Raw genomic sequence first — 144,179 nt, 5'->3', positions numbered from 1 at the left:
GCGCAAATGAAACAACGAACTTTCGCACCATTTTTAAATTGATATCCTTGTTTACACTATAAAGGAATACCGAATGTGCTGCATAAAAAATTAAAAAGCAATATGCATTGTAAACTCTCAGCGGATGTTGCACAGGTAGGACAAAACGTGAACAACAAAAATGCATAACAATCAGGCCGAAGCGCACGAAAATATGCCTCGTTTTTACGGCACTCCAAAAAATGTGAGATTGGCGCACAGTGTGTGTGTATGCATGTATATGAGTGTGTAAACATGTATTTTTTTTTGTTTTGTATTTTTTTTTTTAGCAACAAGAAGCAACAAAAATAATTACGCCAATAACTGGCAAGCAGATTGCTTGCCTTTACGCGCTTAAATCGACAAAAACGCTGCAACGCACACATCGCAGCAGGTGTAAGGCACAAGCGTGTGCCGTTAGGCATGGTTCTGCATAAAAGTCGTGCATAGTAACGGCAGTTGTTGGCATGAAGTGCAGTTGGCGCATTCAATTCTTGCCACTCCGAAGGCGATACCACAAAACTTGCGCTTCCAAATCTCCGCAGAGGTTATCAATGGGTTCAAAAATTATTAAAAACTATACGTGTAAGTACTGTTATTCTTTACAGCAAACTAGTTTTCGTTCATGTTGCAAGCATTTATATTATATTTATAGTACATTCCATTTATAATTGCCTCTGGTATATCAAAAATGTGCTGCTGGGTTTTGTAGTCAACCTGCGGAGGGTGGCGTGGCAGGGTCAAACATACATTTTGCAGCGCAACACCATACACTTACTTACTGGCTCACCCGCTGTTTTTCCCATACAATTTTCATTTTTTATTCGCCGGCTTATTGCTCTACAACCGGAACTGGCAATTTGATGAGTCTGTATTGATTTGGGCACGTTGATCTGGCAGCTCGTTGATGCGCATACAAATTCATTTCAATTGTGGATTTTCGGAAACTCTGCTCTTAGCTTTATCGCGTATATATGTATGTACTAGAAAGATATACATTTTCTTGTAATCCCAGTGTTTATTGGACTTTACTTGGAAAATATTTGATTTAAAATATCTGCGAATTGGGATCACGGCACGCTGATGGCGTACATATTTGTTTAAAAATACAAATGAGTTGGTTTCTGTTGAAAGAGATTATTATTATCTTAGATGAATTTTTAAGCTTTTAGTGAAAAATATTTATATAATATTTTGTTTCTTTATATTATATAAAAATTATTTTTCTTTAAGAAAACCGCAATTAATTGTTTATAAATGCTTATAATATTTTACTTACAGTTGCGCTAAACTTAAAAAGCAAATTAAACATTTTAAAATATTTTTTTAAATATATATACTTTATTTGTTGTTGCACAATTATTGCACAAAATTGCTTGAAAATAATTTGAAATTTGTATTTTATAGATTTTGTTTAAGCACACGTTTATGAGAAGGTGGTAACCATGTTCAAAATTTTTTTGCCTAATTTCCTTTTCCCTTTTATTAAAATAATATTATATATACAAATATGTTCTAACGTTATCAAACCTTTAATTTAAATTAAATGAATTTAAAACGCGTGCATGTGGCAACTTTGCATAATATACAATATTATTTCAAATAATATGATTCAACCAATAACTCATTTCATTTCTTCACTTACTTAAAGATTGCAAGTTTTATGAATATTCAAAGTGAGTTGGCAACTCTAAAATTCCAACAAAAATCCAAAGAAAATCGTTTCTATTTATAAACTTCAAACAAATTAAATTTGGCCTTAATTTCATATCATACTAATACTCTTTTACTAAAATATTTCATAAATATCTCTCGACTTTCATGCGTAGTTAATATATGGCACACCCTAATATGTATTTTTCTTTCACCTACACATGATTACCATATCAAATACCTTACATATTCTACTGTTATTGCCACTTTTCCATTCCGCGCCAACCTGCCCCACAACCATTACTCATATTTAATCTTTACCGTTGAGTTTAAAAACAACATTTTCAGTTCTCCAAATTGAATTTTATTGCAGCAAGTCCAACACCACTACCAATAACAATATATAAATAAATGCACACACTACTCCCACTTCGTTATTTTTTATTGACAAGCCTCAAATATAAATATTTTAATTGAAAAGCGTAGCATTGGCATATTGGCAAAAAGTCTTAGGGTGCACATGTGTGTGTGTCAATGTGTATGTGTGAGTGCGGGTTTGAGCCTGTGACATGTCGTCGGAAGTTTATTTGAGAATGAGTAAGTTGCATGCCGCTTGTTGATTGCACAAAAAACCGTTGCAGTAAATTGATACACAAATAAGTAAGTGAAGAAGCACACATACACACATACAAAAGCATACGCACATGCACAGCTGTGTATAAATACGCTTTCGGAGCACAAAATCGTGCTCAGCATACGCTTCAACACGCCGTTTGCGGAAAATCCTGCGAGAGTATGTGTGGGAAAGCTTGAGCGGCGTGCAAACAATTTGCCAGAAATCGGCTTACAAGCAAATAAAAACTGATACAGTAAAAGGTGATCAGTGTTTAAATTGTTGATGGATGGAAGGGTTATTTTCATTATTTTTTTCCTTTCCTTCGTGCAACTAACGTGAGTAAAAGCAATATGTGCGCATTGAAAATTAGAAATACACAGACTCCAAAATAGAATTGAGTTTTTATGGTGCTCGTTCGGTATTATTTTAAGAGCTAAAATATTGGTTATGTGGAAAAGCGAGGATTTGAAAAAGTTAATTATTGTTCTAGAATTTCTCAAAAGGACAAAAAAAAATATTTCAAGAGGTAACAAAAGGAAATGTCAATCTTTTTCAATAGTTTTAAAATTTTATTCCACTAAAAAACGTACGTGATCCGTTAATATAGCATTCATATCCAAAAGTGAAAATTTCATTGGTTATTTATGAATTTGTTATAATATGAAACTATGTAACATCACCTTAAGAGGTGTGATGTTTTAACCAATTTGTTATGAGATGATATGATGGATATATGATTCGAAATGATATGATCTGGAAAGATATGTGTCATATGAGGAAGTAGTATGGGATCATTTGTCATTCAGTAGTATGCTATAATATTTTATCAATTCATGTGATGTGTTTAGATGTGATTTCATGCCATTGTATGATGATAGGATGCTGCGATCGGATTTCAAGAGTGCTGATTTTTTCGAAGTTACGTGATATTTGCATACATACTTTTTTAAGCCATGTTAACATTTTTGAAGAGAAATATGTATTAAGATTGCAATAATATCATGTGATGTGATTGTTGTGTTGTCATCAGAAAAGGTCCGTTGATGCGATGAGATTTTAAGAGGTGTGATTTTTAGCGGTATCAGCCGATGTGATAAATTATGTAACTAATTTGCAGGAATATGATTCTTATAGTATCATGCGATGTGATGGTGTGATATCACGCGATATGAAATGAGTGCTTTGATTGAGAAAAATGTATTTGTGCTAATATGCTAAGCTCAAATTCAATTAATATACAAACTCTGGCCCTCAAGCATGATAAGATAATACAGTTTATTTTAAATTAATTACGTAAGTAACTGTGACTTTATGTGTTGATATCGCACTTTAAATAACTCTTAAATAGATAATTCAATTTGCATATCATTCGTTTCGTTTAGGTTGATTTCAGCGTTAAAAAATATTTTATATATTGTTTATTAACTTTTATTATTGTTCATAATTGTTTTTACTCTTTTATCTCTACCTTCTCATACCAGATATGAGTGAGTGCAATTTGCCGCTCATTCCAGCCAATCATCTAATCTGCAACATATAATTAAACCGTGAAATTACAAGAAACACTAATCTTCTTGCCACATCTCAACGCCAGCAGCAATTACAACTACAGCAACAACAAAGCCAACTGCAACAACAAAGCCAACTGCAACAGCAGCCAAATCGTTCGTCTGTCCAAGTGTATGCCTGTCATTGCGCTTACAAAACTGCCACAACTCGCCGCACGCCTCTTCCGATTTCGCACAGTGCGTCTTCCCCTCCCTGGCGCGCTTGCCACAACGCTTGTCAACTGTGCATTATTACATCATTTTTTTTCTACATTTTGGTTTCTGCCAACTATTTAAAAGCCTGTTGGCCGCCTCCGTGCTTCATGCCACGGCTCAGGCGCGCGCATGTGAGTGGGCACCTAGGTATATTCACACACACACATACACATGCTCATATGTTCGTGTGCGCGTGCAGCCTCCCCTGGGGTGTTATCGCAGACACTTCATCTTCTGGCAGTGCTACTAATAGTTGCAGCAGCTATTTCATGGCAATTGTTGTGGCATGCTCCGCTCTTGCTGTTGTTGTTGCACAATTAGTGTTGGCAGTCGTGGCTGGTTGGGTGCCACGTTTTTATTTATTTGCGCGTTTCGGCTTATCATATTTCTCGGTCTGGTTTTTTCGTAATTCTTTTGCCATAGATTGGACAGTTTCTGCTATTGTTGTTGTTGTTATTTGCGTTTGTGTATTAAGCGCGGAATTGCTATTGTTTTTGTGTCAATATTGTGGCGCGACAGACACCGGCGCGGTGGTGGCAACAGTTGTAGCGCATTTGTAGCTCATAATTTTGCTACAAATTGACAACTCGCTAGGCGCAGCATTGGCCACTTGTTGTTGTTGTGGGCTGTTGTCGCTCGTTTGCCACTTTAACTCCGCGTTCAAGTTATTGCTTGTGCCGATACACATTGTTGCTCCGCTGCAATTGCTACCGTTGTGTGCGTTATTGTTCCTATAACTTTTGTTAATTCTTGCCATTGTGATTGTTGTTATTGCTGCTGTGTTGACGCTGCAATATTGCCTCTTGTATGTATATATATATGTGAATATTCGTTTGGTTCAGCCAATTTTTTACTTCAGTTTGTGTGGAAATCCCCATTTACTTTTGTTATTGTTGTATTTTTTGGGGCACTAACTACTTCGACCGCTATCATTGTTATTAATATTGCTGTTGCGCGGCATGTCGGCTGGTTTAACATTGTTGTCGGCTGATTTTTACTCCCGCAACGCTGCTATTGCCACCATCTTGTGTGCTGTGTCGTCTGTTATTACAATCGATATGCGCTTTGTTGGCCGCTTTTTTTTTGCCTGCAACATTTGTACATCCGACAACATCCTATGACAGTAAAATTGGTTTTTGCGGATGAAAAAGCGCGCACGTGGTATTGTATTCGCGTCGGCGTTCGCATGCACGTGCTTGCGTGTGTGTGGAGACTCTACTGAAATACTCTAGCCACATGCCACTTCCTTTAACGCATCCGTTGCATCGGCTACTGCATGTTGTCTTCGCCGACGTAGTTGTTGTTGTAACAAACGTCCGACAAACCAACCGACCTGCCAATGGCCGAGGCGCATGAATGCGGGGATTCCATGGCGCGTTCTGTCAGCTGTGCGGATGTTGGTCAGACACGCAGTGTTGCACACACACACATAGCAGGCACAACAACAAAAGGCAGAGATTTGTGCGTTTTATTAAATTTTGCTTTTTGGATTTTTGGTTTGTGCTTGCTACAGTTGGCCGTTGTCCATGCGCCACCCGCAACAAAATGTGTTTTACTACAACAACAAAGAGAAGGCTGCAATCAAACTTGCAACCGCTTTGCACATGTCACATGAGCGGGTCGCAGCAAACGCAACGTCGGCAATGAGCTCAAACGATATTGCTGTGAGGAGTATGAGCTCCGATGTGGCTGTATGGAGGTACCCTGTTGGAAATCGTTCCAAAACACAACAACAAAAATAATAAGGCTCCTACAAATGGTACCAATCAAAGCTTTTGCGAATAGCCGCATGTCACAAATGCGAGAAAAAACTCGGCCCTGAAATATGCAAAACTACATCTAGTTACCAGCAAAGTAGTTTGAGACCAGTCCTGAAGCTTCTAACATTAAAAACCTTAAATTGTACTTTAAAGTAGTTACTTTATAAAGGATTACTCGCGATTCGAAAATCTGCTAACCTGTTTATGTTCTACCCTATTCGAACATTCATTCATTTTCGAAAATGTATCGATTACAAATGAACATATGTGTGTTTGTGCGTCGCCAGCAGATAAGTGGCGCTTCCGTTGCTTACTGCCGGTTGCAAACTATTTTTGCTGTGCTCTTTGTACTTGCTTCATGCAACAGCCTTTCCATTTTGTAGTTGTTGCACAACCGTGATGTCTCTACTGTGGTCTGTGTGTCGTCCTTTCTTTTTGCTGGACACTTTTGTGCGCGGCGCATTCCTAACAACACGCACTGCCTTTGTTCGATTTTTGATACTCTTTGCATTGTTGTTGGTGTCTTGTTTATTTTTATTGCAGCTTTTTTCTCGGTCACATTCCGTTCAGCAAGCAGCTCTGCAGCGCGTTCAAAGTCGCACCAATGGCATACTAACACATCAGCAACAACAACTACTTAAAAAACAGCATTACAACGCGCAACGAAACATGAAAAGAGCAATGCTAGCCGCAGTAACGGCAACAAATTAGCAACAACACACAATGGCAATTGTCGGCGTCGGAAAAAATGTTGACAGAAATTTCGCTGTTTGCCACAAATTAACTTTTTCACATGGCCATACGTGTCATGTAAATATGTATGTGTGTATGTGCGCGCGCGTTTTTCATGTGCAATCGTGTATTTGTAAAGTCTTTGCAACACGCTTTGCACCAATTTATTACGTGTACCACAGGAATTCTGAAGGAAATTGAATACGTGAGTGTTGACTATTGTCGCTACTAACAACTATTTAGAGGCATTGCAACATGAACTTTGAGTGCGGAAAAGCGCACAAAGTTTTTTGCTAAGAGGAATTAGTTACTGTACTTAATAAAAATAGGCTAGACTGATTAGAGAATTACACATTGGCGTTCTGGCCAAATATGCTCCGCTAGAAATGAATAATTTTTTAACTTGCCACTTTCAAGATCACGCCCTACAATGTGTGGGCTTATTACATAGTTGTGTAGAGATCGTTTTGAGTGATTTGTGCGAATTGATTATTCGTAAGATTAAGTGGTTTCAGCCCAATATTCTGAACCCTCACCTCGATATCCCGGAAGTTAAACAAACACTTGCAATTCCTGGCAATCCACAGATTTATCGTTGACTGACTGACTGACTGACTAGATTTGAAACAGCTTTGAGATGCAAAAATAGAGCCAACATTTTTTTCTAGAGAAATTTAATATAAAAATTCGACCAAATTAAAAAAAAATTACTTCGCGCTCAAGCCCAAGTAGATGGCAATCTTTTAACGAGCAAGAAGTTTGAGCATAAAAATCTCGCGCACATTAATACCCTTAATGAGATGTTTCCTGCCTAGCGTTGGCGCCGAGTGCACATACCTTCGCATTTATGTTGTAATGGTGACGAAAAGGCAATCAGCGCCGCAGCTGCGAAACGCGTTGCAGCAGCACTATACTGGCGTTTACGCGCCGACCCGCATTTTTCGCTAATTTTCATTTCAATTCGCACCACTCAACACCCATTGCGCGTTAACTGCCACCGAAAACAGCATATTTGCATCGCCTCGGCATTACGTCACATTTCTTTGCCGTTTTCCATTTAACGAAGCAAAAGATTGCAAGCAGCCTGCCGCATGCAACACAATGCACGCTAAGCGCGCGATGAAGAATGCAAGAAAATTATTATGCGATTTTATGTGTTGCAATAATAATTACCAGCTACCAAACAAAACAGCTAACTGAAAACAGCAGCTGCCTACGAAAAATTCAGACTCATAGCGTAAAATTGTTGTTGCTGCCGAAGTATTTTCTGCTTCGCATTGTAGGTGCGAAAACGCAAATCACTGCTGTACGCAGTGTGGCATTCATGTCAGCGCGCCGCATTTTGTTGCAACACATAGCGTGTTGCCCATTTAGCTGTTTCCGGCTGCAGTTGCGCCCCGCTCCGTTTTCAGCGACTTCACATTTGCTGAGATTCGTTTTCTTCCTTTTTTTATTTAACCGTTTCTCATTACAGATTTGCAGCAGATTTCCTTATTACACGCTCGCGTGCACGCGCCACACGTTCAGCTCAGCGCGCTGCAAGCTTAGCGGCCACATAAAGGTGCGGTTGACATGTAAACACGTAAGCCATTAACGCTAGCAACAACACAGCGTTGCACTTAACGTTGATGTTAAAATAAAATTTTAAGTGAAACGTCTTCCAACAACGCCGCAACGACATTTAATTACTTGCGTTCAGATTACGGTTTTTACGAATGCTTCAGCACTTCCAGCTGTGTACGGTAAATAGCTTTTTTTTATGATCAATGACAACTTAGTGTCCGAAATGGCATTTAAATGAAAACAATTCGCAAATCACACGATACACAAGCGAAGAGTTTTGCTGTTGCAAGAGGACTTCTGTGCAGCAGGAAATTGCATGCTGTTGCTGAATAGTTAAGTTTCATATATTTCGCTTTTTACTTTTTCTGTTTTCAACATACCTTTAATACATAATATGCATAAAGAATATACATATGTTAGCTCTTCTTCGTTGACGACTACTCATTTGATAAAGAAACATATAAACCAAATAAAAGAAGAAGAGATATGAAAGAAGCATGCCCTACCCCAACAATTTTAATCCGGTCATAGGTTAGGGTTGCATTCAATTGCTATAAAATACAATCCATTTTTATAGTAATGGAACGCAAATTCGTCATCCACATGCACAAATAGTTGGCAACGCAGCAAACATCCCCTTTTCAATGCAGGGGTAACTTCCTTTGTGGATTATGATCCACATTGAAGATATGCGTGAGAGCATAATGTGGTGTTGCTATAAAAAGAGAAGCAAAGCTAAAGTGCCACAAAGGAAAATGTAGAACGTTTCCCCTCAGGTTTCTTATAGCACTGCAGGAGAAACCCATTTCATAACACTAAAAGTGGAGCGTTGCTTTGTGGAACTAATACGGTCTACTGGTAGCTATGTGACAAAACTAAGGGAATCCAAAAAAACTTAGTTAACAGTTAAGGGTAAAGTAAAAATGTTGTTAGAAAAAATTTACAATGATAAAAATCACGGAATTTTTCAACGAACTTCAAAACGTCTGTTGGACTTTGTAATAATAGTTTTTGCGTTAGAAATAAATTTTATAATAGAATAGCTGATAGATATTTTTTTAGTACAGAGGTTTTATATATAATATGATGTGTTGTTTGACTTTCGCGTTTTGATGGCCTGTTATCGCCAAGCTAGACTACGGTTATGATGCTAAAAGCCATCGAATATCAAAACAATACGTCATTCCTTTTTTGGGATGAAGTTAGAGCCTAAAATAAGATCACTTTATTATTATTTTTGTATTTATTTTTTTTTTGTTTTGAAAGATCTTTCTTAGTTTACACTAGACTAGTCAAAGCTATATTGCTGCCATTCAAATTTAATGTTTCAGTTTAATTAACTAATAAATAGGAGCACTAAAATTCCGCTTACAATTTCATAAAACGTTAACTGCTCATAATTTTTAACCGCTTTTAGTAATGTGTATTCTATTGCTGTGTGGCAGCCACCATAACCATTGGCATCTCAACAACTTTCGCAAATCCACATTCCACGCAAGGATTTTATGGTCACATCACAGCTTTGCCAACCAATGCCAACACACAGGCGCATATATAGTGGTTATTAGTTGACGGCTGTCAAATCAAATGCATGTTGCACATGCAATTTCCAAAGCAACACTTATAATATCGCTTAATACCAGCTATAAAGACATTTTTGCAAGCCAAATTTGGCTAAATTATATTAAGTGTAGCGAGTTTGCGCTGTTAGCACACATACACACACGCGCACACCTGCCAACATCAATCATGCCACATCAACCTGCGGCGGCTCCTAATCATTGTTTATATCAATTGCACGTCAGTGAATGCCACTTTTTGCGCCAGTGCATGGCTGCCACATGTCAGGTCGCCGCGAAAAATGTGTCAACAACCGCTGGCTGTTGCTGCTGCTGCCAGCAACATTGTTAAAAAATAAAACAATAAAATCGCTATAAAATGTTCAGTGGCCACCAAGCGCGCAGTTTGTGCGTATGTTTTTTGATATTTTTTATTTTTGGCAAAGTGCTTGCGGTGATTTTCAATTATTGCAGCCAAGACGGGCGGCACGCTGGACTGGCAGTTTAAATTAATAAGCGAGCGCATGAAATTAATAAGCGAGCGCATGAATGAAAATATGAAATGAGTGAGCGAGTGAGCATATTTGAAATGTTATAACTAAAATATGATAGGAGGAAGCTCTAGAATTTGTGCACTGCGATATATATAGCGTATTGAGAAATAACTGTAATTTATCTTAGAATAAAATATCAGCTTTGAAATTCGAGCGAAGTTGTGTTTTATTATAATATTTTTGATAAATAAAACTCATCTATTTTTCTCTATAAAAAATCATATAAAATATTAATCATAAACTATTATTTCCCCATTCCGATTTATCTTGCAAAGCACAACTACTACTCGATAATCATTACACATTACCATCCGTCACTTTATCATACACAACATTTACTATTCCATCTTCATTAGCATCTTCGTAGATCACTGTCATTTTTAAGCCATTTACACGCATTCGTAGACTCGGCAACACTAGGCGCTGCAACACGCTTCCTTAAGACGTGGCGCTAAGTACGCTGCTCATGCATAATTCAAGCAATACGCTAGGAATTTATGCGCATTTTATTCGCTAATAATAATCAAAGTTATTACCGGGTAGTAAGTACCGTAATCACTTCATTTTGTAGACTTATTGCTCGACGCATAAAACATTGTCAGCTGCGTGGCCACACCGAGTTGCCATTTCAAGATTTGTAGTGTGCTTGAAAATATATCGTATTTACGGCTATTGTTGTTGTGATTGACATTTATGCATACAGTTAAGCAAGCGAATCGACTTAAGCAAATCTCGCATAAACGCTGGACAGTTAAATGAAGTGAGGAGAGAAACCTATAAAAAGTTGGCACAACATACCGCCACTTGCAGCCGCTCGACGAGTAATCATTATATAATTGTGGTAATAAAAAGTAGTTGTAGATAGTAAAGTAGAGATATGTGTGTGCACCGTTGTGTCTTGTGGAAAACTACAACTCTTCGTCAGACTCAAATTTCTCAAAAAGCCGTTATCGAGAATGGGTTGAGAGCGAAAACTTAAGAGTAAGTTAAGGCATGTTGACTAAGGAAATCATAGGCAAACGCCTGAAATTATGCTACAGTGTGTTCTTTAGATAAAATAAGTGTAATTTCAATCTCGCTCAGTCTACACTCTATTTTCTCAAGGCAAGAAACCTACAAATTTCGTCTGATTTTTTTTTTTTAAATTTGGAGACTCACACCTCACTTTATCTATTTCCGCCAAACATTGCGAATGATTGTAATTTATTTATACAAAATTAAATGTTTTTAATAAATTATATATTTTCAAACGTAAAAATAGTTAGTATTACACATTTTTAAACATAAAAATAATTGTATAAAATTACATATTTTCAAACATAAAAATAATTGTATAAAATTACACATTTTCAAACATAAAAGTTAGCTTCATTGAAATGCATATTAAAATTTTTTAATTATCCTAATAACTGCAGTTTATATTTCCAACAACTATGTGCGTATTAGTGCACAACTGCAGCCAACAAAATGCAACTAACGAAGCTGATGAACTGTTGCACTCGCAATCATAGCTTAGCAAAATAAATTTATTGGGCTAGCAAATAATTATAGATGTTTTCATGCGAGTCGCTATAATTATTTAATGCGAAAAAGTATATATATATATGTGGTTACCTTGACGGAAAGCAAGTCCCACAAACCCGCAACCAAGTGAAATTTATACCGTTTCCTCTAGCTATAAAACCAGGCTGGCTTAGTTTAAAGTTTTCCATAAAAATAAATAGTTAAGCCACACTATAATTGCTTTCTTAAATTTCAAAAGATTTGCAAGACTTTTGTTGGCAAAATTTCTCGCCAGGTCACAGGCATGCAGTATTAATTTTATAATTAATTTATATTGCGTAAACCGAGTTGTTAGCATACATAGAGAGTGATGTTGCAACATGTAAGCGTTTGTAGCTTGTTTTTGTTATCAAAATGTAAGCCTTTAATTTGAATAGCTGTGTTGCGCATGCAGAGCGTGTATAATGAGGCGTGAAACTCAATATAATTCAAAAAATTCTAGTATAGCAGCATGCGTATTTGTGTTGTACTATACACTAGCATATACTGCTGAATATTAGCCGTTTATATATTTTTATATTTTTTTAATATTATTAGATTTCAGCCACGAAATTTCACATTCGATTTGATTTCAAAAATTAATTATTTTTATTTTATTTAATAATTTTTATTAAAACCAAGTATTAATTAAGCACACATTTTAACGGCAGGTGTTGCCTTAACTTACTTATATTGTTTAACCACTTACTGACAACTGAGCTTTGAAAAAATAAGAAATTCTTAACGTTATGTAAAGAAGATATGAGATATGTAGATAAGAAAGCTGTTAAGATTTCTTCGTCACTGAAATATGTTACAGTGAGTTGAAGGCACAGACCCACAGCACGGAAACTTAAGCTTATTGGTATTGCTTATGTATTATGCCACACTGCAACTTAGCATAGCGGTCTGACGTCAATCGAAAACCTACTACTAACAGCACAGAAATGCAGCGCGCACTTTCCGATATTGACAAGCAAAGTTTTTCTTGGCAACAATGACAGTTCCACTTTTTAGCCAGCAACACGTGCGCAGGTGCATGGCAAATTCATATCTTTGCGTAGCTTCTTTTGGCTCTAGGCCTACAATTTGGTGCCTTGTTACGAGTTTGCAACATCAAAACCATGTACACACATACACACACACACACTTAGTGTAATTATAAAGAACTCGGCGCTTTTCGTAAGACTCCTTGTTGTTGGTGTCAGATTTTTGCCTACTTTTTGCGTTTTTATCTCCAGAACTTGGCGAAATGTTTTGCTTACGTGTTAACTTAATGAACAATATGCACATGTGGGCGTATTATTTTCCTGTTACCCTGAAAGGCAGGCCTGGAAGCAGCAATCTGAGCTAATGCGCCAACAAACAAAAAGATGTAGGTGATGTTTCTATTTTTTCTTATAAGCAGCAAATTGGCTAGCTGCCGCATTAAGCTTGGTTTCTTACTAAATTTACGTTGTATGCTTTTAGGCGCTTAACAGCGTAGTCGTCATTTTTCTGTGTGGCTACTTCATTTCTTATCTGTTTTCAATTTGTGTTGACATGGTAATTTGTCTACCAGAGTTTGTGTAGGCTGTTACGCCAGCGGCACATGGCGTTCGCGGTAAAGTAGCGGAAACGGAAACTAAATAAAAGTCGTGTTATGTAGTAAAATGTCAAATGTTTAATTATTCAGGTAAATTAAGTACTCAAAGTGAGATAAGGCAAGTAAATTGCTTAAGAGAAAACAATAAAATATTCATCTCGTTTTTATTTTCTCGCATACAAACTTCAATCAACGCCACATTTCGAATTTGTACGAGCACACATGTAGCACCCGCATATTATATCTCAAGCCCCAATTCACAGCGCCTTTCAAGCATTGCATTCATTCCATTCTTGAGTGTCATAAAACGCTTCATACGCTTAACACTTCATTTACTGAGGCAGCAGCACTCAACTTTACAGGGCTTTAATAAAGTCATCACTTCAACTGTTGCCCGCCACATGAGGCAGCAAAAGCGTTAATGCTAAAGCACCAGCACACTTGCAACATGTAAGTTTTAAGCATTAAGCACACCCACACATACACACATAACTGTGCATTGGGGAAAACATTCTCGCACACTCGCCATAAAAGACTCGAGCAGATTCGTTACAGCAGCGCAGCATTGAAGTGTTGCATGTTGCTGCCGCATTTTGATGCATTGACAACATTGTCACTTTATCGACGGCCAGAGCATACACGCCAGAGGATGCATAATAAAAAAGCAAAAAACAAATAAAACAAAAAACGAAGCCTGGAATCTAACACGTCTTTGCGAGATATCTCTGTATGAACGGATGCATAAGTGCTGTGCGACGAGCGCCACAAATGGCAAAAAAATGTAGCCCTGTGGCGACACCGCTGCGGTGTTGCTGTTGCCACCCATAAATTGAAAAAAAGACGCCGGCGTTGCCTGTTGCTCTGCACGCCATGGCGACTACTTGGTGCACACAAATGTTGCAGCATAATGAAATCTGGTCCATAGGCGCACTAACGTAGGCAGTGGCAGTTTAGAGCTTACAGTTGCCACACTTTGTGCCACTTAGTAGTGGTGTCGTGTACACGCACACCGAGGCGCCCGGTGCACAGCAAGCGGATGCAGCTTAACAGTTGGCCGTGGACCTGAGGTGCAATGTTCAAGGGAGTGCAGTACGTTTCGCTCTTTTTGCTTTGGCTGTGCAACATAATTTCTGTCTTTGCTCTGCTTTTGCGCTACCCATTTCATTTTAGTATGTTTTTACTTTTTTTTTTTTTTGGTTTTCTTATTTGCCGCTATTAAGGTGTATGTGTGTGTGCATTTTTGTTGCTGCTTAGTGTTTTTTATGATTTCGAAAAGTGCTTCTGTGCTAGTTGGCTGCTGTTATCCGCTTTGTTGCATTTTAATTGCCACTTTCCATCGGGCACACAGGCACACATGCTTGCATGAGTATTTGCACGCATATGCAGGGTTGCATGTGAGCATTTTTCTAAGTCATATTTATTATTTTAGTTGCGTATAATTCTTGGCAGACTACTTGGACACAAGGAAGCCTGCAGTTAATTCCACTACAGCGTGATAAATGTGTAGCATGAAAAGTGCCGTAAGGTTATATGAATGAGGTGACCTATTAAAATGGCTTACAGCAACCCAGAACTTCTATTTCAATTTAAAGTTGTAATAGCACTTAATTTCTCAGCGCAGTGGGGAGTTTATTCGCAGAAAATATCACTAGCATTATTGCTACGACATATGTTGAAAATATTGCGATTGAAGCCCTTCAATACCTCAAGGAACTCAGCTACAGCAACTAAAGATTTTGAAAGGATCGCCACTAGTTATTATATTGTGACACTTCTCTACTAAGCGAAACATTGTCATGCTTTGACTTCAACCCTTCAAAGTTAAATTATTTAAACTATATATATTTGTTCGACCGTTACTGACGTACTGCTTGTTGCAGCTCTCGAATGTGTCCAACCAATTCCGAATACCTTTAACTGAAATGAGATGTACTTCCACAGTCTTTCTGTTTACGAAGAAATAGCGGTTTTACGATATCATGTTAGCAGTATGAAGCAGAGCAGTTTTTTGACGCGGACCTTGTCCATCTTCTGAGCATGTTTCAGATACTATGTATTGAGAAACAGAAAGAGAGTAGAGCTTACACCGATTTTTCAACGTGTACCCATCTACCATTTCTGCTATCTATTGAATTGAACTTGTGAAACACCCGTTCTAACAGCATGTGCAATTTTCGTAATCGAAATCCGTATATAATGGATTGTAAATAATTCTATATCGATTGCAATCAAACGCTAGTTATCTTTTTTGAGACTCTGTACTTCAGATTACATTACTAATACTCTGTCAATAAATTGCTTTCCTCAAAAATTAATGGAGCATCAATAACTCGTGAGACAAGCATATTTAAGCAGCCTAACAGTGTTGTCGGCTTTACCACTTCGAATATTTTTGAAAATAGTGCTCCTAATGTACACACTTTCTCACAATTACTGAGAGCAGCGCTCATTGAAGTGTAAATCCCATTACAGTTACTCTGGTTGTCCAAACTCAAAGTGTCATTAAAATTTTGCTCATTAAGCTGTCAACATACAAATGTCAACGTTCTATGACACGCAGCAAATGTGCTCCAAATCCAAATAAATCGCTTTCCATATTCACCAGCTCTCTTCTCAGCCGCATATCTACTGCTTATCTTTATTAACTGAATGCCAATTTACTTTGAAAGCCTTTTAACTTGCCAAGCACACCAACACACTGTCGCACAGTCGTACACCTAATCGTTTTGACCACTCTACGCATTGCAATTATTGCTGATGATGACAACACGCAGTAATGCCATGCCGACGAGCCATCAGAGCGAGTGCCAATCTTATCACTCGATCTGACACTCGTGGCAGCTTTCGAATCCACTATGGCACATACTTAACCAATCACTTCAAAAGATTGGCACAAATGGCCATTCAAATTGCTCACTCGCATATACGAGTCATCCGGGTCGCTTGCAACACATCTACGGTATACATAAGTATGTGTATAAGTATGGCCTCTTCAGCACTACAACTTGTAGTTGGTTGCTTTTTCGTGTTGATTTCTTTTATCAAATTCTTGTGTTGTTGTGGCGGCTCACTTATCTTGTCCATCAGCAATAACAAGCAGTGTACACTCGTTTGCTTGTCCAAACTAACGTTTCGCCTATTCATGTCACCAATCCTCTTTGACTGCTCTCCTTCGTTCGCCTTTTATCGCAATTGTCACCTGTGCTGTTGCATCCGCTTTGCCTCGCTCTCCTCGCGATGCTTTGGAACACTTTCGTACATAAGTGCTTCAGTTGCCCATTCGTAATCGATGTCAGCAGTGCGTGTATCATCTACAAAATCGCACTTTCAACTAAGTCAGCTGACAGTGAAGCCTCCAAACACATATAAGATGCTATGAGCACGTTAAGTAGCCCTTCGTTTATTGTCACAGTGTTGCATTCAATTTGGTGAGTGCCACTCTCCAGTTGAAATTTCAATGTTGGTGAATCAAATTGATCATCAAAATGTTGTAGGCGTTGTCTTTCACTTTGTCTGGTGTCAGAAAATGGAGTCCAATAAAGTTGTCGAAAAACTGAAATCCACTGTAACAAGTCGCAGCCGATTCGAGAGTATGCTCGTAGAGCAACCAAAAATTTTAACCTACCGGCGCTAGCAAAGCGAAAAAAAGCAGAAAAGGCAAACTTAATTTATTTTTTCAAAGAGGACTTAGAATCCGCAAAATGTAAAAAAGTGACTCACTCTAATTTCTTCTAAAAAAAATAACAACATTTCCCGCACCAATATTGTAGTTTTTCTGAAACCCTTTGCAATTTGCTGTGCTGCCATTTCCGCACTTGCCTCAGGCACTCGCACTCACCAGTAATTTAGGGTCAACATTTCAGACACCCCATAAATAAACAAGTTGGTCGCGGCATCCACTTCGCATTTGCACGATGACTGTCAAACAGCTGTCAAAGCAAAGGCCGCTACAATCAGCGGAGTTCGGTACATTTCGCCGCATACCTAAATAATTTGTCGTAGTGAGAAAGGGCCTCGACCATGTAGCACAAAGCAAAAAAAGAGAGAGAAAAATGGAAAGCTTGTGCAATATCATGAATTTGAAGCTTGTAGCTTGCGCTGAAAAAGGGTCAAAATAAACAAATAAACTTGCTGCTGTTGGCGCTGTTTGCCGACAAATAACGCGTAACTCCCACAAGTGCATAAATTAAAGGTTTCGTCGAGTGTCGCACACTCTTGGAAAGTAAGTATGAACACTGGCGTTCTACAGTGTTGGTAAACACATAGCGTTCGTGTAAACCATGCTGAAGGTGGAGTAGCAAGGCGCTCGCGAAAGTACTGTACAAATGGAATTTATCACCATCAAACATATGCACACACACTAACTTGCAGCCGTACATTTGTTTAGGTGCCATTGCTTCACGGCGCATGGTACCGTGTGCCCTTCGGGGTTATGCCACTGACATTGTAGTCAGTCAGTTTGTACTGATTCGCTCGGCGCGATGTCTCAATTTCCCCACACGCAATGAAGATTTATGCAACGCGTTGCGGGATTAGTGCGAAAATTGATGGGCCGCTTTGTGCCATTTAGCGCTTCGGACGTTTCGACGGCAGAGTGAGCAACTCGTGCTGTTTGAAGCTGCAAAGGTGGATACCTACAAAGCTTTGAGCATACATGCGGCAAAGCGTGCATTTGTAAATAGACATTTGCCATACACATACATATGTATATACATTTATGTTGCTTAGTCGCCCGTGTCGACCATCAACAATCAAGGAAGCGCAAATGCAATGCCCACAATGCGCACCGCCCGGCATTCGGTCGCTTTGGGCTCGCGTCCATCTGTCAAGCTGCTGCCAGCACCGTTGATCCTTATTTAGCCGGCTTCATTATGTCAGTGATTAGTGAAATGCCGCATTCTCCGCGCATTATTGCCATTGTTTGTGTTTTCATTGTGTTGTGGCATTGTTTTAGTTAAGTCATCTTTGTTAGCCGTAAGTCCTTTGGTCATATCGCTGCCGTCTCAACTTAAATTATTATTTGTTGTTTTAACAAATTTGTTCGCCTACAAAATTTATATCACTATTTCATGGCGTTTGTTGATCTTGACCGCTGAGGTGAATGCACCCATATACCTGATACCGAAAGCCATTCAGTATACAAATATAAGCTTGGAAGGCATTCACATAAGTCAATGGCTTTAATTAATAGTCGCATAGAAGCTTTTCTTTCTGCTTGAGAAATGATCGACTGAGGAATCTGCCACGTCATTCTACATACTGCAGGCACAATTGTATTAGAATTCGTAATGGCTGCGAAAAATTTGAACAAATTGGCTGCTGAGCGAACCGGTAAGATCTAGCATCGATCGCCTTATGATACCGGAAACCCATACCTTCAAACTTAAACTGCAAGCAATCACCACTAGTGTCTTCTCAAACTAGATCTCTTTTAGAGTACCTTAGCTAACAAACTTTGAGTATTGACGAGTAAAAGAATTTTTTTTCTACGTCAAATAAAAAAATCAGTTCGATCCATAGTGAACAGAGCTCACCTGCTGATCACACCTGCTAAATATTAAGTTACTAGTGAGAGTAAGCCCGAAATTTCCAATTTAGTACTTTACATGGATTTCGAACTTAAGTTTAGGGGAAAATATTAAAAACTCGTTCAAAAATTTAGAGCCAAAGTCATCTTTGTTTAGTACAAAATCAAGTGTCTAAAATCGGTGTCAAATTTTCAAATCTAAACAGTTATAATTAACTGCAAACTTCCAATCTCCGAACCGCTCAGCCGCCTTTGGCACCAATTTTAATAAAAAAAATATATATATAAAATGAGCTTGCCTTGCAACATAATGAGTGTGGCACGTACAGACATCAAATCAGAATCGCATGCAGTGCTTGCCACAGGCGAGACATGGCCCAGTCGGTGACCAGTCAACGCCAGCCACCGATTGCAAACATTTATCAATGCTGCCAACACCGCACATATGTCACACAAACATCAAGCAACTACCAAGTTGCACAAGCATGACTGCGTCAACTCATATGGGCACACTATATATTCATGCGTGCAAACACACACACATATCCACATATATACAGAGGTGCTCCCATAATGTGTATGAAGTTGCTGTATGAGGCATGCAACCATTCATCTTTATTGCACTGTAGTATGTGCAACAGCGACGTGTCATTCACACGAGGACAGCGCAAATACTCGTACTTAGGTAGTTAGACGCTAAGCGTTGACGGACTACGATGAGGATATGCGACGAACGAGAGGACATAACCAAAAATGGCAATTGGAATCATTATGCGCGACACGTAGCCGGGAGTGGCACATGCAACTGCATGTGTAGCAGCAGCGAATGTGGCTGTGGCAATAGCAATATTAGATGGCAGTTATGTGTGTCACTAACCAGGAAATTGCGCAGTGGCAAGGTGCAGTAATGGACTGCGACCGGGATTAGGCAGCCATCAAGCAAGTTACTTCGATTTAAAATTATACAAGTTCATTTGTGATTTTCGCCCAGTATACATACATATATATATGTGTGTGTGTGTGCGGTTGTGTTGTTAGCACAAACTTCGTTTGAAGAATCGAAAGTTTCGCCTACACCCGACGGCATGGCAGGTTTCTCATGGTTTATGTGCCACGTGATTTCTCACAGGTTTTTCTTTCATTACTTTTCCGACGCCTACTAATGTCCAGCCAGCCGCCTCATTGGCATTATTGACAGCACTGCCGTGTCTGTGTTGCTGATGTCGGTGTTTATGGCTTTGAGGATATCGATAGCTGTGACATTGCTGTTTGAGAATTAGAGAGCTGTAGTCGATGCCACAGAAATGAGCATAATAATACATATGTTCATTTGTGGATTTGGCAATGAAGTCTTAATCATTGACTTTCGGTAAGGTCAGTGAGAAAAATAGAGAGTCAGTTCTAATAACAGCCGGTTGTATGTAAACGGAACGGATCCGGAATACGCAAATTATTTGTGGAATGTTTTCTACAACCACCACTACAACACAACAATAAAAACATAGGAGTGATTTGGTGCCTGATTTTTCTCAAATTACCTAAAGTGGTATGCTGTTGGCATATCTCGATGGTAACAGGTTCTACTGATCAGTACCAGCTCTTACTTCTATTATATTTCTTTATTATGTGATTTTTCATCAACCCACATACTTCCCCCCTTTAGTGTCCTTTCCATCTAGAAAGACTATACAACATTTTTAGGAAACTTCGTGGAAGAGCAGGGAATTCTGAAAGAATACCGAGCTTCTGATCGGCACTCCTTTTCTCCACTTATAACCCACTTGCCTGTAAGCGTGGTCCACAACAGTGAAACCACTTCTCTCTTCCCCACATTCGGCAACGAGTAGTTTTGGAGCGTTAAGTTTCCGCATAAATTTCTTTCTTGGCATTGTCCCATTGCCAAACCCGTAGCTACTACAATTGCAACACTGTCATTCATCTCCGGCTGCTAGCAAGAACAACAAATGTAGGTAACTCGAGGCGCCGCCGAACATATTGTTGCTCCACGCTAACAACAGCGGGCGCCCTGCTGCTGGGCAATGATTGCTTGCGACAGGCGAATGTCGCTCACAAATGAGTATGAATTTTTCCTGATTTTTGGAACCAGCAATATTTGTATCATAAGGGCACACGATTACGCTTCATACATGAGCGCTCATGTGTGTGTGTGTGTGTCTGAGAGGAAAGGACCAATGTCACCTAACGGTAGTTAACAAAATGTCACGTACATGCAGTCGTGGTCAACATAATGAATGATCTTCGGTGCCACAGACCAGCACTAGCCAGCGCTAGGATTTGGCTGCAAGCAGCAAAAGGCAGTCATGTGATGCACTCACTGCTCCACACATTCTTCGAGTTGTGCAACATTGCCCGCACAATGATTGCACTGGTCATTGCCGAATGGTGGAGTGAAATCGGCAGTGTAGTTGTTGTTGTATTATTGTTTCACCACACATTAAGCTGGTCCACAGTAATGAATGCATGAATTACTCCGAACATTAAGCTGCATTTGGTGGTCGAGTGGCAGGGAGGGCAAGGCATGAGGCGTGCGGCGGCAGACAGATTGGAAGTGGTTGTTTATTTGCGCTTTTGCAGTTAGCCACTGCCGTCAACTGAAGCTGCCACTGGAAATATGCAACGTCACACGAGAAATGCGCGCCAAACAAACTGCAAGCGCTGTGTTTGTGTATGTGTGTGATGAGCCACTGGCGTCACTTCAAGGTATGGCTGCTTGCCACCAGCACCTAATATCAGCTGCTAGCTGGTAGCTGTTGGCTGCTGGTTGGCAGCTGTCGGCTATTGCACGTCAACACGCGCGCTCATTTTGGCAATTTAAAGTTTGTCACCGAACCGGGAGTTGACGGGTGCGCATGTGTGTGTGCGTGTGTTTAAGTTCTAGGATCAACTTGATTCAATTTCAGCAGATAAATGGTGTGTACCGCACAACGGCTGCAACGTTGCTTACGTTTCATATGCATATCTATGTGTATATATGTGTGTGTGTGTGAGACTTGGCCAGCAAAATAGGAAACTTAGTGCTTATTTGGCTCTTAGCAAGTTTGATTGCAATTGTGTCGCTGTGCCAAAGTCCACAACACTGCCGCCAGTATACGCGTATGTAAGTGAGTACTTTGGTCGCCTGTGCAAGCAATCCAGTAGCGCCAGCATTTTGAGTACCTTATTTCGCAGTTTATTATGGCCGGCATGTCTTTTTCGGCCGAAAGTGTGAGTACGGCGTGTCTACCAAATGTCAATTCGTTACGCTGCCAATGAAAAAGTTTAAATTGCGCCGGTCATGGCGTGGCATTCATCCTTGGTTTTGGGTTTATGGATACGTAGGCATGTGTACTTGTGCGCCACCAGTTTGAGCTGTTTATTAAAGTCAAGCGGATATGACTTAAATGATATGTTTAATGATTACTCAGTTTTATAGCTTCAAATCGCGTGTGCGGAAGCTATTGGAAGAGAGTTTCGTGAGGTAGGCATATTTAAGTATGAAATTTACAAGATATTGGTTGAATATCGTGGTTTCTCAATATTTCTAAGGCAGCAGTATTGGATAATAATAATCTGAGCTGAGCGTTGAGAAATTTTATAAATTATTTAACTAAAGTTTTCTCATGAAAATAACGGTATGTATAGAATATAAAAAGAATCTGCTAGATATTTTTATAGCTTTATATACATATCTCACCTCTCGCCTTTCTTCTCTTCTCCATATCACATTCACTTCCTTTACTAATTTCCATTGTTCAATTTCGAGTAGCTAAATTAGCCGCAATCTACTACATGGTTTTCTCTGCTACCACAATTTATAAGCATTTTACTTGTAGTATATTTCGTAAACATACTAAAATCGCTGAAACTTTTTATGATGCCAAAATTTGTTGTTATTTCTCTGTTAGATCAACGAACTTTCTATGCCCTGCCCAATTTACAAACACATATCTAAATACTAATCAATATACAATACTTACCATGCAAACAATGCACGCGCAGCAGAGCTCACATTGTTGCCTGTGGCAGGGAAAATTTCAAAACATACAACAACAAAAAAACTTTTCCAACACCCCAAAATATTTGCCACATTTCTTAAACTTTCTAAACAAATATTTCGAAGCCAGAACGCACTCACACACACATTACGCCTCACTAGGTTTTTCGCTCCCTGTACCACGCACTCTCTCTCTTCTACCTATAGAGCTTGCACGGTGTTGGCTTTAAATCCACACATTTGTATGAAATTACCGTTACAAATAGTTGTAGAAACCACTACAAAAAGTATTTCGTTAATTACTTTGCCTATTAGCACTTGGCTGTACGAGAAAAGCACAAGCTCTCGTAATTAGTGGCATGGATTGTGGGATCATAAATGGCACGTGTTGGCGTAAATAAGAGCAAGAGGAAACGACATTTGTAAGTCAAACAATATTTTGCGTTAAATATTAATTTTAGTCATTGGAAAAAATGCTCCATCTTCACTTTTAATATCGGCTAAAAGTGTGCCGCTCACTTGCTAACACACACCTATGTGAACAAAACGCTATTGCAATATGTTGTGACAGCATAAAAATGCAAAAAGCGAATAACAAAGCTAACAAACAAAGTCAAAAGTCGAATGATAAAGTGGCAGCGGCAAAGGTTAAGAGTCGTTTGCACGCAAAACTATGGAAAAGTGTTTGAGTAGTAAAGTGCTAAAAACAGAAGAGTGGAAAAAACGGTAATTCTAAAGTGGCTGTGTAAGTGGCATCATTTGTAAATATTCACCCATACCGCCACAGTCAGCTACGTTAGCACTACGCAGCGTGAATGCTTTTACAGTTAACTAAATAACATTATTGGCAGCCATTGTTCGGCGCAAAGTTACTACAATCACCTACTACAATACCGTTAGTGTTGTAAAAGCTATACCGTCCTCCCGCAGGATTGTTTGCCATTGTTGCTTATAAAAAATTTAATTCAATTTATCAATTGGCAACTTTTTTGCTTACTTTTCTAGGTAGGTGCTGCTGCTATTAGCTGCGCGCCAAACCGAGTTCATTGCTTTTTATGCTCTCTTCGGCTGTTGCGCCCTTCCTTGCCTCCCATGGCGTTTGGAACAATACAAATTACTTTTTTCACACACTTTCTCATTACACTTGCATTCGGTGTAACACTTGTTCTTTGGTGCAAAGTAGCAAAAAATCATTTCCGACTTTTCGTATAATAGTCGTATTTACAGATCGTTTAATTTCAATTCGTTTTTATGTTGAGCAATTTCACAATTTCATTACCAATGGCAATGCTATCGATTTTGAGGTTAGGCGCATTTACACTGACAAAATTGAAGTCAGTAGAGTCGCAATTCTGGAGTGGCAAATCGCAACAGCCTGTCTACGTTTTCTTATTAGTATACAGATTAACTTTGACTCAAATATATAGACTCAAGCTGCTATGAGAATAGATTGAACCACTTTGAAAAATATACTACTATTTTATATGCATTTTATGTAGCATCCGTGAAATTCTATTATTTCATCTATAACATCAGCAGCTAGCAAACTTTCGCTCTTTAAATAAAGCCGCTTTTTTAGCCTGATGCTTCAAGGCTCGACTCTACTTAGTTAACCACGCATTCAGCAGAAGCAGATAGCTTACATTCACGAATATGATTTTTGTCAAGAGAAAAAAGCACAAATATTTTACTCCCCTTTTTAAAGTGTATAGAACGAAATACAATAGGCGCTAAACCAGAAGCTCCAGTTGCCACTTTACAATCTTTTAGTACAATGTCCATTCACTACTTCCAGCCACGATTTCTATGAGACGGTGCTTGCGAATACACCGAACAAAAAGTACATTGCATACAAATTCGTAATTTCGTTAACGTAATTGCGAATTCCTTACAAAATGTGAATTTCGAAAATTTCATTGTGCGAACGTTTATTTGTATATCCGAATGACATTAAGTTTACCTTTTGACAGCTGGCTATTATTGCCAAGGCCGAACGGCGCCACCCCAACAGCATCCCAACTTCAACAGCAAAAACACTCGTCTACTGACATTTATTCAAAATTTCGCAAGAATGCCTGCGGAAGTCGTAGCAATGAGACGCATAACGTTACTGCGCTGTAACAGATGTCGTCTGCCAGCTGACGAAGTTGTAGGGGACCGCTGCCTCACGCTAGTGCCACTCAATGGCTGCGTAATCATTATAACATTCCAATGTTGTTGTTTGTCTTTACACTGTGGGCCAACCAATGGGGCGCGTTAGTGCGGGCGTTGTTGCTGCCACATAAAACAAATGTTTGCATATTTCACATTGTAAGCTTTTCATTCAATTCAATTCAATTCCGCCAGCAGTGCAAATTCATCGTGTAAGTCACAAAAGCCCAGCACAACACAACACGGCCCGTCGCATGCCCAGTCGCTGGAGTTCACCGTTCAGCCGTTCAGCCTTTCGGCCGGTTGGTTTGCTGCATCTGGCTTATTTCAGCATGCCCAGACGCGCAGACATCTCCAACGGCAACGTGTACCTGTTAGCCAGCTTATTGCTATTCACTCTAGCGTTGTAAAGCAATTGTCCTTTTTACCTCACCGCAGGCTAACATTTCGTCATGCGACGCTGCGAATATCCTTTTTATAAAATTGCATGTTCCAGGTTGACGCGTTTCTCTTCCGCCTCAGAATCTGCTTCAGCGCGGACTCCTGCGCTTTTCGCTCAATTTTATTTTCAACAACTTTTTTTTTGCATCACTACACTATACTATTATATGCGTACTTTACTCCACCGCCGTATATTCTTTACATTTTCTTTTATGGGTTGCCATCTATTTGCCTTATTTTTCATTTATCTGCTCTGGTTTTTCTTCACAGCTCCTTGAGGTGTTTCTATTGGTCTGCCACAACAATATTGCACACGCTGCCACAGAAGCTATACAAATATCACACAATAACAACAAAGGCGAAAATTCTTGGTTTTTTCAAGTCTGTGTGTGTGTAAGCTCGGTGCAAGTCAAACAAGGAACTTATCCGTTCAACCAGTGCCACAACTGGCCAGATCTGCAGCATTCTTACTTTTCTAGCCTTTTTGTACTGAGCTGGGCTTGATTTTTTCTTCTACACCTATTCGTTGGTCACTAGCACAACACCCTATTCCCCTTTGCAATCACTTTGCACTATATCCGTCAACTCCTAACCTGCTTTTTCATTTCCTGTGCTCGCTGGCAATTCCGCTTGGAAATTACGTCGCATGAGTGTGTAGTTCTTTCTTCCCGCTTCTACTGCATTTTTCTACTTTATTGTACCTCACCTGTCTATAGCTTTGCTGGTTCGTGGAACAACAAATGCATGTTGGGTTTGTCTTGGTCTTAGTTGATGTTGTATTTGTTTTGATGCCTGTATCAACACCGGCTCTTGCACACTGTCACAATTGTTTGTTCAATTACTTGTAAATTAGATTTTATGGTTTTCCAACATAACAGTATTGTGAAATTGTGGTTAAAGGAATTTTGTGGCACTGGGCAACTATCGGACAAACGCTTTGACTCAATAAAAATATATCCACACAATAATATAATATAAAATATACAATTTTATATACTATTTACAAAAAGTATGTTGAATTTCAGAAAAGTAAACGTATCTAATTAAATTAATAGATAACTAAATCCGGCTTAGTGCTTTGACACTGAAGAATTAGAAAATTTAATAAAATAGTTCATATTTATTTATACTCAAATATGTGCATATGAATTTTATATTAGGCATATATGCACAAATTAATTTAGTAAATGCATTTCCAGAGAACTAAAAAATTCCGAAGAAAAACTTTTTGTATAAAATACAAAAGTGGACAAATTACTTTCTTACAACTTGGTATTTGATCGATTATTTTGTATGGTAGCTATGTGCTATAGTGGTCCGATATCGGCGGTTCCGACAAATGAACAGCTTCTTAAGCTTCAGTTAGTAAATGACGCACAACCGTGGACCGTATCAAAATCTGACGTGACCTATCTTAAGGGAGCGCAATGCAAATGAAAACTCACCACCGCCTATACCGTCCGCTTGTACTATACGTAACGTGGGATATCCGCGAAAATTGGATTTTTCACATCGAAACTAGTCAGCTGATTGCTCTCTTACAAAGCAGGGTTGTCAGAGTCGGTATGTAGTAGTAATTAAAAAATAAACTTGAATACATTTAAAGTATTGGATTTTAGTTTTGAGCTTTTATATTATGAAAAATGATAACTGTTAAAAGTTAGATGTGAGCACAAGCGTCTATACGAATCGAACAATGGCAACATTGCTCAAATGTGAATAAAAGAGAACAACTGATTTCTACGTTGCCTCTACGGGCATAACTTTTGACAAATTTTGTTTGATACAAGCGGTAAGTACGGCAGGGCGATACGTCGGTCACTAATTTCATCATTAGGGCGAAAGCGACGTTTTCAAAAGGTGCATATCTCAAAAACTGAGGGTTTAGTTCGCGTATATACAGACAGACAGACGGACAGGGCTAAATCCGCTCGTCATGTTGATGATTTAAATACATACATAATTTATACAATTTCTGTGTTACAAACTTGGTGGCAAACTTAGTATACCCTGTTCAGCGTATAAAAATCAGTCGCATGAAATTATCAAAATTTAAATGTAATGAATTAAATCTTTATCATATAAAAGCCAATTTTCTATTCGCTCAACCACCGCCCCACGATATTTAATGTAGGTGTCTATCATAAAGACTGGGGAGACTTTGAGCCGTTAGTAGTAGCTCATTAATATCGCTTTGACAGCCGCTAGTTGAGCAGAAAATAGGAAAAACATTGCCAACTGCCACTAATTAGCATGCGCTCATTACTATTACAAAAAAGTTTTGTACCGAGCTTCTATTCGTATTGAAGATGCTGTCAAAGTTGATGCATACTATGATGGCATTTCAAATAACCGTTAGTCCAGCTGGCATTACGCTAACGGAGAACCACGAAGCTACATTGCACATAACCGGAAAATGGGAAATAAGAAAACTCAGTTTTGCCGCGAGAAGCGCGAGCAATTGAAATCGGATGTGACCCACACCTCGTGCCGCCTGACGTGCCAGCGCTCCAGCCATGACATAAAGCATGTAGTGTTTGAGTGCGGCACTGTGCTACACCGCCATTAACTTTGTTTAACAAATAACAAACTGTCAATGAGTTGATTAACGATGTTTTTTGCATAAACTGCAATTAGCCTCAACCGCTTTCGCTCTTCGCTCCTCACTCTGCATCTGCACAGCGCGACGAGCAATGTCTATGTACTGCCTGCCACTCGAGCGCTCCTTGTCGCAATTGATAAATGGGCGTGACTCCGCTCAAAGACACGCCAGTGGTATGTGGTATGTTGTGATCGGCCGCGCCATCATGGCCCGCCATGGCATCATTTAACTGAACTGCCACTACGCGGAGCCATAATTACTAACTCTTACCGCGCCACTTGCCGTTGTTGTTGCATGTAGTGACACCAGTTTACACTATTTAGTTGGCTGTTGTTGTTGCGGTTATCGTGACAATTACAGCAACAATAAATGACTGGTTGTCGTTTCTGGCTGATGATGATAAGCAAAAACGACAGTGAGTGCCGTCAGTGAAGGTGTAGAAGCCATTGAGGTATTATTATGAGCCACGCCAGCAGCAAAGCAACAAACGAGCGCAAAACACCAACAAAGCCACTACTTGAGGTATCACTCGTAATTCACCTCATACGGCCGCCGGTCTGCATTTGTGTTTGTATGAAAGTGACGCTCTCTAATTGTAGTCCATCAGTGATATTGTGCCACGTATGACGCGGTTAGTCAACATCATTATGATCGCTATCACAACACACCATTCGCACCGCCCGCCCCTAACAGCAACAGGCATAGCAAAGCAGCAACGCAACAACCTCATTGGTGGCTTTGCCGCAATGACAACCAACAGAACTGCTGTGTAAGCGTGTGACTTGTCAGTCGAGCAAGTGCAAGTGTCACTTTTGCCTCGGGGTAATTTCGCCACCTTGGCTGTCAAAGCAATCATTGCCTCTTATAGTCGCGGATGCTTATTTTTTGTGCCTGCTTGTTAGCGCCTTACTCGAACGCGACTGGCTGTCAATAGTGACACTTCTAGTGCTTAAAGTCCTTCTTTTTTACGCTTTAAAGTTCAATATTAATATCATGCAAATTGCATGCTCTAAGAAATTAATTGCTTGTCAACGAGTGCATTGGTGTAGTCATTCAGAGCATGTAAATTTGAATAGTCTAGGAAAGTGTAACCCACTATGAATATTTAGTGTAGTGACAGAGGAGTGAAGGTGCAGTGGTGACAGAATGATTAATGCGGCGACAAAATTGGAGCAGATAGATTGAGTTATTCGATTATATTTGTATGAACGGGCGTCATACATACAGACATACTATATGTCTATCAGTATGCACCAGCTAGGCCATCTTAAATTAGGAGAATTCACCGATTCCGGTACAAGTTTCATAAATAATAATGATACAATAGTACTATAAATAGTTTTATTTATGACAATTGAGCAAATTTATTCGAAGATAATATATATAAATTTTCTTGTATAGATATATGTAATTATATTTATAGTTTACGTAGCACATACATTTTAGCAAAAGGGGGCAGGAAGCTTTTTTCTTACAGCATAAAACAGCATAAAAAGATCTTTATCTTTTTCACTTTAAGAAGTCAATTATCGTTTACATTTACATTTACATTTTATGAGATCAATTGCTCCTTTATTTAGATTATGTTTTTACATTTCATTACTTTTGTTTACCTTTAGCCAATTCCACAACCTTTGTTTACATTTAGCCAAGTCAACAACCTTTGCTTACATTACCAGGTCAATGACTCGTTTGTTTACACTTTGCCGAGGTCAATGACCCCTTTGTTTACATTTTAAGAGGTCAATGACCCTTTTGTTTACATTTAGTCAATTCAACAACCTTTGCTTGCTACCCGTGAGGTTATCCCATGACTTTTAAATCACATCACATTGAGGTACGAGAATCACCTAAGCACTGGCCTGGCACTGTGCCCACTTTACTTATATATAGCCAGCTGACAACAAGCTTCCTGTTAGGTCACCTACTGATTTCCGAATCAAATCACATCGCGGCGTGAGAGTCACCTAAGCCCTAGCCTGGCACGGTGCCTGCATTACTTATACATATATGGCCAGCTGGCAGTCAACTTCCCGTGAAGTCACCTCATGACTTTTAATTCACATCACATCGAGGCACGAGAGTCACCTAAGCCCTAACAAAGTACCTGATTTTCTTTTTCAGATGGTTGGCATGATTTGCTTTTATAAAAATATTAAAGTGATAAGTAATAAAATAGCTGTAATTATAAGACTTATTTATTTTTTAACGAACTTAATATTTGATTCGGTACGTTAATATTTTTATTGCTTATAGTGATAACTAGCTTCATAACACTCTCGTGTTCTCCACACACGCACAAGCCAAAAATATTTACGACAAATTCCAACGGCTAACTGTAGCCAAAGCTCTGGAAGGTTATAAAATTGCAACAATACCAGTAAAACAAGACATAGCTCATTCTTTAGTTTGCCGGAGATTTACGATATTGAAATGGAGTGTAAAAATTGTAGGCCTGCAAAGCCGACAATGAACCAGCACCACCTTAAGCCGAAGTACCGATATGAAGTGTGAAAGGAAGGCGAATATTTTACGGCAAAATTAAATTTATTTATGAGGCTTTATGTGACCTGCCTTTGCTTGACGCCTTTTGGCGCTAGCTAGCATGCTCTTCAGGGCTTGTTTTCACTTTTTTCGCATAAGTTGGCAACAATTTTACGACTTTACACTTCTATCGACAGATTCGTAGTGACGCGTAAATTTCTTTATGCCTGCAGGGTATTGCGGAGGTCTGCAGAAAATGTCGGGAAAAGCAGAAAATTTGTTTGAAAAGCGCTGAGTTATGAATGTTGCCGATGCGGTTTTTGTTAGCGGCGCCAGCGGCATGATTAGATAGCATTGTCGGCTGGTTAGACGCTTGGTCGACTCCCGACTGACCGTTTTGATTTTTGTTTGTTTGCGTAGCATAGGCTGAACGCGTCTTGCCAATTTTGATGGTCAAATGCCATAAATCAAAATCAAACGTTGTCATGCGGCGGCGAAGCAACTATGTAGCCAGTAGAAGCACAGTTACATTGGCACAAACACTCATACAAAACTTTGCCGCAAACAAATTGAAAGAACCTAACGAAGAGAAGAAGAAGAAGTTGCTGCAGTCGTTGCTGCATGATTTTGTAAAATTTTGGCAGGCAGTGATAGTGTGAATGAAATAAATGGACGCGCAGATGGCTGCGAGCCATAAATGAAAAACTAATGCGAAGGCGATCTCTGCAAACGAGGCGCGAACGGAAGCCACTGCAATGAGCAGGAGAGAGAGAGAGTGTAGCAGAGCGGCTGTGGCACAGGAAGCGACAGCTGGTCGCATAAAGAAAAGATAGCGCTAAAGTACTGTTAGTGAATTCTTAATAAAGTCTGTTGTAGCTGTTGTGCCGAACTCAAAAAGAGTAGAATGCACAAAAAAAAAGACTATTGCACAGAGTCCGACGCACCAGAATGCAGTTATGCAAAATTTATGTGTTTCTGGGACAAGTCTTCAATGAAAAAAGTGTCTAACATAACGGCATTTACATGCACATTGGGCTGGCGAAATGGAACTGCAGCTGGTGTGTGAAAAGCAACTTGCAACGCCAGTTTAAAGACAATTGGCAACACTTTTCAATATAAATTTCTATGTGGCACCTATAAGCACACATAAATAACTAGTTGGCTTTGTGTCTTGTGGACCATTTGGCTCAAAGTCTGTACAGTTGAGTTTTAAGGGATATAGAAGTTTTCTTTAGTGGAGAGTGAATGTAAGGGTTGACGCTGAAAAATACCGTCTCTCTGATAAACACTTATATTTTGCAACTATTTTATTGGCTTTAACAAATTTTTCATTCATACAAAATCATAAAAATCACCGGAGTTGATCGAAAAGTATTTATAATTGCTTCCGTTTTTTATTTCATCGACTTCTGTCAACGCATTAATCTACCGGTGCTACTTAACCGAACTTAAACATAGCTAAACGTAAGGTCGAACATTGTGAGTTATATAAATTTGAGAAAACGTACATCTTTTAGTGTTCACCCTTTACGTAATGCCTCCTAACACATTTGCACAGTTACTTGGAATACATCCACCATTTACAATAAATATTAACCCTTCTAAAAACACAAAAATTTCAACGACCGACCATAAACGGCTTCAAGTGGCCATCAATTCGACCGTTAAATTCCGACAACATAACTAAATGCATTTCCCCGATTTGCGAGTTCGTAAACGTAAAAATAAAACATAAAATAGAGGAAAGAATAAAAATTGCAAAGAAATAAATGTGAAAACAATTGACAGTATCTTTTGCGAGTTCATGAAATGAATAAACATATACTTGTAGATCTCAACGCCCGTGCACCGTGCACCGTGCCCCTATGTAAGCGTATGGCTATACTATAAATTCTGTCACCAATTTTACGTATTTCTGAACTTTTTTTACAATGAAGAAATAAAATGTTTATTGCAACGATGAAGTTATCGGACTGGAAAATAAACTCTACTTGGCAGCGACCCAAATGAAAAGGGCGAACGTGAGACAACGCAAAGGAGGTAAGAAGCAGAAAATGCATAGAAAATTGTATAGAAGCAACACCAGCTTAGGATGTAGCAAAAAAGGGGGGAGGCGCGTGAGGTTTAGGATGGAGGCTTGTGTGTGCGCTAGCAATGTGCCACACGCAAGGGGACAACACGGTACAACGGCTGCCTAACGGTGGCGACGGCTACGTCATGCCACGAACAAGAGCCGTATGCTGGCTGACTGCTCGCTGAGCTTGCTGCAGTCGAAGACCACGTCACACAGTGTGGGTGCGTCAATTTAAAGCTCGAGTAAAGCAATATTGCTTGCCCTTATCACTACTTAAATGTGTATGTGTGTGTGTGTGTTTGTGTGAATTATGGAACAGCATTAATGCATTGCTTGCCATTTTGGCAATATGCTATATAAAAAGTGTCCAACAAATTGTGGTCGTTCTATTGTCGCATGGCGAGTTAGTGAGTGAATGTGCGCTAGTTTGAGTGAGCGGCTGTAGGTGGGGTGAGCCACAAAGCACAATTTATGTGAGTCAAGATTTTCGGCAAACCTTATGAAATATTTGTGATCCCTCTGATGATATACGGCATATTGATAGGAAAATATTACGGACCGTTGTTAGTTGTGAGCAAAGTTGGCACAAGATGAAATTGTACGCGTGTATGTGTATGTTGGTGGTTTAGACATAGAATGTTATGATTTTGATTAACCGTTAAGCGTATTTGCGGCTTAGTGCTGTTTTGCATGTCTGAAATTGATGTTGTCTGTCTGCTTGGCCGCCTGGTTATCTTTGGCCGGCATCTCGAATGTCACTCCACACTGTAAATGGCTCGCATTTAGTCGCCTTGTATATGTTCTAAGCCTGCAGCACCCACAACACGAGCCAGCTGAATATTCGCCAGGAAAATTATTGATTTTTATTTTTCAAATATTATATGAACAACAAGACGGATGGGCGCATCGGCACTAGCACACACAATCGTGTATAAAATGTCTGTTATTACATATATATATGCAATATTTATATACATATGTGTGTATAAAGCTTTATGATATTTACATGCGCACATAAATTTTCTAGCAGGCAAGTCCATATAGTCATCCATCTAAGCCTGGCACAAACCGTTCTGAGCTCCACCTTCTTCTACTGTGGCTATAACGCCTCTTCCCTCTCACCATAACTCTACTGTGCCAGCGCCAACTCTATTAGGCCTACTTTAGCCGTCTCATACTTCGAAGCGGTACACATGTTGCAAACTTGTAAAAGTGTCATGTAAATTCGTTGTACTACGTGTATATCGTGCTGACCGTCCGTTGGGCCCCCTTCATGCATACATTCAGTTAGAGACAGCTCCGTTAGTTGTTTGCCTGCCAGCTTGCGTGTCTGCCGCCCGGCTCGCTTCAAGTGGTGCTGTTCCAGTTACATACACTCGAGTCGGCCACACAATTTATGAGCATCTCCAATCCAACGCTGGTAATATGGCAATGTGGTGATGTCGTTGCGCACGGGCGCTAGGTGCTGTTGCCGCCGCTGCTTCTGTTGCTAATATTGTCCGACAATGAAGCCAATACATATGCTGTAAGTACACACACACATACAGCCGCACAAAATAGCGATAGTTGTCGGTGGTCGTGTTGTAAGCCACTAACCCAACAGCAATGTGCAACAAAACAAACAACAAACTTATAATCGCATATATACACACAAATAAGCATAATATATGTAGGTAACCCATTCGCAGTGGCAGCGACGACAACGTCGGCATTCAATGCAATTGGAATCTTAATAAATTGTCGAATGGCATACAAATAAGCACATAAATATAGTCATTTATAACGCACACATACACATACATGCAGCCGTTCATACTCACAGAGTTGGTGTATCAGCTTTATACTATCGTATTGTAGGTGGAACTTGCAACACCCCGGCTGCATAAACTATTTAACAAGCTTTTTTGTTGCTTAATACAGTAAAACACTATGTACAATATGACCGTTGTTCACATGCGCGATATACAAGCATTTAATAAATAAAATTGCCGAATTTCGACATATTTGGGCAAACAAGCTCTATTTGTCAGTAGGCCGTAAATTAGGCACAAGGTGCCACGGTATTGTACAAGTATTTTCGAAAATGTAACTTGCAACACCTCGTTCGCATTTTTGTTTTTTACATAGAACGGTATAGTTACAAAAAAAATTACCAATAACTGTGTTTCATTTGATAAAATAATATTATTTGTGAAAAATAAGACTCTTCAAGATCATAGCGGAATTCTCGGTTTTCAGTGCTTGCAATGGTCCAGCTGACTTCAGTCTTTAAACAGATTGTTGGTTTGCTGCTGACTGCGAGCTGATTCAAACAACGTTGTTGGCATACACACTACCTCCCCCTTGTAAGCAAACCTAGATGTCGGACTCAACTGGTCATGAACTGAGAATCCGTATGCCGCTGATTAGAGCAGAAGAACTTACGGTTACTATTTATATTTAATATCCTTTCCGGATTTTATTTTATTTACGTACAGAATTGTGGACCAAGAAGAATCGTAACCGGAAAAACTTCTACAAACATTATTTTTACAATAGTAACCAATCGGTTTCCAACTTTGGATATAACTATGAATAACATAAGATTATGAATCCGTTTTCATTCTTGATTATGTTAAGCCAGCATTTTTAGATTGAATCCCTTTCATATACATGTTCATCTGACGCAATCTATGGACATTTATTTCATATATCAAGTGTGAATGCAGCTTAACATAGAGGTCTTGAAGATTTTACAACACGGAACGAAGACGCCAATGACTACCAAGCAATTATTGATCTGTATGAACATAATCTTGTCGAAAATTTGAAATTTCGATCACGTGCGAATACCCTAATGGGTGCATCTCTGAACGTATATAACAAAGCCGGCGTCATTTTCTTACAGTCCAGGAACAACGAGTATATATTCATATTTCGAATAAGATTGTTATACATTTCTTATACTGAGTTGACTCGTATGAATTGTAAAGTCCTGCTAAGAAAATTTGGGAAAAAAATGTCAGCCACACGGACAGATTTCTGAACGATAATACATCCAAATTTGGATATATATGCTTCACCATTACATTCTTTTACAAATAAATAACAGTTCTATCCATATATCTGCCAATTATATCGTATATGCCTTAGACCCGCACTTTACTCAGAACTTGCCACTTTTGTTATTGTGCATGTGTTGGACATTTAATTAGAAAAATAGAAACATCAAACAAATAACGAACCCTACTTCCTCCCACAATTTCAAAAATGAACTCATATCACAACAGCAACAATGCAGAAAACAACAATAAAAGTTTAAATAAAATTTTTCCTCAATTATACTCCAAAACATTGAAGAATTTCTAATGTAATTTGTGGCTTGGCTGGAAAATAATTGCATAAATGGATGGCACAAAGTGAAGCAACAACAAAATTGCATATGCTATAAACGCACAAACACATGGCAATGCCACATAGTTGCATTTTCCCCACACGCTACCATATAAGTAGTCCACACAAAGTTATCCAAATTCGTGTAAACGGCTATGGAACTAGCTGAGTGCATGTGCGTTTGATGTGCGTCTGTCTAGCCTGAATGACGCGTTGGCGTTCGTGAGCGCTTTTCAAAATATTAATAAACACTTTTGAGGTATTTGCGGTGCTAGTTCACGCCTGGACTGCCACTGCAATGACTTGCAATGGGATTGCGAACACGCGTGCTGCAGCGTTGCAAATGCTGTAGATTAAAGAAGGGTTCTTGAATTGAGACGCGCTTAGATTTGATTACGCCTTCTAAATAGAGCGTGAAATTGTAAACCGCTGAAGATTTCCACCTGCACCTGAAGAAGACCAACTGACTGAGAAAATCAAAAAACTCAGCGCAAGCATCGCAGATCTCGCAGACCTCTACACCAAACCAAATTAAGCAAAGATTACATTTCCGCCTTCACTTGGCTTGCCTCGACTTTTTGAAGCACCCTTTATTTATTTTTTGCCGGCAAATATGCCTGTTGGTCGTTCGGTCGTTTGGTCGGTGTGCCCTACTATTTCGCTATAGCCGTCCATCAAAGTGTCTATCAAGCGGTGGCGGCGCCTGCATGCACACCACACAGTTCACAAATATCGCAAACTCACACACAGACATACACATAAACACCTTTTTCGATGGCGTATGTATCTACCAGCACGTATGCTTGTGTGCTCTCACACATTGCTACTATTTCGTGTTGGAGTCTGAGTTCGTTTATGTTGCGCGCAAATGCGTGTTTTTACGCCTGCTTGTATGCTTTGCAAATTCTATCTTCCTTCTTCCGATCTCCCACTGCACACATTCGAAAACTGTTGCAATACTGCTTTTCAAAGTAATTCGTTGCTATAGCCGCTGCTGCTTGTTGTTGTTGCTACTGTGTATTTCTAGTGGATTTGCTGGCGAAATGCACTTTTACAATTTGCTTAGTGCCGAAGTTTTACCGTCTACTTACCGGATTTGACGTTATTACACACGCAGACACACACATACTTGTAGTTTCGAACGAACCAACTCCGTAGCCAACTGCAATCCTCCGCTCTCCACATCTAACATTACTTTGCTGGCCGTTTTGTTGTGGCAACATTGCCGACGGGGAGAAAGTTGCTGCGGTCGACGGGCAGCTTTTCATTCTCGTTTGTTTGTTCGTTTGTTTGCTTGTGTTTAGCATTTCATTTGGCTTCACCATCCTTCTAAGTCACAGTGCTTATGCACCAGGGAGGGGATGTGTGTATGTCGGTGCGCTGGTTTCCAGTTAGCTGAGGGAATTGACGTTTTGTTCAAATTAATTCTGAGTTGAAATGCAAGTTTTGCATGCACCAGTACACATTCGAGCGCCGTTATTTGCCGAGTACTCTTGGGTTAGTCGACTTCAACTTCAAATGTAAATGAATATGAAATTTTAATTTTTAATACTCGAATTTCTGACGTCCACTTTAATTACTTGAACGTTGTGAAATCAGTTGTCAAAGTTTTTGCAAATTTTCGCCAACAGCAACGAGCTCAACAGGTTTTTATTTGCGTAGCGAAAGTTTCACTTTAACCGCTATGTGGCAAGTACGAATTAGTATGTGTTTTTGCATGAAAATATTTCTGTGAAAGTTTGGCTTTGTATTTTCGTAAATAAATTTGTGAAATGCAATGAAAAGTTGCACCGCATTCAACTTCAAGTCGTCGGTACTTATACTACAATGATAATGCTCGGCAAGTTTACAAAGACGCAAAAGCTATACATTCTGCGGCGTTCACCAGTGCGAAGCTTATAGATAATAAGCGCAAATTTCTAAAAAATACTATTAAGTCTCTGAAGTGTGGTTAATTACTATCATATGCTATTAATCTTTCCACAAACAAGAAATTGCGGATTTTTTTAAATAGTTATACGAAAATTTAAGTTTAGATTATGCATTTTATAATGAGATGCCGAATAAATGAAGGATTTTCTCTCTCTTTCTCTCTCTCGAAAGCATTTTATATTGATCTACCTAATAATTGAAGAACTTTTTCTTTCTCGGTATATTTCTCTCCCTGTCTAACTCTCTCTCTCTCTCTGTCTAACTCTCTCTCTCTCTCTCGGTATATCACTCTCTAATAATTAAAGAACTTTCTCTCTCTCCCGGTATATCTCACTTCAAGTCTAACTCTCTCTCTCGCTCTCGGTATATCTCTTTCGATCGCATACCGAAAGACTGAACTATACTGAGTAGCGATCTTCACCACTAATAAGCTCAAGTCAAAACTGCAGACGAGCAGAGAATTCCGGTAATCCGGTTCTCCTCAAATTATTAAACAAGCCGTGAATAACCTAAAATTGTTCGTGATTCTGCATTTCTTACATTTTCTATACACCGACCTTGAAAGAATTTCATTTTAGTCAATTGAACTAGTTCGAGGTCTTAATTTATCTTTAGTGATATTAAAATATATTAATTATTGTATATATGAACCATTACAAATTCCTCGAAAATTCTAAACAAAAGTTATTACAAACAAATACAAAAAAATTAAATATATGTCTGTAGGTATGTGGGTGTGCCTCAAGACATCAGCAGTGATTAGCTTGCAATGCAGACTCAAAATTGAGAAAAGCAGCACACACAAAAGCAAATTGCAAAAAGTAGCAATAAACAGAAGTAAAACAAAGCGCAAGCAAACCCAACAGCAAGGATATCAACAGCAGCCAAGAAACGAAAAAGGCATTAGCCGAATGAACGAATTTTTCATTTGTGTTATTGATGCATTCACACCTGAAGGTTGAAATGAAAACATTGAAATGATTATCTTACACTCCGGAGGCAATGATACGGCAACGTATTATGTGATTAAACCTCTTGACGAATGGAAATGCAGAAATTGTGAAAATGCGAGAATTGCCAGAATGGGAAATGGCCAAATGAAAGCAGAAGGAAAACTTGCCACAAAGTGAGCGCACACGAACCGAAGGCGGGCGGGCATCAGCGCTGATGAAGTAATTTTCTAAAAAGCTCTCACAACAACGCCAACACATGCATAAGCTGATATGTGTGTATGTTTGTATATACAACCAAAGTGGCATTGCTGTAACAATGTTGCAGCAAGAAAAGTTGAACGTCTGAGTTTGATTGCAATGCTGACGACTGTGCAACGTTGCCACAAAGTGGAGCAACGATGCTGCAAATGCTGTTGTTAGCAGCAGTTGATAATGATAGTATTGCAATTTCAGTTGCTCTAACTGTGCATGTGCTGCCGTTACTGCCGTTATTGCTGCTTTGCACTGCTTAATGCTCCGTTGCTGTTGCTAAGTAAGTAATTTATACATATGAAAGCGCTGCTGTATATTTGCACATCTGCTGTCCGGATGATGCTGCTGATAAGATGCATTTGCAGTGTGGAAAGGTGTCGAGTGAAGCGTTATTAGCGCATACAAAGGACAGACGGAGATGCAGACAAGCGCACAGATACGGAATGGCGATCAATCTGCTTGCAGCTCGTGTGCAAATTTATTGGTGCATGAATGTCTGCATATGCCTGTATGCATGCATGTATGTGTGTGTGTGCACTTTTGATTAGTAGCTCGCTAAGCATATGCCAACTAACTAACAGTACCCATTTACTACTCGTATTTGTGGAAGTTTACTTCACACATACTTCTACTTAGCAGAGCATTGAGGAGTCAGCTTAACCAGGCCACTGTGTATGAGTATGTCGAGAAAGAATACATTTACACTTTTTTTCTTGCATTTCTACTCTGCTTAAAGCTCCCAGCACTGTCAGAGGTAAATAAAATCACTGTCGAGAAATAATTGCTTGCATGCATAAGTTAGACTGCGCTGTGGACCATGTTTGTATGTATTGTATATATGTAGCTCGTTGTATTAGATATTCAAGTTTATTTCTCGAATGACAGTTGGGGAAATCTGACAAATGGATTGGCACCCTAAAAATGATAAAAATCAGCAGAGAAGCGGCGAATTGAGCGATAACGGAGCAAGTAAATATGTACTAACATGTATAAATGTATTAAGGCATACTTAGAAAACATGATTCCCCTCTTTACATAGTTAACTGAGTATTTTTAAATTTTTATAGACTCGTTTTTAGTATTGACGTCATTTGGACTGGGTGTGCACAGATTCAATTAGCAGAATTTGGATTGATACAGAAGTAAATACATTATATAAGCATAAATGCAGGGGTTGTTAGCGAAGTAAAAAGTGAGGATGCTGAATATCATTTTCTTCATCTTCTTTGGTACTACGGCCGTGGCTCAGTTTGGGTCGTGAACACAAAACTTGCCCAGATGCTTCTATCCTTAGCGAGATCATGCCAGTTGTACATCCCAAATGCAGAAAAATACCTATGCACGCTGGAGCCCATACAGATTGTGGTGCCATCGTCGGATCGGTACTCATCGCTCACACGAACGGTTCCAAAAACTTTGCGAAGAACAGTTCTCTCAGCTGCCACAGATGCTGTCTCAACTCGGTTCGTCATATTCCATATTTCTAACACGTATATTACTTGTAGGACAGGAATGATAAGAGACTTATAGAGCATCATTTTTGTTAATTATATTTTAGATTTTTTTTTGTTTTTGAGACCTTTGTTCCACAATAACTTCTTCGTCGACTTTATAAGGAGTGAAACCATTAGCTATAGATTCAAGGCGAAATGCGTACATATACATATATATAAACATGATAAAGAATAATTATTTGCACGGGAACTACTAACGCAAATATGAGTCAAAATTGAAAAATAAGGAAAACGCCATACCCAGAGGCTGCTTGGAGTAATTTCCACATTTCAACAATTGCGGCTCATAAATCCTGCCCAAATCCTTACGAAATTAGCTTGACACACCGCTAGCAATTTCATTTCGAGTAATAACTTAATATACCCGAAAATCAGCCCAAAACCCCAAATCAACTTCTCGCCAGCTCGTTATCAATTAGCGCTGGTGGCGCAAAGCTGGTTCTGGCAGTTCGCCAATTGAAATTTGTTCAAACAAACGCCGACCAACAACCAACAGGCCAATAAATAGTAACTGTTCATATGTAAATACATGCAATGTACACAAACAACGCACATGTGTATGTGTGTTTGTGTGTGTGTGTGAAGTCAGTAACTATAGTTTACAATCACCACACAATTCATGATTACCCATTTTTCAGGCACCTCGTAGCCCAGGTGCCCGCTCGCTGCGGCTGCACTACGCCGCCGTCAAATTGCTCCGACACGCAAACAGGCCGCAACCGTAATCACCTTTAATAAATTATCGATTCCGTGCAATTCGCGCGAAATTCAGCCCTAAGGACTACAAGACCCAACTTAAGGAAAGAAAAGACCGGGCGACGCATGTGTCGAGCGGAGCGGCAGACGCGGAGCAAAGTGTGTGCGAAGGAAGTGAAATAGAGCTGTAAGAAAAAGAGCGCTCGCATTACGGTAAATAAATTGCACAAACGGGTATAATGTGGCATTGTATATGGCTATGTAAATGATATGCGTCCGCATGTGTGTGTGTGTGTGTATAAGTGGGTGTTTGGTTGTGTTTGGGTGTGCTCTGCCACTGCTGCAATTTTTACAAGTTTTGTTAGTAGTAAAATAAGCGCAAATTTATAATGAAATGATTGCCTACAACAACTCTTTCTCGTTGGCGGCCTCTGTGGCATCGGTTTTCTTTTCAAAGTTCGTTCGTGGTATCCTTCAGACACGCGTGCGTGTGTGTATGTACGCTTGTGTGGGCCTTGTGTGGTAACAATATGATTGCGGTGCACAGCAATTGCCACACTCGTTGCGCTGGGTATGTTAAACGCTAGAAATTGGGTGTGAAAATTGTAAAAGCAAAGACCTTGTAAGGCTTTAATGCGCCGGCTTTCAAGCTAGCGGACTTTTGATGTGTAATTGCAGGAATTTCGTGTTGCGAAGTAGAAAATAGGGAAGAGATGCAAATGTGAATTGTGTATGAAAAATAATGCAAATAGGAATCGACTGGAAAATGTTAAGACTTTAAATCATTAAACTGTGGTATATGTTGTTACATTATATAATACTTCTGTAGATAACGAAGTAAATGTGAGTATCAAACGAAGTGATAGCCAGGAACATATATTATATTTCTAGACAAAAGTATGTTGCGAAGTTAATATGAAACGAGTTTTAACCGGTCATTTACCACTAACATATATACAGTAAGAGTTGAATATTTTCCAGTCACCAATTATTGAAGTTCTCTAGTACAAGTCGAGGTGGAATTAGCTCATTTCTTCTTACATAAAATCAATGTTGAAGCAGCTTTGATCTCATATCTTTTGTCATACACGTGAGCTGACTGTAATCGAAATATCAGGGTGTGTAGTCGATTCGACAGATTTTTGCTAAACTAAGCTAACTTTGTCGATATATGCGCGTATAGATCCATATTTCGGAGTTTTAACTATCGCAAAAACAGGTCCGACTTAATAACTAAACTAAACAACTATAAAATAAAATAAAAATTATTCTCATTAATTTAATAGACTACATTAATGGCAACACTTTTTTATTCCTAATTGGACCTCATTAAAGATCAGTGTTAGTGAAACTAATTCTAAAATTTCATGAAAATTTGTTATCAATTATTTACATAAACAAATATGAGGCCCATATTGAGCTCAATAATTAATTTTGATAATAAATTTTTTTTCTTTTTGCCAACAGCAACAAAAATTATCTACTAATATTTAATTATTGTGCAATAATATTTATTTCACCTAAAATTGCACAATATATCATTACATATGCATATGAATCAAACAATTGATTATATAAATATAATAGCTAATTTTTATTGCTTATATAGCATGAAATATACATGCATACATATGGTATATATATTAGGGTGGCGCGAAAAAAAAATTTTTTTTTGGTTAGCCTGAGGGTCAAACTCGTAGATTATAAAAAATTTGAATTTTTGGAAAAAAATCAAAAAAGAAGCATGTTGTCGTTCAAAACTTTTTGTTTTAAACTCCAATAATGACCACAAAAAATTTTTTTAAGTTGATAACTTTTAATTGGCCAGAAATAGGACTCTCCACAGCTTCTAGAACACTTATCAAAATTTTTTTACGAAATAAAAATTTTAACTCGAAACTTTACTTTAATCACAAACTTGGCCCACAGGCTAAACAAAAAAAAAAAATTGTTTTTCCCTCCACCCTTATATACTTGTATATATATGGATGTTTTTGTACTTGCCGTGTAAACAAATAAATTGCATTTGCCGCTGTTTGTTGTACGTGGCAAAACAGAGAAATTCTCAAATAATTAATTTCCATGCAATATTTATACTATTATGCGGCTTCATAAATTCATTTATTAAAAAAATGCTGAATACATTAAAAATTTCCAATTTAACAATATGTTGTATCTGCAAATAAGCTTCGCGTCGAAGGCAAGCGCAAATTTCGTGCGTGACTTTCGCTATTTACTCGCGTGTCGGGGGGATTTCAGCGCGCATGGCGAGAAGTCTCAATTATTTATTAGTTGACATTACAAATTTAGGAAATTCATGTTTTCCCATGCTTAATATCGCAACGGCACCTTTTCCTGCCACATTCAATGTCGTTGCTTTTACAATGGTGCACCAGCTTAATGATGATTGCCGCAAACATTACCGTTACACTTATCGAAGCCACCACCGTCCACAAATCGGCTTGCTTCTTTAGAGAGCATATTAAAGCTTACTTACTTATTTCGCTGCTGAACAAAAGGCACATGGCCTGCTAAAAGTTTTGTCGCTGACATAAAAATAAATACCAAAAATTTTAAATGTAATCCACAGAGCTTTAGCATAAGTATTCATTTGCACTAAACACTTCTATTTTACTTTTGAGTTTCGTATTGTGTAGAACAGCTGACAAAAGAGTGTTGTTGGTGTAAAAATGCTCAGCAGCGTTGAAATTATCGTTTATATAATACTAATACTCTTCTAAAAAGCTTATTGCTCTACGGAAACATGAACTCCAACTCAAAGGTATAGCAACGCCCATATTTTAACACTTACATTGCACTCTCTACGGTACGGTACGGTTGCAACCAAGCATAGCAACCATCGGAAGCCAAGATTTATGGTTTGGAAAAATTAGAGTAAATCGATAAGTCAGGAATAGAGCGCTGGTTGTCTGGCACCTTATGCCTCGTTTAGAGATACAGTAAGGGCTAATAACCACGTAAGACTTAAACTATATATGTCTTCTTTGCCAGCAAATCAAGACACTAAGTGTTTCATTTAAGCTTTTCAAGAGCTTTTTTAGAAGCTTTTGAACACCAATTGCTGTTAATTTACTTTTCATAAATTTTATTTTCTGTTCTCTTCCTGCACTTTCTATACCTTGTTAAAATTGTATGCTAATCCAAAAAAGCATGCACCAAAGCAACGTGTTTTGCAGCGCTTCCTCAATATTGCATGCTAGCAAACTCCGTGCAACGAAAGTTGAAATTCTTTAATGACTTTGCAATGCACCAATTGTGGGCACTTTTTTGCAACACGACAACTGTTGCTTTTCAAACTTTCGAATTTCACTTTTCAAAACATTTAGATAAGAGTGCAACGAATAAAGTTGCAAAGCTGCGGAAAAAAGTGTAGCGAATTTAAGACTTGAGTAAAAAGTTATATTTGTGCGTTGTAAATATATATGTAAATATGAATAAAGTGCATTATTTGCGTATTATTTTAAAAATGCAAAACATTGCAAATAGAAATATATCGCACCACAATATCAGACTGTTTTTATTGTTGTAGTTTTTTACACGCCAAGCTTTTTGTGCATTTCAATGCAAATGCTATAAATAATATTGAAAAAGAAAAGCAAATATTGGCTGCTAAATCCATATGTAGGCGATGAATTTATAAGCGCATATTGGAAATGCATACATATATACATATGTATATTTTATCTATATGTTTTGTTTTGAATTGTGTATATTTTCGTATTGAATTTGCAAATAAGCACGTTGTTTGAAAATAAAAAGTTTCATTTTAAAAATTAAAAAAATTTTAAATATATGAAGTCGAAATATGTGTAAAAATCGCTGCGCAAACACAAACGCACATGTTGCATACTACATAACGGTATTAGAGCAATGGAATCGTAAACATGATATTAAATACGGAAATATGAGTGAAAGTAATGCAAGCAAAAGCACTTAAATTAATTGCACTCAAAAAGTTGCACTTATGGAAATGCAACAAAAAGAAGTAGAAAATATAAATAAAAGGAATTGATTAAATATTTCAGTTTATTATTATCATACATACATACATTGCAAGAAATATGCACAAATTCGCTCGAAATTTCACTGAATCATAGAAGTGAGAAAAACCATATTTTCGGTGATTTCGAATACTATCTAGTTATTTCGTATATAATTTCGCGACGCAGAAGGTTTTTTTTTATTTATTTTTGTTATATGTATGAAGTAACTGCAACAATTGGCAGTAACTACTTATAAGTGTTTCCATATATAATTAAGCATGTAGCTCCTTCATATCCTGCGGCACTTTGTGCTTTCATTTTTTTACAAATACTCCTTATCATTAAGCCGCCAATTATCACTACTCCACTTTATTCTTCACAAATCAAAGCAAGTACACGCTTACACCAATCATACACACTCATATAAATGACCATTGAAAGGCATAACTACTTGTTTTTGAGTGACTTGAGCGCTTGAAGCTCGTTGCGTGCACAGCGTGGCATGGCAAAAACTGCAGCTGGTTGACAGCAATAATTGTCTGAAGTTTTTCTTGCCACTACTTAACATGACAATTTATACTTTCAATTGTTCTACATTCCTTGTTACTACCTACATACATATAAATTTAAAGGGGGTTTTGTGCCGAGAGAGAAGCACTGAAGCTTCGGCATTGTTGACAATCCTACACTGAAAAAAGCTGAGGAATGCTTTAATTACTTTATTTTGCTCGACGATAGCTGGAGGCAGAGAAGTGGTATACAAAGAATATACTTGCTGAATTTAAGGTTCCTTCTAATTGGTATAGGTGCTGTAGTAAATATAAAGACAAGGCTATATTAGCTGGATTTACTTCAATATGTAATGTATTTAAGACGTGGTTCGCAAGGAGCGGGCAATAGTTGAACCATTTTTTATCTTATTTTTAAGAATATTATAAATCAAATTACTTATAAAACATCAATTTAAGTCACTATCCTCTCTTTAAGTTACTCTTCATCTTACCATCTGATCAAATTTGACCCGGACTGAGAAAAAAAAACTACGTTTTCACGTACTTTAATACAAATCTTTATTATCACCTACAAAATAGGCTCGTGCACTAATACAAGCATGTCAACGCTTAATCTAATTTTTCGTACACTTTTTATAAAACTCGGCTGTTGATGCTGCCTTCAGCAAATTTTGTTTATTTTTAGGTTCGGTTTATTTTTGGAGCGCCACCTGCGTGATTATTAGGTAGATTCCACGTCATATTTATAAAACACGTCTGGTCACCAGTAATGATGAATGTAGGGTTCTCAGCTAACTTGTCAAGCTTCTTTTTCGAGACCTCTACTCTACGTCGTTTTTGCATAAAATTCAGGAATTTTGGTACGATTCCAGCATTGAAACGCTTCATACCCAAAACATTAACCAAAATGTGTTGTGTTCCATCTATAAGAGATGTTGAGCTCCACTGCTATCTCCACGATGCTTAGACGACGATTTTTAAGAGCAGCTTCTTTAAATTTTCTGATGCTATCGTTATTAACAGTAAACAAATCTTAGCAAAAATTTCCACATTATTAGTGATAAGTTTGTACTTTAGTTTTACCGTTATTAATCTCTTTTACTAAGTTACACAACCTCGAGGATGCTTGCACGCTTCAAAACTTGAGCCATTAACTAAGCTCGGCAGTAAATTGAATTTTCCCAACTCTGAAAATATTGCAGATCAAACGTGCACCGAATGAAGAGCACTTTCATTTTTTCCAATACTATTCACATACACACATATGTATACAGTTATATTTTGTTAAATGCTTTGTCTAGCGCTGCACTAAAAGGCTCGCTAAACAACTTAATAAGTTTTAAAATTCATAGCGTACGCATTGCGGCGTATAGTGCGAGTTCCTGTGCCAGCTGCGGTGCGTGTGTATATGTGGCAACGCTGTGAGGCGCATAATATACTCGCATTATATTAAAATTCAACGCTCATTTACTTCGCTACGTGTACCAATTAAGCGTTTCACGAAGGCACCACCTGTGTTTCGCAACGGCTTACACTTAGCAGCGCCAAGACAACAATAACAATGCAAAAAGCAAAGAAAGCAAACACAAGAGGCATTAAATCAATTTTGTTGTCATCAAAATGGCATCAGCAAAAAAATTGTGAATTAAATGCTTAAATGTTGCCATCAAGGCGCGGCACTACTACTCAGCATACCTTGCAACACGCAAGCACAACACACTTTCGACACACAGTTGCGGTCCAGCACATCAGCGGCTTGAGCGCCGTACACATACCAGCCACATGCAACAGCGCAGTCTACACTGCGCTGCGCTGAAAAAGCGTTTGTGGCATTAAAGAAAAATGCAGCAAAATTTAACAGTGAAGGCACACCATAAAATTCCACAACTCCGCACAATTCCATAAAAATGTTTCAATCAATCATGCGTGGTCGACTCAGCGCGCTCGTCCGTTCCGAAACGGTAACGCAGTGCGCCAGACATTTGTTTGGGTGCTGCGCTGCCGCTATCGCCGCCACCGCCTGCTGCTGGTGAGTGAAGGCACACCGCTTAGTCCAATCCTACGCTGTCGCACTCATCGCTACGTCGGTTGTTCAGTTGGTCAGCGGCATCAGGTGGCACACACCGGCAAAAGGCAATCAATTCTTTCTACTTTTTCCATGCATTCGCACCCGCACACATACACACACAATGCCACGTAGATTTCTTAACCTTTACGCTTGCACACGTTCACACACATATCAATGCGTTCATATGTATTGATGGCGTCGTGGCATTTGGCAGCACCGTTCAGCGCGAAAAAAAAGCACGTTTCCTTTCATTTGGCGGCAGGCGACCGCCAAGTGGCGCAAAGGAGCCACTACGGCGATGCTGGTTTCGGGCAGCGCTCGTCATCATCAACGTTATTACAGTTTGATTTCACTACATTCATTTTCTTATACGTTTTATTTCTTTTATACCCTCATTCATTTGTGTTTGCTTATTGGCGTGCGGGGAGTGCTTTGGCGCGCAGCATCATTTGCTTTGCAATTCTTTCGGTTTCGTTTGGTCTTTTTGTTTTAATAAATGACCTTCAGGGCGGTCGCTGCCATTACGGTCGAATCATTTAACGTCAACTGCCACACAGGGCCAAACATTGCGCCGTGTCATGCCAAGGGTTGCATTCCAGCGGTGTGCGGTTTGTTGCAAGTGTGCGCTAGCGTTGCCCGACCACCGGAGCATTGGTGCCGTATGCGGCACACTATGTGTATTAGAAAAATGGCGGTGATTTACATTTTTCGTATGCGGTCTGAGGAGGGTCTCCGAAGATTCCCCTAACGGGATTTGAAATTCCTAACAAGTGAATTGATGTGCATAAAAAGCTATTCCAGCAGCTGTTTAACGAGATTTTAAGCAGAGCAATCGCCCGAGATAAATTTTGTTATTTAACAGTTGTCGGAAGTGCTTAAATCTGCGCGAGTGACTTTAAACCACGTTAACCAACTATATGTTGGCTAGTGGCGAAATTGTTCATTTACTTCGTGTCTCGGGTTTTGCTTTGATTTAATAGCATTTTTTTTAACGCAAATAACGATTTGGTATCATTTCACGCTGGCGCTACCATCACTTTCACACGCACACAACAACTATATATTTAAACGAAAATGCACTGCAACAGGTGGCAAGCAGATTAAGACACGCTTCGTTTAGCAATCATGCAAGCGATAGTCTTGAATATGTATGTTGGCGCAGGAAGCTTCTTACAGTTGCTGGCCGTAGCGTGCGTTTTCCATCGTCTTTGCTTTATTCTGTGTTATTGGCATTTATTGTGAGCTCAATACATAGCAAAGAAAGCTGAGTGTAGGGTGACTCACATGACCATGTTAGATGAAAGAAAGCTTTTAAGTAACAACGCACGCCTTCAATTATTCTGATCTCATAAAGCTTCTTATAAATACCCATCAGTAATTCCAAGTCTAACCAACAAAACTTGACCATCGATAGGGATTTATATTCGACCAAAAACAATCAGCTCCGCAGTATTTCTCAAAATTATTTGTGGTACGTATGCTGCCGCTACAACAGAACGACAAAATTTTCAAAATAAAAGATATTCTTCAATAATACAATAACGTGTTTAAAAAGCCTAAAAGTCTCGTCTGCAATTTAAGCGCTACAAGCGGCTCAAGCAAACAACGTACACCGAAATAACTACGAAGTAATTTTCGCGCTGCAAACACAATAACTTTAAAGCAATAAAGAACAATGAAAAAGAGATTTAATAAATATAAAAACGCCAGGAATTGCAGTGCTTCAACGTAATGCGACAATCTGGCCGGCATCATACACTTCCGCCAACCAGTCACTTAACTTCCCTCTTCGCATTGCTGACACCCTTTTTCATTTGGTTTTTTTCTGTTGCTGCCAGCACCGGCTACTCCCCTCGCTGCGCTTAAGCGCAAAAGTAGGTTGCAGACTAATTTCGATTACTCCCCCTGGGGCAGTGGCAAACGCGTCTGTGTCTACAGCGCCAAGCAGCGCCTGCAACATTCGCTTTCCGGCTGATGGAAATTAAAAAGGCGTAGCCAAATTGAACATTTAATTTGACCGTCGTATTGACATTTCATTTTTTGCGAATACGCAGTGAAAAAAAAAAATGCTTTTGATCATTTTCCACTTCAAAGCGTCGGCATGTGATTTGATTTTTATTCCTTTTCTTATCTGTTCTTCTTATTCAAGATGTTTCGGTGTTATTCGGTGCACTTCCCCATTTATTATTTAAGTGTGACATTGACATTAAGCGAATGTCCGAAGTGTCATTGTGCGCACACATTCAAACATACCCTTATATACGAGTATATATTTCATACACTTGGCGTGCTTATCATTTTTGCCGGTGAAAATGGTGTTTGCCCTAAAAAAGCTGCCAAGTACCGGTAAGTATCGCATTGAAAGCGAAAGCTTGCTTTCTGTTTATCCTAGCGAGAAATTGCCCATTTACATTTATTAATCAACCGAAAATCGAAAAATCGCAAGTGGTGCAAGTTCTTCGGTTCGCCCACTAAAGTTGAATAATGTGAATTTTATTTCAAAATGTCAGCTATCACGCTAGAGAAGAACATTAAACTGTGTTATTTGCTGGCATCTTCTTTTTAATTTTCACTCAAAAAAAATTTGTGTATGTCCTCACTGTAAACCCGCTTGAAAAGCTTTAACTTAAATACATGTATGTATGAAGGTAGTACTTTTGGTTGCGCAAGGGTTAAGTAGCTGTTATTCGGCTTACAATGAAATGCCAACGGCAACGCGACAAGTAATGCGCGTAAGTCGATTTAATGAAGCCTATAATCGAATTGCGCTACTTTCTCGCGAAGGCTCCTAGTTACAGCGCTTAACATTACTTAAACAAGTTCGAGTTTCATAGTTTTTTTCAAGCTGTTTCTTTGTCACCAAGACTGCCGGGTTTTCGAAATTCACGAAAGTACAAAATTCACTTACATATTAACATATAAATTGCTGGTTAACAGAACTACTCATGAAACCACTTAGTTTCTACCAATACATATAGGACAATATAGGTTACCTAACCACTTATTTAACCACTTCTTTTGAAATAACATGTCATTGTTGGGTGAATCTACGAAGAATGCAAAATTGTATCTTAATTAGTAATAGGGATATAGAGTCAAGAAAGGGAGCCTAGTCGCCATTTAATCCAGCAAAATCATTTGCAGAAACAATGAGGTTCAATTTAGCTTACAATGTAATAACAGGGTATGAATCTTCGACAAATTTTCGACAAAATATCTTGGTGCATGATCTAAAGTTATTTTTCTGCCAAGATTACTTTAAGAATATAATAATTTACAGGGAGCGTGCGTTTACTATTTGTTTCACGCCTTCGTGTTAACCAAAAGATTAAAAGCCCGCAATTGTTAAGCCGCCTCCAAATAGATAAAGAGATTTATGAGAGGTACTTACGTCTGACATTGAGCGCTGTAAGGCGACCGCCATTTTAAAAAACCTCTGTAGCCGCATAAGAGGTTATATACAGTTTTTCGGAAAAAAATTTTAAATTTATTGATATAAAAATTTTTACACATACTATGGTATTTTTTAACTATATTTTTAGACTTAGTACTAGTAAAAAAATTTGTTTGTAAAAGAGCGACAGCTGATCTCCGGGAGCTCCTCTCAAAAAAGACGTTTTGCGGTGACCACTATATCTCTGAACTGGATCATCTGAAATTAAAAAACCAAACAGATTTCGTTAAAGTAATGTTTAATCTATGTAGTAATTAATAGAAGGAATAAGCAAAATAAACATTTTTGATAAAATAACGGTTTCACAAAAAAAAATCGATTTTTCGCCGAAATTACGGCATTAAATTGTTTATAATAACAAAAATATTTATCGGAGCGAAAAAATCTTCGATTAATTACTAAAAAATATATTTAAGAAGCTCGTGTTAAAATTTGACTAATCGGCTTAGCCGTTTTCCCTTCGGAGAAAAACGCATTTAAAGTTTGGAATACACTTTACGTAGGATAAAAATTTTATTCAAATTTGCGTGTAACTTCGAAAATATTCACTGGAACGATATAAAATTGTCTGTGTGTATTCTTAAATATACATATATAAATTAAGAAAATAAATTTTAAAAAAAATCGATTTTTTGAAAATTCTAACTGTATGTAACCCCATAAGTTCGACACTGGGTTCGTCGCATTCGGCAAAATGCGCATGTAAAGGTCGCCTTTAGGTCGTCTCCTACTTTTTAAGTATGTACTCACAATTGCGTTACTGCAACATGCCTCCACATCAAAAGTTTAACGAGCACTATAGATAAATAAAGCAATGAAACAAAGGAAAATGGAAATAAAAGCACGCGAAATACTCACTTACAACAAGTATACAAGAAAGAGGCAAACAAATTTTCAAATGAATTGGAAAATTGCAAATTACAAATGGAGCAAACAAATTTTTTTAACAGTAAATATGTACATACACACATATCCAGAGATACATAAGTAGATGAGTATGTAGTATGGGTAAAAGGTTGGTATGGAAACGCCTTTAATGCACTCTAATCCTGGACTCCCTCTAATCAGCGACAGCCAAGAGGTAAAGAATTAAGACACAAATAAGAAGACGGCGCAAAATGTTTTCCTCTTCATAGCAGTACATGGCGTAGCGGAGAAAGTATGCACATTAGCAATAACGCCTACGTCAGCGTTACCATCTCATTTAACCGCCACAGAAGTTATAGCCGTTGCTTTGGAGATGGCGAACGGGTTGATTGGCATTATTGACGAAAAACTTGGGTATGCCAAAATGAGTGGGCGGGTGAGACACAATAAATATACCAGTAAAGCACTACTGAGACACAATTGAAGGAGGTAATTCGGTTATTTTCGTTATTTCGTCTATTTTGATATGCGCGAAAGGGGCGGGAGCTTTTGTTGTACTGTTTTAAGTTTCATTTGCCCATTCGAGAATTTTGATGACATAAACGATTTTTGTAGAATCGTAGCAAACTCTATGGTATATCCACATTCTCATAACAATATTTGTGGAAATATATGTAAAGCTTAAGCAAGATTTGCTGCCATGCGACCAGTTGAACTCCAAATTAGATACCTTCGATGCAAACTAAATGAATATATCCACACAATTTAACATTGCATAATTCTCTGCATCCTTAATTTTCTTAATCGCAGTCGTAGTTGTAGGGTACGTTCAAGCCAGAGGAGACTAGATAATTTTTTGCTGAGTTGACAGTATTGCGTCTGAGTTATCAATAAACCGCTGAGCTAGTCTTCATTGCGCCAGGCTGAGTTCGAGTATCGTAACTGCACCCAACTGCTTCGATACAACATGAAATGAATTCAGGAACGACAGCAAGACAAAATAGCTTATGTCTAGTGAGCTAAGCGACAACAATAAATGAACCGAGAGGTACATATCCCTCGTTAGCCCGTGACTGGAGCAGACGATGTCGAGGAGCTCAGTCAATTGGGAAGAACAAAACCAAATGGAGTAAACTTAAACAGTACAGGACTTAACGTTCGCCATAACAGTAATCCAGATGGTGATCAAGAATATACTGTCTAGATAAAGACTTAATATAGACTTAAAAAGCTCCTCAAACTGTCTTTGGCTACATCATACCAAAGATTTGTATTTTTGTTGTTGTAATTTTACTCGGACAGAGGCAATACCGGTGCCAACATATTACATAGGTCGTCATAGCGAAGATCCACAATAGTTTTACTTGAGACACAAAGGCATCAACGGTAATTGGAATTGAACAACCAAAGTAGCGAAGGAGTCCACTGTATGGCTGCGTAAAATTACAAATTCTTTGAATTCATTTAGAGTGAAGAGCGTTTTCGAAACGAGGACACGACTCATAAACGAAGCCCAAATTACCACGGGGTGGGTAAGAAAACCTTTTCCAACAAGTAATAAAATCTAGAAATAGAGGTTTTTCAACATAACGGCGAAATTTATGAGTTCTACTATACTAAATAAACACAGCGCGGATGACACGTGCGATGTTTGACGTTTTCTGACGTAAAGAAAGCGAAAAGATAGTAAAGAAGAATAAAGAAATTGATAAGAATACCAAGTTCATTTAATAATTTAGTTAACTGTTTTGATTATCTATTTTTAAAGTTTTTACCTGTTCCGCTATTAATAATTTATACAATTGATTGCATTGCATTTAACGCCAGCACATGACAAGGACACCAGTGATACGTTTACTAAAAGTAGTTGACTACAATTGTAATCTCAACAAATTGACAAGAAAAACATTAAGCAGCTTTTCACAAACAGTCTTGCAAACAACCGTTTCAAGTTCAAATAATATGTCATTGAACGAAGCAAAACGCATTGCCGCTCACCGCGCCATCGACGAGTGGGTAAAGACAAATACCGTCGTAGGTATTGGTAGTGGTTCAACCGTGATATATGCTGTGGAGCGCCTTGCTGAACGAGTGCATAAAGAAGGTTTGAAGGTGACCTGTGTGCCAACAAGCTTTCAAGCACGCCAACTCATTGTGGAGAATAACTTGGTACTCGGTGATCTAGATCGCAATCCTAAACTGGCAGTGGCAATCGATGGCGCAGACGAAGTGGATCGGAATATGGTACTCATAAAAGGTGGTGGCGGTTGTCTACTGCAGGAAAAAATTATAGCGTCATGCGCTGAAAAGTTGATAATAATAGCAGATTATACAAAGAATTCAGAACATTTGGGTGAACAGTACAAAAAGGGCATACCCATTGAAGTAGTGCCAATGGCATATGTCCCCATAAGAGAGCGCATTGCTGCTAAATATGGTGGAGAGCTGAAACTTCGCATGGCAGTAGCTAAGGCCGGACCTTGTGTAACGGATAATGGCAATTTCATACTCGACTGGCATTTCAAACAAAATTGCGACTGTGACTGGGCAAAGGTTAACAGCGAACTGCTGCAAATACCTGGAGTAGTCGAAACGGGATTATTCGTGAATATGGCGACCAAAGCATATTTCGGCATGAATGATGGTAGCGTTAAGACACAGGATAAGTAATTTACTTAATGTAAGAATGCAGAATCCAAACACTCAGGATAAATATTGCGAATTTATATGATATTATGGATGTACACATAGTATTTAAATTTTTATGTTCCTAAATTTGTTACGTTTCTTGACACATAAGCAAAAACAAAATACAAGATAGTTTCGGTGTAAATTCTATAATTTATGTTTAATTAATAAATAATTCAATTACCAAGCTTTTCCAACTTAACAAAAATGTTTTGGTAACAGTCCACATTTTCCAGAATTTGCAAGCAGAAATTCTCAGAAAGATTTCTTGTTTCTTGTGGGTAATAAACTATCCTTAGCATAGTTAAAAAGCGTTAACAGCCCTTGTTTTTTCCCACGGCTGAAATAATTCGTAACCACATCTTGACTTCCTATGATTATATTAAGTGAGCACTTTAAAGCAAAACGTAAGTTCACATAACCTACCCATACTGTCATTAACCGTAGTCGGCAGCACATTATCGTTTGCACTCAGGGACACGAAGAGTGCAAATGGCACCAGCCAGAGACATATTGTAAAATATGCCAAAATCTAAAAACATAATTTTTTTTAAATTATTACACATTTAAGAACCGTGGGTATCTGCGCTTACCTGTATGAACGGGTAATAATAGCTGGTAAAGTACTGGAAGGCGAGCATATGGTTAATAATCAGTAATACTACTGCTCCAGTAAAAGGAACTGACAGGAACCGTATGAATGGGAAATTGCTCATAATTATCCCGTGAAATATTTGCGCTGCAAGACCACACAGTATCATCTTCCATGGTAAATTGTCAAAGAATATAAACATTATATACACAAATACGGTTGCACCGATCATCATTGTGATTAGCTTTCGAGCAGTTTGTGTGTACTCTTCCACCAATTCAGCGACATAGTATAGACCCGCCGCTATAATGAATAAATAATTAGCTCCTGCAAAAAGGCATAAATTCTTGCATACCAATCGATATTGTAATGAAAACAATATGTATCACCGTGGATATCCAACTCAGTATATACAGAAAAGACATATTGAGCTTGATCCGCAATTTGTTTTACTTATTATTCTAAACAGTTGTTGATTTTAAAGAAATTGAAAATTTTGTTTATTAAGAAAAGAATGCAAAAGTTAAACGTCAGCGGCCGCCTAATTGAAGTTCTTGAATCAGCTGTTTGATCCAAGCTGCCAATCACGGAATCGGGTAAACATAAATGAAAAAGTTTGAAGCGTGCCATATTCGAAGCTAATATAAATAATAATAATAATTTCTTATCTAAAAGTACGTAGAGCATAAATTAAATTAATAAATATTTGAAATTTTCAAATATAATTATTTTATGTATACTGAATGATAAATGTGTTGTTTAGCTGTACCTGAGTATTTTGTTTGTTACAATAAATATCTTCGTATGCTGATATGGCAGCGCTGACACAGTACCAATTTGACAGCAGCGAAAAAGCGCGTGCATTTTCCTTCTGCTTAGTTCAGTGGAATTTCTTTTATGTGAAACACAAATTTATCAATAGTTTTACGATTTTTGTTTCTTTATTTAATTACTAAAAATAAGTGCAAATTAACAAAAAACATTTGTTTATAAACAGAAGTGAAAAGTTATTCGTCGAATTACGAATTAGTTTTAACCTTGAATTTTACTGAACACCAATTTCGCAAAAAATTGAAAGGGGTGATTACAGCAACAACAACAACGATAACTCGTACACGCGAACCCAAAAGAAGGAAAACTTCCGTTCTTTGCTCCGACGTGTGTAAAAGTTTTGTTAGGTTAGGACTATATTTGTACAAAAAGATAAAGTTTGGCATTAAATGCCGCCCAATAACGTAGAGCCAGTTGAGCATCAACAAGGTGATGCCGAAATGCGTGATGCAGAAGAAATTCAGCCAACAACGTCAACAGCACTTGCCAACAACGTCAACGCGACGCAAAATCAGGATACGAATAGTAGTGAAGTTGCCAGTAATACACATGATGAGCAAGCACAAGCAGAACCAAATGCAGACACAGATACCGAGATGAACGGAGCTGAGGAGATTGAGTCTAATGGCCGCAACGAAGCTAATGAGAACGCGGCCAATGAAGAGGCAGGTGAAAATGGAGAGGGTGGAGCTGGTGCAGCGGCTGAGGCCGATCCATTTTATGGGTTCGAAGATGAAGAACCAAATTTCGATACTAAGGATATGTCGCAAGTGTTGCAAATTTGGGAAGCACAACATACACGCTCCGGATTCGATCCAGTGCCAGTGTTGAAAAGGTAAGTGACTGCACGCATACATAAGAGTACATGCCTTTAGGTTTGTTCGTCTAAGCTTATGCACGCAAACAGGTTTTGTATTGCTTGCAAAAATAATGTTGATCGAAGCAGAATAAACGTGCTCTTATTTGTTGTCTTTCTAGATTGTTGTAAGCATGTTTTTGTTATTACTTTTTTGTCACTTATTTATTGTTGTGTCGAAATGAGTGATTAAAAGATCTAAAAATAGTTTAGTACTTGAATGAACAAAGAGCACGTTAATTTACATATATAACTGTTTAATTAAACCTCGGCTACGTAAATAATAATAAAAATTAATATTTTGACTATTTATTAAGATTGGCCGAAATCTTCGAAAAAGAAAAGGAAATTTATATGCGTAAAAATCACGATCCATTTGAGGATCGACATCCCTATCGTACTGATCCCAAGTGCCAATTTGGTGTACTACTAAAGCAGCTCTTCCGCAAAGATGCATTCGTGAGTAAGGTAACGTACACAATGTGTTGACTTTTTGCAAACTGTTTTTATTAATTTACTTTTTGACTTTTAGCTAGTAAGCGACTATCTGCGTGATAATTTCTTTACTCGCCAAAATATACAAAAAAGTTCCTTAGAACTTAATATACTATCATGCCGCCTAATATTCATAATTGCACCTGGTTTGGAGACATCTGCCGTATTTCAAGGCGAATTCGAACATCTGATTCATAGAATTTTCGGTTGGGCCGAAGATAGTATTGAGCCTTTACAAAGTTATGCCACCGGTCTGCTAGGTGCCGCTATGGAGGTAACCGAAATAGCAGTGTCATTCAAGGAACGCAATGTACGACTCATACCGAAAATGCTAAAACGTCTACATATGTTACAAGCGATCTACAATTCTGGCAATGAATGTAGCATTTCAATTCTTGCGCCACCACCGCTACCACCATCCGAAACGAATTCACCTAATGATTCATTTGAACAATTTCTGGCGCCTTGGATTGCTAACGACACAGCTTCCGTGTCTTCGCCCCAATCGGAGAATAATGCCAAAGCAACAACATCGCAAGCTTCGAAAAGTACATTATTGGACACACATTGTTCGAATTCGAACATGTCGACTTTGCTAGAGAACAGTCGTGATGCCTTCCCTCAAGGCAGTGGTTCGCACTACTACAAGAAAATGTACATACCACTGCATCCGCCCACCGCCGAATCAAGCCAAATGCTAATGTTACATTATTTAACATCACTCGGTAACCATCAAGATTATTTAGGTTTGGTTTTCGAACATCGTGCTATGCAATTAGTATTCGGCTATTTAGAGAATTTGGATAGGCGTGACACATGTCTAGCCTTTGAGGCGCTCAGATATCTGGCTTCATTGCTTTGTCATAAAAAATTCGCTCTAGAATTCATTGCGCACGGTGGACTTGAGGTAATTGAATGTGTTTACATTGCATAAATCTTAACATAAACTAATTAATTTAATTGCATTTTAGTTGCTGCTTAAAGTGCCGCGTCCCAGCATTGCAGCTACTGGCGTTTCTATAAATCTCTACTACCTCGCCTACTGTGAAGAGGCCATGGAACGCATGTGCAGCATGCCACGAACTGTGATAGTCGAATTAGTGCACTACGCGCTTTGGCTAATGGAACGCTCTTATGATTCGGGCGTTTGCCATGCGACCATGTTCTTTGGTCTAAGTTTTCAGTTCAAAGTCATTTTGGATGAATTCGATGCGCAAGATGGTTTGCGAAAGCTCTACAATGTGGTATGTACATATATGCATTATATATACGCACTAACGGCATTGTAAGACGAATTTTGTTATATTTTTAAAATTTTTTTTTATTAGATTTCGATACTAAAAATTTTGAATCCATCAAACAACGATGATGACGAGAACCCTATTAATGATGATTTGGAATGCGCTTCACGTCAACTCGTGCGTCATGTGTGTGTGGCGCTCAAACGCTACATGGAAAGTCATCTTTTCTACAAGTACAATAACTTTATGCGTCAACAATGCTTGTTTTCCACCGAGTTCTCGCAACATATTGTCACCAAAGCGGCGAAACTAAGTTTGGAGCAGATCAGCGAACAGGTGCGCACATTACAGGAGAACACATCGGTGCGCGCACATTGGGCGCCCGTGGACAAGCTGTTGAAAGTGAGCGGTATAACATTGCTGCTGAAAATCATAGCGCTTTCCTACGACTGGAACAACAGTGTCAGGTATATTTGTAGTAAATTGCTTAAGAGACATTTCCCCCCATAATGCAATACTAATGACAACAACGTTTTAGATCCGAAATAGTGCGCTCCGCCTTGGACGTGCTGTCAATTTGCTGTGTTATACCGTGCGTATTTCACATTTATTGCGAGCGCTTGGATGTGCCAGATAGCGCCGGTGCCTCAGGTATTTACTTCATATTGGCTGCTGCTTCGGGCGATATCACTGCAGATGCCGATGTGCAAAAATCAGCTTTGGCCGTCTTGGTCCATTGCGTCTGTGCACCGCTGTCGAGGGTAAGCTTAGCTTTATAAAGTTAAAGCAAATCTTTCAATATTATCTTTTGTGCTTTACAGAAGGAACCAAATACCGTCATCAAAGTGTTCCACTCATCCAAGGTATGCTTAATAACAACAACAATATTACAGATAAATATTTTACGCCTCGTTTGCATTGCAGAAAGAGCCAAGTAACGCAGCGAAAGGCAACAATTCGTCCAAGCGCAACAAACCAGCAAATCGCTATTGCGAAGAGCTAATTGAGAAGGTTTGGGAGTCGGTGTGCTCCAATAACGGCATTATTATATTGCTCTCGTTGATGCAAATCAAGGCGCCCATTACCGATGCGGACTGTATTCGTGGCATGGCTTGCCGCGCTTTGGCCGGTCTGGCGCGCTCGGAGCGCGTAGGCCAAATTGTCGGAAAACTAACACTATTTTCGAACGGACAAATACAGACGCTAATGCGCGATCCCATACTGCAGGAGAAACGCGCTGAGCATGTCTTATTTCAGAAGTACGCAATCGAGCTCGTTGAACGCGTTTCGGGCAAAACAAAACCCATTTCCAATAAAATGGATCCCTCACTTGCCAACATACACAAAGCCAATGTGATCGCGCAAACGAAAATCCAATATAACGAGCAACAGCTTTATCAACTGATACACGATCATCTGGAATCGAAGGGTCTGCTGCAGACGGCGCAAATGTTGCAGAAGGAGGTGGGCCTCCCGCAAACGTCCGCGAACATCGCGAAAAGCTTCCATCAATCGCCGTTCGACTACAAAGTATTGCCTTCATCATCGGCGCGCCAGCGTTTGCGCAGTCGCATGCAAGACGTCAACAATGCCATACAGAATATAGCGAATTCAGCAACAAGTGATCAGCAGCAACTGAACAACAGCATGACAATGGATGAGCTGCCGAGCAGCAGCAGCACGGTAACGCCAATTAAATTAGTGAAAAAGTCAGAGAAAATATCCACCAGCACTAGCAGCGCCAGTGCTTTGGCCATTGCGAATGCGAATGCGCAACGTTCCTTGCAAAAGCAAATATCCTCACTGCCAGAGGACGTGCGTTCGGAGAGCGGTTCGCCGCCGCCGCAGCACGGCAATCAGACGGGCATCACGCTGGGCACCATCGTCACCGAGTATCTCACGAATCAGCATGCTTTGTGCAACAATCCGATGACCACATGTCCGCAATTCGATTTATTCACGCCACACAAGTGCCCGGACCCCAAGCCCAACCGCTCGGGCGATAATCTGAATTTAACAGCGCGCATTTTCAAAGCGCAAGCCGGTTATAATACAGCGCGTCTGGATCGTCGCTATGTGCATTCGAACTTCGCGCCCTGGCGTTCGGTGCGCTCCAACGACTTCCCCTCGCTGCAGTTCTCCACGTGTGAGATTGTGTCGCCCTCCAAACTGCTGCTCGTCGGCACGCATCGCGGCGAAGTGAAAGCATTCAATCTCTCCACCGGCACTGAAGTATTCTCCTCCGTATGCCACAGCTATGTGGTTGATTCCATCATTTCGAACCGCGCTGGCGACCTGGTGTTGACCTCGTGCTCTTGGCGTTCGCCACTCAGTGTGCTCTGGTCTATTCAACATAACGAGTTCACGACGAAGCTCAGCTTTGGCGACGACTACTATTGCGAATTCAACAATTTAACGCAGGACAAAGTGCTCGGCACGCAAAATGATGTGAGTCCACGCGCCTTTCAATTATATTTAGATTTTTTAATTTTGCTCATCCACATTTACAATTTATCGATTACTGTAGTGCGCCATCATTTACGATATAAATACGGGAAATAAGATTTCCAATTTTAGGCCAACGCTTAGCAATCAGTATGTCAAGAATCGTGCCACCTTCTGTCCCACCGACGAGCTCATTCTGTCAGGTAAGTTTTTCACCGCGCTCCAAGCGTAGAACAAAATACTAACTGGCTCGGCTTTCAGATGGTGTACTATGGGATGTGCGTTCCGGCAAGGAGATACACAAGTTCGACAAGCTGAATCAATGTCTTTCCGGCGTATTCCACCCGAACGGTTTGGAGGTATTGTGCCGCATTAATAACTAAACTAACTAACTAACTAACTTATAAACTAAATGCTTTGAATTGCAGATTATTTCAAACACCGAAGTGTGGGATCTGCGTACATTCCATCTGCTGCAGACGGTGCCGGTGCTGGATCAGTGTTTCCTGAAATTCTCGCCGATGCGCGTCATCTACAGCTACAATGCGGAAGCGTCCGATGAGCGGATCGATGCGATGCTGGAGGAATTGCCTGCCTGTGAGACTAGTTTTAAGGTTCTGGACGCGTACGATTACTCATCGATATCGACGATAGACGTGCGACGCGGCATCTACGACATGAGCATAAGCGATAATGGCAGTCTGATTGCGCTGGTGGAGAACCAGCCGGCGTTCGATTCGCGGCCGGAGACTTTCGTTAAAATCTACGCTGTGGGCATGAAGAAGATCGAGAATCAAGATGAGGTGCGTCATGGCGACGCGTCATGCATGGGCGTCGGCGTCGGCAATGACGCTAGCAATAGCACAGAACGCGCTGCAGCGCATGCGGACGCTGACAACTATGATGACGACGACAATAACGCCATTATAAATATTGATATTGACGATGATGATGGTGATGGTGGTGGAGGTGGAGGAGGTGGCGGTGGCGGTGGCGTTCGAGGTCTTGACCTTGCCGCTGCCCGCAACCAGAACGACGATGACGATAACGCCGACGTAGTTAACAATCGTCGTGCCGGTGATCATATTCGTGGTTTTGGACGCATACGCGAAATCAATATCGACATCGACGCAAGTCGGCGACACAACGGCGGCAGCGGTAGCGGCGGCGGTGGTGAAGAAATCATCGTGAGCTTTCGCAGCTCAGCGTTGCCCGCGGCCGCCAGTGGCAATGGCGGCGTCGGTGTAATGATCGGTCGCGGTAGCAATGGTCATGCTGCGCCACGTCCCAGTGCCGCTGGCGGTGCACGCAGCGCTAGATTAGCACCAGCTGCAGCAGCAGCAGCAGCCTCAAGCAGAGGTAGTGCGGGTAATGCGTTACGCATCAATCGCAACAATCGCGCTGTTGCAGGCCGAGCGATCGGCGGTGGTGCCGGCGGCGGCGTCGGCGGAGCCCTGGCTGTTAATGGCAACGCTGTGCGCGCCGACCTAGGCGCTGGGATTGACGCGGCAGCACAAGACCTCATCGATGCGATTTTGAATAATTGGTTATCTCTGCTTTCAGGAAGATGATGAAGAGCCTGAGTCTGATGAGGATGGTTCGGACAGCGATTCAACAGACAGTGAGTATTACATACAGTTATTCGTGGTTGTATATGTGCGAATGCATGTAATATCTAATCTCTTTTTTTTTACAGTTTTTGATATCAGCGATGGTCAGCTTCGTTTTCGTCGACGCAATCGTTCGGACGGCGATGACGACGACGACGACGAAGATATGGATAGCGATGATGACAGCGACAACAACGACGGTGATGACGATGACGGCGATGGTTGGGTAGATGTCAACTCACATTCGTCCATGAGCGATGACAACGACAACGACGACGGCGATGACAATGAGCAAGCTCAGCGCGTATCATCATCGTCGGACGATGAGATTATGGAAATACATTTTCGGCCTTTCTAGAAACTGTCCAACGCTACTGTCCATTGCTCTTGGAGCATATTAAACATAAAATGCTCGCGAAACCAATGTAAAAATGCATGCAAACTTTCCACCATCTGTTGATGCGCCTAAACGTCTAGAGTTTGAAGCAAAAGTGTAGCAGTTCTAATATTAATTTTGTTCTGGAAACAATAGTGATTTATTAATAATACCACAACAATAACAACAGATGCTAGAAAGACTACCACAATTCAATGAGCAAAGCAGAATTTTTGTTTATCCATTTGTACTATAAGTTATAATTTCATTAGTTGCCGTGTATAGTAGTTAGTCTCATCGAAATACAGAAGCAAAGCAAAGCAAAGCAAAATACAAACGCATAAAGCCGCGCGTCTAAAACCGCGAATACGAGTGAGTAATAGCAAATGTTTTTTATTTTAGTTTAAATTATTCTAAATCTAAAAACTTATATTTTTTAAAAGTTGTAAAGTACTAGAGCGCTCACTAAGTTTTGTATTTAAATATTTGGAGCAAGTAATTAATTACAAAGAAAAATACAAGTATAATAATATAAATCCTTCGTTCCTTTTCGCATGTTCAAATGCCGATATTTAAAAGAAAAAAAAAACAGAAATAAACAACGTCGTTTGCAATGTTTCTCTTCGATGTTCTATTATTATTAGAATATTTGATTATTCCTTTTTTATTATATGTTATACTGTTTGTTTCAAAACATAAATTATTATATAAGACGCGTAAATGATATTTCAATGTAACAATTGTAATTGTAATGCGCATGCGCGTCAGTTTATTACTGCATTTCTTTTTTGTAAGAACTTAAAAAAAATCAACAAAACAAAGATAAACACAAAAAATATCGAAATAAAATTATATATTGTATGTAAATAAAAGTAAATTGAAATTATCCCTACTTCGCATAACTAACGGTTGTTCGGTTGCTGTGAAGTAATAGGAGAAAGAGAGAGAGATAGAGAGAGAGAGGGTGCGTTCGAGATGGCAATCACGACAGCAGTGTTGCAAGTTTGTCAAAGTATCACGTTCGGCGTGAATTTATGGCAACACTTGCAACAGCATCACGTTCTGCTGTCAGTTTTTGCACGCAATTTATGCAAATAATCGGCAACACTAAATTTTTGTCTGCATATCAGCAAATATGCAACACAGTAGCTGTACTGCTGTTATTATTACGTAGCTCGAACGCACCCAGAGACCCATTGAATTTTACTTATCATTTTTGTTAATAGTTAAATATCATCCTCAGATATTTCAAAAAAATATTTTTTTCTAAAAAAAAAATTATTTTTCTTTTTAGAATTTTGTTTATATTTAAATTTATTTTTAGTTAAAGTTAAATTGTTTTCTTATAAATTGTTTATTTTTTTAAAATAAATTTCTCATAAATTTTTTTTTAATTTTTATAAATGTTTTTTAATTTTTATACATTTTTTTTTTAAATTTTAATACATTTATTTTTTAAATTTTAATACACATTAATTTTAAAATTTGATTTATTTCTTGTTTTTTTTTATTGTTTTTTAATATTTTAATACACATTAATTTTAAAATTTGATTTATTTCTTGTTTTTTTTTATTGTTTTTTTAATATTTAATTATTTATTTTTTTAAATATTTAATTTATTTTTGTTTTTTAAATTTTTTTCTAATATATAATTTATATTTTTTGTTAATTTTTTTAAATACTAATTTTTTTTTAATATTTAATTAATTTTTTAAATATTTATATTATTTATTTATTTATTTTTTCTATTATATTTTTCATTGTTTTTATTCCTTTTTTTATTTATTTATTATACTTTGTTGTTTTTGAAATTTTTTTTGTTGTTTTGTAAACATATTTTTTGTTGTTTTTTTTTAAATTTTTTTGTTCGGTTTTTAAATTTTTTGCTGTTGTTTTTTTTATATATATTTTGGTTTTTGTTAAATTTAATTTTAATTAATATTAAGTTAATTTCGTTTCTAATATTTTATATATAATTTTTTTTTTAATATAAGTATTATTATTTATTTTTAATAATTTATTTAATATATTTTTTAATTATTTTATTTACAGTGTTTTATAAATTATTTATTTACTGTTTTTTTTTATTATATTTTGTTGTTTTTGAAATTTTTTTTGTTGTTTTGTAAACATATTTTTTGTTGTTTTTTTTTTTAATTTTTTTGTTCGGTTTTTAAATTTTTTGCTGTTGTTTTTTTTTATATATATTTTGGTTTTTTTTAAATTTAATTTTAATTAATATTTAGTTAATTTCGTTTCTAATATTTTATATATTAGTTATTTTTTAATATAGGTATTATTATTTATTTTTAATAATTTATTTATTATATTTTTTAATTATTTTATTTACTCTGTTTTATAAATTATTTATTTACTGTTTTTTATAAATTTTTTATTTATTATTATTATTTTTTAATACATTATTTATTATATTTTTTTTCTAATATAATATTTATTAGTTTTTTTGTATTTTGTATTATAAATTATGTTTTTTTTAATAATATTTTTTTAAATTTATTTATTATTTTTTATTTATATATATTTTTTTAAATTTATTTATTATTTATTATTTTTTATTTATATATATTTTTATTTTTTTTTTTTATTATTTTTTTTTTGTTTTTTTATTTATTTTTTTGTTTTTTTTTATTTATTTTTTTGTTTTTTTTATTTATTTTTTTATTTTTTTTATTTTTTTTTTTTCAGAATTTTTGACGCATTTTTTTACCTCTCCAAGATTTATTTTTGCCTACTTTTTTATTTCTCGCCCATTTCTAAAACAAAAAATATTTAAAAATCGCATATACAATTTAATACTTTATTTTATTGTTTAAAATCAAGCTCGAGCTTATCACTACATAAATTAGACTATATTATGACATTATAAACATTTTTAACGCTAACCTACGTCTGCATACTTTTAATATTTATTTTTACAATTAATTTAATTTAATTATATTAATATTTAACAAGCGGCCGTGCCTCGTGATAATTGCTTTCCATGGTAGCGTTTTTGGTCCACACTAAGCGCCCATTGATTTGGCCTTTTGTAACCTTCGATAAAAAAAGTATATGTTTAAATTTTTTTTCGTTAGGTTGTCTCAAAACAGGTAGCGCTGGACTTACTTCCTTCTCAACACCTTTAGCACTATTGCACCCTCACGCACGTCCTTGAACAGGCGTATGGTTTCCGCGTGGCTCATGCCCTGCACCGAGGTGCCATTAATTTCGACTATTTCATCGCCTGAGTTTGATCAAAAAGTGGAAATTTTTATTCATAAAATGTATTAAATCAAAAAAGTATTCAGAGCGCGTAGCTTGACTTACCCGCCTGCAGGGTGCCATCATCCGCCGCTTGCCCCGAAGGGAATACAGTCTTTACGAAAATACCCATATTGCCTTTTGGCGAGTCACGTCCGCCCACAATGCTGAATCCCAGCGATTTCATGCCGTGTCCCTTGAAGAAAGTTATGATTTTTGGCGTTGAGCGGCTGGCGCCTGCGAAAATAGTAACAAAAAATTTAATGCAATACAATATAGTAGAAGCGCCCTTGAAGCCTCCAATAAAGTAAGAATTAGTAGCGGAAATTCGATGAATTCAAAGCGAATTCGGACAAAACTTAAAAAGCATTCATGACAAGCGATTTAGTGCATTTTCGCCATTGAATTATTTTTTTTTTAGTTTCCATTCACTTTATAAATATTATTTAAATTAGTAAATATATATTCTGGCGTCTCTTTTGCTGACTAAACGAGGTCTAATTTACCCTTGCTTGACACTGATAAATTCAAATCTCAATATTTCAGTAACTTCCGTGGTAACAAAACAAAATTACAAGGATAATCCAAATTCCTAGAAGAATTCTTAACATCCCCCCTCCCCCATCCCACTGCCAACTCACCGTCGCTCATCGAAGCGCGAATAACTTCGGCCATTTCTTCGTCGCGGATTGTTAGTTTCGCCGCGGGCAATGAAGGGCGATGATATTGCAATGAATGTGTTGCCGCAGCTTTAGCACTTGTTGTTGCATTCGAATTCGAACTCGAACTGGTTAATGCTGTGGGCATAGAAGATGATGGTACGGTTAAATGTTGCTGATATAAATGGGAAGGCGTTGCGTGATGTCGCTGCTGGTGGTGTGGTTGTTGTTCGGTTAAGTTTTGGTGTTGTTGGTAAGATATGAGGTGAAAAGGATTAGCATTTGTATTAGTGTTATTAGTGAGATCAGACGACGCTTGTTGTTGTTGCTGCTGTAGCTGTTGCTGTTGTCTACGCTGATGGCGCACATCATCGTCAGTGGTGTTACTATCAGACCTAGCAGCGCCATTTGCAGGCGTTCTGGTGGCCACTGACGTCGCCCTTATTGTTGTTGTTGCTGGTGTAGTGGTACTTGTTGTTGTTTGTGTTTTAGTATTATTTGTACTATTAGTGGCTTTGGAGTTTTGGTAATTACTGTTATTGTTATTAGCGGTTGTTGTTGTTGCTGTTAGTCTACCGCCCTCGGTGGCACCACCGGAAGGCGGCTGTATGAATAAACTCAAGCGCGAGGAGCTGAGACGCGAATGCGCGAAGCGTAGTGAACGATAATGCGAATTGGACAGGTTGATGGAGTTGCGCGTGTAGTGCGTGCGCGACGGAAACGCCGGCGCCTGTTGTTGTGACTGGCCGCCCGCACCATCGACAGTATCCAAAAATGCACCAGCAGCCAGTGGCGCCGACGCTCCATAAGTCAGCGACGCACTACGATTGCCCGCGACGCGTCCACAATCTGTCAGCAGCTCGTCCTGCGACTGCTGTTGGTGGAGTTGCTGTTGCTGCTGAACGCGCAGCAATGCCGCGCCCTCAGAGCAACGTTTGCGCGCCAACAGCTGCCACTTTTCATCGTCACTGATTGTGTGCGTGGATAGCGATATGCTGGACGCGCGATTCGCATACACCGGCGTATACTCAGCGCTTGCATTGTACAGCGGCGTCAGCTCGAGATTGCGTTGCCCCGACGAGGAACGCGCGCGACGCCTTATGTGTTCGCCAGCAAACTCACCACCATTTGCCGTTGAGTCCATAGAGTGACGCGGTGTCGAGCAGCGCCTGTGTTGCATTAGCGGCATTGGCGTTGGCATCGAGCTCAGCGAATGCATTGTCGTTACACTAGCCAGTGAACGCGCGTCATCGTCAACATCCAGCTCACTAGCGTTGACGTCTATTACCTGCGATGATGGTCGCCGCTTCTGACGTTCATCCTCACTCTCCAGCGCCAGTTGTAGACTTTGCAGATCATAGTTTATACTGTCCGTGCTCTGAGTGCGTTGCGTATAGCTGAGCCGTTTACGGGCGCGTGCCAAATACTCACTTTGTGGATTGGCTGTGGGCGGCGCTGAGGCAGGCGCTGGTTCGTTACCACCATGCAAGGAAAGCATTGAGTTGTACGCCTGTCCGGAGCTGCCGTCAATTTTTATTTTAGTATAAAAGTCGGTGACAGTGGCAACCTCGTCGTGCGCAATCACCAAATCGATACAGTTGTTCACGAAGGTCGACAGCAGACGCTGCACGTCGGCGAAGGACTGCACGCCGCGCAAATGCTTACCGTTCACATTGACAATTTCGTCACCAATGCGCAGGCGGCCATCTCTGTGGGTGAGAGTAAAAGGTCATTTATCTGCTACAACAAAAAATTGTAATTTTTTTTAAACAAGTTTACTTACTTTTGCGCCATGCCATACGGATCGATTTCGACTATCAAGTAACGGTATTGCTGTTCATTTGTTGAGGTCATCACAGTCTTCGGCGACAAAACCAATCCAATGCAGTCTTCCTGGCACTTTCGCTCCAACTTGATTTGACGAAATCGTCGACGTATGGTCTCCGTTTCATAGTCATAGTTGTAGCCGCCCAGCGACACGGAACCACTTGTCGTGCTGCATATGCTACTGCTCCGTAGACCGCCACAACCGACGCCACTTTCGGAGGAGGTAAGTGAAATCAGCGAATTCCTTTTCAACGTACCCGACGCAATAGATTCCGTATCTCCACTGGAGATACCAAGATTATTGCCCAGCAGTTGTGTGTTCGTGGTATTCCCGAGGTAAATAACACTACCACATGTACTTTCATTGCTTCCAACATTACTGTTGTTTGCAACACCACCGCTAACGCCGCCGCCGCCGCCACCTCCGTCACTGTCGTAACCCGACTCGTTCGAACTTAGACAACTACTTAATCTTTGGTAAAGTGGTTCCCAGTCCTTGGAGGAGAGGCTGTTGTTGCGCGACACTATCACCTCGCCGTTCACATACACACCGTTACAAGCGCTTGCACCAACAGCAGCCGTAGTCTGCTGTGGCGAGCAATTGCTGATCGCACTGTCGTCCGATGAGTAGCGCTTGATCAGGGCGCCATTCCGATAAATCACCTTTTGCTGGTGATTTGGAGAAGTGCTTGCCAGCGATATTGAGTCCAAAGTGCCATCGGCCAATGTCGTTACATCACTGGGTAGCATTGACGTGGAGTTCCGATGTTGTCGTGTTGGTGAGCGTTGCTGACCCGCTTGCATATATTGCACCGCCGCATGATGCAGCTCTTGCAAGCCGCCGGTGTCCATTGTATGTAGACTGCTGAGTGATGGTTGCTTCATTACCGAACCGCCATTTTCTTCTGGTAAAACAGAGAGTCGCGAGCGTAGAAATGCGTAGGGAAAGGCGCCGCGTCGGTTTGTTGACTCTTGACCGGCCGCGCCGCCCTGACCAGTAGTGGGCTGCGATTGTGCGCTCAGCGATGCGTCATCACCATTCGGCGAGGTGCACGTGCCTACTTTGGCGATGTCATCGCAGCTGCTCGATTTCAGATTTGTCACGACGTTTGTAATGCCTTTCTGCAGCTTGCTCTGGCGATTGTTTGCCAAGTTCAGACCCTCCGTGGGATCGTCACATTTAATGTACGAAGAGCTGGTCAGCTGACTAGTGGAACTGCTGCGGTATAGATTGCTGCCGGTCGCTCCACTCGGTTCGGCGGCTTTAATCAGGTTATGTGACTTGTGATTAAGCATGCCGGTGGATCCGATGCGATGGAAGAAATTCTTGATCGCCTTCTGTGAGCGTTGTTGCGCGTTCGACTGGGCCGGCGTGTTCGACTGTGTGCTACTGGTGTGACTGCTGTGTTCCTTCGCTTTCTCTTGTTTTTGTTGGTTCTTATTGTGTGCCTCGCCATTTTGCAATTGTTGTTCATGCAGCGAGTTTTGTTGTTCTCTTTGCTCTTTCTTTTGTTGTTGATTCTTTTGTTGCTGTTTGATGGTCTCGATGGGTCCAGATTTGCATTTCTTCAGCGTATGCGTTTGATAGTTGTCCTTAGCATTATCATTGTTATTATTGTTGTTGTTGTTATGCGTAGATGTGTGAAACAACGAACGCAGGTCTGTGTGTGACTTATGTGTGTTTGTGGTGTCGCTACGTTTCAATATATCCAGTTTACGGCCCATGCGCTTGCCCCACGTGAAGACTGGAAGGATTAGAGAAAGAGAGTTAAAAATGCTATGAAAATTCAAAGACTTTGAAACATTTATAGACAATCTTCAAACTGCGAAAGTAAATCCAGAATGCGGAGACGACTTAATGCTAGTATAATCCGCATTTTTTTGAATCAAATTATATATAAATTATCTTATTTAATCGAATTTTGTGCAGACAAACGCGGAATAGGAACTGCAGCCGCTAAACTGTGCAATTCGATTTACCTTTCTTCAGTTCTTGCACCTCTTTTCCTGCCATGCATCAAAGCGCTAGCGTACCGACCCATATAGCTGACCTAATTCAGCATAGCGCTAATCATACAGAATTCAAACAAGCCTGGAGACATGAGATCGCCTACTACTTAACTCCGCCGCTAATTCATCGTGGCTGCCACAAGCTTCTTCTCACCACTCGCCATTCTAATTTTATCTTTGGCATCCAATCTAATTTCGAACGACTACAACAGCGATTAGCCGCTGGTTAGCTGTTGAACAGCTTCTGAAAGCACGCCATACTCCGCCCTCGAAGCTAAGAAGGCGCAGGCAGCGCAAAGAGGAAACAAATAAGCGTCTATGCAATGAATACAATTTGAATATTCAAAGCTCCATGCGCCGCCAGTAAACAATTGCCAGCGTTGCTCAGGTATTGGTGCGCTTTCCTTGCGCGCATACATACATTGGTCGCGTGGGTCGCGATGGGACCATTAATTATGTTGCAGCCGTCATTGGCTAGCAGGCAGCAAGCGAACAAAATAATTGACGCTTGTAAATGAAACAATGCGCGGCATTAAAAATAGAGAGAAAAAAAAAGGAGAAGAGCGTCTTATAGACAAACAAGCGGCATATGTCCAAGAGGAATTGCTTGACTGGCTGCATGATTGGTCGTCCGCCTGCGCACCCACTTAGAAATGTTTAATACGAAGACGATTTGTTGTTGTTAGAGCGAAGACGGTGTAGTCTAACGAAATCTGCATCAAATCAAATGGTTGAAGTAACGCGGCAACCTCGCTGCAAAGCGAATGCTTCAGCGCAGCTGTCGCAGAATTTGTTGTGCCGACGCACTGTGGGCATTGATTGATGAAAAGTGGAATTATGTTAAAGGGATACATTTTAGAATGCCGTTGCTGCTTAAAATATTTAAAATTAAATACACATCAAAATTGCAGAGCTATTTTCAGGTCCTAACTTCGGGTTAATAAACTTTTTTTAGAAGTGTACAAAACTGTACAAATGAATGACTTGCAACCAGCAAACTTTTGATAGTATAACACCACTGTGTGCCTTTGCAATTCCAGCCACACGACAAAGCAAAAAATTACAAAAATTAATATATGATTTTTTTCGCCTGAAAAAAGTTATGCTATCAAAAGCCGTTCACCGTTCGCAAACAAAATTGTCGATTATGTTGCATGCGCCTGTATGGCTCTAAGACACAGCTGCGAGCGGCAAAAATCCAGAATCCAGAATGGCAAATACATACATGGACACATGTATAAAGGCGGCGTTTCGTTGCTGCTTTCCATGCCACACAACAAATTGTTGTTTTGTTAGCACTGCTCTACATTCTGTTGTTTCAAGTTATCGGTATTGATAGGCGAGACGCACGGCACACTTCAACTCACACTTTTATACATACATACATGCACGCGCGCGCGCTAAGCGGACGCTTAGCCGCCTAAAGACTTCAGAAACCTTGGTTCAGTAGAAGCCGCAACAATGCTGAGCTTAGCGCAACACGTTGGCCTGCTGCCTGTCGGCGCGTCGCTTGTTGACGTTCACTACGTCCTGCCGCCCTCATTTTGCCGTTAAGCCGCCAACACAATCACCGCGTCTGCGCATTCCTGCTAGTCGGAAGACTATTTTATGCCAATTTTTTTATCTCGATTTTGTGCTCTTCATCAAATCAAAGCCATTTGTTGCTGCCAATTTCATTTACATATAAAAACTTGGGTATGCCGCATACCAGTATAGCGGCGGTCTGCATGCGCAGTTGGCGCCGCATCCTTTGCGGTTACTTAGGCGGCTTCTTACAAGCTTCGAAAGTGCCGCTCATTCTCATTCATCGGCCTGTCCGTCGCTTGGCTTGTGCGGCTGCAAGACGCTCCATAGCATTCTGCGCAGCGCCGCAACGCCTTTGACCGCATGCGCAGCACGTGTCCGCTTTGATTACTTTTGCCATTGGCGCACATTTAGCATTAGTTGCTTGTTATTATTATTATTCTGTATTGATGTAGTTGTTCTTGTCATTTATTATTTTTGTTATATGTGAGCGGCTTGCGCTGTGTGGTGTTCGTGTGGCACATTGGTGTCATCGTTGCAATTGTCTGTTGGCTTCTAATTTAATATTGATTGCTGTTGATGGCAATGGCGGTGTGATATTGCCATATACTAGTTATAGCTGTCGTTTGTCAGTGTTCTGCGCGTTGTTGGTGTTGTTGTTGTGATGTTACTATTATTTGCTTGCATTATTGCCATTGGCGTCCGCTTGGTGTTGCATTCCAACCACTCAATCGGACTAAACCAATCGCTGAAGTGGAAGAAGTAATTGCACAAATTATATTGAAAGTTTTGTTAGCAGCTTTGTGATTTTGTTGTTGCTCTGCAATATCTCTACTCTTCCAGATAAAGCAGAAGAATTTACTACCGTTGTTGGCGTTGAAGTGTGAGCAATTGGCATCTTGTTGTTAGTGTTGGAATTAGCAACACAACAAAGCGTTGGGGAAAAATGTAAGCAATATTTTTCTAAAGCCTTCGAACAGACAAAAAAATCCTCTGTGGAGAGAGAGAAATTGAGATATAAAGTTAACGGACAAGCTATTCTAGCCGCTATTCAATAATATTCCACTAACCGCATAAATAAGCTGACAAAAAAACTTAAGCGCAAAGTAATCGAGTCAAAAATTGTCGATAAGGGCAGCCAAGAAAATAACTAAAATTGAGTAAAAGTCAACAAAGTGCTTTAAGAGAGCATATTAATGCGGTTCTTTGTACAACAGTTGCAATACTGTGCAGTAAATTCATTTAAGCTAGCGTATGCCGTTATATTCGCTAGTTAATTGATTTAATGCTTTGTCCTTAATCTATGGTACCTTTCTTTAAATAGATTATGGCGCAAATTTACAGGCAACCATTTAAAACAGCATTCTTACACGCTGAACTTGCGCTCGTTAAAAATTATATTTATTTGCGCTCCCCAAGTATTTATGAGTTAAAACGGCATATTATGCACACATATGCCAATATAAATAAAAGGAATAAATGACAGTTATACAACGAATTAAATACTTTCCGTTGGAGCGCCAAACTTTGCACACCAAATGGTCTTCTACAAGTAGAGACCAATAGTCGAAATATTTCGCGGCAATAAAATGTTAAAAGCCCTCGCTTAGCGATTGGGAGCGGCGCAATCAAGCTATCGCGTTACACATTTTCGAAGACATTGCAGCGAATAAAAATTTCTAAAGTATTATTGTTGTGGTGAAAAATGAAGAGTTGCCCGTTAAAAGAGTCGCGCAAAAATTCTTCACTTTCCAGCCACGACTGGTCACAGCTAAATGCTAAGATGTTCTGGTTACACACATGCATACACATCGGCATTCTTTCAGGCAGGATAATAGGTGTGTGGGTGCGCTTGTGCAGAGAGCGGAGAAGAGCAACGGGGGTTAAAATCATAATTTGTGTATTGACAAAAAGTGGGCTTGACACGCGACACATTCGATCGTAATTTTACAATTTCATTTGCCTCAGTCCGAATTTAATACGTTTTGGTGGGCGTTGGTATGCCTGGTGTCCCATTGGGAATGTGCTTCATGAAATTTTGTATAACAAACACAAATGGAGTTACATAAATTAATAAAATATATCTCCGATTAAAGTGGAAAATTAGTACGCGTTATTAGGCACAATTTCTGTATAGTTCAATGGCGCCCATTTTCGATACCAGCTGCTTATTTACTATTTGATAACAACTTCGATAATGACGAAGGCCGAAAACCATTATATTTGGTATATGAAAAATTAGGAAAAAGTATGGATCGTTGTTATGCACTTTTGAACTCGATATCTTTCTTGATACTTGAGTTATAAAGTATAGACGTCAAAAGCTGTTAGCACAACAGTTACAGTTACTTCCTTTAATATGGAATAGCCATTACTTTTACACTTTCCAATTTGTCAAGTACTTTATGAGTTTTGAAATTTCTTCTAAAAGTGGCACAAATGGCTTTGGTGCAATTCTCGCATAGTTAAGTCTAATAAAGTGAGGACCACGAACAGTAGCCTAATCAACTGACCAGCCTTACACCATGTTCCGGCCGTCACTTAATCACAAGATTTAGGCTGTGGAGTAGATTATTGCACTAAACTACTAGATTTAGCAAGATTTCGCCATACAAAAACGACACTTGTTAAACTCGTCATTGAGGTGATTTGAATCTAATTAACTCGATAACCTAACGTGCGACTTTGATTCAGCGCCATCTGTTTGCCATATTTTGTTTTACAACACTGATTTTGACACTACAAACTGTCAAAGTGAAAAAAATTATGCAAACAAATAAAGTAAGACGTAAAAAATTACAGCAATATCAAGTAAATAAGTGAAAATGGCAGAAAATAGTATTAAAACAAGGACAGTAATGTGGAGTGAGCCTACCCAAGCCGATCTGATACGAGTTGTGGCGAGCAAAAATAACACAGCTTCAATCGGCTAGTCAAAAACAGCTGTTTTATAAAACTCCAACGGCAGTGAGGACAGTCTAGATTAGTGAATAGTTTAAATGTAATCTAATCACTGTAAAATTTTGATCGGAACATTGTATAAACTACGACACGTGCTTTTCCTCAAGGTCACCACATTTTGTGTTGCTATACAGCGCTATTTATTTTGAAACCACAAGCCGTGTTTAAATTTTTAAATTACATATACTTTACAAAAAAATTTTGTTGATTTTCTTTTTAATTCAATTTGTTATCATTTTTAACCAGACCTTTACTTATGAAATGTTTGTTCTCCTTTTTTATATATGATTTTGCATTGTTATCATTTAAACAGAACTCTTCTTCTTCAGCTTCAGCTTCTACATCCATATTTTTTACTTCCATCTCGTTATCTGTTAGCATATCCTTGTCCATTACTGTTTCCGGCTTCAAACCTTTGTGTTCTGCGCACTTTTGTTGTGCTTGCTTTGGCCAAGGTCGCTTGGCAGCTTTGACCTTGAAGCGTAGACAGGGCGCTATGTGCTTGATTTTCAAACGCATTTCAATTTCACAATCTTCGTTAAGTTCTTGAGGCTGCTGGTTGTTTTTATAAAGTTTACGCTCGCAAGTTGAAAGTGTTTTGGCTGAAACATGTTCAATATTTTCATTTATTTTTCACTGATTAGGTCTGCGTGGTTGAGACGTACGCGTACAACTGACGCGGCCGCGGCCAAGCAAAATGGCAAAAAGCCACTGTAGCGGGTGTTTTCGGTTTTGACTTTAAAACTATGCGAAAATGAACTTTAAGAAATGCAAATGAAATACAAGTTTAAGCACAGCTCAGCAAGCAAACTGGTTCGCCGCCTGATAAATGTTGCACGCGTGCATTGTATGCAAATTTTCGACGTTGTTGTTGGCACTGTGTGCGCTTACTTAGTATGTGCAGCGCTGACGCGAATTATTTTAATTTCCATTTAATTTGACTTAATTTCGATCATTCGTAGTCGTCTGCATTCATGCGCAGACAAACAAACAAACAATCGTATTATATACAATATATGTACTTGTAGCTATGCATGTAACTAGTACCACTGCGTGTAAATTTTTTTAATGTGTACAACAAAAGCATATACATATTTTGGGTTTAAAGTAAAGGCTAGGGCGCTCAATATCAACTTATCGACGCGGTGAATTAATCAGACGCCAGGAAATACAAATATTTTGCTAGTGCAGCCAAATCTTCGAGCTTTTGTTGTCGTGAGACCCTCTGCTCATGGAGATTATTTACCACGCGCTCACGGCCTTAATTTGTATAAAATTACTCAGACGTAGCGTCTCGGCCCAAAACCTGCTAAGCTCGCGTGTCTCATCGAAACTTTTATACGCCTTTTTATCAACAAGTTCAACGCGCTCCTATTTTTGTAAGTTGTGTTTTTTTCTCGTCTTTTTTTTAATTTTTGCACATTTTTTATTTCATTATTATCAATTCCATTTTTTCTTCATCTTGAATAGCAAAAATGTTAAGTTCACATTTGGCTTCGGGGCGCTGTCAAACATTCAAAATCGAAATATTTTTTCTATTATTTTATTACTCGTTTTGCTTTGGCTACTGTGTTATGTAATTACCGTTGATTCCTTAGGTTTTGATTGTGTCTGACGGCTGAGGCTTGAAATATTCATGGCTTTGTCAATCATTTCTTACAAAATTACGTATTTACGCTTTGTTATGATGGATACAGTTTTTTTTTGTAGATTTCGCGGGTACTATTGGATCGACTTTTTTTAAATTTTATTTATTGCAAGAACTTATAGACGCACGAATAATTAACACCAAGTGCCAGATTTATACTAACAGATATAACGCTAGAATTGATCTCGACCATATTTTCGGACATTCCAGCAGATTTTAGCGCGTTGCCAGCAAGGTTATTAGCTCCAAGTTTGCCGAAGAATATGCTTGTGGGCTCTGTTAAAGTCCTTTATGAAGAATAATCGCTGAATGAGTACGCGTTCGTTATCTTTATGAGAGCAGACATGTTCAAGGTTTTCTATTTTTAGTCATACAGAAGCTAATAATTTTGAAAAGGTAATTAATTACATAATTTATAAAGTTAGCTTTGGGGAAATAGCAGACACTCTCAAAATCTTTAATTGACGAACTCAACTCTATTTGGTTTATAAATTCTATCAAAATAGTTGCCTTATTATCATGGGACCTCATCATAAGTCCATAAAGACAGCTTCCAGTTTTTATCTGATTAAAAAAATATATAAATATGAAATTGTTTCAACAATCCAGTTGCAATTTGATGAGACGTTTTTTGGCTGTCTTAGAGACTTTTGATTAGGGAAGCAGAAAAAATTTCGTGTCTATAGAGCTAGCTCTTTTGCCGAATATGGTATTAGGATGGAATATGGTAAGAGCATCCTTATATTGTGCTTCTGATTCCACAGCTTAGAATTTGTTTGCTGTACTCAAGCAAATATTGCTTAGTCGCATCTATTAATTTTGATTTGATTTGAAAAGCTAACAAAGCTACGATAAGTATTTGCGTAAATTTTTGCTTCAACAAATTGGTTATCTAAATTTGACATGCGAATTTATTTTCCACAGAGTCATTCGTTAGTGTGCTAATGATGAATTAAGTGGGTTTCGTTAGCTTGTTCAGTGAATATTTCTATTTCCATACTTGTATTGTGAATTTTAGTGATTGACAAGCAGGGATCTCTGTCAACATTCAGTTGAAGACTCAAAAAAAAATTTAATAAGTTATCAAAATACAAAATAAGTCACTTCCGCAATAAAGTTGATAATTTTTTGCATCGAAACTGTGGAAAAGTCTAAAGATGATTTAATCTATACAAACTATATTATCTATCGGCTGGCAACGGTTTATTTTTCGCTGTTGGGCGATTGTATATTATATTTTTATTATTATTTTTTCTTTATTATACATATATATGTTGTGCATATTATATAATAATATTGAATTAAAAAAAAAAAAAAACAAGTATAACTGACTTCAGTGCTCTAACTGAGCATGCCTTGATTTGTTGTTTGTATTGTTGTAAAAACACAGAATGATTTCTTTGTCTGCAGATCGCCACAGTTGATTGGCAAGAAAATTAAGGCAATTTGCAGTTAATAAAAGCACATGAGAAATGAAGGCGCAACAGAGTAAAGAGTAAAAGATCGAGTTAATCATACAAGATATCCAATTTAAAAGAATAAAAGTAACAGAATAAAAAATAATCGCATTTCTATGAATGTGTGTTAACAGAGCAAAGTTGCTGGTGAATTGCGCTCAGCAGTGCTAGTGATGTGAGCATCGAGAGCAATTGCTACAGAATAAGGATTTTGTGTTGAGAAGAGTACACGCAGAATCTTAGAATGAAATATAAGTATTTATTTATACATTCTGGTGAGTGATATTACCCAAAAAAAAAGAGACCCCTCGGGTTCGGGATTTAGCAACGTTATAAGCAAAATATTGATAGCAATTTGGTTACTCATGCTAAAATTTATTGTCTAAGGGGTAAATAGTATCAGGTAATGGCGCAAATTGTCAAATGGTATATGAAACTTTTTGTGATGAAATTATATCCATAAATGTGCTTGTGAATTGAACTCATGAAGCAATTTGATTCTGATAAATTAATTTTTTTGGGTACTTGAATAATCTATGGTGATAAGCTAGCTGCGGTTGACCCATTGCAAAATAATATTCGGCGACACTCAACTAATGAGGCAAATCCGGCTTGCTGGCATTAGAGTTGTAAATATGACAAGAAATGCCAAAAAGCCAAAATATTATATATTATATATTAACTATTTCTTTAATATTTCTGTGTTTCATTTGATAAAAAGTTTTATAGCCATAAAATACTTATGATTATACCCACAAATTTTGAAATAATAAAAAGAGAAGAATTATATATTTTTTCGGTAAAAATAAGCACTGCCATGCGAGTACCGAATAAAAAGTGCTCAACACTATCCACACAATCTGAGTAATGCGTATATTTAGGTATGTGGGTATGTGCTTAGTACCCCTTAATGTGTTTGTATTGGAAAGGAAACTGTAACAGAGCAATAAATGCAAAATAATAATCTTCACACTCGTACGTGATCACAGCAAAAAAAAATAAATAAATACATGTGCATTTCTTAAATTGTAGAGAAATTTCAGATAATTCGAAGCCAGCAGAAATCAAAGAAGTTTCGCTGTTTCTTTGTAGTTTCTGTGTGAGTAAGTTTGTGTTTGCATTGTGGATGTGGTACATACAAACATGCAAAAATGCAGTTTTCGGCACTTTTTTCGCAATGCTTAAGATTACAAACATCCGTTGCACACTGTGCCGTTATCTACATAAATAAAGCCAAAATCTGAATATTACAACAAGAGCAACTCTCATTTGTGGCGTATAAATGTTGTTGAAATGACGCGTGAGAAACAGTTCTGCCACGAAAGCTGTTGCGGTTGGGCGCCACCATGTGGCAAGCAATTAAAGTAATTTTGGTAAATACTTAATAAAATTGAATATTGAATATTTTACTTTAGTTAAAATAGTTTTTTTAAAGAAACATTTTATTTTCGTCGAACTTCTATTTCACTCAACTATATTTTATACTCTTGGGTGAGGGCTCGCTATACACAACGCTCTGCGGTGTTGTTTATAGTTGGTTTTCTGATTCCGTGTTTTGTTTTTTAATTTTTTTTCTCTGCACTCCTATTAACCATTATTATTATTAGTGTAATTTTAAATATTGAAAAGTACTCACCATTTCTTGTTGCGCTATTGGCAGTCATGCTCGCTGTGACTGTTGTTGTTGTTGTAGCGGATGTTGTTGAGGTCGTCGTTGCATTTGCAGTTGTCGTTTCGCCGTTTGAAGTGGTTTTCTTTTCGTCATCCAATATGACAACAGGCATTGCGGTGACCAATTGATAGTTGGGCAAATGACCTGAGACGAAAAGAAAGAAGTTTGTGGTTCAAAGAAAGTACGCGCACGCAACATAAAAACCATTTTAAAAATATTTCCTTTTTAACGGCAATTTAAATTTACTTTGGTTTCGAATTGCTAGAGAAAGAAAGTAGTATGGGATCGAGGTATATACATACACACACATATTTATATCTTAACAGCTCAACAAGCGGAATAGTACTAAGAAAACTAGCTTACCGAAAAATGTATCGTATGCTCACCGGCGATTATTGTAGGCGGTTAGTCGATTTTTCTACTTGCAACAAAAATATTTTGTGATCTTAGATTGTTCACATTTAAAATAAAGAACAGGGAATAAGCATTTCTTAGAATGTATGTACAGTCAAACGTGTTTGAGAGAGAGTTCAAGAGACCATGATTTTTTTCTCGCTTACAGAGGTAAATACAAAAGTGGCCCTCAGTTATAGAGGTCAGAGTGAGAAAAACGACTGTCACTTATGAAGGTTTTTGTTTCTCACTCTTAGAGGTTTTTGAGAGGTCAAGGTTCGGGACCTGAGAATTATTCTCACATATAGAGTTGTCTCGCTTACCCAGTTCTCTCTTACTCAGGCGTGACTGTATTTATGTATGTATATACTCGCGTGGCATATTTAAAATTATTTTTTTTTATGACAACACTTACCGTTTGACGCCAACAGCGATATTGTTGAACCATTGCAACTTTTCATTGGTGTGACACCGCCGCTACCAGCGCCGCCACCGCTACCACCACCCTTGTCGCCATTTGGCATCAATGAAATATTGTGGCAACTCGCATTTCGGCTTTTCTCGTAGATGCAGCTACTCGATGACGAGCTGTTACGTTGTTGCCCCAAAGTCTGCTGTCCGAGTTTTTGGTAATAATGTTGCGCTGTCGCAATATTATTGCTGCTGCCACCATAATTCACCAACAAAGTGTTACTTTTGCACTTGCTGCCGCCTCCACCTCCACCGCCGCTAACAGCAACGCCACCACTGCCATTTTGAAATAAGTGTGTGGTGCTATGGTGTTGCTGTTGTTGCTGCTGTTGATGATGGTGATGCAATCGCTGCAGCGCAGCATCATTTAATGAAGCCACCGACAGCGCTGACGGTGTTTGACGTCCGCTGCTATTGAGACTGCTGTAGTTGTGTGTGTAGCTGCCACCCGCGCCACCACCTGCGGCCGGTGAATGCGTTTGTATGGAGGCGCCACTATTACTGGCACTAAGCACGCTGACGCTGGTGGGTGTGCGCGGTGTGGGCGTATGGCTAGCGCTCAGATTGGTACAGCTTAGTATCATAACGGGCGAATCATGCAGATCGGGTAGTGAGGATGAAATGGATGTGCTGCCGGCGATGGTTTTGCTGAATTTGACGGCGCATGTTGTGGCGATCGGTGTGGGTGTGGCGCTTTGTGTGCCGTTATTATAATGCTGCTGATATGATGTATGAATGCTGGTAGTGTTGGTGTTAGCGCTGCCAAATGTGTCGATGGACTTGCGTGTCTTGAAGAGGCGCATAATTTAGACTGCCGAACGGCGCAAGTGATTAGAGCAATGCTTCAGTAGAATGTTCGTTGGAATTGTTAGCGTTTTTTGTTATTATCTTTCAAACACTGAAAAATCAAAAAGAATCGGGCATGAAAATTATTAGAAGTTAGTAAGTATACATAGGTTAGTTAACTAAATATCACTAACGGCATATTTTGAAAATTAGTGAGAACAGAGTTGATTGTAAAGACTTTACTATAAGCTCAAGCCAGGCTTGTACTCTACCCCAGCTTCTAAACGCGCTTCTAAACAACTTCAACTAAGCTTCCTGTAATTTTATTTATTTTTTCATGAATGAACTCGTAATTTTCTTTCAGAACTGTCTGCTTTTAACACGCTTCGCATAACTTCAAATTTGTTTCCTAAACTACGAAATTCCTCAACCGCAAAACTGTGCCGTCATGCCTGAGAACAGTTTACTTCCTTTAGCTGCATTTTCACAGCACGCAAATAAACACTCTCACCTTTTTTTTATGGCGCAAAAAAAGTAAAAACTGAAAACGAAATTCTCATGAGAAAAAATGTTGCACATGCAAACAGGCGAGCAAGCGGCGCGCAGAGTCATTGAACGACCTCAAACTGCAATCCCTGGCTGCTGCTGCGGCTGCCACCGGCACTAAGCTGTTTAAAGCCCACCTTTTTTCATTATTAGGTCGATTGCTTGGCACCGCAATTCGGCGGTAATGGTCAGACCGCCAGCCGCAAACCGCATTGGATCGTGCAACAGCCCGGCATGCCACACAATTGTGGTAAGAATTTTGCGCTTTAATTTTCATTCTCAGACTACAATGCGCATTTTGTTTTCTACTTGTTGCATGCCGCAAGCGCCAGTGCACCGCATAGCGCTTAGCTCTGCAGCTACAACACGAGCACGTGCAATAATTTTTCTATGCTGCTGTTGCTGTTGCTGTTGCTGCTGCTGCCGTAACAAGCGTTTACTTGCCGGCAGCTGCTTGGAATGCAACTCCTATTTTATATAGTTGCACTGCCGCGACAGCGACGTAAGCATGCAACATATGCCACAAATTATACGAGCTCACTGCTACACCCCGCTGCCACCACAACATATCTATCTAAACCGCCTCTGCTAGTCCTGACTGCATTTTGGAGCGCTTTAACATTTTATTATTTTATTTTTCTGAATGTAAACAAAATGGTAGAAAAAAAAACTTGTGGCAACACAAATCATTATGAATTTATTCCATGCCATGCTGTTGGCGCAGTTACTGCTGCACACCCACACACATACACACATAGGTATGAGCAGATTTTTCACACCTATTTGTGGCTGTTGGCATTCCCTTTCTGTTTTCCGTTTATTTATTTCTCATATTCATTATCTAGGCACAAATACAACAAATACAAGCATCTATATATATGTGTACATGTGGTTGCACTATTTGTATATTTCCTTTTTCCACAGGTTGCTTGAGTTAGTTTTATTGCTGTGTTGAACTGGCAAGTCCGCATTCTTTCAAAGGTTGCCAACTTCAAAGTGAATTGTCCGTAACCGTGTCTGTATTTATTGCTGTGGTCTATATTATGCATGTTCAGCATCCCTGTAGGAATTTTATTTTAAATAAAAGTTTTCAAAATTTTCTATAAGTTTTTTCAAAAGAGTTCGACTGGAGGCAACTTATTTATTTTTAAATATTATAAAGATCGGTCAAGCCTTTTTTACAGAATTTCAAACAGAATAAATTCAAAAAAACGAATAACTTGCATAAACAGGCATATCTGTATAAAACCATTGACAGCTTAAGCTGTTTCCAGTTTAAAATAAGCTGCTACTGCTAATTTTAGTCAACATGTCTTAATTAGGCATTATATAGCGCCAGCGATATTAGCTTAATTTAGTTAAAACGATATTTTAATGGAAATATTTTATGACATAAAACTGTTCCCACTTACAAATTTGTGCTTAGCTTCGACTGGTAGGACTGCTCGTACCAAAACACATTTTTAAATGCTATTTTGATTCCTAAACCAACTTTTAGAACCACAAAAATCTGTTCCCAGTTTATTTATGGTAAGGTTTTAATTTTTATTATTATTATTTTATTCTCAACTGCAGACAAAAAACTCAGCTTTTGCCTTTCATTATGAAATATCTTCACTGTTAAAAAGTTCCTAATGGCCAGCTCGCATAGCGAATAATCTTTAATACTTTATCATTTATGTCTATGAGCTGCGTTACACCATATGCATGTATATATATACATACCTTGCGGCAAGTGGCTTGCGGACTTGCCTACTTTGACTTGCCGAATGCCTGCCTTCTCACATGCAGTGCCACAAACTCTCCCTCTCACTTCTGTTCTCAACACATAAATTCCTAGTTTTGCCAAGGCACAAATTTTCATATTTTTACTTTTTGATTTTCGCACTATTGCTTGCCGTTCTGCTTTTATTTCTTTGTTCGTCGCGCCAAGCACACGCATGCGCACATAACGTGCAACTACTTGCACGCAAATTGCGTTGCATTCGTTTTCCTTTGCAACGCGACAGCACGCCAGCAATGTGGGCGTGCGCTGCAACCGGCATTTTGTTGCAGTTCTAACGCAACCAAAGCGGTTAAACACTTAACTTGCCGGTTTAAATGCGGCAAATGTGGAATTTACAACATTCTTCACTTTTCTCAACTTCATTACGTATATTTTTGTATAATTCTTGAACACATTTTTCTCTTTTTGACTCGGTGTCTTTTGCCTTTGTTGTGTGTGGAATTTCGTTTTGGGGACAACGTAACTGCGTGGCATTCTGAGGTCGTTTGTTGGTGGCTACTGTGCGCTGGTGTTGCTTTATGGCTGCTGTGGTTTCTTTGTTGTTGTGCGTTGTTGCGTCATGGCTTTGGTATGCGATAAGCTATTGACTTAATCCAGGCGCTAGCTTGTAGTGGTGTGTATCATTGCAGTATAAAGCAATGTATCTCTTGGTGGGAAATTGAAAGTGCTTACGTCTAACGCGCGCTAGGCTCAAGCAAGTCATAAGAAATTTTCATAAATGCATGTGAGGAAATGTGTAATAGTTCTACTGTTTTAAATTAGACTGAAATGATATAAAAAAAACTGTTCCCATTTTATAAAACTATTCAGACATTTTTTTCTTTCTTTCTGCTTACGTTTTAGTACTATTAGAATGCTTTCCTAACTTTGCGCCTTGCAAACTATTACCACTACCAAGTTAGATGAGTGTAAAATACTCAATTTTATTGCAAACCTGCTGCAGCAAGTCCAGCTAAAAATAAATTTACAGCCAATTATTTTTTCTTAATTAAATATGTAACAATTTGCATTTTAGACGCCACATGACACATTCTATGCTGGCTGCTTCTTGCACTACCTTACGCTGCCACTTACACTTGGCATATATACATATGTGTGTGTTATCTCCTGAAGTAGCTGTAATTTAAACTTTTTTATTGCAACGCGCAGCAGCCGGTGGTAACAACAATACAGTAGCCGCAGCAGCGATGACTATGTCGATGGCATGCCAGACAAACGGGCCGGATTACCAGGTTATGGCCGGTGAGGAGGCGAGTACGGTCAGCACGATTTTTGTCGGTGTATGCGCTGCTGCCTGCTGCTGCGTTTGTGGCTGTCGTTGTTATTGATAAAGCTGCTGTTGTGTGTTGTTGTTGTTGCATTGAAAAGTTGCTGACCTTCAATGTAAGCGGCACCGCGCGCTATGTTGCAAGCCAAAGTTACCATATATCAGAACATATGTATGCTTAAACACACACACACACAAACATACATACATACATCTGCATATTGTATAACGTGCTTGCATGGGCAAATGCATGAGTGTGGTGCTGTGTGCAACAAAGTAATATAAGCGTCCAAATGTTGTTGTCATTCGGTTGATATTCGATTTCTTTATGCGCTATTGCATTGCCAGCGACTTTTGATATTTTTTTGTTTTGTTTATTTTTTGTTGTTGTTATGCTTGTTGCAGTTCATCCGTAACGGCTGCAACACCTGTTTGACAAGTTACCGTTGCCACTGGCATCCAACGCCTGGCTGAGCTTTTGCGTTAAGTACTTTTGTTGCTTTTCATACACCGTTGTTGTTGTTGTTGTTGTTGCCATATGTTTGTCTGTTTGTTTACTGCTGCTTTTGTCTGTTGTCGGCAGTTAGTGGCAATGAGTGCGGCGTGGCTGCCTTGGCTGATGCTGCAGCCGTTCGGTCAGGTTAATTAAGAATCTTTAAATTCTTTTTTATTTTTGTTTTTGTAAATTTATGTGCAATGACTTTCCACCGCTCACTTTCATATGATAATTTATTATTTATGTTTTTGTAGTTGTGTGTGTATAAATTAGTTTTTTTCGTCTTCGTTTAAGCGCCATTCGAATGAGTCATCGGAATTGTTGCATATTAGGCTCGCTGTCAGATCTCAGTGTAAGCGGCCAGCTAGAAGATAGCTTTGGTTTTCGTAGACATTTTTTCTAGTATCTTCTTTTTTAGTTTGGCAATCGCCTATGAGGTTTTCCTCAACTCGCATATGAATGTGAGATCGTGGGTCCGAAGCTGAATATATGTATTTGACTGGAAAGTACAATTGGGTTTTCATCCGGCCAAGTGCAGTCGGCAAGGTAACATTTCTGAAAACTACTTGTGGAATATTTTCTGTTGCTACAACAACAAACCTATGGTTCTGAGAAGATTATGAAAGTCGTAAAATTAGGCATGTTTACTCTTTACTCACATAACTCTACTTACTAGAAATTATTTGCTATCATCTCTTCCTTCAGAAAAATGCCTCACTCGCTTCTAAATATATTTTATTTTCTTTGACTTCATCGAGCCGGTTTGCGGCAACGCACTACCCTGCCGAGGTGAGCATGAGCATAGAAATATGTTGTTGTCATTACAGATCAGTGTCGACACCTGGTTAAATGAAGCAACACTAGCAAATGTCGCTTTGGCGATTGCATGTTATCTTGCATTACGTACTGCAACAATTTACTTCTGCTTCTGCAACATGTTGCAACATTGCGTCATATGTTGTTGGTATAGTGTTACAGGCGGCTATGCTAACACGCTTTGGCAAGGATCTGTTTTTGTCTCCCCCACAACACGTCACACCACACCACGTCAAGAAGACGCGCTCGCCTTTCTACCTTCTGCCTCTCTACCAACTCGTTAAGCTAGAATCGTACATAATACTAAAGCTACAAGTATGTATAAGCCTGTGTGTTGCCCTTTTGTAGGGAAAGCGTTTGTTACATCGTCGGGAATGTTAAATTGGAAGGCGCACCTTTTGAGGCAACAATGTCAATGTTAAATGACTACATGTGTTCATTCGAGTTTAGAGTTAAAGAAAGAATGGGCGCCAACGATTAATTTCAAAAGACAAATATGCGTGTGTTGCAAGCAATACACTAGTAATATGTGAATAGGGCGGCATATGAATATTGCAGGCAAGCAAAGATGCACAACTTTTAGAGTGAAGTGGAAGACAGGTTATGGGTATCTAGTTTTTAATCCGTTTTTATGGAACTTAGATATATTTATCAGCTTACAGAGGGTCACATACATGCCTAGAAATAAAACGAATCTTATTGCTGTTAGTTTAGGCAATCATATGTAATTTGTATCATTTAAATGTTCGCTTTATATTCAATAAAATTGCAGAAACAGCATTTCAAAACATCACTCATACAGCTGTGATCTAAAACAACTGTTCCCATTCATTAATTTCTCTCAGAATTGTGCTACAAGAAAAATATTAAATGCTTATGAGCGATTGTGTGTGTTTTGATGTGCTAAAAACTGTTCCCAATTTTCAACGATTCTTCGATATTGCCGTGCGCTTACTAACCAAAAATGTTTCACACAAACAATATTTCCACATTTTTATATGATGTATTGTACCAATTTTTGGTGATTGAAACTGTTCCCAATTTATAAAATTTTTATTTTTCTATTTTGTTCGTATATCTCTTAGCTATAGTAATATATGTTGCTGTACGCATAATACAGTAAAAAAAATTGTAAACGAAAACTGTTCTTATCAAACCTTTTTATTAAGCATATTTCATAGAAATCACCAAATGAAAATAAAAAATGTTAAATTTAATGGCATTCGCATAACTTTTAACGTTTCCGTTTGGTTACTGCCTATTCTATTCTCTATTCCCATTCCACTCCACCTTTTTTTATGCTTATTTGTAAACAAAATAGTAAAAGCAAGCCGTGAGCCAAAGCAGTACTTGTTATTTAGAAGAGCGCTGTTTGTGCGTGCATAATATATAGATACATACAGATGTATATACATATGTACACATTTGCATCTTGTCTTCTCATCTTAATCACACGCCGAGTAAATCGTATCATTAGCGTTTTGCGATTTCGCAACGACCTGGCAATCGACACCGAGCACTCAATGATCTACGCTAAGAAAAGATAAACGATTAGCTACCTACACGCACACACACATACACATACATTGCATGTGCGAGTATGTAGCGAAGTCTCCAATGGCACACTAGTTTTGCCCTCCCAATCACGAAGCGCCGCTGCAAATACTCGTATTTGTTGTAAGCGGATGATATATGTTATTAAACAGTTCTGCTTATAACTTCCATGGAACGAGAAGCCAAGCGAACGAAGCTATAAAAACACACATTGGTGTGTGTGTGTGTGTGTGTGTGTGCGCAAAGCTTATGAATGTTGTATAAACCAGATCAGCAGCGAAAATTATTGACTGCCATCAGCAGAGCGTAGCATTGTAGTTGGTGAGTAGGCTGTGGTTTGTTGGCTTGATCGCGCGCTGATGGCATCATCACCGTCATCAGCACAGGATGAGGAACTTTCAGCGGTATCGGCACACTTTGCCACCAACAGGTAAGCCAAAAAATAGCTAACTGAAAGCATTGTAATAGCAGTAGCTGTTGTACGAAGCCAGCACGATGAAGATGGCGGCTGACTGATGTGATGGCATTCGAGTGGCGATTCTGTCAATTTTCTATGAAGGCGCGCACGCTTTTGCTGTTATCAGTGGCATTCTCGTGTGTTCCAGTTTGACGCGGCATTAGCCGCACTGCAATGTTAGTGTGCCACTTATACACACACATAAGCGCGCACTTAATCGCATGATGGATGTCGACCGCATCGGATATTTATGTAAGCAGGCGCAGGCGTTCGCAACACGCGGTCATGGTAAATGTTATGGCACGTACATGTAATTTTTTTAATTGCATCCAACAATTTCTCAATTGATGAGTGCTGCGTAAAAATAAATGTCAACAACGCGCATGCCTAGCAAAAGGCAAAAATTGTAATGATGACCAAAGCGAAAATACAGAAGTGGTATTTCAACTTTTCGAACATTAAGTGGCATGTAGTAATTTTATGGAAATAGTTTATATGCATCCGCGGCAAATAATGGCTGAAAAATACCGATTGACGGGTTTAAAAATAGTTCACGCTGACAGATGAAATGCGTGGGAATGGATTTTCGTAATGTGTTTAACTATAGCAACTGGCAGAGCTCTTTTGAAGTATGAAACCAATTAATTTATGAGTATAAATAAGGGAAAAATAGTTAATATTTCGCAAGTTGGGAAACTGCGATTAGTTAAGAATGATTGATATTGTTGTTGGTGTTGTTTACTAAACTTGTATCACATTCTTGAAACTGTTCCCACTTACTGGGTACAGTTAAAAAGTCGTAAATTTTTTGATTTTTATGCATGAAAAAGTAAAATTTAACACTTAAACAAACATATTTTCTTTACAGTTGCAATTTCAATGATTTAGTAACAGTTTTCTTGATTAACATCTACACATAAGTGCATTTTATAAATGTTTCATCAGTTTAACAGTTTATAAAATATTCTAAAGCACTGAAAATGTTGCAAGCAGTGCTTGAATTGCATTATGTTGTGACCATTGCAATTTTGTCTATAAAATTTCTAGCAACAATAGTGAGCGCCCTTGTATCGCATTACAGCCTGCGGCTTGTTAGTGCATTTGTTTTGTCTTCCACTTGACCAGCCAAACATGTCTAATAAGTGTTTAAGCCTTAACTGCAGCCGCTACGTGTGTACCGCTGCCTCATGGGTATAGTAATGTAATTTTGGTGTTGTTGCTTCTTCTAACACTATTTTCTATAGTGCAATTTATTGCTGCTGTTGTCGATATACATGTGTTATATTGCGCTCTTCATTAGCTGCAATGGCAACTGAAGTAGCGCAGCGAAAAAGTGGACGCGGTGAGAGGTTTGCAATCACAAATAGCGCTGACAACTACGCGCAAAATAAGTGCGCAGACAACACATGTTGCATGCAACATTAGTGGCAACGGCAATGCGGCAGCGACAAAAGCGTGCAAACATTTTCTTTGGAAAATTACGCCAGCCAATTGATGTGGCAAGTCATGTGCAGACAACAGCATTGCCGTTAAGCGTGTGTGTGCAATGAAGACACTTTTGGTTGATAACTCCATTTGTGGTGAAAACGTGCGCACGCGCATGCGTCGCGCGTACATTATACAAACGTACGAGCAATTCGCGCGAATTTCGCAAGCAAGGAGCGACCAGTGCGCTATTGCCACACCAGCAAAAATAAAGCAAACCAGCAGCAGCAATAAAAAATATCGTCTGCAATAACATTGCCTAACAACAAGCAGCAGCAGCAAACACAATTGGCATTAGACACAACACTATGCACGTGTTGCAATGCAGACAACAACAGCAGCTGCAGCAGCAGCAGTAGCAATTGGCGGCCATTAGCGCGACTATCGCTGGCTAACCCAGCCCTAAGTGTATTTGATTGTTGTTTGGTGTGTTGCCACGGGCGCTTTTGCCGCGTTTTAACCAAAATTGGTAAATCGCTTTGCAGCGCGCTCAGCGCTGTATAAGGCATACGCACATACATACAAGTACGCTGTGCACTCTCCTCGCCACTTTGCAAGCTGGCTGTTGTCGATCGATGGCTGGCTTGTCAATATTGCCGCTGGCGAGTTGTTTAAGTGATTTACAAATATGGGCTGACAGCGGTGAGAGTTGCATACAAATATTGGCAAGTAGTTGTTGCACAATAAAAAGCAGCAAATGAAAAAAATGAAGAAATGCGGCAAGAAATTGTACTAAAATTGCAACACTGAGAGAAATTGGTCAAGTCGATGTAAATTTTTAGCTGTTTTACTGTAAGTAAAAAATATAATTTTTGTTTTTGCATTTATTTTATATCCGAAAAAAATTATTTCATGATTTTATGCACTTAATACTAAGTTTGAGCATTAGTTTGCACTTTTACAGCAAATAATATAAAGAACTAACTATTCTCAATTAGTGGGAACAGTTTATAAAAAGCTACGGTGATATTTTTATGGCCTGAAAATTTGAATAAATAGCTTTTCCAACTAATATTGATTAACAAAACTGTTCTCAAGTATGGAGACAGTTGATTTTGAATGAAATTTCAATAAAATCGCACTAAATTTTTTCACCTACGCCGTGCGCAAGCTGCTACAAAATTATTATCTTGTCATAATACTGCATTTGTAGCACAAAAAGACCGTTGTTCAAGTGCTTGTTACCACTGCCTTAGCAAAGACACAACTGCCACTAAATACCGCAACAACACCTGCGAACACAGCAAAACAAAAACAAAAAAAAAACAGTTGCAAACAACTCAATGCTGCACACACTTGAATAAATGCCGATATCGGTACAACAACAGTTACCACATAATAATAGCATTAACAGATGTTCGCGAATGTTTAGGTCAAGCGCTATATGGCGAACAACAGCAGCAACGGCAACGGCGACAGCGACAGCGACAGCTACAATAACAACAGCCGTAACAAATGTTGATGACTTGACAACAGAAATGGGCGAAACAAAAAACAAGCACACTTGTGAAAAATGTAGCGAAAAAATTACGGGAACAACTAAATGATGGTTAAGAAATGCGCTTACAATAGCAACAACCAAACGAGCAACGTACCACTTGTGTAACTGCACTGTGCGCAGCGAACAGTTGAAGAGTGTGTTCACAAAGCGACAACAATTACAGCAACAGTTGCTACCGCCAACTGGACGTTGAATGCCAGCAGAACTGTTGAAATTCTTACTCGATTGGCTGTTGTCGCATAGGAACAATTGTTGGTTTTTTCTGTGCGCGCTAAGCTGTACGCTGTCACTGTACGTCAGTTTGGTTTTAGATGGGTATATTATTTGTAAAAGTTGAGAACTATATATATTCAACCAACTATTTATTTGTGCTCTTTTTTCGAATTTGCGCGCATGGCCCAAGCAGTGATATGAGCAATATTTTCCATGCATATATAAATTTTGGGAGATCAAGGCTGTGAGCCATAATTGAAAACTGTGATTGATGCTCACAAACTTGGACGCGCTGCACCCAAAATGAAGATCAGTTTCCAGTAAAATTAATGTACAAGAAACATATTCGAAAGTTCAAATTTCTAAACTGACTTGCGGAATGTTTTTGTTTCAAGAAAGATTATCATAAGAACAACCACACAAGAGAAGCTCTTTGCTGAGTGTCAAAAGCAGGAAAACGAAAATATTACATGACACTGCAGTTGCCACGCCACTTGGGTAATTAGCTGCTGCTCTGTCGCTTGGCGGCTGTGTGTGGCATATTTTCTCAAACGCTACAGTGCAAGAAAAAAAGAAACGCCAACAACAACGCGCTAAATGTTTTGAAAATGAGTAGCACGTAAGGTATATGTGTATATGTTATTTATGCATATATTTATGTACACAAATATGTGTGTATGTGAAATATGTTTACAACGTCGCCTCAGTCGAGTGGTAAGCGTATCCATTGTGTCATAATGATCGATAGCATATAACTGAATGATGCTGCTATTCGTAATCACAAGTTGTATTTGTTGTTGTTTATGTTGTAAGCAGCAACTGAAGAACTAACTAGTGGCAAAACACACACATGCATGCAAATAACGCACAGACAATCTAATGCTTAAGTGCGCTAAAACAACAGACAACACGTAATTCAACAACACAGGCAACAACACCTGCAGCATCTACAGATGTATGGTGCAATATATGCAACGAGTGTGGCAGCAGACAAAAAGTGGCATGCAACAACAAAAAGTTAAATGTTTCGTTTATGTCTGTGTGGTTTTTGTTTTTCAGCTCGACTGCATTGCATGCCACAAAACACTTGTTGCGCACTTATTTTTGTTGTTGCTGCTGATTTGTGCTAGCTTTACGCAGTCAAAGGCCTGTGAGTTGATTAACTTATAATGTGTCTGCTTTCTTTATTTCTTTGCCTTTGATTTATTTCGCATTTATTTGTCGCTGTTGTTTTTGTTATTGTTTTTACGTAAAGTTTAAATATTAACGTCGATTGTTATGCAATTACCAATAACATTGTATGTGAGCAATAATTATCGCTGATGAGCCTCTTTGCCGCCCTAAACATCCATCAAACCACCTACCAAAACAAAAGACTTAAGGCACAAACTTGCTGAATTCAAACCGGTTGTTTGTGCGTTATTTGGCCGCTGTACGTTAGGCATACATACAAACATACAAATTTTGTATATTCGATTGCATAAATATTTGTTGTTATTGTTATATATTATTATATAGACATAAGGGCAGCTGTATTTTTGACAAGTCAAAACTTTTTTTGAAAAAATAATTAGTATATCTGGCTTCGCACATCATTTAATTAAATATAGCAGCACTTAGAGGTCCATACCGATCAGGTTTTTGAACTATTGCATAGTACAAACACAAAATACGCAGAGAAAGCTGGAAATTTACTACAAAGCTAGCTTATTTTGAGCACACGCTGATGTTTCTAATCGTAACGGTGAACGCGCTGAAAGAAAGTGACAGTACACCTAACTAATAAGGTCTGTTGGGGCCCTGTAGTGTGTGAAATCAAAGTATATATTCTGTTTTTTAATAAATGGCTGCTTACTTATAGTTAGAACAAATTGAAAACGTTTAATGGTTCAAACAATGGACTATATTTAATTAAATTTTTATAACTCAAAAAAGGCTTACACCCTAGCTGATGTATTTACATAACTATTTCTCTTCAACTACTTAAAAAACGGCGTTGTTTGCAATGGTGATTGGCATTAAAATTACTGCTCTGCCAATTATTTTCGGTTTTAAATGATGTGTTGCTGTTGCTGTTGCTTTGTAAACTCAGAGCAATCATTGCTTTGCTATTTTCTTACATTTATAGCGCAGCGTTGTGTTGTTGTTGCCCGCCACTGACATGTTAATTGCATGTTGTTTGCCGGCTGCTGACTTGTTGCACACCTGATTATTTTGCATACCAGTTATGAGCTGCACACATACACATGCAAAAACAAAAAAAAAAAAACAAATTAACTATTTAATATGTAATTTCTTACATTATTACACACATACGCTCATATAAATATTTTTACGCCAATATTGTTCTTTGACTGCTTGCATCGCCTTCGATGAGAATGAGTGCCATGGCAAAACATTTTTCGAATTCAATTACAAATCTTGTACGTGCGCAGCCGCAAAGCGCAAAATTCATACAAACAAAAAAAAAACAAATATGAAGACACAGACTTGCTGCTAGACAGCTAGAGTACACCCAATTGCTTATATAAATATGCTTAATCGTAAGCATGTTACGTTTCCTATATATGCTATGTAGTCGTATGTAAATAAGTATACGAACTCATATTTTTCTTCTTGTATTTTATCTGCTTTTAAATTGACTTGCTGTAATTGCTGCTGACCAAATTCAAGCTGAAAATGTTGATTAAAGCATTTTGCATATAAAAAACATAAAGGAATTCGTAGAAAAAATAGTAGTCAATGTGCTGTGAACTCAACTTTAGTGGTGTTGTCTTGCACGGAGTCTTGAGAAAATACTTTTAATGCAAAAACATTACCCTGTTTTTATAATCAGCCGTAAGCGTTCTGGATTAATTGCATTTCTTTTAAGAAAATTCGTTTTCACCGTAAAAAACAGTTATTTGGGCCATAGTAAGCGATTCACAACGAATTTATATTGATGATGGAAATTTTAAGGAATTAGTTTCAATATCCGCATTGCATAATATATGTATATTGGCTTGAAAATAATTTTTATGGCAATAAAATATATTTTGAATTTATTTAGTTTAAGCATAAAAAATATTCTAATTTTAAAATTTTGTAATTAAAAATTTTAATTTATGTAAAAATAAAAAATTATATATAAATATGCTTTATTAGAGTGGGTCAAACAAAAAACGTATGCAGCAGCAACAGCAAAAACGTATGTTTTTTTTACGCTTGGTACTCTGAAAAATTAGACCATAGACACCGCTAAAAAAAAGTCTCTTCAAATTGTAACAAAAAGGTGCGCCGTCTGACAATTTTTTTCTTATCATCAGATAGAAAAATTAATATCTCGCTTCCAGCTAGTTATTTAAGAATATTAAAAATTAAAATATTCATTTTTATAGATTTTATAGGAAATTTAATGCTCTGTAAAAATTTTTTTTACGATTTTCTCGTAAACCTTTAAAAAATATAAACGGTTAAAGTTTGACTATTTTAAGGCAATTTTTTTTTTTTTTTTTTTTTTTAATTTTAAAACTCTATAAAAGTAAATTCATTTTAAATTACAAAGCTCATAGTCTAGTAGGAAATTTACTGCTCTAAGTTTTTTTAGTTTCACCCTTCTAACTACTTCGAGAAGTTCCCTAAATAGGACTTTTTTCGTATTTTGCAGCACCAACCAGTTTTTATAAACTCAAATATTAACTCCAGACTTAAAAATAGTAAAAAATATCTTGCACTTCACAAGCTCAAACTCGGTAGCTTTAGTATTTATTTTAATACATAAATATATTCAGATTCATACAGCTTGCAAATAATTTCAAACCCTGATTTATTAACCATTCGAAATAAGACAAAAGCGCTTTTTAGACCGCGACTATTGACCAAATTTAACACATCATTTGACAATGTGCGAATACAATGCGACAAAACTTTCAAAAATTTGTATAAACAAATTAACGGTAGTATGTTGAATACAATATACATAATTATACAATTTGCTATTTAATCAGCAGACAATTCACATAATACAGCCAACAAAGAGCACGAGCCCTCATTAGGCTTTGAAATGGAAGAAGCGAGCCAGTAGAGCACAAAATTAAAATACAAAAGAGAGTAATAAGGAAATTAAAAGAAAAATAATCAAACCAAATTTAAAAGAAAAAAAAAAAACATAAAAAACACCGTTGTAATAAAATTTGCATATTATTAAGTAGTTGGAGCTACAAATTAGGCTTTAGTGACGAGTCTCAAGCAACACTAGAACATTTAAACAAAAAATGCCCATTTCATATATTTGTATTTGTTTTTGTAAGTTACGCAGTTTTAGAATACGCTGAAAGCATTCACTATTATAGAAGCTATTAATTATGCATGTGGCAATTTTCAATAATGGACAAAAGTTAATATGGCGATTAAAACAAAGTATCGCTGTGTGCCTACTTTAAGGGACTACACATGATAATTAAAACTGAGCGAAGAAATAATTGAAATAACTTTTCTAAAACAATTTTGAGCTTAAGAATATAATAAAAAATTATACATAGAGTGTTGTATTATAAAATATGCCAATAGAAAGTCAATAATTATTTCTCGACTTGACTTTACCAGAGAAGTGAACAATGAGCGCTTATGAAGAATTATAACTGTCATAATAATGTTGCTGTTGTTGTTGTAATATCAGCAAATATTTTTCAAAAAATTTTAGGCATGCTGCCGAGTTGACACTCCTTGGCTAGATAAAATTCGGGGCAGTTTCGTTTACATCTATCCGACTGTCGTGGAAACAGACAATGCTTTTTGTACAATGGTTGATAGGTTGGTATTTGTCGAATTCTGTACCCTATCTGGATATGTTTCTGAAAGCAAATTAAGAAAAATTGGCGCTATTATGCTTACTAGTTGATATAAGGGTTATATAAACAACGAGTTCGTTTCACTCATATGAAATGTTGCTGCCTCATTGTTTCTTAGAGTATGTGAGTAGACATATATTTTTAGCGGTAATTTTGGTTATGAGCTAACAAATAATATGAATAAATTCGTTAGGTAGATAGAGTGGCTGTCTTTCGACACACCTAGGCCTTTAGGAGGCCCATTGTGATAGCAATGGGACCAAAGTCCCTTCATCGCATTGGCTCCCCTCTAAACCACCCCTACTTCTGATGAACTTCATCAGTAAGACAAGCTTTAGTAAATTACTTAACTTTGATATGTTTTGCTGGGGTTTTTCGATTTTTGTAACAATATCTTCAGAGAGAAACACAGAGAGAGAGAAGAGGAGTGAATAAGAGTATAAGAAAACAACTACACACACTTTCTAAATATTTAAATTGCGAAAATTTCATCGAGTGTATTTGATGTATAACAAATCATTTCCTCAGCACTTATTACCATTATATAATGTTTTATTTAACAGCAGTTATTATCATGCGCAGCACTCCACAAACACACATTGACTTTGAGCTGTCAAAATAAATAACACGCTCGCTATATTTTAAACAGCTCAGCCTCAGCAATAACCAAATGAGCCGAACATGTCAGATGTTATCGCAGAATATAATCATATGCTTTATTTAATATGCGTATAAATGCTAGAACACAGAGATACGACGATGCCATAACAGACGCTGCTTGAAAAACAAGCGACTGCGCCAGAGACTAACTCTAATGAACTGCTGAATAGTCAGGCGCTTTTTTCACACTAATTTAGAGCGTCATAGCGAGGCAAATATGTAGTCGACAACAACAACAACAACAACAATATGATAAAACTGGAATGCAGCTTAAATTACGTGAAGCTATTGTTGTAACTTCAATAATACGTCAATGGCATAGTGGCGACCAACAAAAGACTTTAGAAACAAACGCGCATGCGCAGCGTGAGTGTGATTTATTTCAATTTAATCACATAATGTGTGTATGCTTTGATTTATAGAATAAATATAAATAGTTTGAGTAGAAATAGAAATGAAAAAAAAGTTTGCTATAAAAACGCTATAAAATGCAGATGAGTTGTTAAAACAAATGTCGTAAAGTTCTTTCAATATACTTGTATTTTATAAACCATCAAAAAAATGTGTCTATCATGCTGCAACATAGTTTTTGTTCTTTACATATGTTCGTTCTTGTTTGTGTATGAAAGCCTTCAAAAGAAATTTTAGACAACTCATATATGCAACAAATAAAAATTTTGTTAGAAAAAAAATTTCAACAAAAATAATGCAGCTGGGCATGCGTGCACATATAGTGCGCGCTTGTTGGGCTGTAAGTTTGCTTCTACACAACCACACACATACGCTTTTGCTTTTTGAAAATTCATCTATTTTTTTGTGGCACTTAACGCGTGATTTCACGGCATTCTTATTAAAAATTTATGAGTTTTCATGCGCATTTAATAGCTAACGCTTTTTCACACTGCATTTATTCACTATTTGTGGCATGCAATGCATGAAAATGATTTTTCTCTGTTTTTTTTTAATAGTTTTCAAATTTATTTTCTATTACCAGTTATGCGCTGGCGGCACGTAATCAGCAATCGCCGTGTGAGCAAACATGACTGCATAAAGCGTTAGAGCAAGAAATGAAAGAGCTTCGTTTTTCTATTGCTTCTAGCACGCCGTTGCTACTGTTGCTGCCACTGCCACTGCCACTGCCACTGATTCACTGATTTGGCGTAATTGTTGATTTTCATTTCATTATATATTTTTCAAACCATTTACGGCCTTTTCGAATTGCATTTCTTCTTTCACTCGCCACTCGATAAACGCTTTTGTGCGTGTTGCATGTATTTAAAGATTGTTTGTTAAAAATTATAATCATCATCATTTCTCAATTCGATGCATCATATAGTACGTTCGTAGACTGTCCACATACAATAGCTAAGTACACCGCTAGGCGCACACGCACACCTGCTTAAGCTGCCGAGTTCACTTTTTCACACTTGCGCATGCGCACACATTCCTCAGCAGTGCGCCGCTGCTTGCTGGGCTGTGTGAGTTGAGTTGTGTGGTTTTTGGCTCTTTCACTTATCGTTTATTGCTGTTTAACCATTCTTTTCGCTTAGTCATTTAAAATTATTATTATGATTACCCATGTTTCTCGTCTCGATATTTTCTTTACTAAACACTTGCTGTTCTCATCGCCCAACATGATAGCGATTATGCACGCCTGACGTTTACCTGCAGCGGCGCGGCGGCTAGTGTTTCTGCTATTTACTGTCACATCATCGATTCACCACTGTGCCTCTGGTGCATTTAAGCTGCATAAATTCCATATTACATACATCACGACATATTTTATTGCTTTCGCCACACCGTCAGCGCGCTGTTTTTGGTTTCGGTGAATGTGTGTCGCAGCTTTAGCAAATATTTACAATTGCTGACCAACTTTGCAAGCGACTGCCGGCCACTCAAAGCATTCACTGTCGTGCTTTTTACGATTTTATGCGCATTCTTCGTGTTTATTTACATACATACAGACATACGGACTTTTACATACATTATTATGTATGTCTACAGACATTTTATCACTAGTTTGTATTGATTAATTGCACAATAATAAATTTTTAGAAATTGGAATTTGCATTTGTAGGAAATTAAGTGGGTGTGCCGTGAAAATTAAAAAAATCGTTTTTATAGCTTATAGCTACATTTCAAGCAGCTCCATTGGTTTATCTTTAAACGCGTTTTTCTCAAAATTACATATTTTAAATTTGCTTGAGTGCTTACGGGGAAAAAGTTTTGATCACTATAATTTCTAATTTTTCTGAATTTTCTGTGTATAGTTCTTCAACCATGAACTACTAAATTTTTAAACTGATCAAATTTTCGGTTAAAATTCATGAGCTTTTTTCAAATTTTGTCAAAATTTAATTTGAAATTCAAATTTTAGTAGACCGTATATCATTTTACGGACAATATCTTCTAGAGATATTGTTTACTTAGGCTTCAGCCTCAGAGCAGGCCAGAATAATTGCAGCAGTGTAGGACGTATTTTTAATTTTTTTTATTTGTGTCGAAATAGAAATTTTGAATATTTTTCCTTTAAAAATAACATGCTAAAATTTCAAATCGATATCTCAAATATTTTTGCGTTACACCTGCGTTACCCATATACATGTATACTTGTATATAAGGGTAGCCACTCAGTTCAATCAGCTCTATCAGCTCAATAAGTTTATTTTTAAACACGTTTTTCTCAAAACGGCATTTTTCGAATTTGCTGAAGTGATAACTCGTAGACAAATGATCCGAGCATCACCGCAGCAGTGGAGAAGCTTTTTTTAGCGCCGTCGCAGATCTCGTATAACTCAAAAAACAATAATTTTTGTTTTTTATTTCATTGTCTTTTCTTGAAATATATATACACATATCCTGAAAATTCCAAAACAACGCTATCGACTGTTTTTTATATATACGTTTTTTTTATTTCCGAAAAATTGCCTTTTGTAGGCCATCACACTAGATGTGGCGCTTAAGTCTTTCCGATACTTAAAACACAAAAAAGTTATAGTATATTCAACAAACAAAAAACATATTTCATGCTAAATAAGGCCAAATTTTGTAAGACAAGCAAACCTATAACATATATACATACAATATATTAAAAGTTTTCAGAATAAAAATAAAACTGTAAGCTGCTACAAACTGCAAAACAGTAAGGTATTTCACCGAAACAAAATCGTAAAAATGATTTGTGTAAAATTTGAAATAAAAATATTTCATGCAACAACCAAAAGAGAATAGTGAATCAACACATAAACCAAGAAGCATGACAGACTTATTGCAGTCTGGTAAAAAAAAAATCACAGTGCATACAAAAACAAAAAACTAACGAACTGCAAAAACCTGCAGATGCCTTTTCCTATTTTTGCGCTTTGGTCAACTTTGCCACAGCGGTCGCGACAGCAGCAGCAGCAGCAAATAAAGCGCTTGATTTTATTCTTTTGCTCGTTCACCATTTCAGGCGAAAGCGAAACTGCCTTTTGTGGCAGCATGTTAGACCCTAAATGGAATTTCATTAGAGTTGCTATTGGTGCTACTGTTGTTCCAACAACAAGCAGCTACTGCTAGCTGGCCTGCTGCCGTCATTTGTTGTGGTTGCCACACTCGCTGGTGACTTGCTGTTGTTTTAGTTGTATTTATTGTAGTGTTTTATGGCTTTAAGGCCCAAACTGGGTAAGCCACACGAGCACACACACACCAGCATATGCGCCACACAACAAAAGCAAAGACTGCAGACGGAGGCACACTCCTTGCGCTGTGCAGTCTATTGCATCTTTTTGTTGCAAGTAAATTATTAAAAATGTAAAGAGTATTATGTGTGTGTGCGCTGTTGGCGAAAACAGTAGCAGCAACGAAATGTCTGCTATGATTTGCCACACACACATAAGCAAACTTATGCAGCAGCCAAGGCGGGAAGCCGCGCTTGCAGGCATCCTGATTGCATGCTAGACGATTTTTTCTACACATGTTTCGACATTCACTTTTATTTGTCAGGCCTGCCTGACTATGCTGTTGCAGATATTTGTGTGTAGTAGCGCTTTCTGCAACCTTTTTGCTATGCTTCTCCGCTGCCCGCTTTGCTGCTATCGTTGGCGTTGTTATTGAATTCTTCCTGTTTAGATAAAAATTTGATCGATTTTGATTATTGCGTACAACTGACACAAATGATGAAGATGGCGTTGCTGCCGCTAGCTGCCTGTCTGGTCGCAATAAGTTGCTACAAGTTGTTGCCAGCATAACTGTCTGTATGCCACTTTTGTTTTGCATGGCTGCATGGCAATAGTGGCGACGCTTTTGCTACCGTTGCCGATAAGATAGCATAATTTAATGCTATAAAGTTTGAAAAAGTGACAGCTTGATGCAATGTAGGCGAAAAAGAACAGGTAGTGACGCTTGGTGCAGCAAAATCTCACCTAATTTTCGTTTGATAAATACACATTGTACACAGTTGTTGCAGTCTTGAGTTTATTTTAACATTATAAAAGCAATAATTTCCCCATATTATTGCAGGTAGGGGGTTATTATTGCCACTAAAGGATTTTCTCTTACGATAACTCATTGTAGAACACTTACTTTTCGTAAGTGTTTTTGAAGAGCTTATTATTTTAAAATGTTTATTTTATCTCTATTCACTTCATGTACGTAATGCGCCAAAAAGTTCAGAAATATTACGAAAATAATTAAAAATTTCGTCCAATACAGCAGTTTCTAACAAAAGACTCAAGCAACAAACTTGTGCGGTCTTTGATGTGTATAAAGTGTGATTAGCGTTATAAATCACCTTCAACTCAATTTACAACTAAATTTCGTTGTTGCAGCATTGAAAATATTTTTGTTTTTGGAAAACTAACAGCTAATGTAAACAACAACAATAAGTACGTGTGTGCTTAATCACATGCGCGAGATGCTTGTAAAGTCGTTATGGCAACACCAAAGCTCTGGCATTAACGTATCAAATATTCAGAGCGAATACAATTTGCTTAAAAGGTTGAAGTGAGAAGCAATCCTAAAAAGTAAATAAAAAATGCGTTGCATAAAAAGTAAATGAGCGCTTAAAAACATAACAAGAAACAAAAAACTTTTACGATTACTGCAATTAAGCATTTTGTTGCAACAGTTGGGTGAAGCAATAAAAATCGCTTAGAGCTGCTTACATAGAAGATTTGGAATTTGAGATTTTCTTATAATAGCTGAGTGATTTACATATTTACTTTTGTATTGCACAATTTTTTTCTATTTCTGGCGTTCTTTTCAAAATTTTTAAATACAAATGTTGCATTTAACTGTAATAACTAACAGTGCTGGCTGATCTGGAGTTTATTAGAGAAGACCCTCTCACGAATAGAGCGTAGTTGACAACTTATTTAGAAGCATGTAGAGATCTGCAATCGGAGCGTGCTTCTAATTTGTTTAGTTTCTAAATTTACACTAGATTTTTTTGAGAGCTTTAAAAGCTTTTTAGATTAGGTAGACAACTAACAACTGGTCTTAAAGCTGTATTAAATATTAATTATGTAAAAACCAAACTTATGTTTAATCCATAAAGCTTAAAGCTTTTCGTTTCAAATAGGGTTTCGCAAAAAAAAGTATAGTAAAATAAATTAACTGATTTTTTGCCTTTGAACTCCGTAAACTGATGAATTTTCGAGTTAACGCATTTCAATTTTGTTTAGAGCTTTTACGAAGCTTTTACAATACTTTAAACTTCATATAAAGAAACAAAAAAAAAAAAAAAACGACTGATGAAATCGCCACTGGCTTGAATACAAACGCTTAAACGAAGCTCAATTGAATGAGAATTCTTGCGTACATTTTCTCTTTTCGCAGCAAACCAAAACAGAAACTAAAAACAAATTATTTTCAGCCGCCACTTCGATTGTGTGTCGAATTATCGGCGCTTTCAGTAGCTTAGCTGCGTGGCTGCTTAGTCACAAAATGCGCATACATTCGCTTTTACAGTATTTTGACATAAATTAAGAGCGCAACTAAAGAAGCGGCTAAGTAAACACAATTGTGCGCAAACAAACGCACGCATGCGCACAAAGCAGAACATGACACGAAAGAAGCGCGCACACAAAAGAAATGAGAAAAAATAATAAAAATCACAAGAACGCATAAAATATTGTTAAAAGGCCACACGTTATTTGTACACCGGTGTAGCCGTTGTTCCTGGTGAATGTTGAATGCAAAATGTTATTTGTTGATTGTCGAATACCGATGAATGGCAATGGATAACGTTTTCTTTGCATTGTGTTCTATTTATTTTTATTTTTTTAATTTGTGTGCCACAATTTGGCGCTGTTATTTGAACTTAACAAAACATTTTGGCGTCAGTTCACAGTGGCAACGCTGCAAAGCGACCGATGAGTCGGCAATCATCAGCGCGCAGTCGCTTCAAGCACCGTTTTATGCGTGAAACCCAAATTTTTTTTCAGTCAATTCAAAAACATAAATAACATGAGGAGCGCTTTATACGTACAACAACAACAGCAACATGTTGAAACAATAACATTTTACTGCAGCGCGAACTTTTTGGTATAATTTTTGTTGTTGCTTGAATTTCATCCATTTCGGCAGCTTCTTCAATTTACGACTTTTATTCGCCTTTGCATAATAAAAGAATTCCAATCAGCTTTGGCACACATTTATATAAAGTCGATTTAACGTTTTGCCAATATTCGGCGCAGGCGTACACGTACGAATGCAAAACATTTATATCTCTATCGCTGATACGACGACATTTGTGTTGCTTTTATTGCTGTAGTTTACAGCTATATAAAGCCCGTTACGCGCCAACTACGTGTCGGCGTATATTTTTTATCAAATTTTTACAACAATAAAAGCAAAATAAAACAAAAATTCGCATTTAAAATTCGACTCGTGTGGTTGTGTAAGGCGCGTAACATATTTAAATGTTGAGTGTTCATAATATTTATGCATTATGCACGTAATTTGCAAATGACTTCGTGCAGTTTATGAAAACTTCATCTGAGGAATTTCAGTCAATTAAATGAAAGCTTACATAATATGTGCGTCTGAAAGCGCTAATTTCATAATAAAAGCTCAAATAAATGAAAGCTTGGATGTTATAAAAACTCAAATAAATGTATGCTTAGATGAAATTAAAGCTCACGTTTTACTGCTGAAAGCTATAGTTCTAATATGAAATTTTATTTTCTAACGCAAGCTCAAATAAATGAAAGCTCATACAATATTGCAGCTCACATTTTGCGTCTGAAAGCTCTAATTTCATGATAAAAGCTCTGATATCACAACACGAAAGTTCACATTTTACTGAAAGCTCTATTTTTGGCGCAAAGTGCAATTACATATTGTTTTATTTAGTATTTAAATACTAATTTATAATAAAATTAAATGAAAGTTTTGTAGAAATGTAATGAAAGCTTCAGGTATTAAAGAGCTTTAATTATCTAAATTTCAAATATAAAGTATGAGTTTTTTTATCTTAATTTATTAAGCTCAAAAGTGTAGTAAAACAAATATACAAAATAAATAAACAATAGATTTTTGATATTAAAAAAAATTCTTCATACAAAAAGTGAAAGCTTTAGAAGAGAGTGGCTAATTTAAGAAACAATTTGCAGACATTTTGAGCACGTAAATTCTTTGATAATAAGTGTATTTTTATATGAATTTGTTTATTTTTTAATTTATTTCTTATCTAAATGATTAATAGCACCAACAACACACAACGGTCATGAGACTTTACTTAAAAAAAATGTCCAAATGTAGGTTGACAATGTACAAAAACAAGAAAAACTTGTACGATTAGCCTCATTATTTCAGCGAACATTTCATATATCAACACAGAGACATATTATACGGCTGCAGCATAATTGTAAATAATGAAATTTGTATGCAAGATAAGGTTCAAGTTCAATGCTTTTAACAATTAGCTCTCTAACGCCAACAATAGCTTAGGCATTAGCGGGGCAAAATGCCAAATTAGAAATAGCGTGCGAAGATAGAGATAGCGTGCAAGCTTTTACAGTGCTGTAGAGTGAAATAGTATACAAATTTTATGTCTCGAATTTTATGTAGTTTTCAGAAAATAATTTTAAAAAATTTATATAATTTAATGGTATACAATTTTAATAATTTAATATTGTATACAATTTTTTTATTTTCTATAAATTAAAATTTTAATTCGGTATTCTATTTATATGCACAACACTGTGCGCTGTTTACGCTTAACTGTTTGCTGCCATACTAAATCGCCATTTGTCAGCAATCAATTAGGTTGTTGCGCTTTCGAATTGCTGTTGTAGTTTCAGTTTGCTGCTATTTTCTTAGGCAATGAATGCACATTGAAAGTCAATGATAAACAAAGCAAACTGAGCCAAAATATTTGTTTCTTACCGAAATGAAGTTAACCTTGATGAAGCAGCGCCAAGCTAACTGAACTACGTAGGCAGTCGTATAGACAGTGCGAATGGCATTTGAATGCAGCAATTAACGGTACAGCATTAAGGAAAACGTATGAAGTATTAGCTGTATTTATAAAAGAGTGGATATAATTTGGCATTTTAAGCGGTCAACACACGACTAATTCAGTTGTGACAGCACTTATTCAAAATATGCTGTTTTGCACTGTAACAAATATATACAACTATCCAATAAGAATTTATTAATAAATATCAAAGCACTTACATTTTTATGTACTTATCGGTAAAACTAGACGAGCCGATTTGTTGCGCTTACCTGCAAGTAAAGAGCGAAAATTACGAAAAATAATTAATAAAGCTTGATATGCGCTACAAGTGTGATTAGAATATGCTCTAAGGTTTTCATTATCTATTTTATATATTTATTTAAAAATTCTTCTTTTTTTTGTTGTGTCCTTTTTTTTATTTTCGCTTTGAAGCAATCAATGCACATAGCTGCAGGCATACGCCTATTGTGGTCGATAATTACACTCACCCAGTTTCCATTCACCCATTCACCAATTCACCAGCTCGATTAGTGTCAGACGCGCGTCGTCGCTGCCAACTCACATGGCGCAATTTCCTATTGACTATCGAAACGGAAATGAATTGGTGAATTGTTTGCTTGGCTGGCTGATTGGCAGCCTTACTTTACCGATATTCACGCTTCAGCTGATTTGCGGAAGCGGCTATTTACTCTAATTCGCGTGATTTGATTGCGTACAAATAACAAAATGGAAATCTTCCTTTTGTTTGCCGATGATGAGGCAACTTTTTCGGTTGCAACGAAAACAAATTTATAATAAGGAAATTAGTTTCAGGTTTTATGGCAATTATAGTATGATACAATATATTTTTAATAACGGTTAGGAAGTGTTAATTAGTATGTTTGAACCATTAGTGAGAAAAGTGAAGTAAATTTAAATTGGAATGTGAGATTTAGCGATCGGTGGCAACTGCTGGAAACATTTGTAAGAGTTTTTTTTTTCTAAGGCGAGACAGCCTTTAAGACGAATATGAGATTAGAGGAAAAAATCTCAGAACTTTATTTCATACTACTATTACAACTTGATATTAATAAATGTTAAATGTTTTTTTAAGAATATTTTCCTACATTTCATAAACATTTCACTCAGAATCGTTCAACTTTTTCGAACTCGAAACTAATTTTCACTTTAGGTCGATACTGTATTCTAACTCATTTTTAAAAGTAAAATATGTAATTTCTAATGCTTTCAAAATCTAATTTCTAGACCATAATTCATATAATAAATCTGAGTAAAACTCAAAAAATCTATGACTAAATCGAAAACATAGCAAAATTTTACATAAATGGCTATTAAAACACAACATTTCTTCCTTCAATCATACAAAGATCGTAGTCAGTGTTGCGAAATTTCGCTTTCAATTTCAAACCAATTTTATGGAGCTATGAAAGTGCATTCAGCTTGCAAGAACCGGTTGACAGCAGCGCAGCATCATAGCAGACTTTGTGGAAAAATGTGATTTTCACCACTTTACCACTTTAGCCACAAAATGGTGCAAAGCAAAAAATCAACACGATGCTACTTAAACGAAAGCGCTTACAATTTTGTGAAAGGAAAATCATCGTCAAATAAGCAATAATATTTTTGTCAACAACAGCGAATCAAAAGCTAGCAATCAAATAAAAGCAATAAAAATACGTGAACTATCCCCAAGGAGATGCGTTGCCAACACAGCCACAGTCCCAGCCGCAGACATAAGTGCTAAAAGTGGCCCGCAGACGACACTTGGTAGACGGCAGACAGGAAAATTTGTCGGCTGAAATTGTGAGCGGTCATAAATTTGAAAAGTGAGAAGATGAAAATGCAAGTTGCTGCCACACGCAGATGACAACAAGTTATTTGGCTTTTTCGCCTTAACTTCCAACGCTTTTCAATTTATTATTTTCTCGTTGATGGCATAAGCCGACATAGTGCAGCTTAGCGCTCGTCTCGGGCGAGCGGCGGGCACTTGCTTGGCTTGCGTATGCAATTTTCCGAATTGGCAATAAAAATTGCTAACAACGGCAAATCAACAACTAAAATGCCGAGATGTTTGGACGTGGCTTTTCTATAGATGCCCGTAAAAGAGTGTCAAGAGTGGGCGCCAAAGTAAGCAAGTGCAAGCATTGGTGTTTTTATTTAAGTTTCCGACAAATAAAATGATTTTGGCCACGTAATTTTATGACAACGCGATGCGACAGCATTTTCTAATTGAATTTTGCTTAAGTCTGTTGACAGCTTTTGCTAAGTCATATGTGTCAGGCACTTGCGTATTTCAAAACTAATTAATTTTGTGTGTTTCGTAACTGCGCCTGCGCCTGCGCCTTCGCATGCGAATGTTTGTATTTATTTGTGTCAGCACTTTTTGCCTTGCAGCTTGCATCATACGGAACCGCACAGAGTGTCAACACCTACAACAATTTACCAAGGTAATTGCCGATTTTTATCTTCAAAGCTCTCTTCGTTTGTGTTTCATTTATCCGCTTGTGCCGGTTTTGTTCACTCCAATTCATTCATCGCTTTTTTGAGGCTATAAATTTGTCATTTGCCTTTCAGCGAAGACTCCTCAGCCAAAAGCGTGAACAATACAAAATAAACCATTGTTAAAAATTTTTATTGAAAAAGTTGCAAGCTTTCAATTTCGCTTTATTGTGTATAGCTCTGTGCAGAAGTGCAATTCCATGCGAGCAACTTTGTATGGAAAAATGTAATTTTTCGCAAATTTCAAAGCTATAATGATGTTGGTAAAAGCAAGGAGGATCTATTTATGGGAATCTTTTGTAACATAAAGATTAATATAGTAAATATATGATTTAATTAAAGCCTTGAAATAAGCAGTTGTTATTCAACACAATGTCATCTGTGAGATGGTGAAACTGCAGCAGATTTGCTGAGGCGCTGCCAAGAAGAATGGTATTTGGAAATGATTATTTTTGGCAAAAAATAAAAAATCAAGCATGGGTACAGTTTTTGCGCATATGAGAATAGCTATTATTAATATTATTTCGAATTTTTTAAAGGCATTTAAAAGTATACATAGCTAAAATGAAACTCCGTTGAGGTGAGAAAAGTTTTATTATTTTGGGAACAGATTTTCTAAAAAAATTCACAATCCGATACTTGTTTCTTTACTTTATAGTCAGAAAAAAATTATAAGTGAAGCAGCCAAGTGGGAACAGTTTAATGTGCTTAACATATATGTCGCTTAAAACCCTTGATTTGATTGTCAATTTCTCAGGCGGAAACGTGTTAAAAATACTAATTATAAGAGTATAAAATCGTTATAAGTATATCTACATATATATTTTTTCTATGAATGGTATTTACATATGTATGTACATACATATGTACAAATAATTACCTATACATTTTTACTAACTCCATTAATAAGTCAAAACAAATATGCTAAGGCAGCAGTGTTAGTGCATATGTAAAAATTAATTTGCCATATTGGCTTATAAAATAACGCTTTACCTCTAAGCCAGTTAACCCATTTGGACAAAGCGCTTGCAAAGTTATTCTTAGTGGAAGAATTCCGAAAGCAAATTCATGGTGACCAAAACTTTATGCATTTTTGAATTAACTTTTTTGTTGCAATCATATTTTATGCTGACAATTAACTGCACCCACACTGGCGCACATAAATATGCCTTATTATATATGCCGCCAACGCGACTTTAACTGCATTTTAAATTGTTGTAAATAAAAATTTGAAGGGAGAAAGCTAAAAACTCGGAATTGTTCTTTAAATTCGCCGCATATGATCGTAAAATCGAAAATGGGCACAAGCATTGCAACAGATATACATGTGTATATATAGAAGCATAAAAATATATGCTTTTATAAATACAGAAATAATAATGCAGCAATAATAACAATAACGGCAACAAATCACTGCAGGCATAGAAGGTAGAAAATGATTATGGCTGCATTGAAATGCGTTGTCGTTTACTGATAGTAAAGCACTGATGCATATGAGTAAGCAATATGACACACAAATGCACACATACATTCACACATATATACATATGTATATATTATACGAAATACAAACACAAAAATGCCTAATGACGCACACAACGAAAAAGCACAACCCACGGCAATCCAATTGACTTGAGCAACAAGTGACTAAGCCCTCGCCGCCATGACCGCTAGTTTACTCGGCGTTTGTGTGTGTGACATTAAGCATAACGGTTTTGTGCTGGCACCAACGCTAAACCTTTCCGCGGTGGCGGTTGCAGTTATTAAAAGGTCAAAAAACTGTCATGTGTCGCTTGTAATCGGCGGTCAGTCAGCGCTAGCGAGCCGAGAAGCCGAGGAGCCGCGCCGAGCAGTCAGCCGGCCAGGCATTCAACCTAACAAAGTGCCGAGCAGACGGCGCGGTCTGTGCGGCAAAACGTGGCGACAATAATAATGACATCAACAAATATCTGTATGTATGTTAACAGACATATGCACAACAACAACAACAACAACATTACTACAAGCGCTGACGTGCAACAATACTGACTACTGAAGTCATGCCACGAATAGCACCTGTACGGTACTTTAAGCCGCATGCGGGTATGGACATGTTTGTTGTTATTATGTAGGTGTGCTTTTGTTATTTACATACATATACGCATACATACGTGCACAGTTACGCATGCAGTTGCGGCGCGCAGCTATTGTTGCAAACGTTGTTTAATAAGCTATAATTATCCACTAATTACGCACGAAAAAAATTTGAAAAAAGCAAAACCAACAACAAAACCAAAAAAGGAAATAAGTATATTCACACACACACGCACATAGCATAGAAGCGCGCAATATGGCAAACGATTCAATAAAACAGCGCAAAGAGCATGTGCGCAGTAGCGCTTTTCCGACAGCGTGGCGTCACAAAATGTGAAATCAGTTGGTCTTATTTATTGTTGTATTATTTGCTTTATATCGCTTATCATAGGCAATAACTTTTGCTGCCGCTGCGGCTGTTCAGCGATGCTAAAAATTGTATTTGAAGCGTTTTTTTCCATGGAAAAAGCTTCTTGAACAGAAACTGCGCACAACAAGTGCAGTAAGTGACAGCAATACAACAAAAACAATAAAAACAGCGAACACTTGTTATGATCATTAGCAGACAACAATTGCTATGGCATTTAACAATTGCCGCAATTGTTGCACACTTTCCTTTGCTACGCACCGTTGCGGTAAAAGAGAAAAGTGTCTGCCACTCAATGCAACTTTGATGCGAAATATAGTTGCAACAAGTGCAATTTAGATTACAACAATTTATTTACGTGCTGTCACTTGAGGCCAAGTAAATTATATGAGCATATAAGCGCATATAACAGCTTTTGCATTGTGTGACAAACTTGCCACAATAGCGTCATGTCGCACACAACCTTACTGGTTCGCAGTTAACGCTAATTAAGTAGTTCATTTCTACTATTATTCATGTTTCTGTGATAAATAGAATGATAACTTGTAGGAAGTAAATAAAAGTCGACATAATGTATGTCTTTTAAGTAGCATTTCTTCTATGCTACAAGTTTTGAAGCTGTGCTAACACAACGTATCTATCATAATATACGAGAATTCTTTTGTGCAACCTCATATAGTTGCTAATTTACTTTATGTTGCAAATATTTTATGGTAGATAAACTTTCCTGCCTGGGAACAGTTTTTGGGAACAGTTAAAAATGATTGAACACACAAATTTCTGTTAAATTAAGTCAATAACTAACATTTTGAAAACTTCTAAGCCTAATGTTTTTGTTTGATTAACGAAATAGTTGAAGTATGTACCAATTTAAGTCAACTATGGAAATAATTAATTTTTTTTTGGTACACAAAAGCATCATTTGAGTGTTTGTGATCCAAATTTTTTATACTTATAAGTATTGCTTGCAGTTTGCACACTTTGGACGTGAAAAAATAGAACTTTTCATGACTGGGAGCAGTTTTCACCAAACGGCATAACTAATATCGTAATTTATGGATTTTTTAAATGAAAATGGTGCTTTGCACACTCACAATTGCTTAATCTTGACCAAAATGGCGTCGTTATAATGCCATTAAATACAGCCGTTAAAGTAAGCCACTTCTGTAGCTAAGTTAGTTAAGTACGTCACACGTAGATCTGTTAGCTCAACCACACTTAATATTTACAATACCTTAAATGCTGAAAATTACTGGCAAAAAGTTTTTTTAGCTTGAATTGAAACAAGCGTAGGTGTATGTAGACCTTCAACCACTTTTATAATTAAAAAATATTAATAGCATTATGATCATTCACCATTGCCAGAAAAAAGAAACCCACAGTAAAGCGCAAAATTTTCAAAAATAACCTTTGTGTACAACCAGATATCACATTTATATTTATTTGCATTGGTTTTTATAAGTTTACACGGAAGTCATGGCGACAATATTTATACTTACTAAAGCTACTTATTGTCTGCCTTCTAATAGCTCTCGATAAAATTATAAATATAACCATATCTTTATATATTTATATTATTTAAGTATGTACTTCGCATGAAAGTTGTATGCATAATTTTCTTTATTAATAAATTATTGCATGATGTTTGCGAATCAACATATAAATGTGTGTAATGTATAAGTGAGTCTTTGTATGCACACGTACACAGTAAGCAGCCATTGTATCATCACCACTTGCAATAATAGTCGAATATGTGTGTTTTGTTTGTGGCTTTTTCATTGTCCACGAGCAGCGCTCGTTTAAAGATAAGGATTGAGTCATCTGCCGAGTTACATATGCGCTTGCATTGTGGCTAAATAGAGAGCGCAGTTTAACGAATTTTCGCTATTATTTATATTTTTATGACAATTACGTATGCAAAAATTATGTTGCACAATAAAAAAAAATATATTACATATGAAAATATATTACATATAAAATATATATATAATATATATGTACGAGTATCTCTCAGTTCATTAAATTGCAATTATAGCTTTATTCAAACAGAGGTAATCCCAGAAAGTTAAGTAAAAGCAATTACTTAAATATGTTATATTGTTTATATGAAAGCTGAAACTAAATGAAATTCACGCGCATTCCTTTGCTCATTCACACATTTCGTTTTCCTTATTAATTATAGAAATAGAAAGTAATTACCATAAACATTAGCATTACCAAACAGTGGTGGCGTATTATGATGGCACTCACATGCTGACACCTACACCAACACATATGCCACATATTCATATTGAAATGACGCCAACACTTGCAATAACAACCACACCAAAATTTACTACCAACAATTGCTGAGTAATCATCATAGCAAGCAGAGTAATCTTGCAAAGCAATAATTGTTTTGTTCATTATATACACATGAAACGCCATGAGCCACACCACTAATGGAGATGCACAATTTTAAGCGCCGCCACTTGGGAGAAGCGACGGTAGTTTGCAGTCAATTTGTTCACACTTTTTCGCTTAGCCGCTGTGGCGCTTATGTGGGAGAGGGCTTCGTGTTAGTAGAGGAAAGGCCTACACACAGTTTACGTTTATGTAATAATTGGGTGAAAATAAACAGTAAACAACAAAAGTGCAGTTAAACGTTTTAGCACACATTTTAGTTGCATGAACCTTGTGGGAACACCTCTTTATGTTTGCTTACGCAATAGCTGCGCTTAGGAAGCCACCACCGGTGTTAACGCTTTATAGTTGGAGGCATAGTAAAAAATATTTAAAAAATAATATATAAAGAAATAAGTAGCAATATAGCAAGAAATCTGGTATTCCCTAGATATGTAGTAGCAATTTAATTTAGTATTTTGCATAATTCTGGTCACAACAAGCAATAATTTTTTTGAAAAACTTAAAATCTCAATCTTTTACGGAACTTTTTTTTCAAATAAAATATTTAATGCGCCTCGGAACAGTTGGTTTTTTGTAGTAAAAAATTTTTCAAAGGTATATAGCGACATTATTTTATGTATCTTTTCTTCAAATTATATATTCGGCGTGCCTAGGAACAGTTTTTGTAAATAATAAAATGTGATTTAACGACTTAATTCTTTTATGGAACTTTTCTTGAAATTATATATTCCGTCTACCTGGGCACAGTTTTTGATAGTACTAAAAAAGTAATTTAACTGCTTAAAGTCTCATAATTTTAAGAAAATTTTTTTTTTTAATTATATATTCCGTGTACAAAAGAGCAGTTTTCTTTGCAGTAAAAAATATTTTAAAAATTTATAGTGTCATTATTTAATCTCAGCTCAATATATTGCCGGCCTTTGGTTTTTTGTTTTGATTTTTCTACACATATGCAAAAAATTCATTATATTATTAACAACCAACTTTCAAAAAAAAAATAATATTTATTATAGGCATATACATATGTTAAAATATTTCATAAAGCTCTTTGAAAATAAAAGGTTTTCAACATTTTTAATTGATTTTATGTGTTGAAATTTTCATATCTTGCCCTCTGGCTAATCGCTAAATTATACAAGATTGTGAAAATCAACACCATTATGCTGAAATATATGACTGAAGAAACACCACTCTATGCACTCATAGCTTGCTAGTGCAAAATGGTTAATAACAACATTTAAAAAATCTCAATAGGTGCTAATTGTTAGAAATAATGCACAGAAGTGCGGCAGTGATCGTTGAAGACTGATACACACAAATGTATGTATGTTTTTAAGTTGCAGCGAGTTGTGCATGTGGCAAAAGCAAATTGAAAATCAATCGAAATCGAAAGATTTTAAAACGGCGTTCAAAGTGCGCAGTTAACTAACCAAAACGTAGATGCTTGTCCGATAACTTAATTTTACATACAAACTCAAACAGTAAATTTTCAGTGAGTACAAAAAATACCGTTATTTGATTTACTACAGAAATAGTTTCCATTTAAAAATTGGCGCACCTTTGAAAATCCACCATTTAAATTATTTCACCAGGAGAAAATAAAAGCCAATAATTACGGCAGATGTGTTTTAAAAGGTGAATGAAATGAATTTGCATTTTTAATTAAATTTTATTCAGCTTTGTCTTTTACCGCCAAAAGTTACATTTGTACATTTCCCACTTCCTTACGATGTAAACATTTTAATCACTCTTTCCTCATGGGCATTCCTTGGCATACCACTGGCATTCTGGTGCGTCGTTGCCATTTCCATTTCCGCCCAGCCCAAATACGTAGCGTCGGTTGTTATCGTAAAGCGAATCGCCGGCACAGATGAGGCGTCCATTCTGTGTAAATATCAGCTGATTTTGGTAGAGTGCGACATTCCAGTCGGCATTGGAGGGTTGCTGGAAGCTGGAGTGCCAAGCAGTCACCATATTAGCCTCGCCTCTATAACTGTTGCGCTCCAAATATGCAAAGCGTTTCGACGCGTTGTGCTTGAGCGCGAATTTCAATTTCGTCTGCCGATTGGTGGACACGTCGGTAACTTTTGTTGTCCACGCGCGTTTATACACATTGTTGATGTCGTTTTTAAAAACGAAAATATAGTCACGTTGGGCATCAATGGCATTTTCGGTGGCATAAATGTAATTCAAATATTTGCGATTCAATAAGCAGAAGTTTGGCTGGAAGAAGAGAAAGTCGAGTGAAGGTGGCAGATAGCTTATGTACTCGGTCAATCTGCGCTTCAAGGCGTTGGTTAAACTGGAGTAGTATTGGTCCTTTTTGATATTCAGAAAGTAGTATGCCACATTGAATGTATATTTATCATTGACATCGCCGGCATTGTCGAATTTCTGGAACAAATACAATTGCAACTTGACCATCTTCTTGTAGGACGCAGCAGTACCCGTGTAGATTTTATTCAAAGCGTAGGCTAAAGCGTTCGCATCTTCGCCATTATATCGGTTATCGATGGCGTTCTCATTCCAGTTGTTCACATTTAGAAAATTCAAAGCGCGCTCATCGATATCGCTGGCGCGATCCTCTGGCGCATTTGGCGCGTTCACCGCATCTGGTGAGTTCGGCGCATCCTGCGGCTCCGGCAAATTCGCCGCTGCTGCCTGGTACAAAATTGCCGCTATAATAAGAAACGTTGCGCACACTTTGCTCAGCATTGCTTTCGATATTTGTAATTGAACTGTTTTAATTGAAGCACCGACGACGGGTATTTATTGGTGTTGCGCGCTGAGAGAATTCTCACTTATCAATTGAGCTGATTGCGCACAAATATTGATAGCAAGTAATTGTTGATTGTGCTGGATTTAAGTGTGTGCAAATAGAAGTTGTTTATTCGACAGTAATTGAAATGTGAAGCTTCCGCACCTACTAAGAGCGTATCAGTAACTAGGGAAAGCCTTAGACAAAATTTCAGTAGTGAAATGCGCACTTATATTCTAAGGTATGCAAATAAAAAGTAATTAGAGCAACACTCTAGATAAACACATTAAGTGATGCAACCTCATTTGAATAATAGAACGATATTTCGATTTGAGCGTTTAACAGGTGGTTTTGTAATTGCAATTTTTTACCCATAATCATTAAGTTTATATATTTTTTAAAAGTAATACTATGCTACGAAAAGTTTTTCAGTTAATGCAAAGAGCTCCACCGCCTATGGTATATGTCTCGATTTGAGCCAAGTTTCGAACCTTTTCTGAACAGCTGTTTTATTTTTAACGTTTAGACACTGCTTGACGGTAGATAATTGTATCTAGGTATAGATTTGTGTACTATTTCAGATTTTTAGGAGGAAGTTTGGAGCTCTTAACATAACTTAAGGGTGTATAGCAATATAAACAGAAGCTTAAAGAAGTGGAAATTCCATACGATATTAATATCAACACAGATTTATCTTGAAGGTTATGTACTGAAAAGACAGCTCTAAGTTAAGTGCTTCCGTTGATGGTATATTTTTACTTGTTAGCTTATCTAATCTATTAATTTGTTATTAAATTGTCATACAAGTGGCAATTCTTTTGAGAATATGGGTTATATAATTCATGTTATAAAAACAAAGTTATGCCATGGATATTTGAAGAGGGTTCTTATGGTGATTCCCCTTACCTCAATTACTGAAATATAAGTGAATATTTTCTTTATAAAAAGTCTCCTTTCATTGAAATAAATTTGTACTTAAATGCACACAATTGTTTAGCCAACGCTGAATCAATGTTGCCACACCGCTTTTTTCGCAATTTTCCAATTTTTCAACCGCATTAAATTACAAGATCAACGTGATCCATCAATTTGAAAAAATATCACTAAAATTTGTTAAGCCATAAGAGGACCACACAATCAATCTTGCAACAAAACAAATTTCATTGTCATGATTTAATTACTTTATTACATGCAATTGGTTTTGTAAAACCGAGTAGTCTTGGGTGAAAGATGCAGCATTAAAATTACAAAAAAAAAAACGTAAATAAAACTCAAGATAAATCGCCAAGGCATCGTCTTACCGAAAATAATTTCACATATATTGGGGCACAGCCTACCATGGTACAAACAACGCTACTCCCGAAGAAAGGAAGCACGAAATGTTCTTAATAAATAATTCAATTTATTATCGAGACAAAGAGGAGAGTGAAAAGTGTGCCGCGGGCCGGATCTGCTCGCAAGTTGCATGTGTGTTGCACGCCTAAGAAAGCGGTAGCCAACTCACTGCCAAGGTTGACCGAAGGAATTAATAATGGCCAACAAAATTTTGATGAGCGCCGCAATGCATGCACACACATACGCTAGCCACTTTACTCCTTGGTATGTGTGCTTGAGGAGGCCACACACGCGCCAAATGCCCGACAGGCAGCAGAGGGCGGCAATAAATGTTTGGACGTGGCTGTGGCAGCAGGCGGACACTTTCCTTACAAATGCCCACACATACACATACACACATATATTTACAGCAAAACATACGAGACCATTTTTAGAACATTGCTGCTGCTGCAACAACAGCCGATAGCCTCCAGTGCGGCATGCAGCGGTGCGGCGCTTTAATGATTTTCAATGTACGAAATGAGTGAATTTTTAATAACCAACAGTTATGTGGCGATTTGCCGTTATTAAGTAGAAATAAAAGGTGAAATGCGAAAGGCAGGAAAGAAGAAAAATGGGTTGAATTTTGAAGAGTACGCTCAATGAAAAGGCTTAAGGCTAAGAAAATGATGCGACGGAATTGATTGCTACTCAAAATCTAGAAAAATAAAAAAATAAAATGTATTACAAAATAACATATTTTTAGAGTTGGGATCCTAAATATAGTGTTCTAAATTAATAAACTTGGATAATAGCGAACAATAAAATAAATTTGGGAATTAGACAGAATATAATGGAGCTTTTCGTATATCAAAGAATCTGTAGAATGAGCAAAGAAATTGGATAGGTTTTTACTCCACTTGCTACCTTGGTATCTTCCTAGCAGGCCTGCAGATCATGCATAACTGGTAACATTGAGAGAAGAGTGTGGGATAACAGGAGCTTAACCATAAAAATTGAGAATTGAACAGAGAAGAGAGAAATATATTAGGTTCCGGAACGCAACAGTATTGGCGGCGTCATTGTAACTTAAGAGCAGGCTTATCTGAGCAGAGCTTTGTCTATGCCACTCGGCTGAAAAGCATACACTTTGCAAAGCTCGAAAAGGCTTAGCCAAACACATTGAATTACATAAGTTTTAAAAGAGAAAAATATAGACTATTTCTTATCGCACAAAATTTTTATGAATTATATGAAATTATAATATTCTGAAACGAATTTCTTAGAAAATTAAAAATTTTGCTTTTAGTAAGCACATTTTTACTTTTCTTATAAGTACCGCTTTAAAGTTACACATATGTACATAGGAATCACATCACCTTCGTAAATCCAAACACCGTAGAATGTCAATAAAGCAAAATCGAAGAAAATGTACCCATCATTTCATTGAATTGTTTAAAAGAGAGAAGGAAATGAATCAGCAAAATATGGAAATTATGCGGAAAAAGGCCAAGAAGTTGAAAACGTGCGCTGGAAATTGAAAATAAAACATTATTAACAATAGTAATATTTCTGCTACCGGCCGGCTGGCCGACTGACAGCGCGCCGCTATTTGTAAGTCAAGCAATTGGCAGCGGCAAGCGGAAGAAGCTGACAAAGCACGCCTGTATAGCTGCGCGGCGGTAGTAATAAGCTAAGCGAATAAATGAATAACATGAACTACAGACAATTTCTACACGCCACTGAGACACACACACACACATTCCATGCAAATGTAGTGACATTCACGTGCGATAGCTGCACGTCCGCATGCGCATCTGCTTTCGCATTAAGCGACTAATGAAATCTGCCCGAACGAATCGATTATATTAGCTGTATGTTTGAGCGCGCTTTCAACAGCGATTGCCCGATTAAAGCGCGCTGCTGTCTGCGTTCCAGCGCTCGACACCGGCGCTACCATTTCGACAGCTGTTATCATTTTTTGCTCATTTCTGCGCTGCTGCGCATTTGATTGATCCTTGTGCGCTACAATTCAATTTGTTTTTCATTGAATATCGCAGTTTCTCAACTTTGCGCCAATTCACTCGCACGTAGCTTTGCTGGTGTTGCATGAAAGCCTGCTATGTGTGTGTAAGAATTGATATTACGTTTTCTTTAATCTTTCAAATTTTCACCGTCAGCGTTTTTATTTTTATTTTGCAACTTTCCTAATTGGCACACACACATACGCCACGTTTGTTTCCGCGCGCCTGACCTACTGGTACTGTTCAAGCAGCCGCTTTTGATTGCCCACTTTGCGCAGTTGCTCAGCGATGTTTGCCACCAGCTGGTGTTGGCCAACTTCATCTGCGCGCTAAATGAGTTCGCGTTCGCATTCGTTCTTAATTTGATTCAATAATTCTTTCGTGTAAACAAAACGTTTTGAGTTGAGTTGTGGAAAGCGGCAACCGGACTTGTTCTAGCTGTTCGTTGCTTTCTTTATTTTTATATTCACTTTTATGGCTTTTATTATTGTCGGTTAATTGTTATTTTCTGTGCTGCTGGCAGAGTTAATTGTGTTTAGAATTTGTGTGAGTTTTGAAGCGCGTTTCTGCTACTTTCGCAAATCTTCATAAATAATTTTATGTTTTCATTGCTTTCTTTTACCGCTTCAATAAGATATTCTTATTGCCAGATGCGACACACATTTTTGCTATATATTTTTAATGCCTCAAGTACAAGCAATTTTTACTTTTAAATAATATTTTTAGATTTTTCCTTCCGTAACTTGCTAATTTCAGCCAATGGGTTGAACCGCGCGTGCGTGCGCCTTATTTTTCCGCACCGCGTTATTTCGTACACAAGAAATTGGTTAATAGTTTTTTTTTATTACGTTCGTACTTGAACAGTTCGGCAGTCATTTTCCCACTACTTTTTCCCCACCATTTCGCCTCTTTAATATGCTTTTAAATGCAAGTGCAGCGCTTAAAGAGAGCAGTGAAGAAAAACAGTCATAAGCGGCAAAAAAGCAGTTTGGACAAGAAATGAAATATTTCAGGCTTTAAAAGTGTGTGGCGAAAGTGAATTGGAAGCGCTAAATCTATGGAAGCAGCGGTCACATGATGTCTGCGGTGTGTGGGAAAAATATGTGGACTTAGTCAATAATATATTTATTTAGTGAACTCTTTCCAGTTCATCTCTGCACGAAAACTGTAATGCGACAATTGAATCAATTAAAAAATCAAATATGTACATAGACATTAAGTTCCGTATGAAGCCACATGTGCCATTGACATTGAAAGTGGCAGCGCTCAGCGACTATCGATTGTCTTCTACTGTTAGCAATTACTCACTTCCACATGGCTGGTTGTTTTTACTTTTTATTGTGATTAATGACCGTTGAGATAATGGCAGTAAATACTGAAACGTAAAAAAGCTTCCATGTATGTGAAAGCTCGTGGAGCAAGCTTTTATTGACAAGCAAAAACGATATCATAGAAACCATATAGGCTCTAAAAGCTCTAACACATATTTTATATTGTAAAATGTACTCGGTAAACATACTACAAACTGTCATAAAACTTTCATAAGTAGGCTGAATGGTTTTTGAAATGAAAGCTTCTAATCACCGTAGGCAAAACCAAGTTTTTAAGAGTACTGATTCTTTTTAGTCGGACCATGTAGGACAATTTTTATGGGGACTGCTATTTCGAAGATATCGCAGTCTCATTGAAGGTATGCGAACTGCTTGAGAACTAACTGTGAATAATTGAACAGGAGTATTGAACTCGCGATACGATTACCAGCACTTTAAAATGTCGCTGAAGCACAACGCGGCACACATTTTTATCTTGCTCATAAATGTTAGGTGAAAATGGTGGAAAATACTTGGAACGCGACAAACGCCATGAGACTTGTTGTGTCATTGATCTTTAGTCAACAAATGAACACGCAAAATGACAACAAATATTACAGGCAAAGAACAGCGTAAATATATAAAGATACGAGCAGAAGATAATGAAATCGTAAACAACAACAAAAAAATAAAAAGAAGAAAACCAGCTAACTGCTGATGGATTGCTTGAAAAGTGACTGAATCGCGGGCGCGCGAAACTAACAATTTGCACAAAATCTATTTTCCAGCTCCATAGATACCACTGAGAAGATATGCGCGCGTATGTAGTGCAACACGCGTTGACGGCACTGAGCTTGTGTCGCTTATCGTCATGACAACTCGACGCGTCTATTTGACTTGCAATTAGAATTGTCGCAACAAGGTAGACGACGGCAAACAGAAAAAAAGCAGCGCGCGCAGAAGGTGCAGACTGCAAGCGGGAAGAGAAAGCATAAAACGAGCAATACAAGCTGAAGCTATGCTCGCAAAGGAGGTGCGGTGGCGCAACCGTAACAAGCATCATTAGTTGCCACTAAACGCGTTGGCTGGTGGCTGCGACGGTGACGGTGACAGTGCCAACCGACGGACGTACAAACATGAGAGCATGCATTGCGGACCTATCGAACAAGTGTATCTGCCAGATATGCTTCTACACGGACGTTTTAGTAAACTATTCGCAGATAAGTGCAAATACAAACACAGCGCAGGTAGATAGGCGCGCTTGTGTCCCACTGTGGCGTCAAAGTGCGGAAATGTTCCAGCTGCTTCATGGTACAGCTGGAGCAAAATACGCGCATGCCATAACAAAGCGATAAAAGTGTGAATAACACTAGATGTCGAGAAAATTAGTTGTTAAATTTGAAAGAGTTCTAGAATAAGTAGCGGCAAAACAAGAAGAAGAGCGCGGTAGGCGCACACACAAGCGGCAAAGATCATCTGCAACAGATGCGGAAGCCGTTAGTCAGTAGGATTAGCGGTAGTTAAATGCAGTACACAACAAACAGCCAGCAATGCAGCAGTCGCGGCAGACCGCCGCGGCCAAACGCCAAACGCAGAAGCGACTACAACAAAATTTTATAATAACTTCGTTGGTGCGTGCGAATTCGTGCAATTATCCGAGGTATGAAAAGTCGTTTCACGGTACATTTTATTATAACTTTAATCTATTTAGTACATAAAGCTATTACGAAATAGTCGAATAGTCGAATGCGCCGCAACGACACGGTCGTAAAAGATTTCGCAATTTCACTCTTATGAGTTGCGATTTTATAGTTTGTTAAAATATTAATTTATTTCTCCTTTATTTTTTTGTATATTTTTTTATTTTTTTAATGATTTTTGGTTCAACTCACGCTTTAGTTTATAAGTTGCGCAGTACAGAAGTGCAAGCATTCGACGTTTAACTTTTGGCCGCAGCTAAAAGGAACCTATAACAAAGCAACTTTGCCCTGGTGGACAGTCCAGCTGGTGGATTTCCATTAAAATTATGAAAGAAAGGAAACTTACTTATATATTGTTATGCAAGAGTTCGATTTGAACACTTCCGAATAGCGGTAAATATCAGAAGAGATCAAAATCAAATTTGTATTAGTTATGAAGATCAAATACTTGCTGTGAAAGGTTAATTTAAGGTTTGAATGCAATCTTAATACTTAGTGTAATGAAGAGAAGCTGAGTCTTGAAAACGAGTGACTTTATTTTTGCCATCAACTGAAACGATCACATCAGCTTACAAAGATCCCTTTAAACTGCAGATATTACCTTTTAATTGTAGTGTGGAGAATATTCGTTCAAAAAAAGCTTTCGAAATGTTGAAACTTTTGTAGGAGCTGAAAAAATGTCCTTCCGTTCAATTGAAGTGATTTAACGACCCACCCATATAAGTAAAATATAGGTTACATATACAAAATTCTCATATCGATCGTAGTCGTAGCTCGTCGCACACTATTTAAGACTTCTCAAGCCTGTCTTGCGCGGTTTATCCAATGTATACATACGCACTTGAAGTCGAAAAAGGTGCGACAATCCAAGCACCAAAGCGAACTGTCAATATTTATATAGATCTTAGCTGACAAACAAAGAAGATCGCTTCAAGTGCACATCCCTTAAGCTGTGAAAAAGAATAGCGAAAGCGAAGGATGAAAACTGCATTAATTTGCATAGGTAAAAGCAAAGCTATCAAAAAAAAAACCAAGGTAAGCTAATATGAATTTATTTTGCCTTTGGAAATCCCATTGCTCAAGAGATGTCAACTCATCTCTGCGATGTCACCGCTTTAAATTCGCTACGTACGACTGCTGCTAAAGTGCGCAAATTAAGTTCATGGGCTGCTTGTGCTGCGGTAAACTATTTTTGTTGTTTCATTTTTAAATACTTTTCATTTTTATTTCGCGAACAAATGTCAACTTTCGATTTCGAAAACTTTTCTTAATGCTAGCGCGGCGATTTGTGACTCCAAATGGCTAAAACGCATGTGCACTCACACCGACAAACTTTTCACAGTTACGTTGTCTTTTTCGTACCACGATTGCCATACTAGACAGGTGTTTTAATCTCATGATCATACCACATTTATGTGAGCACATAAATGACAGTGAATCACTTTCATTTTAACGAGCACATAAACTGTCTTAAGTTTCACGCAAGATTTTAAGCTTCGGGCACTGCTTCGTATTGATTTATGGCCACAGCTTTTTAGTTCGTGGTTAAAAGCTTACAAAATCTCATTATCATTCGAACATGTATTAAGTTGACAAAACTATTAATTATAAACAAATGTTTAATTACTTAGACCTTACTTAGACCAAGATGATAATTAAAAGTTATCAAAAGAGAAAAGGTAAAGCGATTGTGTTCAAAGGTCTAAGTGCTAAGTAGATCACTAAAAGTGCTCAAGAAAGAAATGAAATTAGAAACCATTGAGAAATTATAGAATATAGAAGAACTTTTAAGCTTTTTACGGTGTAACAGCTTTATTACAGAATCCAAAAAAGTGTAATTATTCAAATATTAACTGGGACCGCAGCTTTATACTACATACAGCAGGGGATAGGCAACCCTGTTTAATGCTCTTCGAATATAAGTTCGTATAAACTTTATGAAAAGCTCGATGGTTTATGATAAATAACAATAATCCACTACATGGACTCAAGAGATCAAGAAAAACGAATGTTTTCTTAAAAGCAATTAACAACAAAAACGACATGCATTCACTTACCGTTAAATTGAGGTTCATACACAAGATTCGCATATGTTAACATAACCGTACACAGCGGTTGCACGTCTGACTGAAATTCGTTTACAGCAACAACTCACTTAAAAATCACTTTGATTGCACAGAAACTAATCTCGTTTTAACACCATTAAATATTTCCACTAACCATTTGCCTGATGAAAATCGCAAATACAACACAATTAACGCTGAAAAGCAATCCGTTTGTGATAATCTAAAACTTCGCAACGAACAAGTGTTCTTCTTTCACAACGATTGTTTACGCTGCCTGCCCCTTCTTTGCTTAATGCGCCGCACAGAGGTTTGTTGACTTGGCCACTGTCGCTTTGCACAGCCACTTAAGGTCTGTTGTTGCTGCTATTGTTGCCGCTGCTAATTTGATTAATGATAAGCTCCGCTTAGCCGGCACAAACAATATGTGCTGTGATTCATTTGGTTGCAACAACTGCCAACACTGTGTGCCTGGCGCGCATCAACCAACTGCCACCGCTGCTCATATACTGATGCATTCGGTTGTTGTTGTTGTGTTGTTGCTGTCACACTTTTGCGACTTCGCTCGGAGATTGGTCGCGCTGACCGACTATCGCTTCAGTGCTTCGCTGTTGCCGCTATATTTGCCGCTCGCAATGCGTTTAATTGATTTGAAAAGTGACTTGCAACGCATCAACTGCGACGAACTGCCGCGCACTGTGCTGAACTCTGTTGCAAATTGAATGGCTGACTAGCACGCTGTCTGCTCGACAGACCAGCGCGGTGTACGGTGGTGAGCGGCGCACGTCGTTGCGACCAGCTGCGCCACGCTGCGTGAATGTTGCAAGTTGTGATTTACGCAAGCGAAAATAATTTTGCACTGCAAAGAAAGAGCAGAGACAGCAGACAACGGTCCACATTAGTATGGCATGCAGTGAAGCGTTGCAACGCGGCGTAGAAAAAGTATTTGAGCAAAACATAAAAGAAATGTTCAATTTAAAATGGGTTAAGCAGCAGCGGCAGCATCATCATTTCTCGCATTTCTCAACGCTTTCCTTGTAATTTGCTCATTTGCGGTCGCGGCCGCTGCCGCCCCAATGCACCGTTAACAATGCGTTTATTATTTCATTTGCTGTCCGCCTCGCTTAAGTGTTGCTTATATTAATATTGCTTTTGTTGTTGTTATTGTTACTGTGGTTGTTGTGCCGTCTGTGGCAGGCGCGCAACAATGCCGTGCTTTGTGTGGCAACAATTGCCCACAAAGCATTCCACAGCGTTTAGACGCCTTCGCGACGCCTTGCTTGATAACAACAAATATTTACGCGTAGTGAATCAACAAACGGCGGCATCAACAACAGCGAGCACATCCAGAACAACAATAACAACGGCAAATAGCGGCTAGATGTTGATTGTTGCACACATGCAACCCCACAATATTTTGCCACAATTGCATTTAATGACATTTAAGATTCTATTACAACGATTGCAATTTGTAATTTAGTCCGTTTGACTGACTTGTGTTCGTCATTAGAATGGGTATTGTTGTTCTTGTTCTTTGCTATTTAATGCAGGCGTTGCGGCTGTTGTTGCAACTATTAGTGGTGTCATTGTGGTCGCAATGAGCCATTTCCTCTTTGGCGAATATTAAATTTAACGCGATTGCACATTTCGCTCTTTCGCGCACACACGCACGCATTACGCATACATGCCCACACTTACATATACACACGCATACATAAGCGTATAAGCGTTTTGTGCGGCATTTGGCATGTTTACCGCGATGGCTTGAAAATATTATGACTCCATGCAAAAATATATCTGCTGGAGTTCACATACGGAGCTTACTGATTGTACTGGTATATGTATGCAGACTACGCTTAGTTCAAAAATTTCCATATTAAATATCGTCTATATCATATATAGCAAATTGCAACCTATCTCAACTTAGTAAACTTGTTCAGTTCTAAATTTTAGTCTTTCAACGCCAAGAAGTAAAAGCATCAGTTATTAATACATAAAACATTTGAGAAGTTCATATAGTTTCTACGCAACGAGTGAAAATTAACGAAAAAAGCTGATTCGCCTAAAAATATACCACAATATGCTGAAAATCTATACAAAATACCAAGTTAGTAATGATTACCGTTATTCACGCTAGTCATGAGATGCCTTTAATGCCTTAAATTTGGGTATACCAAGAGAAGACCAGAGAATTATATGCGAATTTATGTATGGTCATGAATTCGAAACGCTGAGCAAAAATTTAATACAATTACAGCAAAAATCAGCATGTGCCACAAAAATTTACAGATGTTTTTGCAAACCTCAATTAAATATACTTATATACATTAACCGTTCTTGCTATCAGAGCCGCCTCTTTCTCAAACTTTTCTATAATATACAAATTATTTATCAGTTTCTAAAAGGTCTTGCTTGCCCGCAGAAGTAGACAAGGCCTTTTTGAATAACTTGCTTTCAGCGACATCTAACGTATTTGCAATTCTTTGGAACACGCAACGAAATATCATTGAAAATGTCTTCATTAACTGTTCTATAGTCTCGCGGTCTGCACACATGCATATTATCAATTTTTATAAAGAAATAACTACTTAGCCTGCAGAGATACTATAAATATCATTACATATGTATGTATACTCGTAAATACACATTACTAGGTATCTGATGGCATAAGCAACACAAAACAACATAAATTCTTAAGTTTAACGCCTGATTGCAGCCAACACCTATAAACTAGTGTATGTTAAGCGTTTTGAGGAAGTAACAACAAGCGGCTGGACGACATGCTAAGCGGTGGCCCATGCACATATACATACATACATACAAGCTTAGAGTACAAACAGTTATGTTATGAGCATAACAGCGAGCGCGTGCTTCTCACATTGGTCACCAAATAAAAAGCAATAATAATAACGCATTTTTATGGTATCACCAATTATCGGCTTAGAGCGTTAAAGTCGCAAGTAAATAAATAAAAATTAAAAGTATAACGGGAACAAGGCACGATTGGAAAGACATAAAAAACATGTACAGATTTCTACAGTAGAAATATTATTAACATTTCGAGGCGCAGTCAGCAAACATAAATGTTTTTATGCGCACTAAGGAATTACAACAGCAACAAAATTACAATAATATAGAAGAAATGTGTAATGCGACATGCAAATATTAGCATAACAACAAATGCATTTATAGAACTTTGCTGCAGCTTGGAGTTAACAGCTATACGTCGAGCAGTAAATATAATCATAAAATAACCGTAAAAATACACCGCAGTGCCCACGTACAGTCGTGAGCGATATATACCATATATGTAAATATGTATGGTATATGTATATAACTTTGTGTGTTTGTTGTATTTGAATGCGCTTGCAGCAGTAGGTATAAATCACCTTAACTGTACTAAATACTAACGCCAAGTCAAACAAAATGCTTGAACATAAACAATGCGCTTGTCTCATGGGCTAACCCACGAACAGATGAGGCGCAGTGGTAACAAAGTTGCGTCGCCTGCTTGCAACAAGTGCAGTGTAGCAGCTGTAGCACCTGCGGCAGCAGCATCACAGTGAGTCGTCGCAACTACCGCTGCAATATATTTGTACTTATGTAAATATGTGTAGTATGTATACATATGTATATGTACATATGTGCCGTAGTTGCGTGCTTGTTTTGTTATGTTTGCGGAAGCTGCGCTGAGCGTCTATGTTACAGTTATGCTTTATTGCATTTCGGCTTTTAGTAGATGCGTTCTAATTGATAAGATAATTTTTTTTTATAAGAGATTTATGCCTTTTTAACTAGATATTCAATTTAATGCTGACATAAATGCATAAAAGGCACAGAAGATGCCAGCAAAGCTACTTAGCAGTACTTGCTTACTCATTTGCTTAGCGGCGTAATTTTTATAGTCAAATAACTATTTTTGTTTAAATAATAATTGGGTTAAAGCAACAACATTTTTCATTTCCACAAACATATATTTAGACTTGTTTACTTTTGGAAAAATAATATAAATCTCGAATTTCAGGTGTAAACCCAATAAGAATATAGCTTAGATAGGTGTATAAGAACTCAAATCATACACAAACGGCTCAATTTGGAATATCATCTCCCGAATTTAGAGTTGAAACGGGGCTCCATAAGTCAGCGGCAGCTATATATATATTTTATATATATATTCTTGGATAACCTCCTCTATGAGCTCACTCACATTTTCGACCTCACAGTTCAACCGAATTCAGAGAGTGCTATTTTAAATCCCAGCCATAACTTCATGCCCAAGGAGTTATTTAACTAGCTAGCAGCCTCTCTCAGAACCATCTAGTAGGTTTATTTCACTTAAAGACTAGTACTTTCAGTATAGATTACTTTGTAGTGAGTTCCTGTAACTAAAGAATTATGAAAAGTGATTTTATAAGGGAATAATATATGCTAAATTCATAGAATTCACTTCGAAAGCTAAAACTAGCAATAATAATGTTTTCAAAAACCTAACCTAAAAACACTTTGCAGCCAAAAACTTTTCTGAACTCAGTTGGTTTTGACATTGCCTTTTGAAATTTGATCGAACTAACTTTAATAATTTAGAAAAAAAATCTTGCGCGCTCAAGCATATTTTGAGTTTCTAATAACACAAAAACTACATAAAAAATAAAAGTTTGAAAAAAATACTTTCAAATACTAAAAGTCATAGCATATAATAAGAAATTTCAGAAAATTGAAAGCAAAATTAAAAAATGCTCGCCAAGCATTTGCTGAAAGTCAGTAAGGCGCTGCGTGGGGGTAAGTTTACTGTCAAGCTACAGAAAAATCGCGATAAAACTCGCCACTTATCTTCCCTTAATGTCATTAGCGACGCTACGCAACGCCAGCAAGGCGCCAAGTTCACCCTTCGCCGGCGGTGGACTACACAGCACCATGAATGACTTGCCGCAACCGGAGGGCGATTGGCAGGAGCATTACAACCGTAGAAATCTAAAGAATACAGCTGTGCTCACCGTTGGCATTATCTCGTTGATTTCATCAATATATATGGTAAGCTAAAGTGATCCTAGAGTGGGGCTGCAGCCGCTAATCACACACCAATTTACTTGTAGCATTTCACGGATGAGGCCATTAACTGGAACTACAAGGTGCCTGTGTATGATAGATGCCTTTGAAGTGTGCAAATCATGCGATAATTAAATGATAAATCGAAGATTTTTAATTCTGACTGTTTACTTTCTTCGTTCTTATTTATTTTTTTAAATTTTTTGAATGACTCCCGCGTATAGTTCGTTATATGAAACTTATAGCATATAATTAGTACGCATTCACTCGCTGTCATCTAAGCAACGCGGCGCTAAGCTTTGCTGCGCTTTTTCCACAAAAATCCATTTAAAAAATAAGCACAAAGTGGTTAGGTTAGCGTTAAACCTCAGCTGATTAGTCGCCATGCACTTTCCACAAAGCGAAATTGGAGAAATGCAAGAAACCTCAACTCATTCACGGACCACAAAAATAAGTGTAGCAAACATTGTGTGAATTGTGAGAAAAATGTTGGTCACAAATCACCTGCCACGCTGAACATATTTCTTATTCAAAATAGCGCAGTCGCGTTATGACGAAGGAAATGGAAAAATTTGTTTGAAAATTAGACGAAAAGTCAGCTCACGTTTTACTCCACTTTTCGACGCTTAGCAGCCTTCATTAGTCAGCCAATATTTGTAAAGCTCGAGCGCCACTCGCCACACCTCAACCCGTTTCACATTCATCGAAATCTGGATTTCCATTCAAGTCATGCGCCACTGTGCCACTCTGGCAGTGAAGCGGAAAAATGCGGAACGAATTCCGAGGTGCATCGAAACAAAAAAGGTGCAAATAAAAAGTGGGGAAAAGTTCGAAATTGAAATTATACCAGACACCAAACTCCGCAGTGAGCAGCAGCATTGATAGCTTGTTGCAATTGCAAGCGAGTGTCGGCTGAGAACACAAATAGGTAGCGGCCTCGCGTCATGCGACACGGAAGTGCACGTCTTTCACGGCTTATCAGTTAAGTGGCATTTTTTGGTCAAAACGAGCGCACCAACCTGCCCACTAACCCACCTAAATATCTATGTTGTACCTAATTCCGCTTTCCCATTGCGTTTTGTTGCTATTTGTGTGATCGCGAGTGATTTAATGCGGTCTAAAGCGCTTGATTAACTACACCACCATACACACACACACATACACACAAACGTGGGTGCCTAGGCAGCCTAAGTAGAAAAAAAAGTTGTTAGAATTGGTGTCGACCCAGTTTGTTCAGCTGTGTAAGCGCAATTTGCATAATAATAGCGATAATCAACTGAGCCTGGTCGAATGGTTGTTGTCTGAAATATTGCCATACTTTCGGGTATGTGGGTTACAACCGGCCGCTATTGTGGTCACAGTGCGCTTGCAAGCAGCAATTGTTATAGAAGACAGCTGATAGTATTTGTATTTTTATTTGTATTTGATTGTATGCTCATATGTATGCATGTCTTGTAGCTGATTATGTAGGCTTGCCATCATCCATTCAATCAAATAATTCACCTGTGCGCTCTATTTGCTCTGTCGCAGTTATTTACGCGCGCTGCCGGCTGACGGGAGAGCATCTTTTATGCCTTACAGTCATCCCAGTTGAGCATTTTAGAAAAACAATTGCTGAAGCATCCAAAATAACCATAATTTGGGTTTTAACAATGTGTTTAGTGTTTATAAAGCATTTTAAGGTATCAAATATAGTTGAACAAGTTTTTAAGCGATATTGAGTTTCACAGTCCTTATGGAGTACAGAGCTACCAATTCATCCAACTCATTAAAAGTATTTTAACAATATAACTAAACTCTTGCTCATTCCTTGAATTTTCCAAAAATACCCATATTTTTTAGAGAAGTTATCGCTGGACGTAAGCTTTGATGCTGTAACAGGAAACCTTCGAAAATATTTTATTATTGTAGAAAAATAACATTGACGTAGTTTAGCATGAACAAGGCTAAATTGGACAGCCTAGCAGAAGTTCTAGCTTTTTTAAAACTTGAATGCCGAAGACTGCTCGAAAATACAAATTTAAAAACTTTACTGACGCTAGTTTCAGCGTTGCTTCTCATCTACTGAAACTGCTACATTAATTATACATAGATGTGTTGTTGTTGTAAGCACTAAACGTTATATGTACATTCTGCCCTTCGCATTTTTGTTATATAAACTCGAGCATCGCACAGTTGATATGGTAGCTATGAGAACTTCTCAGACCCATCGTTTATTTTTTCATTTCCGTATATGATTTAGGAGTTATAAATGGCAAGGAATGGTGCACTTCGCTATAGCAGCTGCAACTTTAATGCTTTTTTTTTGTATTTTATTACTTTAGCTTCGTTTTTTCTCCATGAAGAAGATTTGTTTTGCTTCACCGTGCGCTTGCCATACATCCCAATCCAGTTACGATTATCTCACATGTTTTGAACTATGTATACCTTTGTGCATACATTTCTCTATTATCATTCAACTATTTTATGATTACATAATCGCTTTTTATTTTCTGTGCTACATATGCAGTTTTTACGCAAATTCGATTCGACACAATTTACTAGCGATTTGATGATGTTTTCTGCCACAAAACCAAGTTTTTAAGCACATTTTCTCTTTATTTATGATTTTTATGATTTTTCTAATGTTGTTGTTGTTGTGTGTGAGTTTTATTTCTCCATTAGTTGACCTGCATTAGTTAAATGTTATTTATTGCTTAAGCACTTGCCTGCATGAATAAGTGCAACACACACACACACATGCGCCGCTGTCTGTATGCGTGCTTTTGCTTGGTCTACCGTCATTCTATCAGCCATTCAGCGCCACTATTTCGCTTGCAACATTTTGTGTGCTCCACATCATTTACGAGTATGTTTAATGCTTTCTTCTTTATGGCAGCTGTCATACTGCTGCTGTTTGCTCCCATTAACTGGGCTCATGCGCCACACACACACACATACATACGAACTGATTTGTTTATGTAATTTTGTGTGTGTGTGTGTGTGTGAGTGGTCATGTCTGCACAATACCTTCATTTTTCATCTGCCACATTTGTGCTTTCATACCGATTTCTGACAAGTTCTCCTGAAGTTGTTGCAGTTAGCATAATCTTTCTTAGTTTCGGGTTTTTCATTTACAACTTTTTAGTTGCTGCAACATGCTTTTATTTGTTTGTTCAAGCTATAGGTTATACCGCTATATATTATAGTACTTGTTTTTTATTTTACGTGCTGACATTTTGTTAGTGTTTGTGAGTTTAACATATTTCGCTGTTTTGTTGTTGTTTCACTATCTTGTGACATGTTACTGCTAACTGCACGTGACAAGTACTTAATGCTGTTCATTTTGTTTGCATTCAGCTTCCAGTTTGCGACTGTCATAATTTTCATTCAATTTAGCTTTATTATGTTTCCTGGAACGCGCCGAGATTTTCAGCGTAGACTCAGCAGAAGAGCGGCGGCGCCAAAGCGGGTGACTGCAGACGAATGTTTTTTACGATAATCGCTCGCTGCTTTTGTTTTGATAATTGTTTTCAAAAGAAATTGATAAGCAGTAAATTGGGTTAAAAGTGGCACAGAATCTTACTTGAGAGATCTTACAGCAAGTGAAAATATATTACTGTAATTTTTTTACCTCTTTTGTAGATTAAAAAAAAACAGATTGCAATTACATATTTATATACACTGCAGTGAGATCTAGAACTAAAATTGTCTATTTTTTACTAGTTCTAGACTAGTATATTTCTAACCAAAATTTGATAATTCAGTTTGTGATATCGATCTGAAATTTTGCACACGTCCTTTTCTGCCCAAAAAGCTGCTCATTTGATAAGAGACCGATCAAAATCAAGATAAAGATTTTTTTATATATACTATACTTTAGTGCTATAAGAAATGGCGTAATGAAGGGTATACTTGTTGATGCCTCAAAAATTTCAATAAATCATTTAAGCCTTCCTCATACAGTTTTGTAAGTTACACGCTGTATATACATATTTACATATAATATCCTAATATACATACATACATGCAACAAATAGCAACATTGTCGCTTGAGCGGCATATAATATTCTGCCATGAATGAATCGATTTTATCGGCTTTCCAACTGCGCTCATGCGAATAGCGGAAATAAGTTGAAGCGCGAGCATTAAATAAAATAAAAAGACTAAATTTAATCGCTTTGAAATTATGGCTTTTTTTACTATTTTTAATTGTTGCATGATACGATAAAAGAGATACACACATACCTACATATATATAGAATAAAAATATACTTATAAATAATACTTAAATGTAATTATTGCCATATGAAATTAAAACAGACATAAACAGGCAATTACAACAGTAGCGAAAAGCAAAAGGGCATTATGATAATAATAAATATAAATGAAATCTGCGAACTATATGAAACTATACAAGAGCAAATGAATGGGCGATTAAATGAGTAAATGAATTAAGTGGCGAGACCATAAACTTCAATAATCGCAACTGAGCGATCTAATGTCATTAAAATCGTACAAGGTTATGCCGCCACAAGAAGCTGACTTGGCAAAGACAGACGGAAAAGCCAAGCGACAGACCGTCAGCCACCAATCAACTACATACACACACACACACACAGATTCGCAATGAAACTAACTATAGCAGAATCAGCTTTATACATAATATATAGTTTAGCTGTGTATATGTGTAACACTTAATTGTCGCTAAAGCTGACAAATATGTGAACGACAAGTGCAGCAGTCAGCAAGAAACCGCTTATAAAATATAGCCATGGCAAAAAGTTGCGCGCTGCAGAAAAAAACTGAAAAAACTGCATGAAAATGCGCTGGCTTTGTGGCTAAAATTGTACATATGTATGAGTGTGTGCATACAGTAAATACAAAAGTTACAAAGTCATTCGCCGCAGCCGCCACTTTTGACGCTGTGATCGCCATCGTTGAGCACTTTGACACCAACACTTTGGTGGCAAATTTGCACAGCAACAAAGTGTGCAAAAGCACAGCCACACACAAGCACCTACATGTAAGTAAGTATGTATGTATGTGCAGCAAGCGCGCAAGAATGGCGAACGCAAATATTGACGCGAATAAAAGAAAACTAAAGACAATAATCATTGCGTCGAAGTCCGTCAGAGTGTTGGTGGCGGCGCACACCGAATTGAAGTGACAGTGTGTGGCGGTGCGCTGTACACCTGTTGGCTTGACAATTTGCCAAGCGCATAGATTAATAATTTTTTACACATAAATATTCGTTTTTTGCTGGTAAGTCACTGGCTCGTTGGTGTGTATGTGTGTGTGCGCTATGAAACAGGTTGGCGAAAATTCGCTGCGGCAAATAAATAAATGTTGCCCAAGAGAACATAATATATGTATGCATGTGTGTGGTATATGAAATATGTGTTTGTTGTTGCCTCATATATTTCTTAATTAGAATTTTAGAACAATTAATCGGTGCCGCAACTGCGCTATAAGGCTATTACGCTAATAGAGCTCAGCCACAGGTGAACGCAGGAGAACACGTTCCACTATTTAAAATAATTATAAACTGCCAAGAAAATGCAACATACATATGTATATGTATATAATTTAAAAACACTATAGAGTATGTAAAATTTAGAAGCGTATTGGATTTGCAGAACAAATGTGCATATATTTGTAAGTTCATACCCATTTACAAACAAAAAAGTTTCCATAAACGAACATGTTTTTGGTGGGTCACTTTATATGGCAGCTATATGCTTAAGTAAGCCTATCTCAACAATTTTCTCGGAAATTGTAGCATTGCCTAGTACAATAATCGATACCAAATTTTGTGAAGATAGCTTGTCGAATAAAAAAGTTTTTCATACAAAAACTTGATTTTGATCGTTCAGTTTGTATGGCAGCTATATGCTATAGCGGTGCGATATCGGCGATTCCGGCATAAGAGCAGCTGCTTGGAGCGAAAAGTGCAAAATCAAAATTTCAGAGCCATATCTCATCATATCTCATTACCATATGTATGGTATATCATATATAGTTTTTAGGGTCTCCAAGGTTTCCTAATGAACATTGCAAACTTAGTGGCAAACTTAATTCAACCTGTTCAGGATATAAAAGTTGCTAAAATTTTGTGACTTCAATACGACTATATTAATTTGGTATTGCCATAACATACATATATGCACATTTGCATGTTTGTATTTAAAATAATTTTCAAAATTTTGCTTTACAAGAAAAGTTTGAAAACCAAAGCAAGGTTAAACAGCAACCGTTGGTTCAAATTGCTGTAAAATTTCAAAAAATGCTTATATTTACATGAAATTTGTGGCACTTGAAAGCTGCACGCTTGTACAATAACAAACTTATTTGCACGAAAGTGAATCATATACAAAAATTAATAAAAAATACACATAATGCAAAAACTAGAAAAATCTTACCTTCGCACACTTTCACCTATAACTGTTGTATTTTTAAAGCAAATGCAATAAAGTATTGCCAAAGTGTAGTAAAAAGCTTCTAAGTAAATTAAATTAAATAATTGAAAATTGAAATTTTTTAAAAAAATTTCGAAAATATGCAGCAAGGTTTTGACGCTAAACTAGTAGGTCTTTCACAAACGACACAAGTGAAGCGGTAAATATTGTACAATAACAACTTTTTAACTTTCCAAAAAATGCATAGCAAACTACACATATGCATGTATGTATGTAAGTATGTATTTCTGCGTTTATAGTTCGTCAACTGCCCGTTGTTGACAGTAAAAGTGGCGCAATTTAATTATAATGTTGCTGTATATATGTAGTTTTAACATACAAACACACATACAGATGTGCGTTAAGAGTTTTGGAGCGGTAGCGCTGCTTAAAATATCTTCAAGTGGCTTAAATTAAAGACAGCGCGTAGCCGACGTTTACGGTAAATTCGCTTAATTGCGAGCAATAACAGCATTAAATGTGAATTGAAGCGAATGAAAAGCAATCAAGCAAAGAATTTAAGCAACCAAATAGCTTTGGACTTGTACGCATATATATATCTGTGTATGTATGTATGTGTGTACAACCAGTAGCATTTGGCTAACAGCTGGTCACTTGAGTTCACAAGCATGTTGTGTTGAAAAATAAAAGTTTCTTAAGCCCATATTTAGTTATATGAACAAAAATATAATACTTGTGAGCACATACCAACATATGTACATATATTTATGTACATAGACTTGCTCAACGCCTACGTTGGCATGCAGACATGTGTTACACTTACACTATAGTTGGTAGAAAAGTGTTAATACAAATATGTATGTATTAGTGCGCCTTAAAGCTTGTGCGAAATTAGTGCAGCACATGTTGCACTTGTTGCAAATATACATGCTTTTCGATACTTTAATCTCAAAACATGCATACAAATATTTACTGACTTTGGAACTATAGATACATACATATGCAAAGGTAGTAGACTTCGCTTAAAGACTGAACAGAGTTTTATGTTTGCTTGCATTAGCGACCGCTAGTACTCTATCTGCCAAATTTTGTAATATTTGTACAAATTCTAATTTATAATCTATATAGTCAATACCTATCGAAATGGCTAGTTCCATTATCTATCGCGAATCAAATATTTTTTTGGCACCTGACGGTTTTCTCTCACTTTTTTGTGCAAATATTATTTAATATATGACAGATAGGGTATGCAAGCGATGAGCTGTCATTAGATATGACACATGCGCGTGTTTACAAAGTCAATAAATGCGAATTGACTAAATTATTTATGCGTTGTGGCGACTATAAGTTTGACTTTTTGCGACAGCTTTACAGTCATGTGTCGAAACATAGTTTTTGAAGGGTAGATAAGTACTCTTGCATGCCAACATTAATTGTTCAAATTATAGAAATAAATATTTGTTAGAAACTGATTCAAAGCGTCAATAATGAAAGTAACAATCAAGTTGATTGATTGAAATTCATGCAAAATCAAATTGCGAATTAATGCCACCAGTTGTTTTATCACACCAGAAGTTTTCACCAAATATAACCTTATTTGCTTATACATATAAATATGTATATGGCAAATGCGGAAATTACTTGAAAACATAGCCAACTTTACGCTGACACTCGTTCCGAAAGGCAATAATGACTAAACTGATCATTACACCAGCAAATATGATTATGACTGTCGATTGTTGGTGCTTATGCCTCAAAAAAAATGTAAAAAAAAAAAAACTTATAAAAAGCTTAAAAAAAGTATACTATAAGAAACTGGCCATAATCGCAGAACTTTTCCAACCAAGTAAATTTTCTAAACATATCGATCTGCTCATACGTGGCAATTTCGACAGGCAATGGTCTCTCTTTAAAATGGGTGCTCACAAACGACTGAAAAATTTCGAATTTCGAAAAAGTGCATTTTATATATATTTGGTTTAAGGAAAAATATACTATATATTAACATACTTTACAAATATATTCTGTAGAAATGACAAAGTTCGAAAGCCAAAAAATATCAACCACATTGTATATACCCGAATTAGTTTCTCAGTTTTTGAGAATTCGATCTTAAATTTTGAACACGTTTTTGTCTTCACAAAAAGCCGCTCATATCTCGGAATCGCCGATATCGTACCCCTATAGCATATAGCTGTCATATAAACTAGAAAACTTTTTTACTTAACAAGATAGCTCCACGAAATTTGTAATACTGTATATTAGTTTCTAAGACAACGCTACAATATCTGAATTTTCTAGATGATTGATATGGATATAGCTGTCATACAACCTGAACGATCAACATCAAGTTCTTGTATGAAAACATCGTTTCGGGTATTCCAGCTTCGGTGCAACCGAAGTTAACGCTTTTTCTCGTTTTTTATTATTTTTATTTTGCTTAAACTTTAAAATACTTAATGCCTTTGCTCTGTGGGGAGGTCTATTTAAATGTAGAATAATTTTTCCCATGACGGACGGTAAAAAAATCGCAATAGCTACATATGAACAATATACATATGTATGTACATAAGTATGCTCAGAAATAAGTAGACTGATATTTGAGCTTAAGCCGCATAGTTCTTTCGAAATTTAAAAGTCTGTACTCAGCTTCATGTGCTTCGCAAGCCACAAAGTCACTTTTACATAGACAATTCATATATACATATACATACAGGTATATCTAAAACATAAACCGATTTTTTTTTTGTTTTTTTGCAATAAATCACAGCTCACATTTTACATTTCACGCAACATATTCTAACCACCAAAAACTAATTGGCTGACTAATTTCGTGCCAAATAAGCGCAATAATTCGGCGCGCCGCTGCGGTGTGTTGATAGAGGAAGCGAAAATGAAATAATTTGCAATAAAAAGTAAAGCAGTAAAAATGAAACTCAAAGCGAAAGAACTATGTCGAGAAAAACAAAAATCAGAAAATCAAAGCAAATCATCATCGCCATTACCAAAGCGGCCAATAGCCTCGACAACAGCGCCAGAACGTGAAACCGACCGCACGCACGCTTTTAAGCCATGGCTAAAAGATGGCTCGAGACACAGACGAGCTGGTTAAAAGGTAAAGCGCCTAAAGATTACTTCAAGTATCTGGCGGCGGCAGAGCAGTGGACTGCGTCTGTGACGCTTCAATGCACGTGAGCAAATGCGGCCGATTTGCTCATATTAGGGGCCTTTAGACATGCTCACGGCTATAAATTTATATGCATCAAGCACACACAGGTGGTTGTTGTGGTTGTTGCTGCACTTCAGTTCTCTTTGTTTACATTTACAGTTTTATGTTGCAATTAGTCACATTAATTAAGGCATTTAATTATGTATGAAAGTAATGTTGTTGGCATTTGGGCCAAGAGCCAATGATCCAGTTTGAGTATAACAAAATTGATCTGTAGAAATATTTACCTCTAATTGTTGCTGTTGCTGTTGAGACGGCAACACAATCACTTTGTTGCAAAATGTTGTTGTCAATAAATGTTTACCAACACTGGTCCACCAAACAAAAATATCTCTCAAATCACTTAATGAATTTCTCAACCACTTTAATACTTTTCACCTTGACGTATGACCGCTAAACAATTAAAAACATCACACAAACACACGAGTTGCTTGCGATTTAAATGAAATTACACTTTTATGCAGTTTTCTGTCATATTTTACACCGATTACACATTTTATCACTTTCAATTAGCAGCTCATCAGCGTCTATGAATTGCTTTGCACAGTCGATTTTTTGTTGTTGTTGTTCAAGCAGCTATCAGCTCAATTTGTTTATTACGCTGCGCCGCTTTACACGCTTTATTGTTGTGCCCAACGCGAGAATCTTCAAGTCAGCACCTTTTGCTCGCTTGTCACTTCCACCGAGTCTACTGCTTAATTCAGGCACACACACATGCACTTAGTTAATTTTTCAACTTTGAAAAAAAAATTTTTTATATAATTTTAGTTTTTTTTTTTGTTTTTTGTATGATTTTATTTTCGGCTAAATCATACACAATTTCTTATCAGCGAAACGTCACTTTGTCTGTCATTTGTCCGCAACCACTTGCGTGCACCTTTTTGTCATTTTTAGCCGGCTGATTTTGTTAAAACGCGCGCGCGTCACTGAAACACACGTGCAACTCAATCGACTCCACTTTCACGAATAAAATCCAATGGCATACAGCGGCGCTGGTTGGCGCTCTCACACTCCCCCCGAAGTGGAGCGAACATGAGTGCGCGAGTGTTGTTGGGAGAATGAGCGTTCTGGCAGTGTTGCCGTTTTTGAGTGGCTATTAATTTCTCCCATATAGTGGTCTTCCATTTACTGGTTCCCGTTTAAAACTTGTTTCTTAGTGCTTCATTTGTTCAAAATACGATAGGGTAACGAAGGTCGTTTCTACTGGATATGCTTCCGATTTACATTAAACAGGAGTTCCATTGAAAAATGAAATATCGTAGCGTTAAAAATAGTGGAGGTGCTTTAAGGGGCGGTAATATTAAATGAAAATGCGAGATTTTAAAACCTACTTTGCTGAATCAAATTATTTTTGCCTTAGAAAATTAGTTTGTATTTTAACTGCTCGTAGCTGCTAGCTATCATAATGAAGAAGTTACTCTCACAAAGAGCGAAATAACGAAAAAGTAAAGGTATGGAAAACTAGCAAGAAAATATCAAAATGCTGTTTTTCACAATCACAATTCCACAAATAGAAATAAACAAAATGAAAGCGAGTGCTTTAAATATCGCTTGTATACACATGTGATTTAACAACTGTTTCTTCATATGGCAGTGGCTATTTTGGGCTAACAGAAATTTCACAAGCAGAAACTAGCAGCTCTCTCAGCTTCTTAAGCTCTCAACTTGTGTTCTCTTCTGCTAGTTTCTGGGTTGAGAAAGTTTTTCCAGCAGAAACTTGGCTAGCTAGTGATAGTTAACTCAATATATTTGTAAAAACTAATTTATGAAGCTTCTTTTGATTTTTACAGTACATAGAGTAAATATCAAACACTGCTTTTAAAATAATATTAAGCTGCCAAAGCTGTGTATTTTCTTAATAGCTCCTATATTTTATGTGTGATTTTAAAAACGTGCAGGAAGCTGAAGCAGAGCAGTATATATTTTTCATGACAGAAAGATTTTCATTGGGAAAAGTTTGGAATAAAAGGTGACCTGATAATATTTAATGAATGAATACATCGCATTTGTTTAAATTTAAAGCTCAATGTAATTTGATGAAACTATGCCGATATTATTTCCATGGTTTTCAATTTTTCTTTTCAGTCATCAAAAATTTTGTTCCTGAAAACTTTTCACGTTCAACTAAAAAATTAAACAAAATATAGTTTTAACGAAATTTAGCGCAGCTTTTATTTTGTATGCTGGCTAATAAAGTTTTCATAAATGAATATCTTGCTTATTCTATCAAACTTGTAAGCTTCTTAAAAATTCCCTACATGTTATAAAAATGCAACACTGCCTAATTCCGCTGCGGTATCGTCAATGGCACACACTCCATAAAACCGACTGCAATAAAGTGTTGTTGTTTGCAACGAGCAGGCAACAAGTTGTATTATGTTTGAAGCAACAACAAGAAGAGTTGTAACACCTGTTGCTTGATATAATGTGCTTGTGTGTGTGTTTAACGAAAGTAAACCTAGCATAATTTGCTTTGCAATGAAAATGGTTGAATATTGCAGTTAAAAGACAAGGCAGATTTAATTAGATAATTAAGACGAGGAGACTAACTTATGCAGCATTTAAATATATATTTTTTTATCATATATAACTGAAAGTTCTATATTTTTGTGGTTTATAGCGACAATTCAACATTTAAGCAAAAATTTAATCAAGAATTGACTTTAGATAATTGAGCTGTTTAGGGTTTGAGAAATTAAGAGTAATTAGAAGATTTATTTGCCTATATATACATACATATGCATGTGTATATGTTAAATATACATATGTTTGTATGTATGTAAATTTGTTTCAATGTGGATAATAAATATTACACTTATTTGGCTGTGTATATGAACGCCTACACCGACTTTAATTAAGTCTTTAGTGTAGACACCATTAAAAGACTGCCCGGCCGATATAAAAGATATACTTGTATGTATATCTGTACATTTAATATTAAAACTAATAATTATGGCAATATATATATTTATACTCTTTACAAAGGCAAGCGTTTGGACAGCTCCAGCAAATCTTATGATTTACAATGTAAATCTATGCAAAATTTATATGTCTTCTAGACGCGGCTTTTTGTTAAAATCTTTACAATTTTTCGGATTGAGCACCAACAAACTAATTAATGACTTGTGTTTGCCGAATTTGGCATATGAAATAGTTTTCGTCAAAGTTGTTAAGCTGGTTTTTTCGCTTGAGCTTCGCTTAATGAAATTCTTGCGGTGGCATTTTGTATAAGTACACCTTCGGCCAATAGCTGTGCGTATCAGAGCGCCAAATGCGGTTGACTATAAAAGTGATAGCAACAAAAGAATGTATTATACACGCATATATTATATAAGTTTTGTGTGTTCTTCGGCGCCTTGGCAGCACATTAGTGGGTGATTATAAGCATAAAAGCATCGGAAAACTGTATTTGCGACTTTTTAATTACACACAGACCAACTGCTGACAGCCAAATAAAAAAAAATGTAAAAGGTTTGTAGGCGTTCCGGACATTTGTGTCTGGCGAATTTTTGGCGGGTTTGACGCTTGCTATTATTTAACATTTGATCCGCTTTAAATGCCACACCAAATTAGCGAGAATTAAATTAAGATCATGTGGTGGCATAGATGTCTGTGTGAATATATACGGTATGTAGCTATAATGTAGCATTTCCATATATATTTTGGCGCTCACAGCGACGATTAACATTAAAATATACAATACATACATATTATATGTTCGCTTTAAAAAAATTAATTTATATTGTAAACATTTATACATATGATATATAAGCGAGTGTAGCGAATCCATGTATAAACACAAGCTATAAACAATAATAATTTCAACTATAAATCATTATTAGCCAGCGGTAATTAGCGGTTGTTGCTTTAAATATGATTATTAATTTGCATTTAAGTGGTTCGACATTTGTTCGCTCGGTGACTGGCGGTTCGGACACTAATTTGCCGACTAATCCCGCTGTAGCAGTGTCGTTCACTCAATAATTAGCAGCATTGCGCTTCAAAACGACAAGGTTTCCACAAAATTGTTTTGCTTTATAAATTTAAAAAAAAATTAAACATACGAAAACGTCAAAAACCGACAAACCTAAGAGGCATAACATAAATGCGACAAAGTAGCTTGCATGTAAAGTTATTAATTAATTCAAAAATTCAAAAAAGAAAAATGACTTGCCGTCTGCTTAGGCCTCATTCGTATTGTTCGTCATGAATTAAAATTATAAAATATTTAGTTAATAAAGGAATTATGAATATTGGGTAATGAAAGATTATTTTCATATAATATTCATATCATTTATCATTGTATAACTAACACCTGGTGGATGTTATTAGGCATATACTTATTGTGGAAAATATATTGTGTCTGATCATTAACATGACCGAAGTGCAGTTCGCGATAATCATTTTCTATCTCCTTACGGTTACGACTGAAAATGCTTTTCGATTTCTAACTCAGCATATAGCTGTCATACAAACTGACAGATCTAAATCAGGTTCATCTTTGGAAAACTTGTTTATGTAACAAGATATCTTCACGATTTGCCAAATTGTAGAACAAGTTGTTCAGATCAGATCACTATAACATTTCAGTTGCGATAATTTAATAATTTAATAAATTCTACTGAAGTCAGTTTTCGTTATAATATTTAGGTAAATGTTTCATAATATTTATCAAAATAATATTGAAAATATCTTCCTTACTTCCGGTTTGAATACAATACCCACACAGCTGCCACTGCTATGTGGCATTTGAAAATGTCACTCTTGCTAACTAGCTCATTTCATAATCGTATTATATAAGACACTTATTTACCGCTACAAAGATATTAAATGACTACAGCGCGATCTCATGCTTCTAATATTTCCTTCAATCAAACGATCGACAGCAGGCAG

At 37.6% G+C, this 144,179-nt stretch overlaps 6 protein-coding genes across 9 annotated transcripts; 3 read left to right on the top strand and 3 right to left on the bottom strand.

Annotated features, from left to right (window-relative positions):
- The first annotated feature begins 53,932 nt into the window (after positions 1-53,932).
- Rpi (Ribose-5-phosphate isomerase) lies at positions 53,933-55,083 on the top strand. Its single transcript, XM_014244881.3, has one exon. The coding sequence runs from the start codon at positions 54,073-54,075 to the stop codon at positions 54,910-54,912; it is 840 nt and encodes a 279-aa protein (XP_014100356.2). The 5' UTR covers positions 53,933-54,072; the 3' UTR covers positions 54,913-55,083.
- On the bottom strand, positions 55,064-56,085 carry LOC106625079 (protein TEX261). The gene is made up of 4 exons (XM_014244885.3): positions 55,878-56,085; positions 55,524-55,825; positions 55,357-55,462; positions 55,064-55,301 (listed from the first exon to the last, which is right to left on the bottom strand). Exons 1-4 carry the CDS (start codon positions 55,945-55,947, stop codon positions 55,186-55,188), a joined length of 594 nt encoding a protein of 197 aa, XP_014100360.1. The 5' UTR covers positions 55,948-56,085; the 3' UTR covers positions 55,064-55,185.
- A 285-nt stretch (positions 56,086-56,370) lies between these two features.
- mahj (LisH and WD40 domain-containing protein mahjong) lies at positions 56,371-64,780 on the top strand. 2 transcript variants are annotated; one of them, XM_014244884.3, is made up of 13 exons: positions 56,375-57,188; positions 57,527-57,677; positions 57,742-58,611; positions 58,676-58,948; positions 59,033-59,412; positions 59,484-59,706; positions 59,767-59,808; positions 59,870-61,393; positions 61,473-61,593; positions 61,652-61,749; positions 61,819-62,193; positions 62,954-63,011; positions 63,087-64,780. In XM_014244884.3, the coding sequence occupies exons 1-13, from the start codon at positions 56,743-56,745 to the stop codon at positions 63,356-63,358; spliced, it is 4,833 nt and encodes a 1,610-aa protein (XP_014100359.2). In that variant the 5' UTR covers positions 56,375-56,742; the 3' UTR covers positions 63,359-64,780. The 2 variants fall into 2 exon arrangements, with proteins under 2 accessions (XP_014100357.2, XP_014100359.2); XM_014244882.3 differs by having other exon boundaries at positions 56,371-57,188; positions 61,819-63,011; positions 63,087-63,178.
- Positions 64,781-66,181: 1,401 nt separating this feature from the next.
- On the bottom strand, positions 66,182-139,540 carry a (arc). 3 transcript variants are annotated; one of them, XM_036374544.2, is made up of 8 exons: positions 139,514-139,540; positions 81,205-82,158; positions 80,361-80,540; positions 69,081-70,869; positions 67,280-69,006; positions 66,705-66,875; positions 66,504-66,621; positions 66,182-66,431 (listed from the first exon to the last, which is right to left on the bottom strand). In XM_036374544.2, exons 2-8 carry the CDS (start codon positions 82,061-82,063, stop codon positions 66,401-66,403), a joined length of 4,875 nt encoding a protein of 1,624 aa, XP_036230437.2. In that variant the 5' UTR covers positions 82,064-82,158; positions 139,514-139,540; the 3' UTR covers positions 66,182-66,400. The 3 variants fall into 3 exon arrangements, with proteins under 3 accessions (XP_036230437.2, XP_069964003.1, XP_069964002.1); XM_070107902.1 differs by lacking the exon at positions 139,514-139,540 and adding an exon at positions 124,608-125,461 and having other exon boundaries at positions 68,420-69,006; XM_070107901.1 differs by lacking the exon at positions 139,514-139,540 and adding an exon at positions 124,608-125,458.
- Positions 115,094-116,205, bottom strand: LOC106623472 (uncharacterized). The gene has a single exon (XM_014243007.3). It carries the CDS (start codon positions 116,157-116,159, stop codon positions 115,200-115,202), a length of 960 nt encoding a protein of 319 aa, XP_014098482.2. The 5' UTR covers positions 116,160-116,205; the 3' UTR covers positions 115,094-115,199.
- Positions 129,195-129,816, top strand: LOC106623473 (uncharacterized). Its single transcript, XM_014243008.3, has 3 exons — positions 129,195-129,392; positions 129,463-129,644; positions 129,707-129,816. Exons 1-3 carry the CDS (start codon positions 129,347-129,349, stop codon positions 129,767-129,769), a joined length of 291 nt encoding a protein of 96 aa, XP_014098483.1. The 5' UTR covers positions 129,195-129,346; the 3' UTR covers positions 129,770-129,816.
- Positions 139,541-144,179: the final 4,639 nt, after the last annotated feature.

This window comes from Bactrocera oleae, chromosome 4 (assembly GCF_042242935.1).
Source record: "Bactrocera oleae isolate idBacOlea1 chromosome 4, idBacOlea1, whole genome shotgun sequence".
Classification (NCBI taxonomy): Eukaryota; Metazoa; Arthropoda; class Insecta; order Diptera; family Tephritidae; genus Bactrocera; species Bactrocera oleae.
The sequence above is the reverse complement of the archived record's forward strand: the minus strand, read 5'-3'. Positions and strand labels throughout refer to the sequence as shown.

Excerpts from the sequence above, each read along its gene's own strand:
- LOC106625079 (XM_014244885.3), bottom strand. The coding sequence starts at position 55,947 with ATGTCTTTTCTGTATATACTGAGTTGGATATCCACGGTGATACATATT. Across the intron at positions 55,826-55,877 it reads TTTCATTACAATATCGATTG|CGGCGGGTCTATACTATGTC; the intron begins GTATGCAAGAAT and ends TATTCATTATAG. Across the intron at positions 55,302-55,356 it reads TACGGTTAATGACAGTATGG|GAAGTCAAGATGTGGTTACG; the intron begins GTAGGTTATGTG and ends ATATAATCATAG.
- Rpi (XM_014244881.3), top strand. The coding sequence starts at position 54,073 with ATGACAAGGACACCAGTGATACGTTTACTAAAAGTAGTTGACTACAAT.
- LOC106623473 (XM_014243008.3), top strand. The coding sequence starts at position 129,347 with ATGCTCGCCAAGCATTTGCTGAAAGTCAGTAAGGCGCTGCGTGGGG. Across the intron at positions 129,393-129,462 it reads CAGTAAGGCGCTGCGTGGGG|CGACGCTACGCAACGCCAGC; the intron begins GTAAGTTTACTG and ends TAATGTCATTAG. Across the intron at positions 129,645-129,706 it reads TGATTTCATCAATATATATG|CATTTCACGGATGAGGCCAT; the intron begins GTAAGCTAAAGT and ends ATTTACTTGTAG.
- LOC106623472 (XM_014243007.3), bottom strand. The coding sequence starts at position 116,159 with ATGCTGAGCAAAGTGTGCGCAACGTTTCTTATTATAGCGGCAATTTTG.
- mahj (XM_014244882.3), top strand. The coding sequence starts at position 56,743 with ATGCCGCCCAATAACGTAGAGCCAGTTGAGCATCAACAAGGTGATGCC. Across the intron at positions 58,612-58,675 it reads TTGCGCACGGTGGACTTGAG|TTGCTGCTTAAAGTGCCGCG; the intron begins GTAATTGAATGT and ends ATTGCATTTTAG. Across the intron at positions 59,809-59,869 it reads AAGTGTTCCACTCATCCAAG|AAAGAGCCAAGTAACGCAGC; the intron begins GTATGCTTAATA and ends TTTGCATTGCAG.
- a (XM_036374544.2), bottom strand. The coding sequence starts at position 82,063 with ATGCGCCTCTTCAAGACACGCAAGTCCATCGACACATTTGGCAGCGCT. Across the intron at positions 69,007-69,080 it reads CCGTATGGCATGGCGCAAAA|AGATGGCCGCCTGCGCATTG; the intron begins GTAAGTAAACTT and ends TCTCACCCACAG. Across the intron at positions 66,622-66,704 it reads TGATGGCACCCTGCAGGCGG|GCGATGAAATAGTCGAAATT; the intron begins GTAAGTCAAGCT and ends GATCAAACTCAG.